The sequence below is a fragment of the Orbicella faveolata genome, unplaced genomic scaffold (genome assembly GCF_042242905.1).
Source record: "Orbicella faveolata isolate gen_17 unplaced genomic scaffold, um_ofav_v1 contig_1, whole genome shotgun sequence".
Lineage (NCBI taxonomy): Eukaryota > Metazoa > Cnidaria > Anthozoa > Scleractinia > Merulinidae > Orbicella > Orbicella faveolata.
Window position 1 is genome coordinate 14,429,062 of NW_028301536.1, and position 141,884 is coordinate 14,570,945.

A 141,884-nucleotide genomic window follows, 5' to 3' on the forward strand; every position below is an offset into this window, starting at 1 on the left:
AGTCTGCCCTCTTAATTGTGTTCCATTCAAGGTCCACAAAAATGGTAAGCACCGGTAACAAAAAAAAAAAAAAAAAAAAAAAAAAAAAAACAGGCGCTAAGACAGAGTTGTTTCTGATTTGTCAGCTATCGACCGTCACTTAGAACGGCTGGAGTGCGTGGTATAATTCTTGTGACGCAAAGTAAGATTTGCATGGTTCTGTCAGGACCTCAATTTATAACTATGTCCTTAAAATTCAAAAGGCGGGGGAGTAAACGGTGAAAAACAAAACGCCTATTTTCTGTAGATTCTCTTCCCCCCCCCCCCCCTCCCCCTCCTCAGTTCGTCTCCTTCTGTTTTAGGTTAGTCCAACGAGCAACAGGGCCGGTTAGGCACAGAAAAGGGTAGTTGTGGTTAGAAATTAAGTGAGATTTGAAGCACGACCGTGCGACGATTTTCGAGAGAGTGTATGTTCTCCCTAACCCTTCGAGCCTCAGCTAATGATTGTCAGTTCACCCTCATCGAGGCTTCCACACTCGTTTTTCTTTTCAAGGGTCTTACACAGCGCCCCGTTGTCTGTTTTGCTTAAGAATGTAATTTATATTTGTCAGCAATCGACGTCGCGATCGCCGACAAAAACGACCAATCAATTCATAGGAAAACATATTCAAGTGAACTTACACAACTGGAGATTTCACCGATCCTAAGGTAAAGTTGACATTTTGGTCGTACCTGCAAACAAACAAATCCCAGTATCGTGTATTTCAATAGCGTGTCTATATATATATATATATATATATATATATATATATATATATATATATATATATATATATATATATATATATATATATATATATATATTATCAATTCTTCTCTCTTTCCATTGCATCCACGAGTAGAAGTTGGTTCTCGTAAATAACATTCTTGATCTCGCATAGCAACTGAACTGTTTCTAGGGGCAGTAATGTTTTGTGGGCGTGATCGTGAGCTGGTATCAAATCGTGATCATCATGTGAAATTTTGCCATCCGGATCCTTGCAAAAAGTGATAATAAAGCCTTAAAATTCTAAAATGAGATTAATAATATACGGTAGTACCTCAACTTTTTTCTTGCCGTGGAGAACAGTTAAATTCACACGATCAGTGATTTGGCATGACAACTATAAATGTTGCTTCACTAACGCGTTTTATTGAAGTCAAGTCACGTTTCAGGTCGGTCGGAAATTTTAGTTATTCACTTCTCACAGTTTTTCAATCACTTACATCGAGTAGAATGGTTTCCTCAGTAATACTTTCTGATCAGGGGCGTGGCTTTTCGTTAGCAGGTGCCTGGTTACTAAGCTGCGCAAAGTAAGCGTAATGAAACGCGACTCTCTTCGTGCTCTTTCTTTCTTTCGCTTGTCGAACATGCAGTTATTAATAAAATGGCCCGGAGTCATCGCGAACTACCAACAAATAATAAAAACTATCGGGGTGGAGTAAGTCTCATCACAATATGTTACATTAACATAAGTATTCTGTCTCCTGTGCTTGCGAAAACTGAATGCGGAATTAAACAATGAACAGCAATGTTTCTCGTTCCGTGCGCTCATTCCTAGGATCCCCCGCGAGGTGCCGCAGAGGGAGACGTCTGTAAAGAAAGCATCCAAAATTAAAAGAGTGTATACCCTAACGATTATATTATATTCAAGCAGCATTATGTGTGGGACTTGCTGATTAGCGAAGCTTCCGTCATTTTTTTTTTTTTTTTTTTTTTTCATGGATCCGGCTTTAGCTTGTGCATTTTTCATGAGACATAGTGATCGGAAGACTACCTTTTATCGAATCTTCAGAGTGCAAACGGTTTCATCGGTTGCCGGCTGTAGTTAGCTATACGCGATACGAATTAATGCATTGCATCCATGCCAGGGAAGATGTTTCATTTTATTGAGTCGGATACAAACAACCCGTTTAGACTGCTGATGGTCTGTTTTTCCCTAGCCTACGTGTAGCCGTACCCACCCCCCGAGGAAAACGTTTTTCCTCGGGGGGTGGGTACGGCTACACGTAGGTTAGTTTTTCTCTCGAAATCCGGCAGGGATTATGAGGCGAGACGCATCAGCCCTGAAAGGGGAATGGGACGAGACATGGGCGCGGCACGCACGAAAATTTATAAAGATTCTGTAAATTGAAGACACGGTGATACCCGAGCCGCGATATTGACTGAAATGGTCGTACTGACTTGTGACAATTAAGTTGAACCCACCAAGGACTGTTGACAAAGTTTGCACGAGTCCCACAGCCAATACCTTCTCGGCTAAGCGGACCAATCTGAGTTCAATAGATCAGACTTAAAACATCATCGACATCATCGACTGGCAAATACTATTCACTTGACTCTGAAGACGACTTCCGCTCAGGTTGTCGAAACGTCAGTCACCAACAACAGTTCTTTTCAGAACCACACTTAGGCCCGGTTCGCACTAGAGCCAAAAATTGGAAATATTTGAATTCGCTCTGGTGCGACCCGGCCCTTAGCCGGACGATGACAATAATGATATGAACCACTGATACTCCTGGTTTCAAACCATTTACTATAAATTAAGGAAACATTGGCCAATTTGTTGGCGCTTTGTTTTCTCTAACATCGAATGATACCATCGAATCGTGTCAATGAGCCTTGACTGATGTGCCCCCAGTACTAAGAGCTGCTAAGGAGCGACGCGCAGACTTTCAATTTCAATTCAATTTCAATTTTTAGTTTCAATTTTATTGCTTGCCCATTGCTTTTACACAGGACATTTCTCGTTATTACATGTTGTTATCGATTTTATTGGCAGAAGATCCCAGCAAGTTTTTACAAACTTTTCTTGGGGATCCCCTTTTACAATTTATAATTTCTACTATGCATCTATCTATCTAACGGAGAGCTGAGTACTTACTTGTTGAGTAAATGGTTCTTGTTCTAAGAGGACTAACGGGAGAGAGGCCAAAAGAACAGGTCTCCAAGTGAAAGCTTAAGAGCACTTTTTAGCCAGACCTATTAAACGAGAAGATTTATGACATTAAGAGCAAGCCATCATTCACTTAGTTTTTCGACCCTGATCCATCTAATTTTAGAGCCACAAAGATTTGGATTTATCAAGAAAATCTTCACAGAAGATTTTAGTTAGGATGCGAAAACATAGCGCAATGTTTGTTTTTGTTTAATATTCAACAAAAGTAGCGTACACACGGCTTGGTAATTGCACTTATCTCAGCACAGTGCAAGTTAAGTACAGTGCACTCCCGATAACTCGAACCTTCAGGGGAAATCAATTTAAGACAAGTTCAAGTTATCAGGAGTTGGAGGTTTTAGGAGATTAACAGTGTAGGCAACAAATAACCTGAAATTAGAATGTAGAGAATAAAACGATGAGTGTACTGTTTCCTTCTGGTCCATTAGTGAGAAAGATTGAAACTTCAACGTTCTTTTCCCAACATAGTAAATCATAACAGATGTGAAGGGAATAAAACAAAGTAGAGGAAAACAACAAAACAGTACTATATGGTGGGATAGAGCAGAACATAATTGCAACCAGTTAACTCATATGTATCTTTTACCGAGTTTCTCTCACTTAGTTTGGGCGAGACCAAAATAAAAACCACGAGAGACTGAACGAGGGCAAAAGCAAGGGAGTGGGGCCGTGGGTACTGTGGACAAAGAAAAAGAGAAATGAAATGGCTGACGACAGTTTTACTCAAAAAGTGGTAAATTCCCTGGTACTCATTTATACACCTGGGTTGCCCAAGAACATCACACGGCCAGGTCAGCCAAGGCCAGGGCTCGAACCTGGACCGCTCGATCCGGAGTCCATCTCTCTAACCATTAGGTAAACTGCTGCAAACATGCTCATTTTTTCTTTTGGAAAAGGAGAAGGGAAAAAAAGTATAGGGAGGGAGGATATGACCGCAGGTTAACCATTAAGCCGCTGCATCCCCACAATCGTGTTACCGAGGATAAAATTTACAAAGGAGATGACTTTAAAAAATGGCTTCGAGGTTCGAGATAAAGAGGACTCGAATCTCGAGAGTAAAACTGCAGTTAATGGTAAGGGTCGGTAAGAAGCAAATCTAGAACCAATCCAGGGAAAATCAATTTTGTTTCGTGTTAACGGGAGATCCGAATTTCTCATTGGGGTTTTTGGGTTATTTGACGTCAACTGTAAACAGTCATGCACACATTGCGTGCCTATGTATCTTCATTGAGGCATTTTGTATGTCAAAGTTCATATTTATTTCTGAGCTGTAATGTGCCTTTTCATGCAGGCCCACTTGATCAAAGGGTGTATAACACCGGGGGGTACTCCCTTACATGGGATATATAGGTATGTGCGGCCCCAAAGGGTAGGGTTTTTCAGCCATTTTGGTCAGAAATAGGGTATCGATTTTGGCCATTTTGGTCTTAAATAGGGAATGGTTTTAGCACTCTAGTCTTGAATTAGGCATGTTTCTTAGAAGAAGCTATTTTTTTCATCATTATCAATAAGACCGTCAACAAAAGCCCTTCATAGCTTACGTTTAGGGCAACTGTGCCAGACGCAACGGTCATAAATAGGGTATCGAATTTTTGGACAGGTCACAAACCCCGGAAACTCTTCGGGCCCGCAAAAGCATTTTTAGTTAATCGGTGTTAAAGACAGAGAGGTGTATACGCCTGAAACTTCTTGTATGAAGAGAACCTCTGCTCATATTAAGAATATGTGCATAAAACAGCTCTGTAGTCATAAGGTTTGAGATTTTGCTACGGCTTTTCTCTTTTCGGGTGCGAAAACTTTTCGGGACCTTCGAGAAACGGGCCCCAGGTCATAAATAGGGTAGCAAAAATCGCAGAGTTTGGTCATAAATAGGGTAAGGGTTTTGGGAAGTGGGTCGCACGCCCCCACCCAACTTTTCTGGGAGTAGCCCCCTCCGGAGGTATAACATTAACCATCTTGTAAATGACTAGTAAGTGGGTAGCTTAGTTTCCTGGTTTGTTATGTTAGCACCAATCCACTGGTCATGGATGAGGTATTTGGATGATTTGAGTTTCCAAAATTTCTTGTAGTCGATACTCCCTATAAAGAAATGCAGGGTAGTTGCTCAGTGGTTTGAAAATCTCTCATTTAATATCAATCATATACACGTTTTTGTTTATATAAAAGTTGTGCCAGTTTTTGCCCTTTCGTAAATTGTCTTTTCCGCGTTTTGCACCGGATGTTGTTACTTAACACGTGATCACTAATGCAAACTACGTCTTGTTGTGTGACAAGAAAAATTTGTCGATGGAAAAATGGCGGATGCTTCAAATGCTTCACAGGCGTATGGACTCGACTTACACGAAACCCGGAAGAGGTTGGAAGTATTAGATAGAAATTACCGAAACCTAAAGGGGCTATCTCAAAGAGGTTGGTGGTAATCTATACCGAGAACAATCTGACAAGGAAGTCGGCGACTTCGTTTCATTTACTCAGCTGTGCACTTTTTCGAGTGATTGATCGTGTTATTGATTTCTTTCGTTTTTAGCGGTCATTGAATTCGAAGATCTGCAGAAAAAGTGTCAGGATTACTTTGAAAAGGTAAGTGTATTATATGGAAATTGTTTTTTTTTTTTTCATCTTGGGAAACTGCAGCTGGTTCTTGATAAATTGAAGAATAAAGAACCAGCGAGCTTCCAATTAAAACCCAAATACCTTCAGCAGTCATCCGCGTATATTAAATCATTGTTAATTTCCTTTTCTTTTTTATTTCAGTTCAAAGAGCAGGAGGCGAAATATTCGAAAGCCAAAGGGGACTTGGAGAAACTGAAAGAAGGTAGGAACGGGAGTTTTGCTCATGAGATTTCGACGGAAAGAAGATTGCATTTGAATACTTTTCGAAAGTCGTGAAATCCGAGTCACTGATAATAACATGGAGAGGATATTTCATCACTGACAGTCTGCTACTTCCCGTTTTATATCAGCGCAAATGCGCAGGCTAGGCAAGCAAATGATATAAGGAATATCGTATAGAAGCCCATTGTTGTATGCCTGCTACATAAGGCATATTTTAGAGGTCAAGAGAATGTTGGTTGTATTGAAGACATACCCGTGAGCAAAATTGCAAAATAATGAAATAATCGGGCTCCTTTTATCATTGCGGTTGTATCTTGGTCAGTGAGGTGAAATTTTAAACGGTGCTTGTTCAGAATTTTACGACCAAACAACTCTGTAGAAGCAGCCACTTTACTGACATTAGTATTTCAAAGAAAAGTTTAATGTACGTTCTTTTAGCTTATCAAGCGAGTGCTAAAATTGTTGATTTTGAAATATAAGAATACACTACTTATTTCTCTTCGGAAGTCAATTAGCTAAGCATCAGATAGTAAGGTAGTGTAAACAAATTTCCTATTGTTCAAGCTATGTTTGATTTGAAAGCCGTGAGTATTTTAATACAACATAATTTGTAGTGTCATAAAAGAGATTTTTACATGCATGTACCCTCTGGGATATTCTCAATTTGTACACAAAGATTCAATTGAATGTATAAATTAGTTCCTCTTTTTTCCCATATTTGTGCTGATTAATTTCATTTCATTTCTTTTGTCATAGTTTTAATTTACGGTGCATAAGCTCAAAAGCTTATATTGTAAACAAACAACATTTCATCAAATCCCTAGCCATATTTTTCTTCGTTAAACCTTAAAAGGTAGAGACAGAAAATTAGTGAGTAGAGAATTTGTGTAAAAGTCAAAGGTTATCTTTCATCCTTTCAACAGCGTCTTATTTAATTCGAAAACATTCTTTAAAATTTGTGTTGTGGAGAAATCAAGTAAATATTATTCTTTAAAAATTCAATTTACCATTGTTGAAAGATGTATTGACTTCCTTTACATTGAGGACAGATAAAATTTTAGATTTAAATTTAAATTCAGTAACATTTGAATGGAGAAAGAAATCTAACACAAATTTTAGTCCTGATTGGCTGTGATTCTATTTCTCTTTATCTCCCAGAATCTCCCAGTGTGGCCACTTGTAATAAGTGGTCACCTCCTGCAACAGATGATCTTTCCAAAAATAGAACTAAATTTTCCCAGTCAAGAGTCAGAATCTTTTGTAAGTAAATCCCCACTTGTAATTCAGTGGGGGTGGCAGGGGGGGGGGGGGTGGACATGAGGGTGGAAGCCTGGGAAGTTAGGGACAGGAGGGATATGGGTAGGATATGGGAGGGGTAAAGGAGAGGTAGAGAAGGGGTACAGGAGGTGGAAGGGGAAAGGGCAGGAAGCAGGAATTCTAAGAAGGCAGGAAGTGGGCCTAAAATTTTGTTGTTTTTGAGACTTCTGAGGAAATGAGCAGACAAACTCTGCTTGGTCTGTAAAGTGGACTTATCTCTTGTGAAATGATAAACTCTTTTTGCAGTGGTTACATCATAAGTTGTGAAATGAAGACAAGTAAGGCTTAGTACGTGAAGTTGGGGTATATAAATATCTCAGTTTTCTTCCTCCATAACATCGCCACAGATTTCCAAGTTAAATATACCAAATGTTTGAAAGCTAAGTGAATGCAGATTTTGTGATACATAATGATTTAAAGTTCAGATACATTGAATAACTCCAAAATCGTGCCATATTTCTACTGTAACAGTACTATGATCAATGCAGCATGCTCTGAATCTTTCAAATAAATAAGTTATGTTCTCCAGCATATCTGCCCAGAATTTTGCATTCAATACATCAGTTGAAAGCTATAGATATGAATATAATAGATTTCTAATTAAAGAAAATTGTGATTTGGCGGTCAGGCTAGCTGCACTGTGTGGAAACACTGTAGTCTCCTTCGACCACCACAGTTGCCTCCACGCGGCACCATCTTGAATTTTGCACAAGGTTGAAATGGTCTGCCAGACTTTTTCAAACTCAAGATCAAATAACTCATGATTGTAGTCCTTAATGGTAAACCTCTTCACATGGTCATCAAGCTTAAGCTGATTTGTAAATTTTTTGCCCAGTTAAAGGACATTACTCTGTTACACTATTTCTATTGCAACTGAAAACAAAATAATTGATGCAATTTATGGCTCCTCTAAATGTCAATGCCCAGCTTGAGGAAGGGCACTGAATATGCTAAAAAGGTTTTTAAAGGAAAGCATGAAGGGAAACCGAATTGTCCAGATGGTTAGGATGGTGGAGAGGTTTCAATCCAATACCTCTTTGGGCAGGTTATGAATTATATTAATTTTTTGGAAGCCACACAATTTGGATCAAAAACAATTGGCTGGGACTTTGCAATATCTGGGTGCGCCCCAAAAGCGATATTTAAATTACCTTTTCCGTCTTATAAAATCAGGTCCTTACGTGTACGTAATCACCTGCTTTGGAAAATACTAACTAAAGACTATTAAATTTGCTAATTTTAGAACTCATTCTTTTCTTACTCAACAGTTTCGAACCTTGCCTTATCTGAGTATGAAAATCTGCATTCGAAGTTTGAGGTGGAGCAAAGTTGCAGGAATAAGGCAGAGGAGTTTGCCACAAATGTGAGCCATTATTATTTTGTTTACAATAAATTAAGAGCATAAATTTATTACTTCATTAAATAGAAATAACTAATCATAGCAGAATACAGCCCGAAATGTTGAATTTATAATCAGTCAGTCTGTGCTGTTTTACAGTACCTACTGAATGCATGATTTTCCATGGATCAGTAGCACAGTTCTGATGTACAAAGGTGTAACATTGGGGTAAAATTGAAAAATTTATTTAAGAATCATTTCTTGTTAGAAATAAGTCAGAAAGTGAAGGAAATTGGTTCCTATCTTGAAATTATGTCATTTCAGTCAATTAAGATGCATTTTAAGCTAATTTTCTATTACCCATGATGCAATGCGGCCACGCCCTTTTTTGTAAAAAATGCATAAATACCGTATTTAAGGAACACTTTGGCAAAAAATGTTAATTACAAGCTACTAAAGACAAAAACAGTTAAAGAGATGCCAGAATTTGTTCATGTTCATCCAATGGAACTTGATAAATTGGCCTTCCCCTCCTTCGCTTTGACACAAGTGGTCCACAAATGTACCGCACAGTTCCTGGGAATACTCCTGCCACCTTATCATCTAGTTTGTATGTGCAATCAATAATGTTCTCCCTTAAAAAGAACTTTCCGAGAAGAACAGCCTGTCCTTTGGAATAAATGCTTCCACTATAAGGATCCTCAAAGTTTTCTTGAAGGGAAATGACTCCACTGCTAGTAACTTTAAGGAGGTAGTAATCATAGTGGCTGTCCTCTTCAGCTGCCACAGCCACAATACTGTCTTTCATTGCCAGGTCAGCAACTTGAACTGAATGTTCAATGGTGCTTGCATCTTCAGTTGTTCTGGTCATGACACCTGAGGGCTCTCTTGACAGAACAATCTCCTTCCAGTTGCCCACCCATTCCTTATTTTCACAGCTGTCAAAATTCTCAACAATGCAACCATGGTAGTAACAAGATCTTTCCCTCGTGAAGACTTTTAGCTGTTCACTGCAAGTCCTTACAGAGTGTAGTTGTCGAATGCCTTTGACAGTGCAGAATCTTCCACCTTCCCTGTTATGTGCAACACTCAGTTCTCCACTAGAAGGCAAATAGAAGACACGCCGCTTTAACTGCACTGACTTCTGCCGAGCAGGAAATGAGGAAACAGCTGGTTAAGAGAAGTTCTCTTTCAGAAAGTTACAAAGATCTTTTGCGTTTGATAGTGTGACTTTCCTGGAGAGAACTGCTTAGGTCGCCTTCTGTTTGAGATGGGAGCCAGCTGCATCTTGTTCTCCCTTTGCATGGGAGGTGGCAAAGTAGTTTCGCTGGACTGTGTATCCAAGAGTTGCCAGGGAACAAGATAGGTCACCATAACAGTGCCAGCTCTTGTACTGTCCTGCACATCCATCTGTGAATTCATGCATTTTCTTAATGGTGCAGTTGGATTCTTCTAAATGCTTTGAAATTAACTTCTGGATGTGAAGGACAGAGTCATGATCCTGGGTGACGTCACCAGAGATTACAAACAAATGCTCCTTACAAATTGCTGGTTCCTCTTCTGTGCTCTGAACACCATCCACCTCAGCATTTGAATGCCTGTAAAGAATTGTTACATGAAGACTTACTTTGTTTACATCAAAGTATTGGGACTGGATTTCATCTTGAAACCGACAGGCATAACCCTCAGAATAGTCATGGATGCACACGGCTTGATCAAGAGGAAGGTTTTCAAGAAGAGAATCTAGCTGTTCCCTTTGCCATTTAGCAAGAAAGGAATGGTAAGGAAACTGTCCTAAAAGCTGAATGAAATAATCGAACAGTTCCTTTGGTCCTGTGCACTTCTCAACAAGGGCTATTTTTTTCATGTCTTTTCCTTCAGTGGTAAGTTTTCCAGTTGACACATAGTCGTACCACTTCCATTTCACTTTGTGATTGCCAACACCTTTCTCCTCTGGCAGCAAAACCAAGTTGTGAACTCCACAGTCTCTGCACTCCCTTTTCAAGCATTTCAATTTATGATAGTCTTGGTCTTCAGGTTTGGGGCAAAGTGTTTGTTCAATAATATTTCCAACTGAGGTATACACTTCTGTAACTGCTTGATTAGCTTCTCTGCTTTCATCGATCACTCTCTTCCTAAACTTCATGCAGTCTTTGAAGACAATTTGAAGTTCAACGTGCTGGCGACACATGCAGGTCTGTCTATCTCGTTCCCTTGCTCCCCTAACAAAATAAAGCTTCAGGTTTTCAAATTTTCGCTGAGATATCTTTATCTCTGGGTGCATTGACGCAAACTCAACGTAAGCTTCCGTTTGGGTTTTTTCAAGCACGTGTTTCGGATGTTCAACCCACGTTTTCACTCCAACTCATTTTCTTATCAAGTCTTTCTTGTTTCCTGTCGGTCTACTTGCCACCATTTTCCAATAATCATAAACAACCTCTTTGGTTTCTTCAGTGACTGCATCCCGCCTGGTTTTTCGTTTGGTTTCAAGCCAGCTTGGCTCTTCACCTTTCAAGATCATTTCGCGTTTCTCAATTCCCGACTTGATGCTTCTTCTATCTAAGGCTATGAGCTTCGAAAGTGTCTTCTGGCTTCTACTCTTTTTAACATTTTCACCAAAAGAAAGTGATTTTGCCGCTCCAAGTGCAGCTCTTCCTTTGTTTGACTTGTCATTTTTGACGGCTTTAAGGCCTTAGGTGAGATCACCAGCAAGCGCTTTTAGTGCAATCACTTCTTTCTCCTCTTCTGGCGTTTTTATTAATCCGTGTTTCTCGAGCACTTTCCTCGTCCGTGGACTTTTTGATATAGCTGCCATTATTTCTGCTTTCTTCTCCGGGGTATCTGGGAGACCCTTCTTAGCTCGTCCAATGGCACGTTTCTTGGCCATCCTGTTTGGGAACGGCGTACCAGTAACTTCGATCCGTGCGGCTTCCGCCGCTTGAACCTGTGTATTTTGGTCTTTCTTTTTTTGACAGTATCGCGTACTTCGTTCTCTAGCCATCTTTCTCTCTCACTCAAGTTTTCCTTTATTTTCTGAAGCTAACTTCTACTGGTTTTGTTCGTGCCGACGTTTCTTTGTCATGTCTTTGATTGGAACATACTGTAGTTGTCCGCTCTTGGCTTCTCGACTTTTCTTTCTGGCTTCTCGACTTTTCTTTCTGGCTTTCACGACCTTTTGAATAATTTCCTCTCGGTTTTTCTCATAATGTGTTCTTCTTTTCTCTTGTCTTTCCTTCTTCTTTTGTTCTCGCCACATCTGAATCCTAGAAACTCCAGAATCCATAATCGCTGCATTCAATTTTACGGCCTTGTGCTTGCGAACAACACAGTACTTGACTACGTGCTTGAAACAAGCGGCATGTGCTCAGGGAGTTTCCCACTCATTTCCTTACCTGATGAAATATTTACTTCCTAATAAGGAAATCTAGAACAATGCTCATCGATTCTGTAGACTGTAGGATGATTTGGAAGGAATGGAAGCCGCCAAAATGGCCAGAGCGTTGCGCTTGTCTTTGCTCGAAATTCGATCGCTTACCTTCCTCAGGATCAAAATTGTCGACCTTATGTTTCGAACAAACTTCATAGCCAATATTTTCGTCGGCTTTTAACAGATTCGATCGATTTTGGTACCAAAATTTAGCTTGTCATTTGAGCATTTTGATTATGTCAACATTGACACGCTCCAGCGCACTCGTCGTAAACAATGCGACTGGGAAATTTAATGATCAGAATTATCGCGCGCCAGATCACACCGCTTGCCAACTGTTTAGAACGCAGAAAAAATTCAAATCTCGGCGACGTTTCGATATAAACACAAAAAGGTGGAAGGAAAGTGAAAAGCAACTTATGAGCATTACATTTTGAGGTTAAATTGTTCTGTAACTCAGGAATTATAGCTCGCACAATGAATTGAAAATTACCTGTGTCTCCCAAGCTTGAAGCGTGATGCATCATATGGTGAACACTTTTGTTGATTTTAAGGAAGATTTAGCACCAATTTTCAGGCTTTTGTTTGCCATTTTGCTTAAAAAGGAACCTTTTCCATCATCTGTGAAGTCTTACGGTTATAAATGAAACTTAAGTTGGCAAAAACAAGAAAACAGTCAACAGTGAAGCCCACGCACGTTACGCGTGACGCCATGTTTTTGTCGCTAACTTAACAATTCGGCTCCGATTATATTTTTTCAAAAATCCTTTATTCTACTTCTATTTAGTCCAAAACCATCTTCAACACATGTGTAACACTTTTGGAAAGTCTCAAGCAGATCTGATCATTGTGCGCCGAGAAATTCTTAAAAGATTCAAGCAAATCCGTGATTTTTCCATTAGCGCGTGACAAGCGTGCTACTGATCATGACATGTGATCTCAAACGTTCAAAACCTAGCTGATGACTGAGTGTTTGCTGAGCTGCAATCAGTCATAAATATGCCAACATTTTAGGAATCTTGAAAAAAGATTAGCAATCAAAATGGATCAAGTAATTCCAATCACAACCCACACATCAGATGTCACATAACAGGACCCACTTAAATTATTGACAGCAGCAAAAAAATAACAATTGATTGAGTAGAATTTGGGTGTTTTTGAAAGGTGAAGTACAAGGTTGGCACACACAAGTATGGAGGGTTGTTGCAACTTTACATTAGGACACCTGTCTTGGGGAGTATCTCTTGATGTCTCAATTTTTTCAGAGGGTTTTGTTTCAGGTCCATGTATCCTGTTTCATAGTGCGTTTCAAACAAGACTGGCTTAAATCAACAGGGAATCAGTCAGAGGGAAAGAGCTTGTGCTCCCTCAATCATTCCCAAGGGATTTTTTCATTGAAATTCACTCAAAGGGACCAATAACCCTAGAGGTTGGGTGGAGGGTGCACTGATAATCCCAGTTACATTCCTGGATGAAATAGGCACTCGGAGCATGAGCTTCACCTGGAATACTACATGTTTTGCTGCCAGCTTGTTGCAATGTTTTTTAATTGCAAAAATTGCAGTTTAAGATCATTCCTTGATACTCAGACATATACATGAACAAGCCAGCCAATATACAGTTCATACCTGCAGTAATGATTTTTGCTTCCAAACTGTTGCATGAAAACAATCTACTTATAATATATTTACATGTAATGCCACAGATGGTTCAAGAAAACAAGAAGCTCAAGCGTCAAAGCCAGCTACTCATCTCACAAGTTGGTGGACAAGTGAATCTGGTATGTGTTTTTTTTCTTTATTTTCTGGTTTATTCCATAAAGTCAGTCTCCGCTTTAAAGTTGCAGACACTTACTGTGAACACCTTGTTTTTAGCCCCTTTCATTCACCTGCTAGCTTAGTATGGATGCCTTTTTTATAACAGATACCCTCTGTGGTTTTGTTAATGGTGTCCATATGAATTGATGTAATTCTGATTTATTTGTTTTATTATTAACTTTATTTAGCATAATTAATGAAATATTAAAAAAGAGCTCATGGGAAAATCAGCCTTCGTGAGAAAAAGACACTTGACTAAGTTAAGGCAGAGATCAATATGTTTTACAAAAATTTATTCCAGTTCTTCAGAGCATCAAGGCAAGTTTAGCAAGAATCTTACATTTATGGCAAGAATCATAATAATGTTGAGAATTGAAATTATTGGAAGTATTTCACCAAAATAATTCTCAAAAAAATTGTTATATACCATATTTTACTATTGACTTTGTTTGCACTCATTTGTTTTTATATTTTACTAGGAGGAGCTGTCTTCCCCTGAGGTTTTTAAAACTGATGAACAATCTTTAAGTGACAGTGCAGTTCTTCAAGAAGAAATCAAAGGTGTGTTAGTGAGTTCAAAAAACTGTAATCACTGTTCAAGAGCAGTTGTGGATTCACATACCATCAAAGTATTTTTTGTTTGCTTAATGGTCACCTTCTGTTCGGTTCTGTGATTGTTTGTATTTGAATGGTCATGAGAACTAGTCTAGCTGACAAGACCAGGCATGTTGTCGCAGCTGACAGGATCAAAAATCAAAACCAATCAATTACTAGAGTCCTGAATATTTTTGTGCTTCATTGCCACAAGTGCCTGTTACTATGGTATACAAGCCCTGATTACATTATGTGGCATCTTGCAATATTTGGCTGCTTCTTGATTGGCCAGATGTGATTACTTTGGTTTTGGTTACACAACAGTTACAAGATAAACATTCTCTCCTGGTGCCATATTCCTTTGCACTACCAAACCTATTTTGCACATCCAGACCCACAAAGTGTCCAATTGCTATCCTTCACTAATTAACTCTTATTATACTGAACATGTATGTTGGAATACAGGTTTCATCATGGAGTTTGCACAATATGGCCAATTTCAAATAAAATTCTAACTTGCCCCCAAGGTTTAGGGGAATAAAACAAAAGAAGTCACATCAAGGTCATAGGATGAATAAATGATTTTTTTTGCTTTGTAAATCCCCTAAGCCTTGGCGTCAAGTTAGAATTTTATTATATTGAAATTGGCTATATTGTGTTCAGTAACTGGGCAGGGGTTGCACATAGAAGCGGTAAATTAGGGATCTCTAGACCATACTCATGTCTTAAAACAGGAAAAAATTATCTCAACAATACTTTTTTCATTGATTCCAGCCATTACACAACTATCATGCTTTAAATGTAGTCAGTCAGATTAGACAGTAGTGTACTGCCTTATATCTTGAAATGCTGTAAATATTTGCATTCATATTTTTGTTAGAACTGAAAGGTTTAGTGGAATCATTAAAGAATGAGGTGAAGAGTACCAAAGAGGAGTTGACTGCCACACAAAATAAGGTCAGCTGACTGAACGTCACCATTTTAGTGTGTGCAAAATTGACCTGGATGCAGTGCTGTATGCCCCCTACTTAGTTTAAAGAGTGTCATGGTTCTTCTAATATCCCTACCTACTGTTTTGGATTAAAAAATATATTAATTCATTGTATGAATTAAGTAAAAATAAATTACAATATTTAGAGAGGAAGCCACATCAGCCTTAGCTGGTTTTTATGCAGGTCCTCTATCCTGGTCAAACTAGAATAACAGACAAGGGCAATGTGTCAGCATTCTAGCCCAAGAGATGTTTCTTCAATTCCATCAATTCCATCACCATCAAGTCTGATCAGGACCAATTAGGGTGTGAAGTCACAAACTCTGTCTTTAAATTCCAGTGTGCAATAAACTGAGCTAACCTGGTAGTAGGCATCCTACATTCAGTACATGTAGCCAGTAGTTAAGGTCCCAAAACTGGCCTCATGAACACTGTGAATAGCATATTATTATTATATGTTTCAGTTGTGCCATTCCAGAAAATATCTATGTCCACCCCAAGAAAGGTTAACAGAAATACCAAGGGAGAGGGGGGTTTCAAAAGCCAAGATTCTTAAGGGAAAGTATGGAGCTAAACTGGAATTGTCAGAGGGGTGCGGGGATTCAAACAAAAAATCTTTCTTGGATGGTATATGGATATTTTCTGGAGCAACACATTTTTATGTCACAAATGGGAACTTTAATTGCTATCTTTTCTTAACTCACTTCAATCCACTTTGCATTATGTAATAATTATGATATTATTATGTTATAAAATATTGCACAACCAAATTTTGTAGGTTTTGTTTGTTTGTTATTTTTTCAGTTAAACAAAGAAAAACATTCCCATGAAAGTACAAAGAAGAGGCTGTTTGCAAATGAAAAACAGTTCAAACAGTTAAACAGAGGTAACTCTTTAATACAAATCAGAGATGAACGGTTTAGTTGGTATTTGTACATTGGGCTCCATCACTGCTTTTTTCATGTTGCCCAAAGATCTAACAGTAGCCATTAATGTCTACATCTGATTCTCCAGGTGTTGAGATCAAGGCACTGTCAGAGTTATGGTACCGTGCATGAAAATAAACCAGGACGTGCAACAGGTTTAAATCAAACTTCTTGACCTGAAGTGCAATGCACTAACCGTTGTTTATTGAAAAGTACTCTGTAAATCTCAGTTGCAAGGGGAAAGTGCAAGAAATTTGTTTTCAACAAACTTGTAATTTACACTTACATTTTTAACTTAACAGTTCTGAAGGGACATTGTATTAATCAAACTTATATTTAGTGCAGAGAACAAATATCTCGAGTTTGTACAGAGGGCTCATGGTTAGTGTGCCTTACCCTGGATTGAGTGGTCTGGGTTCGAGCCCTGGCTGGGGACATTGTATTGTGTTCTTGAGCAAGACACTTTACTCTCACAGTGACTCTCTCCACCCAGGTGTACAAATTGGTACTGGTGAATTTAATGCTGGGGGTAACCCTGCGATGGACTAGCATCCCATCCAGGGGGGAGTAGAAATATTCCTGGTCCCTTCGTGCTACAGAAACCGGGATAAGCTCTGGCCTGATGGGCCACTTGGCATGTATGCAGACTTAACCTGACTGACATAGTCCTCTTTGCTCCAACTGGAGCATTGGGCCTCCACTGCAGCTTTCCATTGGACCTGGTTTTGTGTGGTCTGTTTCACCTGATTCCATGACATCCCCAAGTTGTCATTCTCCTGCTGTATACATGCAGACCAGTACATTATTCGCATTTTGTTTTCAGTTTCTGTACTGGCCCTTGAAGAGTATAGCACCCTGCAACAAAAGTATGCTCTTGAAAGTCAATGTCGTTTTGAAGCTGAAAAGTATGCAGCAGAGGTTAGTGACTTTGGTTCAAGACATTACTTCAACCTTTAATTGCAGTGAGCTGTGTGTAACTTTAACATTACTTAGTATTATAGGTTTGCAATGCATGTTTAGGGTTCCATTTCTTAGCTCTCCACACGCACTGCATATCCGTAATCCCAAGGTAATCCACCATTTTCCTGATTGCTGTCGTCACACAACGTTTAAGGTGTTGTGCTATGAACAATGTTACAGGAACGATTTCCTAGGAGAGTCGATCAATGTAAAGATTTTTACATCTCTTGGGAATTCCAAAAACCTTGAAATTTAAACAACCACAGGTGTTAAGGGAGAAAGATGTGTTGGATCAGCAAAGGAAATATATCTCTGAGACAACAAGCAAAGATGAACAACTGAAGAAAGCACTGGAAGAGATCAGTGTACTGAACAAGAAGCTTGCAGAAGAAAGAACAGAATCTGAAGAAAAGGTGAGAATCTGTGGCAAGTCTGGTCTTCATTTTCTAATCAAACTATTAATTCCACTCACAGATTTGGTAGTTTCTCCTTACCTGTTCGCTTTGAAATGTATTAACATTTATTCTTGCAGTATAAAATAAAGTCTTTACTTACTTTACTTACTTACTTAACATTGTGAGGAGAAATTCATTGTTGATCAAGTGCACTAAATAGTAAAGTATGATGTAATTTTAGTCTGTCCACAGACCCCCTATTTTCTCTTGGGTTCGTCAAGATCGCAAGCTTAGCAAACTATTAACCAGGCACGTGGGATACACGTACTAAAACGCAACAGGGTGGGGCTGGGGAAAGATCCGTTCTCATGCTCCACACTCGCATCGCTCAACTCATGAAATAAAACAATGTTCTAGACAGCAAACGTCATTGATGTGATCACTTAGCAGATTTGCTCTGCAGAAAGGCGGGGTTGGAAAGCTTCTATCTAAATTGATAGCATCATTAAACTTTAACACCTATTTTTAATGGTGCATTTTGTACCATAGGTAAAAACTCTTTGTTTGATGAATTGCAGATAAAGGATCTTCTGGAAGAAATGAAGGCTTCCAAGGACGAAGGGTATATCAGTGGTGAGTAAAGCTACATTGAAAAAATCTAAGACTGATATTATCAGAATAAATTGTAGACCTAAGTATTAACATAGTATAGTATTGGGGTACCGAGAGCTGGATCACATTGTAGGCAAAAGAAGTCAGTTTCTTAAATTTGCAGATGTTAGTTTATTCAGTGTGGTGAAGTGAAAATTGATGTTTTTGTAGGCATATTCAATCACTAGATGCGATGATCATGTTAAGTTTTCAAAGTGTTTCGAAAAACTTTTGGACCACCACTGAAATACTTTTGAAAACTCTTTGGAAACACTGAAAAAATCTTTTAGAAACTGATTGAAAACTTCATTGAAAACGATTTAGAAACTCTTTTTGAAACGCGTGGCAAACTCCCTGTAAATCCTTTGGTAACCCAGTTTTCCGGGAGTTCTAAACCCATTGGAAACCTTTTTAAGCAAGACATTTTCTCTGTGTTGGCTCACGTACGTTTGCTATTTTTAATTACAGTGACAGAAGGGAAGCTTCAGGTGGCACAAGAGCATATAGAGTCTCTAGAACAGCAGCTTGCAGATGCAGAGAAGAAAGCCTCTGATGCTAACCAGAAAGGTATTTGCTTTTATACCATCCGTCTTAAAAGGAACCTGTTACCTCCTTAAGCTCTTAGTATCACTTACAGTCGTTATCTGGGTTGTCACGCAATGTTTTGGAGTATATCTGATAGATCTGTGACATTCTGCGTGACAAGTCAAACAACATTTGTGATGAAGACCATCTTTTGCCCAGTTGTAACACTTATCAGACTCTGAGCTATAAACCCTGCCTCAATAGTCACATTACACAAGTCTTAAAGAGTTCCGGATTATCTCATCTGTTTGAGGCGATATTGAGTTATAGAGCTTAGAACAAGGTGTATGTTCTTTCTGCTTTGCTGGGGAGAGTTAGAGTTCGTTGTAATGTAATGCGCCAGTAAATGGGGAACCGATGTCTTTACTTTGTTCATTACTGAGCTGGGAAGTAGGTAGTAGGATTCCTGATTCACATGCCAATGGAAATAATAGACTTTTTCTTCTCCAAATCCGTGTTGCGTTTGGTTCATTTACTGCTACCAAGTTAGCAAGTAGTAAAGAGTGAACTGTTCTGTTTTCAGTGTTCATATTTTAAGGTTACCCTTCAGATGCATGTATATTGTCTTACGTTCATCGTGTGTTAGTTTTGTTACTTTGTGCATGTTTTCTTGTTGGGCGATTGGTTTCCACTGTTACAGTGTGTGCTTTTTTTTCACAAATGTGCTCATATTCAGGCACACTGCAGTTGTGTTTGTTTCACTAGAAGAGAGAAGGAATCATTTAATTTCTTTGCTTGTGAGAGGGACCCCTGGGTCTATAGATTAGAGAATCCTATACTTTGCAGGTATTGTACAGGCTTCTCATCTTGTGCAGAGTTTACTTTTTGTCTTTATAGTTTCAGAGCTGGAGAAAAGCTTAGAAGAAGCACAGAAACAGGCAGCTGCCCCACCCCTGCCAGTAGCAGCTGCTCCACCCCCTCCCCCTCCCCCTCCTCCACCACCTCCCACTCAACTTATCAAGTAAGTCGAATTGATATGAAATGACAACGATGTGTTTAAAGTCCTACAAATCTAGAGACAGTACTTTATTTTTCTCGCTATAGGTAGATATGCTTCACTTTAATTAGTCTTTTTTCTATTGGATTCCTCCATTTCCTTTTTTTGCTTCAAACCCTGATTTTCAGTCAGTTGTTTACAATCGATTCAATGCTTGATATTTCTTGATTCGCTGCCCAGAGTAAATGGTTAACAATGTAATAGCGAGACAGTAGCTAGTAGTCAGAGTGAGTAATGTTATTGATCAAGGGACATGTGGTGTTTGAAATGTAGGAAGTTCATGAACATTGTGGGACCAAAGAAAAAGAAGGACAGTCTAAAGCGGAACAAAGGTATGTAAAGAAAATGATTGTCATAAAAAATACAAACGCCCATTTGTCAGTCATTAAGTCAGTCAGTCACTTGCTCATTTTGTCACTCGGTCACCCATTCACCCGGTCACTCGGTCACTTGGTCACCCATTCACGCGGTCACTCGGTCACCTATTCACTCGATCACTCGGTCACCCATTCACTCGGTACTCAGTCACTTGGTCACCCATTCACTCGATCGTTCGGTCACTCAGTCACTTGGTCACCCATTCACTTAGTCACTCGGTCACTCGGTCACTTCATCAGCCATTCACTCGGTCACTCGGTCACTCCGTCACCCATTCACTTGGTCACTCGGTCACTTGGTCACCCATTCACACGGTCGCTCGGTCACCTATTCACTCAATCACTCGGTCACCCATTCACTCGGTCACTCGGTCACTTGGTCACCCATTCACTTGTTCACTTGGTCGCTTAGTCACTCGGTCACTCCGTCACCCATTCACTCGGTCACTCAGTCACTCGCTTACCCATTCACCTGGTCACTCGGTCACTCGGTCACTTGGTCACCCATTCACTCGGTCACTTGGTGGCTCAGTCACTCAGTCACCCATTTACTTAGTCACTCGGTCACTTGGTCACTCCGTTACCCATTCACTCGGTCACTTCGTCACCCATTCACTCGGTCACTCGGTCATTTAGTCACTCAGTCTCCCAGGCTGGATCGGCTCGTTCGTCGGTAGAACACGTGTACGTTAAGCAAATAGAAATAATTAAAGAAACTGTTGCCTGTACTCAAAATTTGCTTTGTTTATAAAGCAATATTGATAGTAAATTTAATTGCTTGTTTAGGTCCAAAAGACCCACTTGCTAATGCCATGACTGAAATGATGGAAAGAATAAAAACTGGTAACATACAGCTTAAGCCTGTCAGAACTGTAAGTATGGATTTATCTTTGATGGTTTAAATAGTAATGTTCTGAGTGTGATATATTCTCTACCTTGCGAAGCTAAGAGTTCCAAAGTAAAGGATACATTTTGTTCTCGGGAAAATTGAGAAGGAATCCTCTCATTAGTTTTTATTGAAATAGTTACATACCCGACACTTTTACTACATAAATACTACCACATGAAAGTTACTACGCAACAGATTTATAGAAACGGTTGAATCGCCTTGTACATATGCATTATAATGAAAAGTACCACATGAAATTACTGCTCAATAGCTTTCAATTGAATACTCACACACTAGGGTTTTGTCCACACACTAAACGTTAGATCCATCATGACCTAAACAATGTCATATTAACTAGCTTTGTTTTGTTTTTAGCCTTCAAGTGGAAGCAACGAAAGCGACGAAACAGACGCCATATCAGATTTGGGGAATTTGCTGGTAGGTAAATTTTATGTCTCGTAATTTTTCATTCAGTTGTCGTTACAGTACCCCATTGGTCTCTCGTAGTTGTTGATTGGGCTTTTCAAATATATAAAATTTAACATTAGTACGAGATTTGTGATTGGATGCATACAGCTAGCCATGTGCATGAATCACACGTTCCTCGATTGGTTAACAAGCGTGTGCGCTAATTCGATCGACGTCAATAAATATAGACTAACAATTCTTGTTTATTCGGGTAAATAATACCAGTATTTCTGTAAATTGGGGGACCGTTTTGCTAGCAAAGTAAAGGGCGTGTCCGACTCTAACTTGGATGTAAGAACGGTCTTTATTTGTGATTTTCATTTTGCAGAAATCGTTGAAGAGAAATCCGAGCGTTGATGTCGGCCCAGGAATAACCTCACCCACAGACGAACCGGGAGTTGAATGGGCAAACATCAAACTGCGCAAACTGAGCTCCAATGTTGAATCTTGTAGAGGGACATCAGGAGGAGCCGAGAATAATAACAGCGAACTAAAAACAGTGACTTTAAGAAAACCACGAAGTCACTCTGCCGGAGACATTCTTAATGAACGACCGAAAGACGAGGCTACTGCAGAGCTGAAGAGGATTCTACAGAGACAAAAAGCCGCCGCAGAGAAAGGTGAGAGGTGTTTATTTTATTCTTTGTGCTTCTTCAGTTTAACCTACCCTTGATTTTGAGTGCGACGCCTTCGCGAAGAGTTCTCTTTGGGTTTTGCACTTTTTTCCGCTGTTTTAATTGGTGTAACTGCAATCACTTTGATTTAGTATTTCTGATGTTCATCACCAAAATGAGCCAACCATGTTCACTTTGATATACGAGACGCAAATAGTTCGTTAAGTGTGTGATTACTACGTATATCGTTTCTGAATTTTATTTATCTTGGTTCTTGTAGTCTGCCCAGTCTACCAGTAGCCCCGCTTCTAGGAATTGTTGCCATTCCGCCCCTCTTACGGGAGAAAGAATGAGCCTGGAACGGGCAGAGAGACAGAGAGATTTACCACATCCCCTAATATTTTTTATTTCCTAACTTTGCTTTATTTTAGAAGAACCAGAGAAAAAGGATGGAAGCGTTTGTGAAAATGGAGCGGCATGAGTGAGACAAATAGAGGTTTTGGAGAAGATTTTGAATTGTTTTACAGACACCCATTTTATGAGTGTTTAACTTTAAAAAAAAGCAATACATGATAGATGGCTATTTTGTGAATTTGTGTCGCGTTGCACCCTCCGTCACGCAACTTTCTACGTTAGGTAGAAGTGTTACGTGACACGTCCGAAATCTCGGAGAATGCGTTTGTTGGTTGATAATGTTTTCTGTAAACACGTGACTGACAAATTGCATTTCCTGATAACCTAGGATTTTAACACAAGGTCTTGCTAGAACTTGAGAGGCAAAATACTATTGTAGTAATGTTTAACATGCATATCGCATCAACAGTTCAGAACATCAAAGTCAAAAGAAAAAAAACAGCTATTTGTATTGTAAAAGAATGCCTTATATTTAAGTCTAGAGAAAAGAAGTCGTATTTGTTGGTTTTCTTTTCTCAGGAGTGTTCGAGGGAAACAGTTTAAATGCAGTTATGAGAATTGATTGCGAGCTTAAGCCAGGTTTTCACTGGCGACGCAAGCACAAGCGAAGGCACCGGCGCAAGCACAGCAATTCTTATTTCACCGTGAAGACGGCCTTGTCGCAGGCATAAGCGCAAGCGCAAGAACAAGCACAAGGATCAAAATTTTGCCTTTTTCTTGCCCTCGTGCTTATCCTTGCGTTTGCGTTGCAACAAGTGAAAACGAAATACCGCTCAGGCATAACAAAAGCACAAGGATATTACCACACGTGGTTATGTTTGGCCAAGAAAACGCTGCATCCAGATTGCTTTGCGCCTAAACAGTTTCGAAGGTTCGGATGATTTTGCTTGTGCTTGTGTTTGCGTCGAATTTCGTTTTCATTTGGGTCATCCCTATTGCTTGCGTGTGTGCTTGCGCGTGTGCTTGCGCTTGTGCTTGCGCTTGTGCTTGCGCTTGTACTTGCGCTTGTGCTTGCGTCGCTAAGGAAAGTCAGGCTTAGTCGAGTCCGAAAAAAAATGCAATAATAAAACAAAAAAAATATCGTCACTATTAGAAACGTTACACCACAACATTGGATACAATCATAAAAGCTGAAAAACTAGAAGCCTTTGAGCTTGTTTATCTTTTTATTTTTTTACAATGTGAAAATATTTCGCTTTTTGTACTTGATAAAATTAAACGAAATCAAAAGATATGAAAAGAGAAACCCAAGAAAATATTATGAAGTCACTTATCAGATTTCGACTAATTACAAATTATAGGGTGAGATGACTCCACCGAAATTTTTTTGCAGCTGAAAGCAGCCCGCTAGTTACATTAAGATTAGATTGAGGTACCTTTTTAGGTGGTGCGTTGCCGCAGAACCTTTGTTTGAGAGCCCCTTAGGAGAGTGTCCCATGGAAACGATCCTAGGGAATATCTTGAAATATTTTTTATAAAAATGGAGGTGTGTTAAATCAAAGTTTGCACTGAAAATAGTGGAAATGTACACTCAAAAGTTCCCATGTAGACATAAGCTTCTGTGTATGCTTTAGTAGTATATAATTAGATGTAGCTAAAATATGAAATGCTTACACATTAATTTCTAGAAACAGTCAACTATCTTAAACTGGGAGTAACTAAATAGCGGCGTGTGTTGCCTGTTTAGAAGCCAGAACCTCGAAGTACTTTTTGTCAAGCCGAGTTTTGTGCGCAAATTAAGGTTGTGTAAAATAAAGTTAAACATTCTCCGACAGGTTTGTCAACGTTTTATTGTTCTCAACATGTGTTTTTGTAGACGACGAATAGTTATCTGAAAATGAAAATACTCCGACTTCGCTCAAGCTACAAGTTTAAAACGACAATGTGAAGTGCCAGTCTACCAAATGGCTTGCTATGGCTATTCTGATTTGATTTCACTCATTACAATGTCTGCGCAAAAGAAAAACAAGGAAGTGTATGACATGGTTAAGTCTTAGAGAGAGTTAACTGTTATTTGTTTGGAGATTTGTTACTAAGGAACAACATATGGCAATGGATTACCTTTAGGTTGATGATCCTTGACTAGTTAGCTGTAAATAACAACAAGTTACAGGTAACTAAACTGCTAGCATGCAAAGAAAATTATCGTTAACAAAGTAAAAAAGAATGGTTATCGACAAATAAACTGAAACTTCGTAAGTTGTTGATGACAAATAGTTGTCGACAGTCTACTAGTTTTCCAGAAATAGAGCGAGAGAGTTGTCGACAACTAAGCAACTATCATTAGTATTAGCAGCGGTTTCGGCAACGTACCTTGTTCCCAGGCTCTCTCTCCTCTACCTCCCTTGGTCTTTGAGGAGAGAGAGCCTGAGAACGAGGTTGCAGTTTAGTACTTTGACATGCGCAGAGTGATACTAAAACGATAGTTAAAAAGCTCTTAAACAAAGTCTCACCTGAAATTTAGGTTAATGTGAGGAAGAGCTTCATCGAACACGAATAGATATCGACTAACTTAAGTTGTCGATAACTGACTCTGCCGAAGGTCTTCGACTGTTGTACTTCATAATGAAACTTTTCCGTGTTTGTCTGTTTATGAAAGCCCAGAAAATGATGTAAAGTTTTTTTTAAAGCCTTGACCTTGCCGATATCTCCCCCTACTGAGCTTTTAGCCATTGAGAAGGGTTCCATATCAGGTAACAGCACGTCATTAGCAAACTCCCGGAGTTCTTAATAACTAAGTAAATGTCCACCGAGTACATTAACTTAATTATTCAGCGAAATTTTGATCGGTTTTCAGATTTGGGTTGGTATCCCGCAGTGTGTAACTTTCATATCGTTATTGTCTACCTCGAGCGCGGTCCAGATATGAACTGAATCCCACAAATCTGATTGGCTAGTCGAACAGTCTAGTTTTATTTTTCATGTGGGTCTCTCAAGTGCTTGCCATTTTTAACAGAACTTTCTAGAATTCTTTTTTTGATCGTTATTTCATGTTTTTGTTCATAAGTGGACCTCAACTTTGTTTCGATGCATTAATGAACAAAAACAGAAGTCGGTCAATATTTTCATATCGGGACCTCACGCCTGGTCAAAAACAAATATCTTTTTGTCTCGACAAAATAAAGTAGTGTGTATTGTATATTGAACGCGGTCACATCTTTTTGAGTCCCATCCAGTCAAACAATTCTGCGATGAGGAAGTTTACTTGCGGTGTGCGTTATTGCAGAAGAACGAATATCTTTGCGATTTCCGTGTGTTTTGCCACAGGGCTTTTTTTATTTCTGCTCTTTCAACTTTCCGCGGTTTTACAAGCGACTCCTCGTGAAGGAGTCGGCAGCCTTCAGACACGTTCCTGGCATGACCTAGAAACGTTGACTAGACATGAAGGTAGCGATCATGGTCAATTGGTCGAGAGTCCTAGCAGAGATCTCGAAGAACGCACAACAGTGAAATTAAACCAGGTTAAAACTGGTAGCTCGCTTCTAACTAGCCTAAGAGAAATGACAAGAAGAGAGGGATCCTCGTGTACAGAAACACAGGAAGAGTCAAGATTTCGTGAAGTTGAAAAAGGGACGCTTGTGTATTCGGCCTGGTTTGATGATCGACAAACTCAGTCTTTCATTCGGGTTCTGTTGTTGACTTCAACAAGACATCCTCCGCCGCTGTTTTGCCACTTCGAAAGTGCGGCAAAACAAAAGACAGCAGTGAGTAACGCTTCCTTTTATCAACACAACGAGAATCATTACATGCACTTTGGAGGCTATATAGCTTCTTGTATTCTTCCGCCAACACTCGACAGTACACCCTGTTTTATAAACGTCTCCACAAGATCGACTTCTACGGCTCAAAACGAAAGCTCTGACTCGGTTGTGTTGCCTGTGGGCTTTATCGACCATCAACACAGTGCCGAGAAAGTCAGGCGCAAGCAATACGGAATTTGTATTCCTCCGTTGCATGGTGAAATATTGGTCGACAGGTTGATCGAGTTTTTGGAACTCTCGCAAATTTTGGGAGCTTCGCTTTTCACTTTTTATGAGTTTGCAGTGTCTGAGGAAGTACGTGAGTTATTGAATTATTACGAAGATAAGGGGTTAGCGCGCATTTTTTCGTGGAATTTACCCTCTTATATCGGCAAGTATGATATCCACTATTTTGGGCAGACTCTGTCTATTATGGACTGCTTGTTTCGATCTATGAGTCAACTTGATTTTGTAGCGTTCAATGATTTAGATGAGTTTATCGTGCCCCTTGAACAAGACAACATGATCGCTTTGCTAGAGAAAATCCATCAAGATGAGCATTGCGGTCACTGCTTTCAGAGTGTCATATTTGACCCTGTAAGGGAAGATTTGCAAATCTCCCCACTATTGACGCAACGGGTTTTCCATCGCACAAAAGACGCCACTCCGTTTTGGACTAAATGTGTTGTCAATCCGCGTAGAATATTCGAGCAAGGCGTACATCATGTGAGCAAACCGATAGAAGATTATTACATTGTAAATGAAGTGAATTGGAGAACAGCGCGGGTTTTTCATTACAGAAAATGCGACGATTCGTATGCTTTAATGGCGCCAGAATGTTCTGGCGTCGAGGAAGACAAAACTATGCAAAAATATGGAGAACAGCTAAAGCGTAATTTTGAAATAACTGAGGCAGAACTTGATAATTTTTCTACAAGTTAATAGACCACTCTTAATTTAGTTGACTCAATACTGATACAAAAAGACATACTAAAAGACCTGGAAATTGTGGGACACGGCGTGATTCTGAAAGGTATATTGTGTTTCTTCCAATGCTATACGAGGTCTATAAAACACTTAGGGATTTTTAAAACCGTCGAGCGCACGCTGTTAACTTTACCACAAGACAGTCAAAACGGTAAATGTTTTGTATGGAAAGCATTAAGCCAGATCACCCAAAAACAACTTGGATTTTCGCTGTATATTCAGTTCTCTTTTTCGACCATAATTTGTCGTAGTTATTATGCAGAAGAAGTTATTCCACCCTGCAATCGCCGTGAAAAAAATCGCGGAGAAATCACACATCTATTCACGACAATTTTTTATTTTTTTTTTTATATATATGTTTAAACTAGTATTGACCGCGCATGAAGTAGATAAAATATTTATGCAGACCCTTCAGGGAAATCATACTGGTTATCAAAACTGGGTATCAAAACATTTGCGAAAACTAATTACTTTCGAGTTACCACAACAGAGACTGTAAATTAAGGGCTAATATTTATACTGAATGCAATTGTAAGATGTCCCTTCTCCGTTGCTTATGTACTCAATTGTTAGTCAGATCATATTTAGGCAGGTGTGTTTCAAAGCGCCTTTTTATTCTATCAGATTTTAGTACCGTCGTAATCCTAATAGGAAGGAACACCCTGCGGGCAAGCCACAAGATTATTCTGAAAAACTCACAACAATTATTTCCACCAAAACTCCATACCACCGGCCACTGGTTCTTATATACAAAATGAACAAATTTGTGGATTCGATGCGAAAACAATATAGACTTATATGAAGTGCACAAAATGTCTCTAACAAGGAGATGTAGGCTATTTTCAATTAGTTACTATTCTTTTTTATAAGCTTTTAAACCTGCGGAAGTCCCCTTTCTAGCTATGAATTGCTCTTGGCCTTGAAAACAAAATAATAATTTCAACAACTTCATATTTTATGTAAGTCGGAGCATACCCGCAGAGGGGTCAAAAGACTAAACCAAAAACACACTTGATCTTGAAAAGAAAAAATGTTATTAGCTTTTTTAGGCAATGCCAGGTGACGGTTGAACCTGACAATTGCCTGCAGTGATTTGTTTTGGTGTTTATAATGTAAAAGATATTAGACGGAAAACATAAAAAGGTCGAAAAGATAACATAACATAAGGTCGGAAAACATAAGAACTCTAGCGGTTGCAATTTGAGGAACGAACACTGATGAAGGGGTTATCCGTCACCAAAAACTGAGTCTGGCAGTCTTCAGTATATTCTAGCATATTTCTCAACGTATTCAAACAGAAAAAGGTGTGGTATAACTTTGGTTGGGTAGAGCTGCCTCCACCTGCTTGTTGAAAAAATACTAGAATGTTTTGGTTTTGTCTTCCTGTACGCTTAATGTCTCGCGCCACTTACTCAACCAATCAAATTCAAACCTTGATGAAAACCAAAATTAATCGCGACTTGTTTGTTTTGTCAGACGTTTACCCACGCTTTGTACCGGCTACCTCTAGTTCTGTATAACTGAGTGTGAAACTTGTTTTGTGCTGTTACTCAAAACTAAGGGTTTTGATGGGGGTGTATCGGTTATCACATAAATCTTCGGCGATTTCTCAGCCATTAAAACTTTCAGCCTATTTCTCAGCTATCAGGTTTTTTTTTTTTTTTTGCAGATCTCGGATCTTAACTAACAGTTAAAAAACGCATCCCTATTCGAGACGAGTCAAACCAATTCTGTTATAAGAAAGTCCAATTTCAGATACCATCAAAAGAACGTTTGACCCTTTCTTTGCCGGTGCAAACATGATGCGCACCCGCTGAGCTATAAAGTTTGCAGCAGCTCATTTATATTCCTGACCCAGTCTTTTGTGGGGTCTGAGTTTGCCTTGAGCATGAATTCGATAATGTGAAGATTGGCTGTTCTGTTGTTGTTGTCGCCGTCGTTGTTGTTGTTGTTCCTTTTTGCTGTGTATTTAACACGGAAGAGCTCTGGTGGGAAAACTTATTTGCTCATCAGTTTACAAGCTTGCTTATGTGTCAGTCATTGACCCAATTAATTTGGTTTATCATGAACTTCTCAGTGCTTTCCTATCTTTACAGGTCAGGTCCAATCTAAGGGTTATTTCAATTTGAAGAAATATTGTGATATAGCTAAGTCGCGTCTTAAAAGTGGGAACCACTACATCTACTACCACGTGTAAAATACAATGTACCCGAATAATATATATCAGATTTGAAGATAACAGTACTTACTTGAAAAGCCGTCTTTTCAGAATTAGTTTTAATGCGTTTGCGAACAGAATTTTTGTATCTGGGAATTTTGAACAGAATATTCCCTTTTTCGGACGCGGAAGACAGGCCAAGTTATAGTAGCAGAGTTGTATATCCAAGCCTTGTTCCTGGGTTTGAGAGATAAAAGAAACTCGCTTATTACATTGCTCAAATCACAACAAAAACACGATAAACGCTGATTTTCCCCTACGCACTTGACCTCCACTTGCGGCGGATCACGGTTGTTGAAACTAGCTCTCAAACTCATTAATAATTCATCAAGTTTAAACAACTATCTTCTCGGTGTTTGGAAATGTGGTCAAACACGGTCTTTCGTGTTCGATATATTACTTAAATACAATTTTAGAACATAGTTACCGGCGAGGAAAAAGCTTGATCGGAAGTCTCTCTTGCCCCCAACCCCCTCCCCCTCCTCTCTGTGGGGTCTGGGACTACTTTCAACGTGATACTATGGGTCGCTCGCGGCTATTTCGATCATTATGCCCGCTCCTTTCTTTACCTAAGCAAAGCACTTCAACAGCCCTCGGTCGATGATCATGAGGGTTTTTTTTGCTAGCCATTTAAATCTGCCACATACTGTTCCAAAACTTACGAGGGTCGTGTTCGCTGTTTTCAAGTAGTGTAAAATTTATCTGGTGGCAACGTTTAACTATTTCTCGGTCAGTCCGATGCATTATTTTACCGCATTTAATTAACGCAGTATTCAGCACGAACCAGCTACAGTCAAACCTGTTTTAAGCGGACACCCTCGGGACCCGTGCTAGTGTCCGCTTAGTACAGGATGTCCGTTGAAAGCAGGTCCCCTCAGAATTTGTCTTACTGAAAAGGGTCATTGACATCGGTCAGTATTAAATGACCTTGAAAGGGTCAAATAGCATTTGTCGTAGACGGTTGATAACTCTGGAATACCGTATTTCCATAAACAATGACAAGCATACGAGGTAAGGCGATTTAAGTATATAGCAACAGTAACTACATTGATTGAATTGTGTGAAGTTTCACAAAATCAAACAAGAACAAAAGTTCTGTAAAAACAAAACCGAATAATAAATATCGCATTTCTGTGACAGCTCTTTGTCGGCAAACTTAAATGACAGATCTATTAAAACGTGGACAAAAACACATGCATCCTTTTTGCAGTGTCCGTTTGAAAGAGGTTTCAAACAATAGAAATGACCATAAAAGTCAAGTTGAAGCTGTCCGCGTCCGTTCTTCGCAAACTTCACAAGGTTCGTTTTTCTCTCTCGCTCTGACTGTGTACTTGTACTTAAATGACTCAACGCACGGCACTCCTTAAAGCTTAGCGAAACCTAATTTATTGGTTTATACCCTGCGAACAGGGTTCATGGCTCGTGTACGACGACCTGACTGACGTCAATTGTTCCTTTGTTCCTCTGTTTTCACTGTTCCTCTGTGCCCACTGTTCCTCTGTGCCAATTGTTCCTTTGTTCCTCTGTGTTCACTGTTCTTCTGTGCCCACTGTTCCTCTGTGCCAACTGTTCCTTTATGCTCACTGTTCCTCTGTGCCTACTATTCCTCTGTGCCCACTGTTCCTCCGTCCCCACTGTTCCTCTATTCCTCTGCGCTCACTGTTCCTCTGTTCCTCTGTGCCCACTGTTCCTGTGCAAACTGTTCCTCTGTGCCCACTGTACTACTGTGCCCACTGTTCCTCTGTTCCTCTGTGCTCAATGTTCCTCTGTGCCCACTGTTCCTCCGTGCCCACTGTTCCTCTGATCCTCTGCGCTCACTGTTCCTCTGTTCCTCTCTGTGCCCACTTTTCCTCTGTGCCCACTGTTCCTCTGTTCCTCTGTGCCCACTGTTCCTCTGTGCCCACTGTTCCTCTGTGCCCACTGTTCCTCTGTGCCCACTGTTACTCTATGCCCACTGTTCCTCTGTGCCTACTGTTCCTCTGTTCCTCTATGTTTACTGTCCCTCTGTTCCCCTGTTCCTATTGTTCCTCTGTTCCTCTGTGTTCAATGCTCTCAGCTATTTATGTACTTCAGTGTCTATCTTCTTACTGAATGACGTCAGTCAGGTCGTCGTACACGAGCCATGAGCCGCGAACAGGCTCCCGGTGAGCCCGATCGCTTTGCTCTCTGAATTCTTCTGTTTCGCGCTCGCCGAAATTTTTTCCGTCCTCGGGAGCCTGTTCGCAGGCTAACTGGTTTAAAACCTTTTCTAAACAGTTTCTTTGATCCCGGAATATTACCTGACACGCAAGCTTGCATGTTTTGTTGATAAGATGAAACACGTTCACAATCTGGTGCTAAAAGTAGCTGGTGATCATCGACTGAACTAATTGAGACTGTCAGGCTCGTGCCTCCGATTTCTATTATTCCTATATTTCCTTAATCACGCAACTTAAAAATAGGATTAACTGTAACACAATGAAATTGGAACTTTCATGACATATTACCTGAATTACTTGAGTCCCCCAATCAGCGAATCTATTTTAACTGGAAGACTTGGCATTTAGCTACGATGTCGTCGTGGACACGCGATTTGTCTTATTTCAGAACGTTTTGGGCGATTTTCATATTGGTTTTTGTGGGAACGTTTTTACATTTATACTTCCAATGTTACGTTATGCTTGCGGCTACCCCAGGTAAAGGTGGTGCAATCGTCCATCCTAGAATTTCTCAGTATTCTCACAATGAAGGAAACCGTCGCTACAGTGGCTTTCAGCGCAGCACAAAACTGAAATTGGATTCTGACAAAAGTGTGGACACGATTTCAGTTAGCTGGCAATCACTCTGGCAAAAAACGATTGATGGAAAGTCCTCATATAGGCAAACGCACGAAGAGTCAAGATTTCGCGAAATTGAAAGGGGGACGCTAGTTTACTCAGCGTGGTTTGATGATCGAAAAGTTCAGAGTTTCATTCGAGTTTTGTTACTGACCTCAACAAGAGATCCTCTACCTTCGCTTTTTTGCCATTTCGAAACTTGCGCGCCCAAACAAAATGGCGTGTACACCAGCAGGGTTTCCTTCTATCAAAATAGCGGAAATCACTTCATGAAGTTTGGGTGCTTCATAGGCTCTTGTCTTCTTCCACCAGAACTCGACTGCAAACCTTGTTTTGTAAATATCTCCACAAGACCAATCTCAAATGTTCTAAACAAAAACACTGACTCGGTTGTCTTGCCCGTGGGTTTTATCGACCATCAACATGGTACGGAGAACGTGAGCCGCAGGCAATACGGAATTTGTATTCCTCCGTTGCATGGCGAAATATCGATCGACAGGTTGATCGAGTTTTTGGAACTCTCGCAGATTTTGGGAGCTTCATATTTTACTTTCTATAACTTGGTAGCGTGTGAGAGAATACGGAGAGTGTTGAATTATTACGAAGATAAGGGGTTGGCACGAGTTCTTCCTTGGAATTTACCCTCTTATATCGGCAAGTATGATATCCACTATTTTGGGCAGACATTGTCCATTATGGATTGCTTGTTTCGATCTATGAGTCATCTTGATTTTGTGGCGTTCAATGATTTAGATGAGTTCATTGTGCCGCTCCAGTATGAAAATATAATCACCTTTCTGGAGAAAATCCACAAACAAGAATATTGTGGCCACTGTTTGGACAGTGTAACTTTCGACCCTTCAAAAGACGATTTGCCACCCTCACGATTATTGGTGACGCAACATGTTTTCCATCGCACGAAAAAGCCTACTCCATTTTGGAACAAATGCGTTGTTGATCCACGAAAAATTTTCGAACAAGGAATACATCATATAGTAATGCCAATCGAGGACAATTACGTCGCTGATAAGGTGAATTGGAGCATAGCGAGAGTTTTTCATTACAGAAAATGTCACGATACACAAGCCCTTATGCACTGTTCTGACTTTGAAGAAGACAAAACTATGCAAAAATTCGGAGCACAGTTAAAGCGTAATTTTCGAATAAACCGTCTTCTTAGTGGTATATTAATGAGCGCTAACAAGGACCCAGGAAGGAAGACGTCGAAGAGAAAGGCCTAGGAAAACTTGGAGACGAACTGTGGAGAGGGAAAGAGTGCAGTTTGCCGGGATTCAAAGACTGGCTGGATGCTGGTGCATGTGCTTGGTACCGAGAAGCTTGGAGAGTGAGAACGCAAGGTCTTATTTCCTTGTAGGGAAAAGGATATGATGATGATGATGATAATGATGATGATGATGAATTGTGTAGCAACGGTTTTTTCGCGGGGTCAGGAGGAGAGAGAACTGAAAGAAGATCTCCTGTATTGAACCTGTATTAAGCTGACCCCATATTATTTAACCGGATATCCTCTATTAAGGTAATTCCATCGAAATAGAACTCACAATAGATTTTCTTTCAAACTTTACCTGTTGGCTGCTTATATCAAGAGAACTTAAAATTTGAAATAAAAAACGGGGGTCCCCATATTCGTTTAGGAGCAAGAGAACCTTCAATAAACCCCATAATTCCTGAAATTATCTGCTTTCAGAAACGTTTATATTTGAACCATTCACTTACGCTTTAAGAGAGCAGAAAAATAGGGAGAAATACAACAATGGATGTATTGCATAAATGTTAAGGAGCAATTCGATGTGCGTTTCATGATTAGGGCACTCATCGTTAGTCGACAGGGATACAATATGTCCCAAGCACGCAGTGTTGTGGAGCCACATATTATCTTTTACGAATGCTAGCTTTGCTCTAATTTTCCATGATAATTTTTTACTCTGCAATAGAAATTGGTCTTTACTCACTATATAGAAAGAAGGTGATCGCTGCATTCGATCTAAATAAAAAAATCGTTAGGTCCCCGTACTCGTTCCGAGAAAAAATGAAAGGCAAGCCGTTTAGCAAAAACCACCATTTTGCATATGCACGCGCTCGTGGGCGCGCGCTAATGACTAGAAAATCGTGCGCAGTAGGGATGGCGTTATTAGCGCGCGCTCGTGCACGCGCACATTGAAAACATGACGGATTTGCCTTGATATTAAGCTCTGTCAGTTGAAAAATGGCTCTAGCTCACCAACGAACACGGGCACCCCAATTTTTTTCCACTCATTGTAATCAACTAATCACAAGCTTTGCGTGAGAAAAGACTGATCTAATTTCTATTGCTGAAAATTGAATAAATAAGAAAAATAGCAGATACACGGTGGTCTTTTCTATTTGGCAGTCGGTAACCACGTCAAGAAATTGGTTCAAATCTTTAACCAAGGATTTAGCTTTCTGTCTGAATCAAACTTAAAACCTTTATTTGTGTCCGACACAATGTATTGACTGTAGTTTACTGCGTGTTCTTATGAGTCCGGGCTCACGGAGATGTTACAATTACTGGGAATGCGTTCTTATAATAAGCATTAAATAATGCCAACAATGATGGGGCATTTTCAATGCCTCGCTGCTCCCTAATGAGCATGGGCACCCCCCTTTTTTATTTCAAAATTGAAGTTATCATATGATAAATATTCAGTGGACAAAGTTTGAACAAAAATCTATTGTCACTTTTATTTCAGAGGAATTACCTTAAGTGGACACCAGTGTGAGTCCCTAAATTTTCTTCCCATATTTACTGTAAAATAAACCTGCATTCAGCGGACACTTCTGTTAAGCGGACGAGAACACCAATATTGTGACAATATTAAGCCATTTTGTTGAACAAAACCTGCAATAAGCGGACACTTTAAGGGCTTTTTACTTCTAAAAGTTCATCCCAGACTCCTTTAAGATCCTTTAATATAGTTCAGCGATGTCGTTTTAAAGATAGGTAGATTATTCCAGATTGATGCATTGACTGACTGGACATTGAGTTATGAGCAGTCTTTGATCTTACACTGTGTTACACTGAGTTACTCTCCAACATGTTAGAACCTTTTTAGAGCGGACACCCTGTATTAAGCGGACACTAGTGAGTGTCCCAAGGGTGTCCGCTTAATACAGGTCAGTCATGGTATCAAAAATAAACACGTTGCCACATGTACACATTGTATACCTTTTGTTATTTCATTTTGGACAAGGTATCGTCTCGCTATCATCGCCCTGTGTTTAACCAAAATATTCAAGAAATAAACATAAAATCAAAAAACAAGCAAACAAAATCAGTCTCAAAAGACTCAAAAGTCGTCACAAAATCTCCTCAAAATCTAAAGTTTTTGTTAGAGCCCGCGATCAAAGGCGCCTTTGTGACCAGTCTTTCTCTTCCATCGCCATCTTTGTTTTTCGTTCCACTCCACTGTCCTCGTATTTTCCTGTCTTTGCTCTAAAACGGCTCACGAAATATGAGAAAATGCAGATCTTCTCTGGACGAACACCTGCAATTGTACGTTTGGCGTGATACATGAGGTATTTTTAATCACAAACTTGTTGGTTGGAGAGCGCGGCATACCTGACAACCATTCTAGAGTATTAAACAGAAAATATCAGAAGTGACAACACCTGCTCTATAGTGGTAGTTAAGCTAATAACCTAAAGGTTTAAGCATGATTCTGTGAAGAATTAATTGCAAGCTTATCATGGGAGAAGCCAAAGGAGCAGGAAAAGACGTTATAAAGCAAACGCAAAAAAGTTCGAATGAGTTGTACAAGTTCGTGGATTTGAATGGAGGAGGGAACCTTGTGGATGCATTTAGGAGAGCTCAAGCTACGAAAAACTTCAGCGAAGTCGAAAAACTCATCGAGGGGTTTCGCGAAAAGTTTTTATACAACAATGGTGCTGGAAAGGCCATCGAAATAAGAGAGCTTGTGCATTGGAGAAGACAGAGTCGCGAGGATAAGGTGCCTTCGAAGAAAGAAAACGCTGTTGTGTCTTTCCTCACCAAGTGCACCAGTCGAGTTGAAAATACAATCGAAAATGTTGGTATGGATAATTACGAATTAACTGAAAATACTGGTAAGTGGATTTGATCATTTAATAGTGCATTATAAAATACTGTAGACATTAAATTTTCATAGTCATGTGATAGGTAGGGCTAACATGAGGTCCTGTCAACACTCACTCATCCTCATCGGGCCCATGAGGACTCTTGAGGCCGGAAGGTCATGTCAAGGGTCAGTTTAAAATTTGGTCTTGCCATGACATTTAATACACTGAGCTCTATAATGTCACCCTGCTGGGAGAAAATGTATCCTGTTTTGGATAGGGTGCATGTTGTTTTCTTCTACTATAATTGTCATCATTGTGAAAAACCATATTTTGGTGTTAAAATGAAACATTTGACATAGTTTTGTAAGGGGAAGTGAATAGTAAATTTGAGACCTTGTAACATGGTGGAACTAAAGTGGAACTGAAGGTTACTGTTAACAGAATCTTTCAAAATTTCGTTTTTTTGCTGTTTAGTTAGGGAAAGCATTCAAGTTTCATTTGTTGAGAAAAAAAAATTGAAAATCTTAAAAAGGATGTGAAATACATGTACAATGAAAAGAGTGTTTTGGGGGAACTGGTAATGAATAGTGAAAGGTGTCATAATCCGGTAATCCAAATTCTTTGTGGTGGCTTTCTGTCTTTCACTTTTTTCTACGCTCGCCTCAAGATTTCTGACAAAGAAATCCCAGTCATTTCTGGAAAAGGGATTTGTGTTAATTCAATGGCTAACACAGAGAAGGAAGACCTGGAAGACACTGTCAAAGGAAAGCTGAAGGAAATATTTACCTGTGTCCATTGATAGCTGCAACCGGCAAATGTCTGAAGTCAATTCCACCCTTGTTCGCACTTGCCTTTTTCTTCTTTCCTCGTTTGCTTTGCCTGCCTTTCTGTCTGTTTGTTTTTCGACTATGAATTTTCCAAAGACCTTGTTTTGCCCATTGTAAATTTTTTTTCCTCTGGTGAGGTCATGTGAAGTGACCTTTCCGGTGAATTTCAATGTACTCCTTTATTACGAAACTCGCTGGGTGTTTTCTCTTTGTGTTTCATTAGTCGACGACATGACCACATTGGCAACCACCTTAATGAGGTGCGAAAACTGTGAAATTCTTTAGAGGCCAAAAACTTGGGGTTTGTTTTTCGTGTGGTAACCTCTATTCAAATGAATTTATAGGTTATGTAGATTTATCAGATTTTAATGAAACATGGCCAGAATGTTCTTCAAATATTAACCAAGCAATTTCGCAAAATTCTACACATTTTTTGTGTGACATCCCATTGCATATCAACTGAAAAATTTGCTGTTGTCCAACTTTAAAGTAGATTTTCTCAGGAACCAATATGAATATTGAAAAAGCCCCACACTTTGTTAGCTTATCTACTGCTGAGTGATATAGTCCAGTCTGTTTGGATGTCTGCGGAAACACAAAGGGCCGTAATTCAGTTAAGCAAACACTGTCAGTTTTGCCTTTAGAGGCTCATGCATATGTACCAAAACAAAGTGGTTAGAAATATTGATATTTTCAGAATCTACATTTTATTAGCTTTTTAGTGATTATATATAGGTTTCTGGGTTTTCTTTTAAAATAGCTTGCATGGAAAGATTTTCCCAGAAGGTACCCTAAAGTATTTTGTTAACAGTAACCTTGAGACAAAAGATAAAAATGAACATTTTGAAATAGCAGGGATTCAAAATAACAGTATTAACAGTGAAAGTGACAATTAATATGACACATAACATCATTCATCATCAGTCCTCATTTCTTGACTGAAAACAGAGGAGAACACTCATGACAAAGGTAATTGACAGTGTAAGATTATAAACTAAGTTTGCTGAAAATAACAAATCTGACATGGTCTGATGTTATGATGATGTTGCTCTTTCTACTCTTCTAATGGAGCTTGAAGTAAATGGATTTCACTTTAGTCAAGAACCTGGGGTGGGGCTAAGGTACTTCCAGAAACATTGAGTGGATATGTGTAGCCTACTTCCCGAAAACCTTGTCCTATTTAAGATGAAAATCTGTGATTTATCGCCTGACCAAAAATTTGATACCCTATTTAAGACCTGACCCTTAAATCAATATCCCATTTCAGATCTGCTAAATAGCAGAAACTAATAAATAATAATTTAATAGTTCTCAGACCAATGTTAAAGATAATGTTTATATGCTTTTAACGTGCATATGACATGAAAAATAATTCCTGCTTATTTGAAAGGCCTTTCAAAATACAAAAGAATGGCGTTTTTCTTTTTGAAATATCTTTTTTTGTTTTAGAGATATTGACATTTTTCTGTCATGCAAATTAGATCAGAGATGATGTCATATTGTTTGCAACTAAAAAGTGGTAAAATACTGAATAAACGATATGTCTGGAAATATTGAAGCAGTGTTCTTGAAACTTGGCACCATAAATGTGCATCAACTTCGAGAAAATATTCCAGCCTGTAATTCCCATTGAGAATTTCCGTCTCTTGTACATCCCAGGAATGCGATAATATTAACAACGCCTTATTATCCAATCTCTGCTACAGTATCTGTCAAATGGTCATTTACAGTACTTAGGTCAAAAACAGAAGAAAACTTCAAACTTTTACTGTAGCTCTAAAAGTGGCCATGGTCGCTTATGAGAGGTGGTTGCTTACAAGAGGTTCCAAATATAGTGATATGACTGGGAAAGTTTTGGTATTTTGGAAAACTAGTCGCTGAGGAGAGGTGGTTGCTTACGAGAGGTGGTCTCAACTGGAGGTTCAACTGTACATGTATTTCCTTTCTGAGATTGTTTAATAACAGTTCTCTTATTTTCATCTCAACCTCCACTGTAGGCAGTACCACAAGACCTGTCTGCTGGGATATTGACCAGCGTGCTGCTGTGGGAGAAAACATTCTTCACTTGTGTTTCCTGAATGCCACTTGTGTACATTATGAAATTGCCAAGATCATCATTAAGAAGTATCCACCTCTTGTCAATGATATTTACATCGGTGATGAGTTTTATGGTAAGAAGAGAAGTATGATCTTGAGATACATGTAAATATTTTGAGAAAGCAACATGTTTTTCACATTCAGTGCTCATTTTTGTCTTCAACATTTTATCTTTTTTTCTTTGTCTTTCAACATGCTGAGGGAACATGTGATAATGTAGTAAGTCCTTGATCTGGAATGTCCTTATATGTACATTTTTCAATGGTACCCTTCTGTGGAATGGTGTACATGCATTCAAATTTGCTACCTATGCTGTACCTTTTCTTTTACCACATTTAAGCAGAACTTCTTGATGTAAATTGGAACTACAATGTAAACAGTGATATCCAGTGATATAGTATCAAAATCTTGTGAATAAGTATCAGCAGTATGCTGTCATTGTTGTGTATGACACACGACGTACACTGTACATGTTTCTATCATCACATAAACTTTATCGAATACAGTATTATTTTGTTGTACACTCTGTTATAGCTTGCATCAAGTATCTAGCAATGAAATGGAGTATGGAATGTTGATTATTTAAGCAAGGCAGATGCTTGCAATAATCTGGTTCCACACTGGAACACAATAGTATTGTGGAATAATGACTAATGGGTAACTAATGCTGTTTTCAGGGGAGAGTGCCCTGCACATGGCAATAGTGAATGAAAATCAAGAAATGGTTCATTTCCTTTGCAAGCATGGTGCTGACATTCATGAGCGTGCCTATGGGGCTTTCTTTTGCCCGGAGGATCAGCGAAAATCAAGGAAAGATCATCCTGTTCAGGAGGGTATTGTTCTTAGTGACGAGACCAATTATGAAAGGTGAGGAACAAAATGAGTAATGATGTCAATTTTGTGATGGAAGTAGTGTGAATCTTGCCAACTTTTGGCAGTTACGATAGATTGTTTGTTAATAAATTATTAAAAACATTTTTCACCAAAATAATATCCAAAGGTCAAGTAACAAGTAAGTTTAAATGTTCAAAACGACAAAATGTGTTTGTTAAATTTAAAACTTTGAGTTGTTGTCTGTTCTCTATGATAAATAAGAGACAAACTACATGTGCACAAGTTTTTATCTCAAAATAATATTTCTAAGAGAAACATTTTGCAGTTATCTTTGCAAGGATCCTCCATGATCTTCAAAGATCTTGCAAGATATTTGAGCAAAATCTTTGAAGATCCTAAAGGATTGTGGTCAAGAAGTCTGATGATCCAGTCAAGAATTCAGTCAAGATCCTCAGAGATCTTAATGATTTTTGACCAGGATCTTTGAGTCCTGATCTTTTACTGTACAAGACTGTTGTATACTTTGATAGTCTCTGTAGTTTCTAAGTGTGTACATGTGCCTCTCTTTTTCTACAGCAACACATACTGGGGAGAATATCCATTGTCATTTGCAGCAAGCCTTGGCTTGGAGGATATGGTGCGCTACTTGTTAGTGAAAGGAGCATGCCCCAATAAACAGGATACAAATGGCAACACTGTCTTACACATGATGGTTATACACAACAGGATGGTATGAGATTAAATATTGATCTTAAAGGAGCTACGTCACAGTTTCACATCTAGTAAAAAATTTAAAATTTGTCATTTTGTATCATCCATCTAGTAAACTACATTTGCAGGTTTTCTTCAGTGTAAAGGTAATGTTGTATGTGGCCAAAATAACTCAAAATGCCATAACTGAGCTCTTTTAAGATTGATTGTGTTCTATTATTTAGCATCAATGGGACACAACAACTCAGTGACTAATAACACATGTGCATACCTAGAAAGCCGCGCACATGACAAGTACATGCATGTGTAAGCACCAATAATTTTTAAGGTCATTGGCTACATTGTATTGAAGTACATAGATTTGCATGAGATGTGGCTAGCACTTCTTGGACTGAAGGTCCAAGTGTTCTAAGAAATGTGTGAGTGGGGCATGTTAATTGTTCATTACAAGAAATTCCTTGTGCTTTTTCAGACTTGTGAAGTTGAACATGTATATTAATAATATGGTTAAGTCACCTGCAGTTTCAATAATTATTTGCCAACAGCCAGCAATTTTGTCTCCAATGGTAAATTATTTGCTTCCTAATTCCAAGTGAAGTTCACAATCCTGACTTACATGTGTAATGAATGCATCCCAACTAGCCTTTACTCCATACTACTTTTGTCATTCTGCTTGCTACATGTATCACAAAATACTACCTTATGACAGGACTACACATGGCATAGGCCACTTGTTTTATGAAGCATGCTTCATGAACTCAAACGTATTGATTACAATGCATGCGATTCCTTGACCATTTGATAATTAACATTTATATATCAAATTAAACGTTAACTAAGTTCTTCAATGTTAAAAACGACCTTTGAAATATTTTATGATACAACTCAAGTGATGTTGTTGTGACTGGTTTTTGCACAGAAAATTAGTCTATTCTGTGTTTGACAAAACGTATTTACTAGCTTATCAGTGGTATTTTATGCCAATTATAATGTTTCAATGTGCAACATTTTTCAGGACATGTATGATCTCATCTTGGGTTATGGCTGTCACTGTGCATCTCATTGTGCAAAACCACATACAGATGTTGTTAACAAACTCGGTTTCACTCCTCTAACACTTGCTGCCAAACTGGCTCGCAGACAGGTGAACAGTTTGCTAGAATGTTTTTAAAGAAAGGCCATTAAATTCAGTTTTAAATCTTTTTAGGTCTGTTGCCCTTGTTACTTCATTGTACACTGTATAGATCAATGCATGGTATTTCTAACTAGTGAGATACATGTAGTGGTTAACTACAAGACCTATTTTTCAGCTTTTGTAAGGTTTTCGTTTCTACTGCCCTTCTTCTACCATTATATTCAAACTTCTTTTCCATGCCACATGGTGACATTATGGTGAATGTTCCAATCCACTGGCAAGTTGCCCATTCTACAAGCAAATTCAGTTAATTTTTTGTACTTCTGTTTGAGTTTTAAATTGAGTTCTAGTTTTGATTTTTTTAAATGTACATGTTTTAAGTGGTATAATACCAGTTCTCTGTTGAAGTGCCCTATGTAATCCTGCTGTTAAGAGCCAAAAATAACCAGAATTGTTCATTTTGTGATAAAAGCATGAAACTTCCCAGGATGACTAACCTCTATAAGGTAAACATTTTCTGATATGGAGCCATCGCAAATTTCCACCCAGAAGCGCGCTACGTGCATGTCAAAAAATGACATATTAGGCCCCTACATGGGAACGAGGCTGAGTTAAAATGCTTATTTCTAAGCCTTTTCCAGAGTACTTTGCCTAGATTTCTTGCATTTTAATATAACAGCAACTTATCAAGTATCTGGGAGTCGAAAAATTTGTCACGTGATCAGTCACATGACCATCATTTCAATAAACAATCAAATAATACCAAATGTTGCATTAATATGATTAATTTTTTTTTCTCCTCTTCTTTCTCGTTTTTCCTCGCAAATAACAAGAAGTAATTATTTTGAACATTATAATATAGAGTAATAAGATATTCAAACTTAGAAACCTGTGTTTCGGCATGCACAATGTTGTATTGGGGCTTTGCGCCAAATCGAGGCCAAGACAAAGGATGGATCTATGTTGGCTATTGAGGTGATTCGCTTAGGTCTGGCTTAACGGGATACAACTAATTTCGGTGGGGAATTCAAGAGAAAACTCTTGATTGGTTTAAATCGTATTTGACTAAGCGCACACAATGGTGCTCTGTTAATGGCTGTCTCTCTGACTTCACCACTCTTAAATGTGGTGTGCGACAGGGAACGATCCTTGGTTCTCTTTTATTTCTAATTTATATTTATTTAACAATTTGCCTAACTGTCTATCATTTAGCATACCTAGAATGTATGCTGATGACACCCACGTTAATAATGCTGGTTCTGATTTGCATCCGATTCAGTCTAGTCTATCTGATGACCTTGAAAAACTAAGCAAATGGCTTGTGTCTAACAGACTTGACTTGAACGCTACAAAAACGGAATTTATATTGATCGGCTCCAGGCAAAGATTAAGAACTCTATCTGATACACTCGAACTCTCCAACAATAATGTTCCGATTGAACAAGTTTCCTCTGCAAAATCACTTGGAGTAAATGTCAATGAAAATCTGACGTGGCATTCCCACAACAACTGTGTAAAAGGATCGCTTCTGCAATTGGAGCCATAAATTTAGTTAAGGTAATTCCCTTGAAATTGTTCTACCATCAAACTTTTTTTGCAACTTGGCATAATTAACATTCATGATATGAACATTAAAGAAAATGCAATGAAAAAATGGGGTCACCGTGCTTGTTAACACATCAGCAGGCTCTTAAAATGGGGGTGTTTTTACTGGTTACACGTTAAAAATTCGAATCACCTTCATACAGAATTGAAGGTAGCTGCTGGTTTCGCCCCACAGCGAGTTCGCCCCCACCGAGTTCACCCCTACATCGACTCAACTTGATCAAGTTCGCCCCCAACCAGATCGAGTCGCATATAGAGATTATTCCTCATTCTTTTACCCACTGCCTTATCAGATTACTGCTGGCGAGGAAACTTCACTTGGTGGTGAGGTGACTTCGCTTGGTGCGAATTGACTTCGCTCGGTGGCGACCGAAAGTTCGTTGGTGGCGAGACTCCCTGATGGCGAGATGACATAAATAGTATAGACTGAAATGATTCTTTGAAAACTTTTAATAACTCGATGACAACTACGTAAACACGAACACAAAATTTTGGGGCGAACTCGAAATAGACATTTTATAGTGGGGGCGAACTCGCCATGGGGCGAAACCGGTATTGTTCCGAAATTAAGTCTTGGTTGCTTGAAAGACACAAAATTTTATGTTGAAAGTAAAGCTTCTTTTATTCATATAAGCAGTATTGCTTTATTTAAGCCGTTTTTGATTGCCTGGTTGTGGGAATATTGCACTTTTTTGGACGGTTCCGTGGTTAGCTTGAAGTCCTCGCCTTGGCCAAAATACACCCAGTATGGAACTATTTTCCAAAAAAATCATGTTCTACTATCAAACTTTTTTTCTTCCTTAAATATGTTCTTTATTACACTGTTCTTAACAAATACCCGAAAAAAAATTGGGGTCACTGTGCTCGTTTAAGAGAAAAGGAGCATTTATTTCGCTATCGAGCTTAGTTTGAGGGAAATCTCTTACGTTTTGCACGCGTACGGGCTCATGACTTAGGGATGTGCGATGCAATACTAAGGAATCAACTTAAGTCATTTGTGCCTCAATCTACCCTACTCTGCATATGCAACATCACTACCTCAACCTCACTTTGATTACTGCAGCCTAGTCTGGGGTAATTGTGGCAAAACATTATCTAACAGGCTACAAAAACTACAAAACCATGCTGCACGAGTAATAACTTCATCGGGCTATGACGCTGATGTCGATTCCTTGTTTCACAAACTCAGCTGGAAAGACTTGCAATTTCAATGTCAAATTCAGAAAGCTCTAATGGTTTTCAAGTCTTTAAACGGTCTGGTTCCCGAATATCTCACTTCTAAATTTGTAACACGAAATGAATCAAATTATGCTCTGAGGGACTCGGTTAACAAACTTGTTGTTCCCTCTCCGAGAACTAACTACATGAAAAATAGTTTTAGTTACAGCAGTGCAACCCTTTGGAACAGCTTACCCTGTAATCATGGAAATCAGGTTTATAAGTACAATGTTGTTGTAAGTTAATATGATATTAGGATTAGAATTTTAGGTTTAGGATCTTAGAAATGTTATTCTTATCGTATATAAATAATGATTAAAGAATAAAGATTAAAGATAACATTTCTCATAGACATAAAATATGCCATCCAGTAGGTCGTATCACAAGTTTCCTTGTTTTCTCATTTAAGTTTAGAACGTACTTTAAAAGCAACCTAAACAAATTCATAGGCTGCATTATCTAAATTGACAGGATTGATGTATTTTACATTTTAATGCTATTGACATTTTTTCTGCATTTCCTTTGAAAAATACTGCAGCAAAGTGATTGGAAACTCTTGTTCTCTTAAAAAATTAACATATGCTCGAAGGCTAATCTTGACTATACTGGTGTGTGCAGTTGTGGTGGAAATTACAACTAAAAGAACCTTTATTCAGCTAGTGTTTTTAAAAGCAGGCTTAGGAATGTTACAGCCAATGAAAGCTGTTTTTCAAAACGTTTCATTCAGACCAAAAAGTTCAGCTAGTGTTGTGACATACCTGATCTATTCCAGCATATTTAAAAGTTTCAAACGTGAAATAGAAAAGGTGTCTCAGTCACAGTAAGCAAGTAACTCAAGAAAATCATGTCAATCAAACCTATGTAAATTGACTCTGTATCTCAGCCTCGATTTGATGCATAGTTTTGATATTACGTTTTTGGCACATCCAAAACATACATTCAAGGTTTGAATTTCCTAGTCTAGATAATAGAATCTACATTGCAAATAATAAAATTGGTATGTAAAAAATCATCATCGTTCATCATCATCATTTTATTTCTTAATAAAACCTACATTTTACAGTTGGACTAGCCCGCAGATAGCTATGCTAGTCTAGGCGGGCCAGTCTATCAATAGTTACAAATGATTTATTATTATTATTATTATTGTTATTATTATTATTATTACTTTTATTACTATTATTATTACCATGATAAATAGAGAAAAATAGAAAGTTAGAAAAAATAGTGAACAAAATAAAAAGAAAAAGTGGGAAAAGAATGTGATTTAATAGATAATATTTTTTGTTTGTTTGTTTGTTTGATTGATTGTTGGTTGGTTGTTGTTTTTGTTTTTGCTACTGCTACTGGCATTTTAATTTAGAAATGATCCTGCAAACCTCAATGAAGGAATCTTCATCTTCGAGAACACTTAGTAGTTTGTTTTTAATTCTGAGTTTGAATGATTTCTTTGGTAGTTCTAAAAATGGTAATGATTTCATCAGTGTGTATTGCTTTGCTGGTAATTGAACATAATGGTCACGTGACTATCACATGACATAATTTAAGACTCAAAGGCAATGGTTAATTTGTTGTTGTATTAAAAAAGCAAGACACTAGGCATAGTAGTCTCAGAAGGCAAAAAAATTGGTATTTTGCATCAGCCTCGTTTCCATGTAAGGGCCTTGTATGCCATATTTTTGACATGCGCATTCCATGGTTCTGGAAGAAAACTTGGCATGGCTCCATATCAGGAAATATTTGTCTTATAGAGGTTAGTAACCCTGCCAAGTTTGATGCTTTTATCAAAAAACGAATAATTTTGTCCCTTAACAGCTGGACTAATATGGTTGACTGTTTATCAACAGACCTTAAGTAATTAGCAGCAGGTTAAGTTCACATCATCAAACTGGAAACCACACTTAAAAAATGGAAATGTGAAACACCCATTTGTGACAGCTGTGGTGGTTTTTGGCAGAGATGTTTTTATCTATCTGATTTATATATATTGTATACATGTGCATTTTAAAAGCACTTACTAATATCCTATTTCATGAGCATCATTCAAAAGTTAGTTCTCTGATTTCTCTTATAGATGTTTGATCACATTCTGACTCGTGAAAGAGAAGTATTTTGGCAGTATGGTGAAGTAACATGTGCTGCATTCTCACTGAAAGATCTTGATTCAGTAAGCAGATTTTCACCCACCATTGGGTGCATGTTCTTGTGTGATAGCCAAGGGCAGGAAATTCACTTGCCCAGTTGGCTAGTAAATTTCAGTTTTCACTTGCCCCCACTAAAATGCTACTCGCTGAAGTGGCAGCTGGTATGACAGTCAGAGGACAAATGTTGTCTGGAAATTATCATTTATCAAGCTGACATTTTCTCTCAGACTCACAAGATTACTGACTACCCCTGCGAAATAAATTCCCAGTAGTCTGGGAATTCCTAGGAATTCCTAGGAATTCCTAGGAATTCCAAGTTATTCCAAGACATGCAAATTATGCTTTATCCAAGACCTTGGAATTTCTGGGAATATTTGGGAATAGTGGAAGTATGACTGGGAATTATTGGGAATTCCTAGGAATTCCAAGTTATTCCAAGCCATGCAAATTATGCTTAATCCAAGACCTTGGAATTTCTGGGAATATTTGGGAATAGTGAAAAGTATGACTGGAAATTATTGGGAATTCCTAGGAACTCCTATTATTTCCCAGACTGTTTTAAAAAATGTGTTTGAAATATCTAGGAATTTTTGGGAATAGCTAAAAAAAACCTTAACTATTGTTGGAAATTTCTATAAATTTCCCAAAATGTCAAAATTAAAGATGAACTCAGTGCATGAATCAGTTTCTGTGAATTAGTAAAAATCAACACGATCATTTCTCTGGCGTTCCATATCTTTTTATTGTTGTCAAGCTCCAAGATAATTATTTCCAAACAAATGTACATTAATTCCAGTTTGTCTGACAACTCAACATAAAACTATAGCACTGATAACATTGCTTTTTAGATCCAACGTGATTTGTTAGTGTATATGTGCCCGTATGGACCCTTAAATCAAACACCCAGAGTTTAACTGATAGAAAAATGGATGCTCTTAGATTTGATAAATAAATTAAGCAAAAATTCTGTCAGCATAAATGAATATACATTATTTACAATTTCAATAAAACCAAAAGTATATATATGCATGTATATATTTAATATAATTGTAGATTCACAAACATACCCATCACAGCCCACTGTTGAACAACTTGATCCTTTATGACTTTAGGAAAAAGAAGAAGACATCTCTCACAGATGTCATAAATGAAAAGCTCACAGTTTCCACGCACTTGCTGTACATTTGTAAAATTGTACTGTGACATTCTCTGGACAAATTACCGGTAGTTTCATTAAAACAAGGATATTTTTAGCAGTCTCTTATTGTCATACAATGTCTTGAAATTAAGGCCAGAATAGCCATACAGGCATATTCTTTGGCAGAAAAATTAATGTTTTTTTCTTGGGAACCATTAGTTTCACTTTCATCAGGGGAGTCCAGTGAATGGCCATCAGTGTCAGAGTTCTCAATTTCTTCAGGGGAGTCGGAACTGAAACTTCAACATCATTACCTGAATCACTGTCTGTGGAAAAATCTGAGTTGTTGTGTATTACATCAATTGGTATTTCTGTAGTCTTTTCAGGTATAGGCAACTCGGTTTCATCAAATGCTTCTGTGAAGCTTCAATTCTTGCATAGAGGTTCACTCCATAATCCATCAAAGTCGTCCACAACATTTTTGCCAACAGCCATCTCACTGACAGGTGAGCTGAAAACTCTGAGGTCTTCTGTTCATGGTGCTGGAAATGATCTCCAGAAAAAAGGGATGCAAGAGAGGGAGATGACGTCAACTGGCCTGTGAAGACTGCTTTAAGCAATTTATGTGGTCGAATCTTGTAGATTTTGGTATGGGTATAGTGGGATCGTCAATATGTTTCTTGTATTTCCTTGTCCTCGCGGTCACTTTAATTCATGACACAACAAAATTAAAAGAATAAAAAAGATTATGAGTCAGTGGGAAACAAATAAATAACTGACATAAATAAATGACAATGAAAATAAAAAAACCTACATCTTGATGTATTGAAAAGACTAGATCTCATATCATGTTAATCCTTATAAATAATTCAAAGGAAAAACGACAAGCATTGCAAATTTATACTTGCTGCATTGTGCTGACTGGGTGTTGAAACACGTGGGTTCTCAAAATAGATTTGGTGGACTAATACAACAAGCTTAAGCTTATTTCGCAGAATTTATCTCGGTTCGTCAGGTCGATCTGAAACCTTTCAGGTGAATTTCGGCCTTTGGGGTTTTTAAAGAGCACACAATGCATTGCTTAGTTTGATTTATTTACAATTATAGCTTATCGTAACAGAAAATCCCTATAAAATTGGATTCCTTACCTTTGCAGTGAACTTGATTTAAGTGCCTCACGATCCTTTGTTATCTTGACAACCATCGAGGACAGATCAACCAGTTAAAGTACGTTCCATTTTCCTCCTTGATTTCTTCGTAAAAAGTTTGTGTAGTTATTTCCTTTTGAAGCAAGGCCCATCTTTCAGAAGACCACCAAAGAAGCGTGGAAAGGGAAACAGCCTTGCAATCGAAAGCGACTGGTCCGGCAACCTCGTTGCCAGTCTCTCTCTCTTTCTTCTCTAGTTTCCATTCTCTCCTCAACTGATCAACTGAACCAATCACAGCACGCGAATTTTCACGTGACTATCCTGGTGATTGAACGTGACAAAGATCGCGTTATTCATTCTCTTTTGGCGCCCGTCTTTGAATTCAGCGTTAACGGTTGATCGCTCGTGCGTTTTAGTAGATTTCACTTCCAAAATTATATCAAAATGGTTTTTGCTGCGGTCCTGTGATCAGAAGAAAACAGCGTGAGTGTCATTAACGAGAAACAAGTTATTCTTGGCGAAGATTTGGAGCTAAAAGAAAGTCTTCCTGTGGATGTTTCAACGGGGAAAAATTCAAAGGGCAGATTAGCCGTATACAGAATTATTTGGTGAGTAATCGAATTCAAGTAACCTTATATTATACAACGTAAATTCTTGTATTTAGACAAAAGCTTTTGAATGAACTTTATCATCACGAATCATACACGAGTGGGTCACTCAGTCATGGCATGAAATGAATTCTGACTAAAGCAAAGTTGAAACAATTTAGGTTGCCCACAGTGCGTGCCTGAACAATTTGATTTGCGAGGAACAAGTCGTTTCTCTCGCCTCACTTGTTCAAACGAAATAAATATAGCAGTTCTCTCTGATCCCAGTCATAGTTCTTGACAAAAACTCCAACGAGGCAGCCACAGTGTGCATGAGTTTGATGTCTCCTGTGTGTTTCAGCCTGACTGTATGGCAATCCGTGTTGATCTTCAATTTTTGTCCATCTGTATATTCTTTTGTGTTTACTCTATTATTTACAGTGGAAATGTTCCTTTAATGTTTTAAGTGTCTTTTTTAATATTTCTAATGTCTAAATTTGGCTAAAAACCGTGATGTATATACAGTGCATCCTCCAATTCGAGAGTTGTTTGATACACTTATAGAAGAAGGAAAACCCTGATTTAATCTACTGAAGGCACACGATTTATGTAACATATTTATCAATAGTATGCAAGCACCTTCACAATTATCAAGTCTTCTCTTTTAACATTTCAACCAGCTTACAGTCAGATCTTAATTAGCTGTATGTATTAAACTGTGAGCACATAAATATTTGGATCTCAGTCTTACAGTACCTCAGATAAATCGCAATGTAATGTATTTTTTAAATTTTGTTTTAGGTGTCATACAACAAAGATGAACATGGAGAGGCTAGCTGTTGACACCCTAATTAGAGGGTAACAAAAGAAGCTGTGGAATCAACAGAAATAACTGAACAGCAGCTAAGTTTGCCCAAACTCAGCCTTTTTTTAATTTTAAGGATTGTTTCAGTTTTGTTCTTATCATTGATTCCTTACATTCATGAAAATCCAGATTTGTTCCACATAATAACAATAATTTAAGCTAAAATCTTGTGTATGGAAAATTGTTGGATTTGTAAACCAAAAAAGTAAGTAGATTATCCGAAAAAGTTCTCTTTTTATCAAACATGTAAAAGTTTGACCTTCATATCTGTTTTCAGTTTTACTTTTTACTCTTGATGTAATGAAAAAGAAACAGGATAATTATTCTTATGTTTAAGTTCATGAAAGCCAATGTAATAAACCATTGATTTAAAACCTGTTTGATGTGATATCAGTGACTTTATTTGCTATTTTAATGCTGGACATTAATCATCAAAATTTTGCCTGGCCTACAAATGATACAAAATTCCCAGTTTTTCTCAGATTTTCCAAAAAATTCCAACCTATTCTCAAAAAATCCAACAAATTCCAAGTTATTCTCAGAAATTCCTAGGAATTTTTGGGAATTTTAAGGAATTTCCAAGGTGAGTATATTTCAGTTGGAATTCCTAGGAATTCCTAGGAATTCCAAGTCAGCTCCATGTAAACTTGGAATTCCTAGGAATTCCTAGGAATTCCGAGTCCGAATTACCGTGAAAATTCACACCTTCGATTCCTAGGAATTCCTAGGAATTCTTAGGAATTCCTAGGAATTTTTTCCTAGGAATTCTTAGGAAATTCCTAGGAATTCCTAGGAATTCCTAAAGTTATTTCACAAGGGTAGACTAATTTCACTTGCCCAAGGTAGAGCAAAATTTTCTTGCCCCAGGCAATCGGACCTACGGGTTTTTTCCTGCCCTGTGGTAGGCATGGCACCCTAATGCAGTTAGTATGTCAAACTCTAGAGATTACATGGGCTGGGGAAGCTTGAAAAGTGGCTTTCTTTGCACCCTGCCACCACCCCCAACATTACTGTTGCCAAAGCATTGACTTATAAAACTTATTATCCTCCTTGATTAAGAACTATTGTACTTTCAACTTCTTTGTTTTCTTTTTGTATGATAATTATATTCAATAAGTTAAGGCTGATCCTTGATTACTGTGTATGTATTGGTACTGGTTCTTGGTGATATGATCTACAATCGTAATAATTATTTTGTCTTCAATTTTTTAGCTTACTCACGAGGGACACATAAATGAAAACTCTGCACTCAACATAATCACGCATGAGGTAAGTGAGCATTACACCAAATGAATAAATGAAAGAACAAGAAAATTAACAAACAATTAAATGAATCACTGGCCAGCTGAATGAATGAAGGAAGAAAACAAGAAAAGAAAATACAGCAGAAGAAAAAAGCAGTGGAAAAGATGAGTCAAACAAACTACAAGCTCAATATAGTTTAAAGCTCAACATTGCCTGATCTTTTGTTTTACAAGTGGGAAGGTGTATTAAAACAAATCATAAAGGTGCAAACTCAGACATTTCAATATCAGCAAAACTTAACACTACTGAGTCAGATAATACTGCCAAAATTAAATTTATATTTGTTCTGCTTCACTTTTTGTACCCACAATGAGTGACAAAAGTACATGTACTGTAGTTGAGACACTTAAGAAAAATTATGATGCTTTTCGATAATTATTTAACCTTTTATTCTATTCTATTTGCATCTAGCATTAATTCTCTGATACCCCCAGTCCCTCAGTTCAATGTTGTTTAGGTGCTGTGGTCTGTGCAGTCTTACAGTCTTAGAAATTGAAAAATCAACATTGTTTGGAGGAAGGGGGAGTGGGGGGGGGGGGGGGGGGGAATGTTTCCAAGATGTTCGAAAATCAAATGTTACTGTGAAGTGTCTCAACACTTTTGTCACTCACTGTAGTATGTCAGTATGTAGTATGTCAGTGGTACATGGACGTGCCCTCTGCTTCACCGATTGATCCCTGTAGCCCATCACCCGCTATTATAATTCCCTTTTTGCAATATTTCCAAGCAGTAAGCTGTTAATTTGATTTCCTCTTTTTTAAAATCATTCAAATTCTTTTCTTCTTTTTTTTTCTATTTTGTGTTAGGAATCTGTATCACATTTGGCCCTCTTTGATGGCATCCTCAACAATTTGCTCAAAGAGAAATGGAATCATGCTTGTCGCTATAGGTATGTGAACAAACACGCAACAAGGACGGAACTTTTTGTACATAAAATACAATTTGTTAGCAGCATGCAGTCATGTATCAGCATGAATAGATTTTGTCACTTCAAGTCAGCTTGGTGGTGTGTCATTTGTAACTATGAACCATTCAGAGTTGACCATTGAATTACTTCTGAGTATGACGCTTTTGATCTTTAGAAATGGTACGTTAGTCTGACATATTTTTTTTCACTGTCCTGTTATCTGTCTGTCCTCCCCTGTATCTCCATCATTCAATCACACTGTTAGTCAGTCCGTCCATCCATTTATCTGTCTGCCCATCCATCTGTCTGTCTGCCTGTCCATCTGCCGGTCAGTCAGGCATGCAGGCAGTTATTTTGCTAGACCTATGTATATCTTGATTAGCATGGTCTTGTCTCACCAGCTGGTTATCAGTTCATCACAAATGTGTGTTAATGTACACTGTATATCTGCTCTTGCCAGGTTTTATCAGCTGCTTGCTCTGTATATATTTTTTCTCATCTGCTTCAGCATTGCTATACTCCTCCGTCCACTTGAGGTAAGTTTCATTTTTGTCAGTCATGGAGAAAAGCGGTAAGCACATCCTTTTGATGTACGCATACATGTTCATATGATAAATATATGTACATGTGAAAAATGCAATTTTTCCTCAATCAATCCTTCCTGTCTATATAGGTGATGTTGTTGTCATTTACAAGTCTAGCTTGGAAATTTAGACATTTTAAAGTAGACGTACATTTATATGTGTAAGATGTTGGTTGTCCTTATTTTGTTCCCATATTTTGTTTTCCTGTCAGAACCTGGACTGTGTGGAAACAATAGAAGGCAATGCTTCCCATCCTCTGGATAATGGCACTCTTTGTGATCATTGCTTTCTCCTCAACACAATTCATAATGATGTTTCACATCAGGTGTGTGATTTGTTTAAATTGTGTGACATTTTCAAGTGTGTTGTACATATTATATACATTTAGTCAGAGATGTGTTAGCCTGATACTATAAATATGGTGGCCGGTAGCAGTTCCACTGCCACACACTGTAAAACAAAACCATCCCTCCTCTTGGCAATGGTTCTTGTTTTCCTCACACATATAAGGCTGCCTGTTGTATTGAAATTGGCCTCCTCCTTTGAAATGAGCCTCCTGTAAAAATGAGTCTCTACCGTAGAAAGGACCGGCTCCACTGTGGGAATAAGTTTTCTCTGTAGAAGTATTAGCCCCCACCGTGGAAATCAGTCCTGTTCTGTACTCTGAGAAATGATGGTATACTTGTATGCTTATTTAATGTCGTTGTTCCTAGCGAAAGTAAGTTAACCGTGGCGACTTGCGATTGAACCAGAGCTATTACTCAAATACAAACAACTCGTGATGGCGTTAATGGGGGAACACTGCCTTGCGTTTGGTTAGCCCATGCGACTTCCGGCGATAGCGTGACAAAACAACCTCACTTATCTCCCCAGCACTACGAGCTGAATGACAGACAGCACGTGCTGGATTAGTCTCCTCCGCAGCCGTTTTTTGGGATGTCACGCAACGCTCCCCCCAAAGAAACGGCTGCTCACATCCGAACAACATTCCTTTCACGAAATTAGCCAATCACCGCTTCCGTTCCATTTTCAAGAACGTTTTCGCGCCAAATTCGCCCTTTGAAACTTGTCCAATCAGGGAATGTTTTTTATCTTTGTATCCCGTCGTGGGAGATGTCACAAATAAACATACAGATTTCCGGCTTTTGTTTAGGGACGCCGAAAAATACCGGCGACGCTTGAACGAGCTTCCTATGTAGCTGAGGACTCTTCAAAGTTCAAGTTAATTATTAGAAGCTTTCAACTCAAAAAATTACTGTCGAGAAGGAATATATCTATTTTAACTTAATAAAGGAACCAGGAAATCAAGTAGCTTCGCTCGATTTGTTGACATCGAGTTCTGAATGCCGCTCTTTCCGGCCTGATTACAATCTGTAGGAAGCGTTTGGCCCTTGATTGACGCTTACAATTTGACATTTCGAGAAAATATATATTGTCTCATTTATAGCTGAACATAGCGATGAGCACATGAAGCACTTGTACTTAGGACTTTCATTTACAATTTTTTTCGTCCGTCATGATCGTAACTTGCGAACACCGCCTATTTTTGGCGACGTGCGGCGTGAAACAAAAGCCAGAAATCCCTCGCGTGTTCGCACCGCAGACCTTTCCGCGGGAAAGCTTACGTCATTCACACTTTGCTATTATGTGATTGGTCTGTTCAACGGAGCGCAAACAAACCACAAACACAAAAGGAAAAGAATGTGGTTCGGATGTGAGCAGCCGTTTCTTTGGGGGGAGCGTTGCGTGACATCCCAAAAAACGGCTGCGGAGGAGACTAGTGCTGGATCGGACAAGAGTATCGGTTAGCAAGCGATGTTCAAAGGCGATGAAAAAACAACAAGCTTGGGGGAAGTCGCTGCACAGACTTAACCGCACCACACAGGAGTGACCCCTTGTTTATTATGCAGGAATACATGACCAACCTCGTCTCCAAAGGGAGGGAGGGAGGGAAAATTAAACGATAGATTTACAATAAGTAATAGCTACGTTGCTCAGACGAACGCAGAATGGACTCTTAACAGTTTTCCGAGCTTTTATATGGAGACGTTCGTCTGCTTGTAAGCCAGTAGAAAAGGCTGTACTACCGAACAGCTTACCCTAACATGTGTAACATCTTAAACATGAATAGTGCTTTAATGCTTTGCACCAATGCTATGGTACGTTATAACGTTCAGAAGATAACAAAGCTACAATGTTTTAGGTTTAGCTACAATAACGCTTACAGTTTGTTGACCTTTGGAATATAACTGCTCAATAGCTCTATAGAAAGTGATGCCGCCATGAACGGCTCATTCAGAACGTACGTCACGCTCCATTAACTATATTTTACTGGCGTGACAGTAAAATCTCATTGGACAGAGAAGGCAAGTCTTCGCACAGAGATGGTCTTGTTTTTCAGTATGTGGTAGCAGCACTAGTGGGCCACCACAGATAGTTTTCAAATTAAACTGGACTCTCTGTCAAGTGGTTGGGGTTGAAGATCTGGAGATCTGGGGTTGCTGTGTTGTCTTTGTCCACTGAAATAAAAGTTGGAGAGTAACCTGGATAACTGGAAGAGAATATTCCTTTAGTCCTCTAAATATCTGAGCAGACAATGATACACAATGTTTAACAGCATGCTACATGTAATTTGCACTGGAAGAAAAAACAAATGGTTCTTTAACTGGCATTTTTCAAATGGTGAAAGGCATTGTTGACTGTCAGTATTCTGTGTGTTTTTTCCAACAGGTTCGGGCAGCTTTTGAAATCTTGACACTGCTGTTTGCATTTTTATATATCGTTATTCTGATCCGACAGATGATCTTTCAGGAGAAGCGCAAAACTGTTTTCTTTGATTTGGTAAGACTTTTGTGTGGGAGGGTGTTCAATAAATACAGTTGGGGTACTATCAAACACTCAGGGAAAAGGAAATAGCAAATTTATTGCCCTGTTAATTTTTTCATTGTTAGGATAAAGTCATGACGTTACTATGTTAGTTACGATTTTGATTTGGTACGGTCAAACCTCTTTAATATAGACACCAAAGGAGAGAGCTGAGTTTCTGCGTTATGGAAGTGTCTGTATTATAATTCTGGTTTCTCTGAGACTAAGGTTACTGCTTTGGGGAGCAGGGATGGTGCAGTGGAGCGAGGGCCAATGTGGTCTGGATTCGATTCCGGCCCAGTGCCATAAGTGGGTTGAGTTTGTTGTTGGTTCTTGCTTTGCTCGCAGGGTATTTCTCCAGGTTCACCGATTCTCCTCCCTCCACAAAAACCAATTGGACCAGGATAGAGGACCCTCATAAACCAGCTAAGACTGATGTGGCTTCTTCTCTAAATATAATTTGTAATTTACTGTTTAACCTGCTTTTTCTTTTCTTCTGTTAAGTTAATGATCCGGGTTGGTTGGGGGTTGGGGGGCGGGGGGGATCACAGTGGGTCACAGTGTGCGACTTGCTTCCCAAAAACCGTTACCCTATTTAAGACCAAAATCTGTGATTTTACATGCATGTAGTTCCCTAGTTCAGGCCTATGTTAAAGGCATTTTGAGGGGCTTTTGTTGATGGCCTTTTGTTGATGGCCTTATTGATAAATGAGGAAAAAGTAGCTTCTTCTAAAAAACACATGGGTCAACTCAAGACTAGAGTGCAAAAACCATACCCTGTTTGAGACCAAATGGCCAAAATCGATACCCAGTTTCTGACCAAAACAGCTAAAAAACTATACCCTTTGGGGCCGCGCATACCTATATAACCCATACAAGGGAGTACACCCCCAGTCAATGATCAACACTCAAGCCATGCCATCTGGGAATTACACTCAACTTTTTGTAGAAGCTCGTTAATATATTTGCCTTATTTGTTCTGACAGGTTCACAATCCTCTTCGTCTCCTGTTAACGCTATCTTGTGTGCTATTACTGACTTGCTTAGCAGCTCGCTTCACATGTGCTGCTCACACGGAAGATCATTTAGCAATTGCAGCCCTTATAATGGCCTGGCCATACTCTCTCACGTTTTGCAGGTATGGAGTCAATGCCATGTTCGATACATTATTTTGGTTTTTAAAGTGTGCTTAGTCCATTTGAAAACTAAGCTGCAGTCCTTTGAAAGGGTGAACCATATGAATTTCTCCCTATACACAATGACAGTCAATGAATTGAAAATTGTCAACCAAATCTGGATTGTATTCAGTAAGTTACATGTATATCAATTGGTATTGCAAGTTTTGGACTCGAAAAATTCGCCCGTCTGAGACTCTTAAGAGTAGCGGGTCAACATGTATAATTTTTTAGTATAAATCTACTAGCGTTCTATCACAAATGCCGTTGCCGTTCTCTGATTGGTTACGTACGTTACTCACTATCTATTCTATTGTAGATAGTGAGTAGCCCAGCAGCGTGCGCTGGGGGCCGCTTTTTTGTGTTTTCGAAGTGTCTTTGAAGAGGATTTAGATTAAAGTTTTGAACGACTGCTAGATTTATGCTAAAACAATTAGATTATTCGCTCTCGATTTCTATGCGTGATAGTTGACTTGGGCTGCACCCTCGTCAACCATCACGCGATAGCAATCTCGAGCTCATTATCTAATTGTTAAGCAGATGCGCTACACTGACCTTACACTGTTGGAATAAATTATATCAACTCCCTTACCCGTTTTGTGTTCTTAAGGAAGACACTCTCATAACTTCTCCACCCCATTAGACAGTATGAAGGAATGCTACGTGTAGTTACCTGGTAGACAACTTGACAAAATTGTTGGGGGTGGTGGGGGAAGGGGGGGGGGGGGGCTGTGATTATCCCATTTAGGGGGAGTAGTTTTACCCGTCTCATGCTATGAAAACTGGAAGAAGCTCCAACAGTGTTGGCCTTTGTAGCATTGTGCGGGCTAAATCCCCCTGTAGTCTTAAAATTCTTCTGTTCCACAATCAACTTATCTCTCATTGTTCAATGCAAAATCCTTTCTTTGATGATATGACATTTCAGTTTCCGATAAGCGCTGTTAAATTTCTGTGTTTCAGGGGTTTTGCTCTGGTTGGACCCTTCGTGGTGATGATCTATCAGATGTTAAAGAGAGATTTCCTCATCTTCTTTGTCATTTATATGATTTTTGTCATTGGATTTTCACAAGGTGAGTATCGTAAAGTAATGTTTGTTTGCTTGATTTTGCAAGAAAATTGTTCACAGTACAACGAAACAAAACCAGCAAAAGCTCTTCAAAATGTACTAAAAAGCTAGCCGTTAGCTTTGAAGCAAGTTTCTGTTGTTTCTTTTGTTTGACTGTAACGGTTACTTGAGAACTGAAATGGGTATTACGCCTTTGACAGTGACGTCATAGACTACTCTGTCGTGCGTGAAGCGAAAGAAAACCGCGAGAAAAAAATGGCCGTGCGAACTCCTGGAGGAGAGAAGCACGCGAAACGTAGTCCCTCCTTTCGCGTGCTTCTCGCCCCCAGGAGTTCGCACGGCCATTTTTCTTTCGCGTCACGCACGACTGACTAAGCGAAAGCGGGACTACTCGTAGTCTAGTGACGTCAGCTAATTAGCATCAATTTTATGCTGATCTGCGAGCTTGGGAAACAAGAATAACAATCGAAACCTACAGCTGAATCAAAATTAAACTCAACTTGTCAAAATGACGGCATCCAAAGTTTGTTGGTATTGAACTTCCAGATACTTCTGTAAAGATTCCTGTCTTGGTATCAGTGTATTTTTCTCAGTTTTTATTTTTTCTTCAGCCATGTTCCTTGTAGTGATGGGGTATGATGACCGAACTGTGGAAGAAAATCTCTTTACACGCTGGTTTTCTGCGGGACTTGGACTCATTGTTCTTTCATTAGGGGAGTATGAGGTACATAAAGCAACACGAGTGGGAAAAGGTGGTATACGTTACTTACTAATACGCAATTAGATTATGAGCTCGAGATTTCTATCGCGTGGTAGTTGACGAGGTCGCAGCCTGAGTCTACTATGACGCATAGAAATCGAGAGCGAATAAGCTAATTGTTTTAGTATAAATCTACTAGTCGTTCAAAACTTTATCTAAATCTTCTTCACAGACACTTCGAAAATACCAAGAAGCGGCCGTCATTTTGTTAGCAAGGGCACACTGCCACGCTACACACTATCTATCACAGAATAGATGGTGAGTAGCGTAGCCAATCAGAGAACGGTAGTCGTGATAGAACGCTAGTAGATTTATACTAAACCGTGGTAGAACACGATGACGGTTAACTAAGAGATGAGACTTTCTGTCTTTATCTCCCTCCCTTAATAAAAAGCGAAGAAACAAAAAGACTGTACGAGACGAAACAGCAGGAAAGCAATGCAAGAGGCAGAGACAGACGGAGAAAATATCCCTCGTTATGGATAAATCTTCTTCCATTGAATGTTTATCAAAAGATGTATCATGCTAATCTCGTTCCCAAAGTCTCTGCCTCCAATGCAGGGTCACTGACTAGGAGGAGTTAGGTCACTGGAAATAGAAAGGAGGAGGAGTTTGTTGCTCTTCGTTATTAAGGTTCCCGTTTTCTTTCATTTGTTGTTAAAACACACTAACTTCTCACCAATGTCTGATTTCAGGACTTGTATGGACAAGTGGCTAACAGCAGATCACCATTCAAGATTTTGGGTTTGGTAAGTAAATTATATTTGTGACTGCAGTGCAATCTTACGCCAAGTCTACGTCAGGCGATTATGGTTATACACACTGCCTCGCTCGGTCTATTAATAGCCCAGAAGTGCTGCTGGGAAGTTAGATAGCTAGGGGGGACTATCCAATGCTTATTCCTCCCTCTCCCCCTCTACCTAACTAATCCGCCATAAGAGAGACAGCTAACAAGCTATGATTCACAAAGGTATTTTTACAGCTTAAAACGATGGATGGAAAATAACATAATTTTTCACATTGAATTGGAAGGGTACAGTAACACCAGGCCCAGAAGATGACATTTTGTATTTCATTCTTAAGGGAAGATTCGAACCCCCTAAGACACAATTATTGGCACTGGTGCAGTGAACCTCTCGTTCCTTTTTACGTGTTTCTTTTTCAAAAGTCAGAGACGCATTTAGTAGAAATCTCTCCGTTTTTAAATCAAGTTTCTAGACAGGCTTCACAGAACTACAAAGAGATCGTTATTAACTGTAATGAAAGGTGATATTGAAGTCGCATTTTTCCTGAAGAGAACTTATTCTGCGCGCGTCGAATCACGTGCAACATTGCAACATATGTAGCTTAAAAAACTTGTTTATAACTTGTCTTGTTGTTCCAGATCATGTTTTTCCTGTTTTTGATCCTGGGTGCTCTGTTGATTGTGAACATGCTGATTGCTATGATGGGCAATACCTACCTTATGGTCGCGGAAACCAAGAAGGAATGGACACGACAGGTAGCCTGCAGCTCATTGAAGACCTCAAAGCTTTACGTCTAGGTTACACTATTATAACAGCAAAGAAGAATATGTTTTGAAGCAGTAAAAATGTCTTTTTTTTTCACAGTGGGCGCGAATTGTGCTGACCACAGAGCGCATGCTCACACCAGCAAAGAGGCTTGCCGCGCAGAAAAAGTATTCACAGGGGCTGGGTTCTGATGGGGAGAGGGCGCTGATCATGAGACTGCGGAATCACGAGAATCGGCAACAGGTGTGAAGCGTGTTTTATGTTCATTAAGAATTGCTTTATCAAGCTCAAGGGTCAAGGAAAACCAAACAAAAAAAAAAAAACCAAAAAAGAATATTAAGCTTTTACGGTCTAGGAAAAGTGAGCCAGTTCGGATCCAGTTAGGTAAATTCTGAAAATGCTGCTATTTCGATTCAGGCAATGAAATGTCCCGGGAATTCTCTCCTACGAGTGAAAGCTTAGCCTGCGTATCAGACGTTTACATAAGAGCACGCGAAGGGAGCGAAACTGCCAGCGAAAAATAAGGAAAAAATAAGCCTGGAAAAGGAAAGGAAACTTCTGCTATGCAGGCTATTGAGAGCTCTCAAACCATTTCTAGTTTAGCTCTCTCGGGTGGCGAGAACCCGGTTTCCCTTGGCTTGAGATTTACTTTACTTAAATTGATGCCTTTTATTTCTCTTCGCAGAGCCAAGTCTCCAATGATCCAAAGCAACAGGCGAAAGACAAAAGGAAGAACTCTATACCTTTGCCAAGAAAAGATTACGACTGGCTGGACACGAGCATGTGAAAAACTCGGATTGATTGAAACTGCGATGCAAACATTCTTTTTTGTAACATGGTGTACAAGCAAAACGAAAGGGTCATTACTAAATAGACTGAATTGACTTTTTCGTCTCGTTCGTATGTCAAACCGCTGGTAAATACAACGAACTATTCGAAACATGCATGTGGTACAGTTTATGCTGTATAAAGTAGTTCAAATCTGTAAACGAAATCGAAAAAAAAATAAAATAAAATAATAATAATAATAACAATCAGGAAGAGAATTGGTATTCTCTTTCTTCAAATTATAAAACTTTTTTCTGTCTTATAAACAAACATCATTTTTTTATCAATAAAATGGACTTGCTCTTTTTTTAGAGCACTTTTTTTTTAGACGAACCACGAATTTCATCAGATTCAACGTATTTATTTCATTCTGTTGGCTCTGTTGGCTCAATTAGTTCTTTGATACAGCACAGGTTAATGTCATTTTGTAAAAAACAAAATTGTAAAGCACGTCGCAAAAGGTGGCCGTATTTAACAAACGTCTATAAATGAGTTTTTTTTACCACGTTTGTCAATTCTAACATTACATTGTTAATCATATCATAACAGACGGGGTTTTCTTCCTTGTTTCTTCAGTAATATAATTAGAATTATTGTATGCCTTAGGTCTTGATCAGATTATTTTGTAGCAGGCTGAAAAGCCGCAGAAACCTGCTCGACTCATATTTTTTTGAGGGAGAGCTAAAGAACCAAAAGATATTTCGTTCCACAAGTAATATTTATTAGTCTCTATGCGACATAGAGCGGTTTTCAATTGAGCGTCGAAAGTAATCAGGCAATTACTTTGGTTTTAGTTTTGGTTTTACTACAGTTTGAGATTGGCTGAGTAGTCTAATTGGTAAGTAATTGGTTTGGTTCTGGTTTTACGGTTGACACTCAATTAAAAACCGCTCTAGTCAAGTATATATGGTTATGTTGTGTTTTTACGAGATATATCACGAATTATCTCACTCGTGACTTGATTTTTCAGCAACAGTAAGATTGACCGCGGGTTGACATAGCACATTACATAACAATTTTATCACACGTACATAAAATTATTTATTATGCCAGGCCCTGACAACACTTCTATTCAACCCGTACATGGGAAACCGTTGAATGTGCACAGCTTTTCATTGCTCTGATTGGCTGTGTGCCCCTTGCCATGGGATTAAATGAAATATTTACGTGTTGGAAATGATATTGATAGCGATAAGATGGGGATGTAGTATTTATTGACGCACTCACAGTAATGTTAGAAAACAGAAATAAACACTGTTTTCCTACAACCAGTTTTGAGCTGCTTGTAGTGGTTTCTAGTGTTTGCTGTGTTGGTATGTAAGTAGAATGTAGTGGAGGTTCAAGTGTTTCCCCCACCACCCCCCGTTTCGTCATATTCTTGAAAAATGTAAAGTGAACCATACAGGCAATTTTCGAGCTGCTTTTTGCCTCTGTCAAAAGGCGTCTTCGTGCGAAACCATGCATTTTCATGCAAATCAAACTCATTTTCATATGAAAGGTTTTGCACGTGGACTCGTTTTGAAACAGAGGCACAACGTTTCTCGTAATCAAGTCGAGGTTCACTTTCACTACTTTCCCTCCTAACCACCCTAACTTCAACGAATAGGATTCATTTCTACCCTCCCCCCGCCTCCCCGAACCAACCGTATATACGCAAATCTGGTTTAGTATAGTGTCACTGATTGAGTCACGCAATGTCCCAAACAGAAAAAACAGCTCAGTCACTCGTAGCATCACTTACCATCTACTTGAATGCAAAATATTTTATATTAAGAGTTGGAAGAGAAGGTCGAGAAACGTATGCCGATTACCGGATTGATTTGAAATTTTTGCCTTTTGGAACACCCTCGAGAAATTTAATGTAATAATTTCTAAGTCCGTGACAGTAGTTATCGAGGGTCCTTCATCAGAATATTCAGGCTCTCGACAATGTTCGCTACCCCACGTTAATCTTCGGAAATCATCGGGTTATCTTCGGAAAACCGAACCAACTGACTGCCCTGTTATATCTATTTATCTTTTGCAAACAGATCAGAGTTCAGAGCAACAAAGATTTGTTTATTTATGTGACGCTTATGACAGGCATTTGGCCTTTCCGAAGCTCAAATTCACAGTTTCGCGGTTCAAAAAGACGCGTGGCCAAAACTGAGTAGAAAACAGCCTTGTTCTCCAGGATATATCCTTTGTTGATCAAAAACTACTTTTCTCTCCCTACCCTCTCATCCACCACACTTAGACATTTCCTTTCATTTTATTTCTGCATGATCAGTTCTTAGGAGACCCATTCGAAGACGTTGAAGCTATGATCAATCAAAGGTGAAAAACAAAGCAAAATTCGCAACTTTTACTGTCTTCTCGTTTTCGTTTAAGGAGAGAATCCATGGACATTAACCTGTAATCTTAGAACTCAAATATAAAACAATATCAGCGTTGTAAGTCATAATTTTGAATAAAAGATGCAATCATGTTTATTGCTGGACAAAACGCCATCAGACAAAAGAAGATCTTGCGCGCGCGATGTCGCGAAGCGCGCGCTCTGCAACTAGCATCATAATTGCAATTAAATTACATCACAAATGGCTAATGCGTAACGAGAGATCGTAGTGCTTTAGAAGCGGACGTATTTTCTCGACAGGATTTAAAATCGTTCATAGAGATTTTATTTGGACTGCAATCATTTTTTTAGCATCATGGATGCTACGTTAAACAGGAAGCGAAGACTTTCCGTTACCGACGAGGTCGCGCAATCATCACGCGACAGGCAAAAAAGAGATTCTTTATATGAGTGCGCACCTGCTAAAGTCAAGAAGCTTGAATTTGACTCAAAGGTGAGTTTGTATTTTTAACGCATCAGTTTTGAATTTTCTTTTGAAATCTCATTTGTCTGCTAAAAAAGAATACCCCTTTTAAAGTTGACTTCTTTTTCTCTATTTCCAGCCCTACGCGACCGTGAACTTTACAACGGAAAAAATTCCCAAAAGGTTAGTAAATGCAGATCTGCGAGTGCAATGAAAATTACCTGCGCGTGCATTCAACTGAACGCTGCTTGAACTTGTACTCACATTTTCTTTCCTGTAGCCGTAGAAGAGCTCATAGCGAGTCTGATTTGGAGACTGATCATGAAGGCAAACCGGCAGCAAAAAAGATCTGCCTGTCGACTTCAGAACCAATTGTGAGTTCTTAAAAGCGTTGAAAACGTTTAATGTTCTGTACTGTGAAGTTTCCTGTCGAGAAACATTTCTACCCTTATTCGAATGCCGAACACATGGTAATAAAGAAGAAACACTTTTTATGGTCTTCAACGTTCCTTTCCTTCATTATAGTATACCAAATCGCATAAATAAATTAAACGCCTGTAATGTATTATGACAACTATCTTCTTACTAGAAAAAGACTGAAACCAAAACAGTTGCAGAGGAGGAGAAAGAGAAGGTCGTTGTTGAGCCCAGTGAGACATCGGCGAGTACCAGCCAGGGCCATTTTAGACGCAAAAAGACACGTAGAGGTATGAATTCACACTGGATTCCAAGCTCAAAATATTAATTCTCATTAATGGTTACCATAGATTTCTTTTAATTTGAGACCAAAGAAATTCAGTACTGATAACTTCATCCCCGCCCCCTCTGCACACATGTCAGACTTATTGCCCCTCCCGCCAAACCATCACTACCGTACTTGATAGTTCCCGTGCTAAACCCAAAGTTGCAAAGAAAACCGACCAATGACTGATGACAAACTTTACACGAGTCTTTCAGCCAATACCATCATGGCTAAACGGACCAATCACGTTCAACGGACCAGACTTATAACATCATCGACTGACAAACACTATTCACTTGACTCTGAAGATGACTTCTGCTCAGGTTGTCGAAACGTCAGTCACCAACAACAGTTCTTTTCAGAACTACACTCACCCGGACGATCACACTATACGAACTATTGATACTTCTGGGTTCAAACCATTTATAAAGAAAACTGTGTTGTGAAGCGTGGTCCATAATATTCTCTTTGACTGCTTTTTAGGAAAGCGCAAGCCCCGCCAAAAGGGTCTTTCAGCGTATGAGATGGGGAAACCAATCGGATCTGGAGGATTTGGCGACGTTTATGCCGCCAGAAGAAAGAGAGACAATCTACCGGTAAGCAAAGTCTTTTAAGTATCTCTCGGTTCAGCGACCATCATTACCGTTACATAATGAGGGCAAAGCTGTTATGATGTAGAAATTATGAATTATTGTCACTCTTACGTCAAAATACATGGGTTATCAGTCAAGATGGCTTGATATTGGCCAATGCTTATGGGGAAAGAGACGGAGTCAATATACAGCCATCTTGACAATAATGGAAAAAGAACACAATTTTTTTGCGGGACACAGCGAGTAATCCCGAGCGGGCAGCACCATCTTGTCCGCGCGGGTAGCCAATCACAACGCAGGACTCGGTTCATCTTGTCCGCTCACTGAGCTTGCCATATAATCAAATGTGTTCTTATCTAAAATGTATACGCAAGTTGAGTATTAAATAATAAAAAAAATCACTTAAAGAAAATTACTCCTGTACTGGAATAACCAGAATATAATGATCGTTACTTTTTTGTAAGCTTGGTTTTTAGTCACACATTTACGACTGGAAGACAAGTCAGATAGTTCAACTTATTGGTTAATTCTCTCTGTAGGTGGCCATCAAGTTTGTGAACAAGAGCAGGGTCAAGAACTATAGAGTGGTAAGTTGGAATTTTATTTGCCGGTCCCGTACATTGTTCTTAGTATTAGTTGTTCGAAGTTTCTTGATCATGTTATGAGAATCCGGATGTCGATCTCTAGCAGGCGTAAAACTTTCAAGGGCTCACAGCTGACAGGAAAGTGAAGAACTGGAAACTAACTGCAAATGAACTGAAAACTTAAGAAAACGACAGCTGGATAAATTGAGCTTTAGGTATTGCACAACTAAAGAGGAAAAATTTCGAATGAGTAAAAGAATTGCATGAATGTCAATTTTGTTTGGTTCTTCTTCCATTATTAAGTAAAGTCGCTTGGTTTTGTTTGAATTTCGTAACTATTGCTGTGTAATGCTGGTAACAAATGCAAAGACAGAACGGTTCCCAAAACACTTTTCTGTTAAGTTTTTTTTCATAAATCAAGAAATCAAGTTTTTTTTGTTGTATTTCGAAGAAAGAAAAGCAACGATGCAGTAAATTACAATCTGGGTGACCTTTACCCTCCCCTCCCTGGTTGTAACATACTGAATGAATTTGACTTATTTAAGTACCCTTGCCCCTCCCCTCCCTTATTGCAGATCAATGGTCGACAGTTCCCAGCTGAAGCTTTCTACCAGCGCCATGTTCACCACCCGAACATCATTGAGCTGCTGGACGTTTTCACCCACGAAGACAACTTCGTGTTTGTCCTCGAGCGTCCGGAGAAGTCTTCGGACTTGTTCGACTACATCGACGAGCGTGATTACCTAGCCGAAGACGAAGGACGTCGGTTTTTCACTAACATCCTGGACGCCGCAATTCAATGCGAGGGATATGGTGTGCTTCATCAGGATATCAAGCCTGAGAATATCATAATTGATTTGTCCAAAATGGAGGCTAAGCTGACTGATTTTGGTCTTGCTAATGACATCCAAGTTGAACCCATCAGGCACTTTGTAGGTAAGGGGTGTACAACAGATGAGAATGCCTTGTTGTGTCACTAAGTGGGAATACCTTTTAACTCTAGGAGGGACCTTCACGATGGTTTTTAGATAGTTTTTCAATTAATCGATAACTCGAAACCCAAACAATTGCAACCCAAGGAACCAAAGAGTGATAATTTGAAGCACATACGCGAAACCTAGACAATGCTAGATACTGGCTAAAACAAACCAAAGTAACTATTCCAAATTTCAAACTCTACTCCCCGGATTGTACTTTGAGCACAGACTGATTTTGATAGGATCAAGTCCTTAGTCAGCATGGGTGTATGAATCAGTAATCACAGGAGCCATAATCGGGGAAACCGATTTATGGCTCCTGGTATTCACTAAGACCCACAGTACAAGGTTCTCCATGAGCGTTCTCCGTAGAACCTCTCAAATTCGATCCGAAATACTTCAATTCTTCGATTCACTGCTCTGTCTAGCTCTGAAAAAGGTAAAGGATCTTTCCTTTGTCTCACTTTTTCGACAAACTTTGCGGCAACTTACTTATTTTTTGACTCTGTTCTTTTCAGGCACTCAGCACTATTGTCCACCTGAGTTCTATTCTCACCACTGTTTCCTTGGTAGCCAGGCCACCGTGTGGCAGCTCGGTTTCCTATTGGCTGAGATGTTGACCGGCGAGATGCCTTTTGTGAAGCCCCGTATGGCTTTGTACATGCATCCATCCATCCCTAAACACATCTCAAGGGGTAAGAAGATCTTTACTACGATTGTTAGTTCTGTAAGGATGTTGCCATGGGCAACTTTCCTCGTTTCCAATGGTAACAATATTTTCGTCTACAATACAATTTCGCGTGCTCTGCTGCTAATGACGTCGAAGGCCAACAAGTCGTGTCTTACCCATCTGATAATCGTAGGAATGTTGAGATAAAAAGGATGTTACTGGATTTAAACGTTTTCTTATGAATTTTGAAAAGTAATCGTATTCAAGTGATTATCTGTTTTCTTTTGTTCCGCGTTAGAACTGAAAACATTGTCGATCTTTTACAAAAGATTTATACTCGAGTGTACCAAAATATGATCGATTTTGCTTTCTTTCTTGAAATAAAACAAGTGTTTCATTCCCATAATCTAGCGATTGTTAATTGGTTGTTTCCTCTCTTTTTTACAGATGCTCGAAGTTTGATTTCATGGATGCTGTCAAGAGATCCGGATGCGCGCCCGACCCTGGAGCAGGTCAGGCGCCATCCATGGATCTACAAACGTCACTGAGGCGCATGTCCCGGCCTCCCATGAGCCGGGCATGCGCAGCAGGTACAGGGAGGCACCTGCAAGAGCAAGGAAGAATCCAATTGGTTCCAAGCCTCCCGGGAAGTCAACATCAGGATCGTTTGCCAGCGGTTCCCGTCAGCTGGACTGCAACAAGCACTGAAGGCATCGGCCAAGGAACAATGCAACTCACTTCCAAGCCTCCAAGTCATATAATATAAGTGCCATTTGCAAGCACAGAAGACACTAGTCAAGGAACAATCCAACTCAGTTCCAAGTCTCCAAGTCAGATGACATAAGCGCCATTTGCCAGCGCTTTCCATCAGATGTGCATGTGTAACAGGTCCAGAAGATACCGGTCAAAAAAAAAAAATCTAACTCAGTTCTAATCCTCCAGGTGAGATAACATCAGCGCCGTTTGCCAGCACGAGCAGCTCCCATCGGATGGGCATGTGCAACATTTACAGAAGATCAGCGTCGTTTACCAGCGGTTTCCATCAACTGGACACGTGCAACAGGTACAGAGAGCAACTGTCAAGGAGCAATCTTGTTCTAGCAAAGATCAGCTTCGCTTTGAAGGTGACATAGGCCAGCGGCTTACCATCAGTCGGGCATGTTCAGATACAGTAAAGCAACTGCTGAGGGACATCACATCTTCTTCTAGACCTCCAAGAAAACGCCAATCAGCTCCGTTTCAGAGAGAGCAGAAGCTAGTGGTTTACCATTATCTAAGCATGTGCAGGTAAAGGAGGGCACAGCTTCAGAACCATCAGAAATTGTTTAGATCCTTCAAGAAGGAAAGGATCAGCGCCTTCTCAACGGTAAACACATGCCAGTGGTTTACCATAAGTCACGTACTGGTACAAGGAGGCACTGCTAACGAACATCGAATCTTGTTTCCTGTACTCCAGCTGAAAGCAAATGTCAGGGACATTTTAACACTAAAAACCCATGCCAGCGCTTATCATCAGCTGGGCAGGTAGAAGCACTAGGAACGCTTGAAGCCTACTTCGATGCAACAGACCACTTCACCCGAAACCCTCTATGGACTTTCTTGTAACTGTAACACTCTACAAATGATGACATTTATTATCATGAGTCCTAGAACTTTTAATCAGACGCTAAATTTCGACCTAAATTTAATGTCAGTTTGTTCAATTTGAATCTATGCCGGCGCCACCATTTTGCTGCAAGTAGAGGCTAATGATATGGAGTTGGATGCAGCTTGACTTGAATAAAGTCACTACTTGCAGCAAATGGTGACGAGACTAACTCCATTCTATATCAGTTCATTAGCTATACTACATACTGTTCTAATTAGCTTATGCCTTGCTAAAAAAAAAACCCAGTTCGTCTATCTTTCTTATCAGAAACATTTAGAGTCGGAGAACAAGCACCACTGGACGCGTAAGCCGTGGTCCTGAGATCAATAACAAAGTATTATGATGGAATACGAGAAACACCTAATGTTGTTTTTCTATCACCACAATGTGTTTTCTCCTAATGTGAGCCTTCTTAGCCTTAGCTATCAAAGTAGAATCTCTTGGATACTGGCATTCGATTCTCTTACAAAATGACTCGACTTTTCCGTCGTTAATTATAATGACGAGGACGACAAGGCAAAATGGGGAAGGAAACTATTTTGATTTTTCCAATCCCCATTCCCCTGTTCCCCTTTCCCCCGATTTCCCCTACAAGTTTCCTCCCTGCCTCCTTTTACAATCCGTCTTTTCGAGCCATTTTTTAAGGCGGTCGAAAGTAGGAACTCCAGAGACTTTATTTCCTTGTTCTTTTCTCATCACGGACAGAACTACTGGGTTAAAATCGCTCAAATTGTGAGAATTCAACACAGATGAAGGATAAAAAACAACACTTAGCAAAATTTAGCCAAATTTTGGCCGAGAAATTATTGAGCCTGCAATTTTCACCGGGGCATTATGTTGCTAAACAACAAGACGTCTAGAGCATTCGGAATGCCAGTGGTGTTTGGACTTTATTCCATTAATCAGAAACTTTTCCATCATGCTTCTTCTTTGACCAAAACCGGCTCCATACGAACTTTTATATTCATTAACTGGCAGTGCAGTACTTTTGAAGTTTTTTCTACAAAGTTCAGATCAACTCAGCATCGAAATAATCTATTACAGTCACCTTTGATAATCAGCTTTTAAAAAGCGTCAGTAATGCATTAAACATTGTCTTTAAATAAGTGATGATGCATGTTATTAAAAAAATATGTTGCATTGCAATCCTTGTTTGTCGTAAGATTTGTTTGGGTTTAAGCTTTGCACACCCTTTCTTAAATCCATGATAAACGTTTGATCTGGGGCACTTACCATTTACATGGGAAAACCGGAAATTCCAGTTGGAAAATCAAATGGTTCGTGCCATTCCGTTTGGGAAGCTTCAGAAAATATGGGCTGTGATTTGAGGTGATGCTATTTTTCTGCTGTTTTAAGTCTCTCTAGCTGATGTGGATATACTTTATAGCGATTCCTTCTCCCGCAACGTCGCATGCAATTGTTTAATCTTTATGCCTGAAATTTCCAACCGGATGGTTTTTGTAAATGGTAAGCAACCCTGGTCTTCGTTTATCTTGGTAACGATTTCTACGTTAGTTTTTACAGAGAAGAAGAAATTTCACCAGAGCACTCAATTTAACTACTGTTCGTTTTCTTTACGAAGTTTCCCGTTAGGTTTTTCCAGTTTTTTCGTGCCGGGTATTAATTATCTCTCTTTCTTTTGTTTTAAGCTGTACACACCCTTTCCCAATCCACTCTCACGGAAAAGATTTCAGATAATTATGGTACCAATATCATACTTTAATTGGCCATTGTCCTTTTGGGGTCTTATTTAAACAGTAGCAACCCGACATGACATAAAATTCGAAGAGAGCTTTTAGATAAGAATGTTCGCCTGCAAACTAGTTGTGCTGCATGACATTTGCAGACTTCAAACTGCATGTTGGTCGAAATAGCTGCTATTTGTATTGACAGATAATTTCAACTTTCTGCCCTCGATTTGAACTATTTGCGATCAATTTCATCTTTTTGCACGTGCACTGTTTGGGATTAATTGACGTACTCTTGGCCAATCAGCATGCTGAAATATTTGCAATGGCGAAATGACGAAATGGCACCACGGGTAAGAGCCAATGTGAGATGCAGGGTTAACCCTATTCCAGTTGAGAGCTGTAAACCACTGTCAAACCATTCATTTAAGCTGGACAGTAGTGCTATTTCGTCATTTCGTGTTTTAAACAGACCCGCCGGTTAGTATAGGTAATCATACGGTTTCGAGTTCAATTTGGAATTAATTTGCACGAGTGAGTTTTTTAAAAAGCTGAAATTGCACGAGCCGCTTCGGCGAGTGCAATTTCAGCTTTTTGAAAAACTCACAAGTGCAAACTAACTCCAAATTGAACGAGAAAAACCGTATGATTACTTATTAATAATATAAACGTGAAAAAATTCGCGCGGAGGAAGTGCCGGAAGATCTTTCTTGAAGCCATTTTTTCTCATTTGAGAAAACTTTTTTCAAAGTTTCAGCACAAAATTTTCATCATCATTTTACATGATATCATTTTCTTAGAAAAGTTGCTATTTTCTTACAGTCAATCATAATCCAGAATTTCGATGTGTAATTTGCACTGATGTTACACTTTTTGCACTGGTGTTACACTTGAACTGCACTGCTCTTAGCCAATCAGAATCGAGTAATTTTTTCATGTGTATTATTAACATAAATATCACTCAGGTTAGCTTGTTTATGGTTAGCTCTCGGTAATAGAAATGGGAAAATGATATTAGTTAGAAATTAAGATGAGCCATCTGTACTCTGCAAATGTCATACGCCGGTCTTGCGGGTACATACAGCTTGCAAAATAATGTTATTCTGTAATTAACTTTGCCGGGAAGATAATTGAACCAAAATCAAATTGATTGCAAGGTTGCGCTCTTTAGTATTGTTGTTAGCAACCATTCAGGCATTGTTATTTACTTTTGAGAAAAAAATCCGGAAGAAAACAAAGGAGTAAAGAAAGATGTTTCTCACAAAACCTTTTTCTGCTTTTTCGAACAAATTCGCGCACTTTTTCATAATTTGCATTTGACCAATAATTCTTCATACATTATGCAAAATTAATTTATTCAAACATTTCTGCACGTGTTGTCTTGTTCCGGTGTCACAGTGATATGTGTATCCCCGTGATATGTGTATCCCCGCACACATATCACTAGTGATATGTGTATCCCCTGTGGGGATACACAAAACACTGATACGCGCCTGGGCATTCAACGAACAAAATGGCGACTCGGTTGCGAGGTTCCGACGAGCTCTGTAAAGAGTAGAAGAAACCAGAAATGAATTCGCGCCCAACGGAGCAGATTAGGATTTCTTGAGTTTGGTTGAGTTCCAACCGACTCGATTGTATATCTGACTAAAACTTCGAACAGCGGATACGCATATCACTAATTATTTCATGGCGCAGTGATCTCAGTGTGTATCCCCTAAACACAGCCGTTAGATTGGCTGTCTACCTGATCGAAGAAAATGGCTAATTATTACCGAAACGTGCTGGCTGCTTACTCGCTACGACGTTTATACCCAGGTTGAGGTTTGCGGAGTTTGCAACTCGAATGTCTAAATATCTAAACTGAAATCGCGTGCAGGGGATACACATATCACTAATTATTTCATGGCGCAGTGATATGTGTATCCCCAGAAACACAACTGTTATAATATAGCGCATCAACCTTGTCAAAACTGCAGGCAATATTAGCACCCGACGTTTTTACACGGCTTGGGTTCACTGAAGTTTGAAACTCGATAATTCCACTAAAAACGCGTGCACGCGTGCACGGGATAATAAGGGATACACATATCACTGATTATTTCATGAACTAGTGATATGTGTATCCCCATGGACACAGCTGTTACATTGGCCTTCTACCCAAGAAGAAAAATGTCCATAACATTTGCATTGTCAAAACTGGCTCGCTAGAAATATTCACACCCGGCATTTATTCATAGCTTGGGATTTCTGGAGTTTCACTGACCTCGGTTGTACACCGTCGCCGACCGCATGCAGGGGATACACATATCACTAATTATTACATGGCGCAGTGATATGTGTATCCCCTGAAGACAGCCGTAATCTAGGCTAACTGCCGAAGAATAAACGTCGAATATTATGAAACGTGCTAGCAATATTCGCAGTATAGCAATGTTAATACAGCTTGAGACTTAACATATCTTACAAAAAGTCGAACTGAAAAGCGGGTGCAGGGGATACACGAGTGCCACTAATCATTTTATGGCGGTCGGGTCGAAGCCGTGATATGTGTTTCACTCCACGAATAATTCAGATGCAAACAAGGCGATGAACAGTGGAGAATATGCGTTACTCGAGGGGTGAGAATGCACCGCGTCGAACCGCGCAATTAATATCGTCCTAGAAATCCGGTGCCGTGAAACTCAAATTGAAATATATCTAGATCCATTTGGTGTTCAACTTTAAATTCATTATATCCTGCTCGCAGAAAACCAGTTAGGATCAAGAACACAATTCCAGCAGCAGATACGTAAACTTTTTCAACTACAAAAATTGAGATTTGTGTTTTACTGAAGCCTGTTTGGGTTAGTCGTTCGTCCAGTAAGCGACCGGACGACGAGAGCGGTTTCAAGGAGGATATTGCTTTTTAAAGTAGAGGGGAGGGGGGTGGGGGATACACATATCACTGGTCGCCATTTTGGAGGGGATACACATATCACTAGTGATATGTGTGCGGGGATACACATATCACGGGGATACACATATCACTGTGACACCGGTTCAAAATGGAGTAGTATAGGGGAGCTTATGGATTGGGAAAACGTTTCTGTTTTACGTGGAGTTGGAATGTTTGAGAAACTCACAAGCTGCGAAAGAATACGAAATACCTTTCGCCTTGTCTGGACAATGCATTTTTTAAGAGGCAAAATCAAGGTAAGTCCTAGCGAACGAATGCCCTTCAAGTGATTTCGAAACGCCATAAGTTTGCAACAAGCATTTGGATTTGCAAGCCTGTGGATGGTTCCCTTTCTCATAATGGGCCTGAAATATAATATTACATTCGTTTAGCTGTTTAAATTTAGTTTTTTTGTGGCTTGGAAAATTTGTTTTGGTCTACCAGCTCAAATGGCACACATCGATCCAATGTACATGTATGAAAAAAGCATGGCGGCTATGTACGTTCCGGGGGGGAGGGGGGACTACCTATAATGGCCCATACAGGGAGGATCCGCCCGTAAGGGATACCGTTTTTAGGCTTCAAGTATATGAAAGAGTAGTTATTTCACAAGTTGAGGTATATGAATGGGTAGGGAAATCTGTCATTTAGTTATCTAAGAGGGCTTTTGAACAGACCACCTTGTGGCTTTACTAGGCATTGCATGAAAATGCATGAACAATGTTGACACTTTGTGTCTTCATTAGTGGAGCGACTATTCTGAATTTTAGATTGTAAGAGTTTTAACAAATACTCTGCTGTGGTGATCATTTCTAATTTTCTTGATTTAATTCATTTTGTCCAGATTTCCAATGTCACTGGAAAGAATACATAACTCTTTCATGTGCTCTTTAAAATACCTCTGTCATTGCTTTGTGGATGATTCATGATGATGGAGCAAGGCGTAAGGATTGGGAAAAAGCAACTCTTTCATTGCAACAGGTGAGTACAGTTTCTCCTCTAGTGTTCCAAAACAATCCCTTAATTTCCAGAAATTTTGGGTTTTAACCATGGAGATTCTTTCGATTTCCCACAGAGTGGGTGTAACACTGTCCTCTCTGATAACTAGCAAGAAAGGATTGATTTATTTTGCTTTTTCCAGCAGTTTCTGGATGGCTGATTCATCTACCTAAAAGAGGCAAACTTGACGACTGTAAAAGAATGGAGTTATCTGTGTCATAGCAAGTGGTAAGTACAGTTTTCTTTTTCAGTTAAATTAATCAGTCATATTCCTTATTTTCCTGTGGACTCTCTGAATTTTCTCTTTAAATTATTTATTTTGTATAAGTTTTTTGTGAGAATTCTTAGAGCTTCCCCTTTGATGCAGCCTTGTTTCGTGCCTGGTGGATGGCACAAAGCAAAACTGTCAATGTAAAGAACTGAATTTGTTTTGTCTTTATAAAAACTGGTATCCAGAACTGACAGAAATGTTTTTGGAAATTTCAGTCATAAATTTGATTGTGCAGTGGTGATTGTTTCCTTGTTAAAAGAACTGCCTCATCCCTTCTCTGTTTAGACCTCAGAGGGAAACTGTCTTCTATAATAATTCTAGAAGACAGTATAGCATTTCCACACAAGTGGTTGATGCACTCTGTTTTGGGATTTCTATGTCAATCTTTTAAAATCCTGCTACCAACCACAGAGCAAAAGACATTCAGAAAAGGTGTCTTTCAACCAGGAGCAGTTGGGGACAACTGACTGCTAGTGCATGATATCAAGTATTTTGCCCTGATCTTCAATATCATCAGGAAGATTACAGTTCTTTAATACAGTGTAATTAAAATACTTCTAAATGTTCAACAGTTTGTGGATGATGCCTGATGATGAAAGAGGCTACAAAAGATTGGGAAAAAGCAATTCTGTTTTATTGCAACAGGTGAATACGGTTTCTTCTCTAGTGTTTGCAAACATGTTTACCTGTATTAAACTGGCAGTCTCATAAGGAACTGTACACGGGATAGTCTCCTTTCTGGCTGTTAGCTGTACTTTTGTTGTCATGCAATTCCTCTTTCCAAAGAGAAGGGAGAAGTGCAGGGCACAGGCCAAATTGACCGCCTGTGATCAGAACTTTGCCCGGCTGCTTGATTCATAATTTATATTGATAGTACTCTTGCGTTCCCATCCTAAATATTTCCCTGAGGCTGTTAATAATACAGTGTATAAACAGTACGTCCCTCTTCTAAAATATTTGATATTTAAGCTTATTTCAACTCATAGAAAACACGATTTTGCTGATTATAGTACACGTTTCAGTACCGATCAGAAGAAACCTAACAGGGAACGCTTGACCGAACGCGTTCTGTTTCCGTTCCACATGCGTCCCCGTTCTTGTTCTGTATCCGTTCTGTATCCGTTCTGTATCTGTTCTGTATCCGTTCTGTATCTGTTCTATATCCGTTCTGTATCCGTTCCGTTCCCGTTCTGTATCTGTTCTGTGCTGTTCTGTTCTCATTCTGTTAGCGTTCCATCTGTAAGTGTTCTTGGAACTTGGTGAGAGGAACGAGGTTTCCGAGAACTCATTTACAAGATTAGCGCCACTCATTTGCATTTCATAAAATGGGTTAAAACTGTTGCCTTTATGCGAGAATACGGACAGGAAACTTACATTTTGGTGAAAATATGAGTCCAGTTACTCGAAAAATACGGGAAGATGGTATTGTAACTTCAAGGCCAGTTTATAGCAAGTCTTTTTCCGGGTAATTCCTTTTTCCGAAACAATACGAAGCGACTGGCAATCTGTGTGATTGCCCAAGGAAGGGAAGAAGTAAACCAGCTTGCCAAGCGCTTTTAACACCATTGATGAAAAAATGTAAGCAAAAGACAAACTTTGGGCTCTTGTATTTACACAAATACTTTTAGTAAAGATTTAACATTGAAGTATCGGCGAAAACTGTGCGGCGAATGCGGCAGTAACTTGGCTGGAGGACTCGAGCGGTGCACAGTATTGACAAAAAGCCAAAGTGAGCATTTTGTGATACCTTTACTGACGTTATTTTCACAGGCGAATTTTCAGTAAAGACTGAACGTTATCCTCGCCAATCCTTCCGCAAAGTTGGTCAGCAACACCGTAATAAAGGTCGACCAAGACATCGATGTTTTGTTTTGTTTCTCTAGCTCTTCACGAGGAAACCTTTCAATCCCAGTCTAACTCAACTCGTCCATCCATTTCCTTATTTGGACATAAGTTGAGCTTGTTGACAATAGCAAAATGGCCGCAATGAACATGAAATGGACAAGAAGATGCAGGGAAGATGCTTGCTTAGTGCATGTAAAAAGAAATAAAAAAAGACATAAGATGATTTGTTCTGTCACTTTCTCAAGATCGCCGGCTGGACAAAAATTGACCGAACATGTATTAAACGCGTTCCCTGTTAGGTTTCTTCTGATTGGTACTGTATCTCCCTTTTATCTTCAAATTGCGAAGCAAACTCGCCCAATGCAGTGTTCTCCACAGATTTTAAACTAATCAGCTAAAAATTAAAGTAGCCAGCGCTTGCAAATTGAGTGTCCAAAGGACACGAGCTTCTAGGGGGATACAGGGCCATGCTCCCCCATGCTCCTTGTGGCTGGAGATAAGATCTGACTTGTTTTGGGGGCAACTGAGACAAGAAAAGATGTGTCATTTTTGGTCAGTTTTTGTCCCATTTTTATGGAAATTTGACAGCCACAGTCATGGTTGCATCCTCAAGAGGGAGTTGCTGGGTACTTGATGAAGCTAATGGAGTGGGGGTAAAAACAGATGACTTTTACCGGCAAGTGTATGAAATGAATGAAAAGGTTGTTTCAAAGAAAGTCACTTTCAATTGACAAAATTGAAGTTCTCTATTTCCATGCCTTTTTATTTTCATTCCAAGATATGCGGAAACAGATGTGTGTTAGGTAACTGTTTAGTGCCTTTTAGCAACTAGCAGTGAAATGTGAACAAAACTATTAGAGTTATCAGAGACTTGAGAATCATACTGGGATGAAGTTATCTTGAACAAACCAGCAAATTTAACATCGCGCAATTGAACAGCTGCTCGGTCGGCAATCACATGGAGATGTATGTGAACTAAAAACCTGGTATAAACTTATCGATTTCTGTATGTTCCTTTGAAATGAAGAAGCTTGTTATTTTGACTTTCCATGGATTTTTGCTTGGACATTCCTGATTTCACAAAAATTTTCTCGTTGAGTATGTTAAGTTGTTTGTACCATGTGTTCTTTGAGAGATTAACTTGGAGTATTTAATCTACAAAATAGGCAGACAGAATTGGAACAGAATCGGGGCAAATTAGTTGTAGTCTGCATTGACGGCTTTCGGCCAATGCACAAGTAACAATCCTACATGCCTGTCTTTGAGTAACTAAAAGAACATTTTGCATTCTCATCCGTCTATAACACTACATAGCAATTGAAGGCTTTCGTGCAAAAAGGGCGTACATGTATATACGTGTAACATTTTGGGCCGATTTTTATTTTTTGCAGTATCGAGCTAATTTTTGGTAGACTGACTTGTTTTGACATGAAAAGCATTGTTACGTAATTGTTTTTGTTGATTTGCGCTTCATCTTCGAGAAATAACGTATGCAAAATACAAAAAACTCAGTTTTCCAAGGGTATCTTTTGGAGATCTTTTGTTGAATGAAAACAAAAGAAACCTTTCATTTTGCTAAACGATGAGGTTACTGAAGCGTGGCATTTGCCGCTAGTTTTATTATTTATATAATTACGCTATTCTCTTACTGTTGCTTCGTTAGTGCAAGTGAATAAGGCGCTGAACGGGCTGGATTCGAGTTTGTTTTGTCGTGACACCAGTTCGATTTTTTTTTTCCGGTCTATTTTTCTACTTCTTTCTGAAATAAAAACATCTATTTAAAAAAAAATGTGCTGTTGAAGCTGCTAAAAGTATCCGTTTAAGTTCATGTCACGTCCAAGTCCACCTTCTAAGGATTCGCTCCAAAAGATGCCGCTTGGAAAACTGATTTTTTTTGCATACGTTATTTCTCGAAAACGAAGCGCAAATCAACAAAAACAATTACACAACGATGCGAGTAGCCAACAAGTAGCCAGCAAAAAGCTGGTCGAGGGCTCTTCTGTAGTACACTGCCAATGATGCACTGCAGTAAGCCCACTTAGATGTGTACAAATTGTGTGACAAATAACTTATTACATTTTTCTTAAATTAATACTTCTTAAAAAAGAAACTTCAACGAAAGAACCTGTTTTAATTCATCAGTACTGTTTTCGAGTTGAAAACCTTTTTTTGCATAATGAAATATTAAATGTAGTTGGACCTCATTTCCCTGCAACAGTAAATGGTCTGAAATTGACTGTAAAATCCAAGTACTGCAGAACTCGGTGATTCACAGTTCATTGTTATTGGTTTAAAGCAAAAACAGTTTTGAAAATACAGTATATTTGGAAATGTTCTTTTTTTTTTTTCTGTTTCTTGCTCTGCGTCTATGAAGTTTGAAGGAAGTATACAATTATTTCTCAGCCCAGCCCAACTGGCACCAGAAAGCAACAAATTATAGATAGTTATCTCAATCGGTTTGTGACACTGTAACTGATCGGAGCGATGTTTATTTTGATGGCAAAATGTAGCTGCTTTCTTGGAATTCAAAGTTAACACCCTTGTTGGATAAGCTTGTAGTGAAAACACCTGCTGTTTCTTTGACAGAATTGACTAAATCGCACCAACTGCTATAGATAGAGCAAGAAAATATCCCTTCCATGATGATGAAAGGCTGAAGATGCAATGTTCTGATGAATTGATCATCTTCGGAAGTCCGTGGTGGACAAGTACCTTGAGTCTTTTTAAGATCGTTTTAAACGATTTATCTATCTATCTAAGAGAGCAATTTATGTATCTAGAGGGTTAATTTTTGTTCCTTTACTTTCAATTTGTCTTTAGAGCAGCTCAAAAGTGGTTTTTTTCTTATAAAACCTAGTTAAATATGCTTGAAATAGCTCAGGGAAAAAATTGCATAATTTGCATGATTTACATGTATCGCCTAATAGCCTGTTCTTATCACATAATCAGCCGCAAAATTTTGCATATTAATTTATTTTTTTTATCGCACCCTATAAGAAGGTCTGCAAATAAAAGTTGCAAAGAAGACTTTACATTGGCCTAACCTACTAGAATAATAAAATATCTACCAATTATAACAGTTCCAGTGTGTAAGTTGCACCAAGAAACTATTACCTCTGAATCACCCTGGGCAATACAGCAAACCATTCAAACTAAGTTAATGATATTCCAACTCTGGGTGAGCCAGGAATATGGCCACTGGGGCTTTTGGTATTGGGACAACCTTTTACTCCATACATGTATCCAACTGACTTTTCAGCTATAACTTCATAAATCAATCTTCCATCATCATTTGGCAGCGCTAAGCAAAGAAATTGCGTTAGTTTTAATGTAGAACAATTTATTGTAGAAAACTGCAATTAACTTGCTAGAAAACTGCAAATCAAAGATTTTAAGTTTTAAGCATTGACCCAGGGTTTTTAAATTGAAATAAAGCTGCAGGAGGAGATTGCAAAGCAGGCAGAGGACTGTTTGGTTGCGATAAAGTTGGCTATGTAGGGAAGGCTGAGTGACAAAGTAGGTTACCCCCTGCTGCATGGGGGAATGGGGTGCTGGCCCTGGAAAAGTTTGAAAATCTGTGAGCCATGACTTGGATTCTGGTGCAATTTTAGTGTCCCAAAAAGATTTTGTTGGATGCCTCTGAGTCACAGAGGGCACATCATTGCCAATGAGTTAGATGAGTGAAAACGTCAGTCTGATGAGATGGCAGCTATATAGCGCTATATATAGTGTTAAGGTTTATGCAGCAGGTTACCCAGAAAAATTCTCAGATTTTCTCAGCTCGATTTTGCACAAGTAAACATTTCTGGTGCCACAAGTATTTTTTGGCCATACTGTATTAGGATGTAGGCAAATGTTGTTGATATTTGGGACGAGCCAATCAGAACACTTTTCCTGTGGGACTCAAAGCATTGAACAAGATTATCCAGGTTGTTTTTCAGTGTTTAGTCTTTCTGGCGTGGGATTAATCCTTTATTTCGGTTTAATTTTTTGCCTGAAATATTTTTTATTTAAGGGGTATGAAACTTGGATAGGCTCATCAAGACCCGAGTTGTTTTCTGGAATAGACTTGAGTGTGTGTGTTGTTTATTCGAGCAAAAGCACTCTTTCATTGGTCAATTTTAACTGTGTTGACAGAGTCAAAGGAGCTCAAATTGAACCAGCGAGTGCACTTTGTGAGTGGAGTTCTGAAAACTTCAAGCGAAACAAATATTTAGTGACATCGTGTCTAGATACCCAGCAGCCGGGAAGTGTTTTGAAAAAACTAGCCTACTTGGCAGTCTGAAATTAATATAGAAATCCCATGGAATAATTCATTTAATTCTTCTTACAACTGTACAGTAGATCTTTGTTTAGCCATGTCAAGTGATTCCAGTTATTATTTTAGCTTTTTACGAGCTTGGGCATACCATAAAATCTCGAGGCTTCGGCACAGAAAATTTTCGTGCTCTGACTCTGGAGTCAACTTGTATAGAATAATGCCTTCAAAAATCACAATCGAAACCGGCTCAGAGAGTACTCAATATTTGTTCAGAAATGCCGAGTGATTCTAAACAATGTTTTGGTTTTTTGATGGACAAATTCTCTTAGCCTCGGCATACTATAAACATCTTGCCTCATGTCACGGGCTCGGTTGTTCAAAAAACTAGACACCCGGTGGTCAAAAATTCCTAATCAATAATAATCAATTCCAGAAATGCTTGAGAATGCTTGACCTCTGTGTAGAAATACCATGGGATTTCCGAACTTATCAGGCCTCTACATTGAATTGTTCCCCTGGCCTCAGCATGGAAGCACATAACACGATGAAAGTTCACCACAGATTGCGTGACATTGTTGATAGGTACTGAGTGACTGCGGAGATTTGCAGTTCTTAGAACTGTTGGCTAAGCTATGTTAACAAGTAGCTTATTCGATATTCGACAGCCAGTTTTTTGAAAAAGTGTGTTTATAATAGATATGAATTTCAAAAATAAAACGTTCATAATAGTCAAGTACTTAAGCTTGTGGTTTAATAGTTTTGACTGCCAGGTATCTGGGTTTTTGAACAACCATGCCTGTGCGTCAAGATCAAGACTTAATCTATAGTATGCTGAAGCTAATAGAATTCATCCACTACAAAACCAAAACATTATTCAGAATCGCTTAGCATTTCTGAACAAATATCTACATCAAGAAAGTTGTGCTGTACGTATATACGTGTAAGAAATAGAACTTCTTTCTCAAAATTAGACTGTTCACAGTCTCTCTATTTATGCACGTGAAGGAAAAAGTGAGCGGAGTGAGCACGAAGCACGTGGGAGTGGGGGATGGGGTTTGTGAGCAGAGAGAGCAGTAAGTCAAGTCAAGTCTCAAGTGTCTAGTTATCTCCTGACTCTATCTGCATGTTCAACGATGGAATAAAAATACAAGAAAATAGAGGGCTGTGAACAGTTTACTCAAAATCACCTAAAGGACAATAGTTTTCTCAAATTTTAAACATTTCAAACAAATCATAAATTAAATTATACTGAAGTTGACTTTGGAACACGTGGATTAATTTAGATTCACTTATGCTCTAATCCTGTCCATGGTTTTCTCTCCAATATGGAGCAGCAAATAACTGACTCTATTTTGCTTTTACAACAGTTTCTTGATGATTGTATTACAGATGGATCAACTCACAAAAGAGGGAGTGGAAAAAAAATCTTTGAATAATGGCAATGGTGAGTACATTTCACAGCAAACTTTTAATTATTACAATAAAAGCCTGATTTTATTCGTTACCATGTTTTCCAGGTACTTAATTATAGATCCCCAGTTCCTTGTAAAGCTCCCTGTGACGTCCAACTATTTAAAATTTCACACTAAGATCAGTCAGAGCTTAAGCATGTCCTATGGATATAAGGTGGTGCTCAGAATGTGGGAGGGTTTGTCAAATTGTCCATTGCTGTGTCGTTAATTCCAACTTCGAGTAAGGTTCTCTCCTGTGTAATACTCTGCCTTGCTTGGCATGACGTGTTCTCTGTAGATGCGCCAGTGTCGGATCAGTTTAATGTAATGACTACGATAGAAATCTGGTGAAATTAACAGTGAATAATATTTTGGCAACATGACTGTTAAGGGAACTGTCTCTGGTGGCATATATTTTTTAAAAAAATGGCCAATTGTCCCAAGGAGATTGAAAGTGTATGTAACCTGGTTTAGTTTTTGTTTTAGCCGTTATTTTAGAAAAGAAAATCCATTTACAATAAATGCTTTCTCATAGAAAGATGTAGGCCACATGCTTTGAGAACTTGTACAAAGAAATTTGAAGTCTTGTGCTAACAAAGGTACATTTCACGTTGAGAAGTTTACATCAGTATAACTATTAAAACTTTTCATTGACTTGTACAGCTGTAAATAAGGACTGGATTTCCCGAAAGGGGAGGAGGGTTTTGCCAACCAAAATTTGAAATTATTGAGTTGACCTGGAATTTCCAGAAGGAGGTGGAGACGTTTTGATTTGAAGGGAGAGATAAACTGCACCTGTTCCTCAATAGATGTCTCAGTGAATTTGATATACCTGAGATAAAAAAACATTTTAAGAGATGGTTACAGATGTCCAGGCTAAATGTTTTAGGAGAAAAATGGTATTGTTCAAAAGTATAATCATTGCTTGAAAACCACTGACATCAGTATTGTCAGTGTGATGAAACATGTCAGAGGTAATGTACCTTCCGTTCAACTCCAGCAATTGCTGATTGAAATTGCCTTTCTCACACAGTGCCAGCATCTAAAAGAAACGTTTTAGTGGGATTGATCTTAAAAAGTGTTGGTTTAGGAATTCAAGGAGGAGAACTTTGGCTATTTATTGATATTTACATGTAGTTAACTTAGTAACTTTTGTTTTGAACAAAATCATCAAACGGAGAGGTGTTTCAAAGATAAGTTATTGTCTTGACATACCACGAAATTCACAAAACTAATTTGGAAGAATATTGCAGTCAGTGAGAAAAATTAAAAAAAATAGCATTTAACTGTAAAAAGCTTCATGTTGTACAAAAATAATCGCTTGTCACATTGACAACTTTACCCTGGAAACATGGTGAAACTTTAAATCATAATCTAAGAAACACATATAAGAACCCGAAAAATTATTCAAATACCCAAAGGATTCCCCCCTCACAAAAAAAAAAAACAAGATATGAAGAAGTGGAAGGGCTAGGATTCGATGAGTTTTGTGTTCATCCCGTTGAGCTTATACAGGAGTCCTTTGCGTGCACCATCTTATATCCAGACCTTTTAATTCATGACAATTAGGAGAGCCTGCTGGGTGATTTAAGATAACCTTTTCCATATTTTGAGCGTGGTCATACTGCATGAAGACACTGTTTGGACAGCTGTGATAACAACATGAAAATTTAAGCTACCCTCACCCTGACGATCACATCAGAAGAACTACAGATACTCTTGGGTTCAAACCATTTACCTTGAATTGTTTGAAAATTCATAACTTTACCAACTTTGCGATATTTTGAGTACAAACTTGGTGAATACTAAAGAATGATTTCATAAATTTTCACTGATTTGCTTTGTTTAACTCTTTCAAGTATCACCGACTGCTTCAAGTCAACTAAACTTGGCTTAAAGTTGCTATGATTAAGTCCAAACACTTGTATTCTTCAAGATTTTGCTGTTATTTAATCGAGTGATTTATTTCGCATATTTAAAGAGACTTTATTCATCGAAAAGTTCGAAAAAGGTACCAAATTGTCAAAATTACCCATTGCGTTTGGTCAAGTTATAATAAAGTAACTATGAAATTAAATTTTTCACAAATCCTCAAGATAATGATTTAAGTCTTTTACGAAGCTATACATGAAATACTGGTAATGAATGGGTTTAATTTCGCCAAGCTGGTATCGATAGTTAGTATGTTTGTTAACTAGTATGTTTGTTTGATTTAAAACAGTATTTACGGACAAAATGCTTTACGATTTACTTATTTGCATTTGATTTTTCCTTCTAGATTCAAAGACGAAGTTCATTGGAGTCACCAAAGAGCAAAGCAAGGCAAAGCAGATTTTAATAAAATCACTTTTAGTAGGGAAAGACCGGGTTAAATGCTGTACTTTTTAAGTGGTCGAGGAACAAGTCTGCAAAATTGCGTTTTTAAGGTAACAAGAAAAAGGTCGGAAAAAAGCCAAGTCTTTTTACGGCAAAATTGTCTTGGATTAAAAATTTACGCTTGAAAGCGAACGAGGAATAAAAAAGTGAAAAAAAAACGCTATTGTAAGTCTTTTGGCGGAAAATTTTCATGGTTAAAGATATTGCAGTTTCACAAGGGACCAAAAAAAAGTCAAAAAAAAAATTCTAAGTCTTTTGGCGGGAAAATGTTTGTAGGTTGAAGACATTGCGCTTTTAAAAAGGGACCAAAAAAGTCGAAAAAAACACTAAGTCTTTTGGCGGGAAAATTTTTCTTAGTTGAAGATATTGCGCTTTAAAAAGGGACCAAAAAAAGTCGGAAAAAAACCTGTCTTTTTGCGGGAAAATTGTCCTTAGAAAAAAAAGTCTGCGCTTTTGAATGGTGTCATGTTTTGAGTCAAAAATATACTAAGTCTTTTGGCGGGAAAAATCTTGCCTTGTGCAACGAATTTGTCCCATCAAAATTCAAAGTATGTGTTTGATTTCTGGCTAGACTCTGTTCAAAAGTGCAGAATTTTTTTTCTTTTTGGCAACCCTACATAGTCAAAAAATAGTAAAAGAGATAGCCTACATTCCGACTAGTTTCCAGTCCCCTTTTAAAAGCGCAATATTTTTTATTTCTTTTATAAAATTAGAGACAAAAGGAGAAATAAAGCAAACAATACTTGTAAAGTTTTTTGTTTTACTTTAATTTACAAGTCTTATTAAGGCAAACTTGTTTACAGCTAATACAATTGTACATTTTACTGCAAGCTACATTTCTAAGTCTGAAAATTATTTGTAGTAATTACAAGAGTCAATGAAGTAAAACTAATAAGTCGAAGAAATGCTAAATCTAAGGATGAAACGTCCAAAATTAACTAAAATTCTGGCAAAAACTAATCACAAATTGTCAAGTTTTAAGAAACAATACACAGTAGTCGAAACTAAGACTATAGACTAACGAACATTTTTACGAACGAGTGTATACTAAGTCTGTCGAAGTTACGTGTAAACATTGAATAAAATCAAAACTGACTCGTTGCTTTTTTACATCAGTTTCAAGTAAACTTTTACTCGGGTTTTGAAGGTAATTTTCCGTTGACTTACTTGAGAGCTTCTTTGCAAAAAATATTTCTTCAAAGTTTTAAAAGGATTGGCTACAAATGAAGTGCGGATCCATGTTCTAAATTGAAACCACTCGGAATAAACGATTTATAGGCTAGTTTTTAGTTTGAAAAATTTGCTCCAAAAAAAAAGCTGTGTAGTTCAGCATATGTCGAATTTTAAAGGTAAACAAATGGCGAAATCTGGATTCAAGACAATTCATTCTGATTTCGCAGTAAACAAGCGATTTGAGTTGCATGGTCAGCAAAAGAAATCTTGAGTAAGAGTTAAATCGAGACAAAAAGGAAAATAATATTACTACACCAGCATGTGCTTATTAAGATTTTCTGTGTAATTTAGGGCTTGTCGAATTTGACTAATCAAACAGCGAAATTTGGCGAGATTCAAGACAATTCCAACCGATTGCTTGGTAAACAAGCGAACGAAAATTTAATTCATTCAAAAAAATCTTGAAAAAACCCGAACAATTTAGTTGCACGGTTTGGCCAAACAAACAGCGAAATTTGGTGAAATTCAAAGACAATTCCAACTGACTGCGTGGTAAACAAGCGATCGATAATTTAATTCTTTCAAAAAACTTAAAATATATATATAATTTAGGTGCACGGTCAGCTAAACAAATCAAAATTACAAATTGAAACGACTCGGAAAATACTACTTAACCGCTAGCTTTTAGTTTTCAAAGATGAGTGATTCGTTGAACGATTGGTGAGCTTTGACTGTAATGAAACAGCGAATGTGGCGAGATTCGAGACAATTTCAGCTGACTACAGTACTGACAAGCAAACAAGAATTTCTTCCCAAAAAGTTAAATTGAGCGTATGGTCGGCTAAAGAAATCATTTTTCGGTTGTGGTTTCAATAACATGGATCCACGTTTATTCAGTCCGTTCAGTCTCAAGTTCAAGATATGAATTCTCTTTCTTAACTCCTAAACGTTTCTCTTAGCAACAGTTGCGAGAATTTGGCGGTACAGCAAGACAATTAAGATACAGATTTTCCAGTCACTTTTCTGTTTTAAAATACACTGATTTTGTGAGGAGAAATTGACTGTCGATCAGTCATGGTGTATCTAAATTATTGTCCTTCACCTATCCAGAATCTTCTTCATGTTAGCAGGCATCGTGCGTCCATAAGAGTCCAAGACAATCCACGGAAATCCGCCAATGAGAGTCCACCAGAAGCCCCAGCAAGAAGTCGCTAAAGTAAATCAGCAAAAGATTGTGTCAACACTTTGCGACTAAATATGCATTGATGGTTAGACAAATTGTAAATATGCACATAAAAGTCTGCTCAATAATTTGCCACCCCAGAATGAAATCAACGGTCATTGATGATTTATTGTCAGTGCACTTGTCTACGGCAAGACAATTTGCATTTTGTTCGCGTTTTCATGTATTCATGATAATGTCGATTCTTCATATTTGGGAGAGCAAAAGACAATTGTAAGAAAAGTTATTTTCTTTGTGTTCTCTTAATTGTCAACTACCAAATCGTTAATATTTAGCTTTTTGGCTTCCAAAGCGACGTAAGTGTTTTGAATTTGAGTGTATTATTTATTTTAATTCTGTAAAAACGAAGCCGTTGGAAGTTTGGTTTCCACAAGACTTTATCGCCGCCATATTGAATGAGTTTACAACATGGCCGTCACCCCTTTGATCTCTCGGGATTGGTTGCAAACCATAAATACCAAGGATGGAATCTGCTCGAATATGTAATATGTAATTTGTTTACCGAAATCACATTGCTAATTTGCATCACAACAAAAATCCAACATGGCGGACACGGAGAGTGCGCCCTTCAAAGGTCATTCAAGGTCACCCAAATCCGGAGGGGAGGATATAACGACAGTGGCACGCGTCAGCAAGAATATTTGATTATATTCGTTTATCCTAAGATGAAGGCCCCACGAAAAATATAATTCAGTTTGATAAGTTCGTTCTCTAACGTCTAAAAATGAGTTGCCCCGAACAAGTCTACTGGCGGAATGACAGCTGTGGAATTGTTACAAACATTGTCGTAACAAAAGCCACCGGCAATAAAAACTCGATGTTATTCTCCCTTTTAGAGGAGAACTGATTTTTAAATCTTCGTTGATCCTTGCAAACACGTGCTGTTTGATATCGATCCGTTTGTTCATCATGACCTCCAACGCTAGTTAATGAAGCTGGTACATTGAAGGTTGATAAACTCACCTTTGTATTCATATTTTGATCAGAAGGGCATCTGTGATCTTCAAACCACGAGGAACCACAGCAATACCAGTCTACAAAGTGAGTAAGAAAACATCGTAAGCAAATAGACTAAATACATCAGGGTTTTTGTGACCAGGAAATATTCCGGTTACATTGGAAGATAAACTAACGTATAATGTTATCGCCTGAAGATATCGTGCGAAGTATTGCTTTTATCAGTTCAGCGGTGAGCCTTGCTGAAGTAAACATGTGCCAGCAACAAAAACAGCACAAACAATTTCAATCTGTTATTTTCTCCAAGCTCTGGGAGTGTAGATTTGTACAGCACTAAAATGAGACCTAAATTCTAAGACTACACGAAAATGTTTTCTTCCTTTTCAAGCCCATCAAGGCCACGTTATTGCTTGATAATGTTGGCATTTTAATCAATATCATTGATTTCTCAAGAAGATACTATTTGTGATTAGAGCGAGTCAAATCATTAACTTAGCAAATCGTTTTGCCAAGACATCTCAACCTTCTCAGCACAAGCAACGAAAGAAATTTATGGTAACCCGTAAGGAGAATATAAACTTCGAGATTAAGACTCATAAAAGTTCAAGTTACCTGAAGTTATCGTGTCAAGGATCACACCACTCCATGGAATCTAGTCTGTTTTATCGCCATTTCTCAGTCCTGGAAAAAGAATGAAATATTATCATGAGCTATATGCTATTGCTTTTAGAAATACTGAGTATACAGGCTTTTCGCCCTGGCTTTTCTTATCAATCTTGTTTTGCTGATAATAACACATACTTCGAAAATGTCATAAGCGCTCAATGCAAAATGCGCAAATATCAAATTCCTCTTCTCCGAGAGAAAGAACTCAATTTTATCAGTCCTTTGCAAGTTTCCTTTCACAAAAAGTCACCATCGGTCGAATGAATTCTCCGATAGTGAGAGTTCTAAATGCCGACGTTTATTGATGAGTGGAGAAAGCGTGACTAATATTCGAAAATTCCCAATTGTTTACCAACGTTTTATAAAACATGTTCAAAGAAGAAAAAGGCTAAGTCTATTCTACAAAAGACACTGATTTCGTGTACAGTTCTTACCTTGGCAAGCTCACTCGAAGCACGTGCTTGCAAGGTTTGCTTGAAATAATTTCTTGTCGCAGGTATTTGTATTTCGTCACAGCTCAAACCGAAAGGAGAGTCCCAAATGAAAGCTTGATATTTGTTCCCAGAAGTGGCCGAAAGCAAAGTTTAATTTCTGCTGGATAAATTCTTGAACGTACAGGTATATGTCCGACCGAACAACTCCACATAGCAAATGTTTTAGCACATGTATAATTTGCATTTTAAATTTTCAAATGTTTCGCGGCCACGCACCGCATGGCTTATTAAACGCAATCATTTGATTGGTTCGTCTTCTCATTTAACAAGGGCGGGATATTTAAATTGAGGGTGAAAATTTTTTTCGCTTCAACGTGTGCAAAGTCGATACGTACCTGCAGTTATTCTGAGAACTCATATTTTGATCTAAAAAGCAGAGAAAAATTAGCGAAATTGATTATCTTCCAGGCTCTTGCCGTCCTTGAGCGGGATAATTAACGAAGACCCTGGAAACTAGCTTTGCAATGAGATAGAAAGTTGATCTTATGGGACGTCAACTTTCTCGCTCCCTGACCCAAAGAGACTTACTCCCAATGTGCATGTATAAACCGATTATTTATTTTCTTGAAAATCTAACAATGTCTAGGCTTAAAATTTGACCAATTTCGAACAACAATGGCCAGCCAATGTGTGGTATTTTTCTGTCATCCGCTCACAAGGAGCGGAATTAAATAAATATATTGTCAAGACTGTCCTAATCCTACCCCTAACAAGTATATGTCCGAGGCAGGCGCATGATTACTAAAAGATACCTAACAAATCAAAATGATGAACAGAAGAACCCTATAAAACTTGCACCTCATAAAAGAGGCTACGTCACGCAAGTGTCGGTCGTACCTTGGCACGGGGCTTAGGTCATGCTGTTTTAATTAAGACTACAAATTATAACTGGCTATTTTTTAAAAAATGTTCATTCTCTGATGAAATCTCGGTAACAAAGCGAACAGATCGAATTTGAGATGAGTAAAAGTAATAAATGAAGAACAAGAGAAACTAAGCGAAACCATTATGGGCGGTTAACATTTAACACTTTTTTCAAACCCAGATTTCACCTGGTGAAGAAAACCACGCTATGTTCTATTCTAGCATAACTTTGTCTATTCATCGCTGTCTCTCTCATAAGAGCTTCTAGCGATTTTCGTCAATTTTAACCATTAGGAATTTTGACTTAAGGTTTGCAAGTGACAGAATGACACAAAAACAGCGTACCTGAGCTCAATTAAATAGATCATGATTTAAACAGCTAAAAAGCTGATATTGCTCATTCTCATTTGCTATTTGAAACTTGATTCAAAGTACCATGCATGAGTTCAAATTCAATACCAGTCTCTACGCGTCTCCCTTATTTCTAGTTGGGAGAATTTATTACTCGGTAAGAAAGACAATTTTACCCAACAAGCACTCTTGAATTTGTATACATATTCTCTGGATAAATTAGATTCTGTTCTGATTAATTTCACTGTTAATATAGATGCTGAAAATACATCTGGACTCCAGTATAAAATAATTAACGCAGCTAAAACGTTGCAAAATTTATATCCCGTGGAAAATTCCAAAATAAATTTTGAAAATAATATCAGCGTAAAGTTGTTAATGTTTTACCTCTTTACAATAGCAGAATTTCCTAGCGTAAGGTTGTTTACGCAAAATACAGCTAGGTTGATTGCCATAAAGATTTGTTCTACTCAAATTTGGATTAACGATAACATTATAGTCCTCTCGTATAGTCACTGTTGCTTCGAATAAAGCGTCCCCAGGACTTGTCATAAAGTTAATTCTATAGTGAAGACTGTCTGATGTAGGTAAGCCAAAATTCACAGCTCGATCCGAATCCTGGTTTGTACTGCTAAATCGCTGGAGCTTTTCGTTCGGCCTGTAACTGGAAGCCTTAAGAATCGTTTTAAGTTGGACTCTAGCGCATGACGTTCGCAATAGCTTTGTACGATTTAGGATGACGTCATTAATGTATTTGACAGCCATTTGTGCTCCAACTATCACTTCCGGATGAGTTGTGTCCACGTCTGTGAATTCGAGGCATGGGCACCAGTGCTCGCCGACTCCTGTTGATGACAAACAAGAAAATGCAAACTACAAGCAAAGAAAAGAAAACATCGATCTGCTGAGTCCAGATCATGATGGGGGAAAACTTGCGGTAGATCCGTTAGATATTTCAGCAATAGTTATTCTCGAAATGGTGAAACTAGAACGAGCCGGGCGGGCCACGCTCGAAAATATTTAGTTCCTCCTACAAATACAATCGTTACTTGACGTCGGATCAAACATCTTATTTAATTAACTGTTAAAACTGAGAAGTGAGTAATGCAAAAATGTAGCGAACACAGACCTGCAGAGGAAGTCAATAAGATTGTTAACAAAATCGATATAAGCCAATCAGGAAGCACATTATGCCAAAACGCGTAACCGGCGAAAAGCGCGGGAAAAATTTGCGTGAGCCAATGGTTGGCATTTAGTTTGCTTCTGATTGGTTGAAATGACAACATGTTCACTCCGATTGGTTAGTGTTTTTCAGAACGTTTTGGTATGATCTATGGAGTTCTAAAAACACGCAATAAAGGTAAAGACAAAACTTTTTTCCTCACTATGTTTTCTCACCTGCTTCGCTACAAGTCCTTGTGTAGTTTAGTTTCCTAAACAAGCTTTGAGTCTTCTCTCCTCGAGGCTCTTCAGGATATGTTAACACGTGACGCAGAGTGGCGTGCACATCAAATGGTGACGAAATAACACGCTGGTTGTGTTCCAAGGCTGAAGTTATATCCGGATATTTCTTTTCAAGCCATGCAGGAACTGAGATAGAGAGCCAGGGTAACCGCTCCTCCAGCTTTCCCTGCATGGTATTTCTAAAGTCATCATTACGCGACCCGTGATCTCCAAACAAGATAATCACAGTATTGTCGTGGTAATTTCGATCGACAAACGTACGGAGTAACCGCACGATGTCGTTGTCTGCGTAACTGAGATGATTGGGGTGAGCATGAGTCAAGTAGGACATGAAAGCGAAAGCAAATTTTGGAGTGTTCGGATAAGCCGCGAAATAGCTGAGTACGTAATCTAGGGTATAGTTAACCATAAATGTTGAACGCGAGCACAATCCTGGCTCGTCTCGCTCGTATTTTTCCTCCAATGCCAACCAAAAGGGCCTTGCGTAGTGATGGGCAGGAGGATCCTCAAAACCCCTGAGCCTCAGATTAAACGCGCCCATGGTAGGGTCATCTTCGCCCATCATCGTGACGTATCCGTGCTCCTTGTACAGGTTCATAATCCAGGGCCATTTATCGATGGGGGCGCTGTTTTCATACCCTTGACGACCCTCAGGGGCTTCAGTCTCGTGTAAGCCCGTGAGCATCGCGGTCAGCGCTGGCGTGGTCCCGTCGCCCACGATAGTTTGGCCGGAGATAAAGTAGGTCTCCAGTGACCTCTTGAGAAAATTGATCGATTTTGGCATTTTTCGGCGAAAGTTTGCAGCAGAAACAGAATCGAATCCGAGCATCACAACATTCAAACCCAATCCCTCATTCTTTCCTTGTTGCTTTAACTTCTCCCTTACTCTAGTCGACTCATCTATCACGTCTTGCTGCGGTACAGCTCGAGCGAGATAATTAGTGACTTCTTTGCCACTTGTCAGTTTGTACTTGAGGACGAAAAAATCTGATTTACTTATCACGTTTGAGGGTTGGAATTCCTCCGCTGAAGCGTTAAACGGGTTTCCTTGATTTGCGTAGTGCACGTATCCATCGTCACCATTATCACGGTGAATCGTCTCCACATTTACCTCGCTGAAATCAATTGAACTTGCATTAACCTCCCTCGTGAGGATAAGCCTGTTATCCATGACGTCAAAGGCAGGCAATGGATATCCACCTCTACATCCGGGATCATTGCCAACATCTCTCAACAGATGGCTAATAGAGGGGTCCCACGGGTCGAGATTTGGTAACTTGCATGAGTTCAAATTTGGAGATGCTGTGTATATAGGCGTTGGTGTCTCTGTGGTACTCGGTGTCGTGACCTGTGAGGAAATGTCAGCGTTGAAAGGTAAACTGGACTGGACTGGCTGTGCTCCATAACGCTGGGTTGAACTCTGAGGAGCCTTAGGAACAGAAAACTGAGTAGCGGCATTAGCCTGGGTTATTCCCGTTGTCTCTTCAGCGTCAGTTATTGGAGATAGGTAGTTTGTCAATGATTGGGCTGAACTCGATGCAGTGCTAGGAAGAGAAGACTGAGTGCTAGACTGACTTCTTGTCGTTGTTTCTTCAGTGTCAGTTATTGGAGAACGTTCGCTTGTCAATGATTGCGTTGAACTCGGTGGAATGCTAAGAACAGAGAACTGAGTACTACTTCTAGTCTGATCCATTGTCGTTGTCTCCTCAGTGTCAGTCGCAGGAGATGGGTCAGGTGGTGGTGTGGCGCCATGTTCCTGAAGCCAGTCCAATGTTTCCTCGACTTCGTCATCCCCTTCCACTCCTCTATGAATCTTTCCAGGAGGCTCGGTTGCGTTGATACCACTATCTTGATAAGCTAAATTTCCGTTGTCATAAATGTCCTCGTCGTCTTCCGTTGGATCCTCTCTCTCGTCTTCACTCCTCGGTCTCACGTTGGATTTGTCTCTATTATGAATGATACTGCGTAGGAAAATCATGGATATTTGATGATTAGCTAAAACATTTTAGACGATTAAGTCTAACCAAGAGAGCAGCTAATCACAGAAGATCTCACAAACAAACTCCCAACAAATGATTGCCAAACATTTCATAACTTAATGTGAGGCATAAATAAATAACAGTTTAGGACTTTCTTTATTGTTCCCGTTTCCTAACGGCGATGGGTGTGATGACTTAAGTGGGAAAAAAAAATCAATGGAAGTCTTGTGGTATGGAGTATTGCCAGCCCTCGCTCCGGTGGGGCGGGAAGATGAGAAGATCCTGAAAACGAGCCATCATTATATAGAGGGAAATCTCATGTCATCTTACATGACGAGCCTGCAGAATGTCTGCAAAGGAGTCTAGTTTACAAATGAATCAACCTCGTCCCCAGGGTCTTCTCCGAGAAGGTCTTGGGGACGAGATAGAGGCCAGGTGTTGTTTAGTGCGTCACGAGACTCGCCCTCTGAAGCGTTGCGTGATAACTCAGACGTGAGCTCTACATCCGGTCGTTTTACCCCAAATTAAAGCTCTTTAATTCCGGTCTCTTAAAAACACTGCAGCGGATATTCGCCCTCTCATACAATTTAGAGGATTATCAAGAAGGGAAATCTGAGAATAGGAAACAACTAAACTTACACACACACACACACACACACACACACACACACACACACACACACACACACACACACACACACACACAGAATCGGAGCAAAATACTATCCTTTCCCATTTAATAATTTTCGATCTCTCTCAGATTTCGCTTCTCGGACAACGAAAATGAAAAAAAAACAAAACAAAACAAAGTAAAAGAATCAGGGAATTGTTTGATCAACTCTTCCCGAACTCTGTTCGGCAATTCCTCGGTTAAAATCTTCCCGTCCCACCCCACCCCTCTTCCCCACAAGTTAAACCCTTCTGTAGTTTCGTCAGCATTTTACACTCTTAAGCAATTTTGTCTGAGCCACAATCGATCTGATATTGAAACATATATAAGAGGCACGCACGCACAGGCGTTAAATAAATCGCATATTTTGACACTAACGCGGTTTCCAATAATTTATAAAGCGCGTTTGGCAGCCGGTACGGTTACCCCGCTGGCAAGCTCGTGATCTCCACACCGGAAACTAAAAGAATTTTCTCAAAACACTAAATTGAGGATGGTTTACAAAACGGAGAACTAAATAATGGAAATTTCAGAGGGACATTTAAGCCATGAATCAACGGATGTGAACAGATTCAATCGAACAATGAATCGAGAAAACGTATGATCCCAATGTGAGCTTCGGCAAGCGCCAAGATAACAGCCGATAAGAGGACAGAACGATTTTCAGCGTCAGCCTTCGAGCTGTAAGCCTTGCTTGCAACCAGAAAACCATCAAGGTGGCAATGATACGAACTGAAACTCTGCGATGGGCTACGAGCCACGCAATACAATATTTCACCGACCTAGTGCAGAGGACTCACCTAGAAAAATCTTGTGTTTGCTTGAAAACACCGGCGATGTAGTCGCTGCGTTGCTGTTGGATTTTGTAAAGGAACACCACTGCAATGCTACCAAGGAACACAAGGGCTATAAAGCGTTTCTTGAAGCGTGCAGACACCATTCTGTAGTCCAATCATCCGCGGCAAACTAATAACAGAACGGTCAAAGAGCAGAGTGTGTTTCGAAACGTTTTTTTCCCTCGTTAATCCAAAAATAGGCATCCGCTGGGTTTTAATATTAGGTTACAACTCCTGTTGTCTAACGGAAGTGGCATTGGGGCTCTAAGAGATTTTGTTACACTTGTTCCGTTGTAGATTGGTCTCAGTTAATTACAATCACCACCAAAAATGGATTTTTAAAATCGACAGAAAATAATTACTAGCATCTTGCTGAAGGGGTTTCACAAGAACTCAAAGAAACTGAAACTGCAATCCGTACTTACGTCAACCGCTGCGCTTAGCCATATTTTTTGAGGAGTGGAGAGCTGGACGCGTGCAAGAATTTTGACCTTTCTAAATTCAGATTGCGCGGCACGAGTTTTCTTTTCTATTTGTTCCTAATTATTATTTTTTCGTAGCTCGTTTTGTATTTTTTCCCTGGCTTTTTCTTGTACAGGATTTTGTTTGGTATATATTTGACCACCACCTGCAAAAACGTAATGGTCCATCCGTTGTATATGTTTAGCACCGTTAACACTGAGGCCTATAGAGCGCACTATCCTCTCTCTCTTGTAAGTGTCAGCCTACAAATTCTCTGAACATATCTCCCATAGATTTCTTATAAATCTAGTTAGGAGAACTTCGTTTCCTACGATATCCCAGTAAGGAGAATTATGACTTTAAAAGCCCCTGTTGGGGGTAACAGGAGTGCTGGCTAAACTATTAATTTTTTTGGGCAGTTTGAACATTGTAACGCACGTACCACCACGTTTCAGCATGTCTAGCCGACATTTTGCACGCTGCGCACCAAAACTATATTTGTAGTGTCGAGAATATTCCAAACCCTGTGCTAACCATAAAACAAAATTATATCCTACTAAGTGACGCAAAGGTCTTTACCTCTGCTAAATTCTACGAAGAAAAGTTACCCCGCATAAGGAACCTTCTAATTTACTAAACAAAATCGAAAGCTGGCACTGAGGAGAACTGAAACGTTTGGTGTTGATAATTTTTGGAAATAAGATAATATGCAAGAAAGAAATGCAGAAAATCTGACGAAGCAGTCATTTTCAAACTTTCGGGTAAGCGATTGGTTGCCTAGGGACATGAGCAACTTAACAAAAATTTATCATAAAAATACTGAATAATAATCAACTATGGTACACATACAAAAAGGAAATTAAGAGATAATGTGCTCTACTAAAGAGGATTCGGACCAGGCCGAAACATTATCCAGCAGTAAAACGGGCAATTTTCAGTAATTGGGCCTAGAAGGGATACTTTTGTCACCTCATATTTCAGGATGCCAACTGACCAATCTTTCATATTCAAATGAATGTTTAATAAAGATCGCTAAGGCAACTATTATATTTCACGACTTATCATCTCTATGGACTCTATGAAAAAAAAAACTGGACATTTTCTTTGGACAAAATAAAATAAAAACAGTCAAGGTGCGTCCTAATGGACTTTCGTTGATAGCTTAATATTCACTTCAGATCACCAATTGAATGAGACTTCCAATGCAATTTCCCGTGACTGGGGACGCCATGTGTCATTGGGGTGGCTAGGCTATTTGCACATTTTAACTTGCACGCGAGTTACAACAGCTTGCCGCCTTTGAAATTGGTGAACACGGCCTATTTCGTCCTGATTTCTGAATGCAGCGAGTGGAGAAGACCCCAAAATCTCTCTTACTCATAGCTCGTTATCTCATTTTAGCATTCCCTTTTTCGGTAAAAGTCTTTATGAACATACCTTTTCGAATGATCGATTCAATAAACGTTTCCAACAAGACAGTGAACATCCCAAGAGGTTGGTTTAGGCCAAGTAGACTTCTTACACGAACGGTTTGAAATCTAAATTGATCAAAACCCGCCGCTAATGACAATATTTAAAGGTGTCAACAACCTGAGCACTATGTAAACGCAACACCGTCAAATTTGTCTCTGTTTCTGAGATGAACAGATAACAATGAATTAACACGCGTAAAAAGACACAATCAGGATGAGCAATAAACACAAATTCTTGTTTTGCACCTGCAGCGCGCGATTTCTTTAAGGAGCTAAATTTGTCGTCGTCGCGTGTTTTTGTTATAAAAAAAATGGCCCTCAAGTTTTAAAACGCCGGAATTTTCTTTCTTGAAAAGCAACACTCTTTCCCATGAAAATGCAAAATGAAAGTTCCCGTGAAAATGCAAATAAAGGCAGATGGCACTTTCTGTCATGAAGAGTCGAGGACAGGTTTCTGTCACGTACAGACCAGAGAAGATAGCAAGAAAACAAACACAAACTTGAGATCACAATAAAACACAGGCTAACAAAAAAAACTTCACGAAACTAAATAGATATTTTATTTGGCAATATAATTCTCTGTGCATTCGATTAAATTGAAATGAAAAAAACGGATCGCATCGAGGAATCCCTTCCTCTGTCTTACTACTCCGGATAAACCGGCACAACCAATTTACAGGCTACCTCGACGCAACAGAACTAACGAGGACGAAGGGCCGCGTCGGTCAGGGGCTGCAGCAGCAGATAGGAAACGTCACCTATGAGGAACCATTTTTCTTGCCGCTCAGGAGGCCCTTGAGGTTAACATTCACGGGGATACGCTCTCTTCTCTCCACGGGTGTAAGATTCATGCAAAATCTAGAAAGGATTAGATAAAAGAAACATGTAACATAAGTTTCAGTCCTGTCTTCTGTAAATTATATATTGCAGGTTTTCATCCTCGGAAAAAGAGAGGAAAGGTTAACAACTATCGGTCGGCTGAAGAAAGCAGCCGAGGGAGTCGTCTCCTTACCAAGGTCTTTTTGCAGCTCTGGGAACGAAATAGTCCCCTTCAGAGCAACGCAACGTTGCGTGACATCACACACACACACACACACACACACAAAAAAAAACCGGCTGCAGAGGAGATTAGGAACGAAATTGCCCTCAAGAACTGTAAGTAGGGTGAAGTCTGCATACGAGCCAAGTGACCCATCAGGCCGGCGTTTATCTCGGGTTTCTGTAACATGAAGCGAATAGGAGTGCTTCTATTCCCCCCTGGATGGGGTGCTAGTCCATCGCACCCATTTTGTGGAAAGAGGCACGGTGGGAGTAAAGTGACTTGCCCAAAAACACAACACAATGTCCACGGCCAGGGCTCAGACCCGGACCGCTCGATCCGGAGACGAGCGCATTTAGACTGACTGCTTAAAATTGACCAGCAATTTGAGATGGTATCGTCAGAGCTCGTTAACTGATAAAACTGCGCATCTTAGGCAGACACTTTATTATACTACTAACTTACCTTTTAAACTCCTCGAGTTCTCGCTCGGCTTCATCCATCTGGGTGAGCTTGTCAGTCTAGAAAGAGCGAGACGCAATGCAATGATCTAAGTCTACTTTGCAACCATGCTCTCGATTGTCCCGTAACGGAGAGTACATACACCGTAAACTACTGCTAATAAGCTCTGGGCTTATACAAATTCGTAAGGGGTTTGGATGGGCATATAAACGGAGGGGCTTGTATCCGAGGGGGCTTATAACCAGAATAAAAAAACACCCGTTTCGAAACGAGCTATAGCTGCACATGTTTATCGAAATAGCTTTTTTTCATGTACTGGTAATTAAGCTTTAAATCATCATAATAAAACGAATTCAAAACAAGGAAAGCTAGAGGGACGTTTATATCCGAGTGGGGATGGGGGGGGGGGGGGTTATAACCGGAGGGGCTTATAAGCGGCAGTTTAGTCTGATGTGGAGGGAACAGTGAAGGAAGACGAACGGACTTTTTAGGCTAGATAAAAAGTACACCAAAGGAGTGGGGTGAGGCTAAGAGGCAGTAGGAAGGGGAAGGAAAGGAAAACGTGCCCACACAGAATTTCATTATGCATGTTGTTATCCCGCAGCATAACAGTTCAAAGAATAAGAACGAAGGCGATAACATTCTGAAACCAATCATCTTTTATCATTTTTAAATGCGACATGATGACTGGAAAAACCTACCTCGATGTCTTCACGCGGCAAGAAAACGTCATCTGAGTGAAGAATAGGAAAATAGGTCAAACAAACGAAAACGCAGACAAATACCAAAGAGAGACAAAAGATACGTAAGATAACCATTATTGCACAGGCAGCAAAATTTCGACAACAGAATGCTAAACAACTTAATGTACGCCTTGAGAATTTTCCTCCAGGTTTCCACACATTTCTTCTAGTGCAATTTGGAAAAAAAAAAACTGTTCAAATATCAAAGGGTGTTTGATAATGTATGTTAAAAGCAAGCAAAGCCTTGACGAACAGTGCACCAACGATTTTCATCGTTCTCCTCTGTTATATCACGGAAACTAGCCAATGAGATAGCGAGAATTTGCCTGTTAGTGTAATGAGCAATATTTTAATTAATTCTCCATATTTACCGTCTTAACTTGCTGTTTCTCACCTAATGAGACCTTCTTCTTCTTCTTTCCCTGTTTCTTCTGGGGTAACCGGCAGCTGTTGTCACTTTTATCTTGCCCTTCTTCTTTGTGATTACACACCGGAGCAGGAGGATCAGGAGACACAGATTCCTGCCGCTTTTTCTCCGACTTTTCCTCAGTCTTCCTTCGCGAGCTGAAATTATTTTCCTTGCCGTTACACTCCACTTTAGATACCTGGCGTGACACCATGACGTCTTCATGTGCATGATTTTGCTTCTTGCGTGACTTGCAGACCTCGTCTGGGACCTCCGCTTGTTTGTGCTTTTGTTCCTCTGCCTTCCTCCGCTGACCTGATTTGCCGTCTATACGTTCTTTGACGTTGTTTGTATTTGGTATTTCGTGTTTTCGTCTCTCTTCTGACAGCTGTCTGTTTCTTAGTACATCGCTGGTACCATTGTGATGAACCCCATTGACCTTCTCACAACCATTGGAGGAGGAAGAAGCAATTTTGTTTTCAGTTAGAGTTTTAGAGGTCGTAGTCTGTTTAGCCTTCTCAGCGGCCTGAAAAGAAAGCATTAAAAAAGTCCGTCAGACAGTAACGGACAACAGTAACCAGCAAAAATCTTGGTAGTTCAAATGCAAAGTAGGGTAAGAGGTTTTGACACAGGCCTTTCTCGACGGGAAAGAAGTGCTGAAAATACGACAGTGGCGACACAGCACTACGTAAATCCATGTGGCACCTTCCATTGGTTGCTTCACTCTTATTAACAGAAATTCAGCCCGCTTTATGCGCGCGTTAGCAAGAACTAATCAGCGAGACAGACACTATGGATTCCTTATTTCCACGTCATCAAAATGGAATCTCAGACGTCTCTCTCCCTACAGCTGAGGACTGGTATGGGCACGTGACAAGGTACGTCTGTTGGCTATGGCGCATGCGCAGGAATGACTTCATGTCACACTCACCTTCTTTTGTTTTTGTCGCGCTCTTTTCTGTGCCTTTGACTTTGTAGCCAGTCTTTCTTCCTCCATCTTTTGCCCGTTAATGAACGTCAGAAGGTCATCCACTGAGCGGTGATCAACCACAGTTGCATTTGCAGACGACTTTTTCTTCTCCTGTACCGGCTGATGAGGCTGAGAAAGAAAAAACAACAACAAAAGTTTCACCACACTTGAACGAAGCAATCACTCTTTAACTTGAAAAATTACCAAAGAAAACAACAGGAGCACTTCACAGGAGAATCAGGATTTGGATGAACTAACTAAGTGGTCTCAGAACACATCACCAAAACTGGGATTCATGTTGTGGCTTCTTGTACCTTTGGTAATATTAATGGGTGAGATTACTGGGAGAAATGCTGTGTCGAACTTCCATCCACGTAGCCAAGAGGATCTTACTGTGTATTTGAAGACGTATTTTGTGGTCCTGCCGCCATATAAATAAACCAATTTCTTTCCAAATTAGGCCCACCGCTCTTCTAACAGAGCTAAATCTACAGTATACATGTACATGTCCCGACCGTGGTTTAGACCAAAATTTGAACAAACACCATACGCAGGAGGAGAATTCATGAAGTGGAAATGATGGGATAAATCGAGTTATAGTTAGCCTCCGCTGAAACTATACCAAGGTTATTCTGCAGTGAGGGTATCCTTGTCTGAAACTAAGGCTATTCTTGAAGAAGACAGAGTGTTCATAAAGCTCTAGGATACAAGACATCTGTAGTCACATCTGTTTGTCGAGAAACGCTGAAACTGCAGCGGGTAGAGGCTATCATTTCATACTTACTGAGATTTTCGGATAGAATCGATCGCACGAAAATCTCATACGGAAATTTCTTCATCCAATCACAATCACAAAACGACTGTCCCACTCTTGGGAAAAGCGTTTCATCCAATCAGAAATCAGCTGTCAAAATGAATCGGTCAGTTCGCAATGCGTTCACGTTGTTGTTGGCGCCTCTTCAATCTTCATTCACAGAAGTTTGTAGAGTTTCCTCAAGTTTACTCCAGTTTTCTCGCAAATTAGCTATAAACCACAGACAATGGCGGAAAGTTCGAACAGGTTTATCGCTTTAGGTAAACCCATTAAAAAGTACATCGAGGAACAGCAGAACAAAAAGAGTCGGGCAAAAACCCGACGAGAGTTAGCTTGCTTAGCAAATTCCTCAAACAGAAGGAAGAGGCAAGAAAAGTTTTAAAGAAGACAAATATGCCGTAAGCATTATCGACGACAAAGAATTTTACCAAGCAAGGAAATGTCTGGAAGCTCGAGGCAAACGACTTAAAAAAAGGAAAGCCAAAGGAAACGAATCAAACGCAGCTGAAGCGTTGACTGATAACGAGGTAAACATTCTGTACGAAAAATATCTACAGTAGGTTTTTGAAGAAGCGACAAAGTGCTTGCACTCAGACGGAATAAAACATAACTTGACATTTGTTCTGCCGAATGAAGGGCAACAATCTGGTCGAGGGTGAAGGTCTTAGCAAGGATAAAATAATGGAAAGTGCTTTGTACGGTATTAACGCACCCGTTGTTTTTTTATCAGAAAACTCACTGGTTCGCTACGCTCACTCGTTCGTTTTCTGATACGTCAACAACTCTTGCGTAAATACCGTACGCGCGCACCTTCCATGAGATAATCTATATTTCTTGAAGAAGACAGAGTGTTTAAACAGTTCTGAGAAAAGTGACATCTGTAGTCACATCTGTTTGTCGGGAAACGCGGAAACTGCAACGGGTAGAGGCTATTCTTGAAGAAGACAGAGTGTTTATAAACTTCTGAGAAAAGTGACATCTGCAGTCACATCTGTTTGTCGAGAAATGCTGAAACTGCAATGGGTAGAGGCTATTCTTGAAGAAGACAGTGTTCATAAAGCTCTTCGATACGTTACATTAAAAGTGAAATCTCACCTGCCGTTTGTTGAGTCGAAGTCTTAACTTGTCGCGCATCTCAGTGTAGTTATGACTGGTTGGTGCCACAGGAGGCTGAAAAATATAACCACAGGCTCATCAATCAAAAAACGTTCCACCAGGAAATGAACAAAATTCATCGACGTTGACATGCCGTGGTTCGTCATACGATCTTTCTTCTGACTAACGATTGCATGATGTCAGAATTAAAAAAAAACGCCTAGAACGAGGAAGTAAAAACAATTGCTTCCTTATAAACAAACATCTATTACTATAGGATAAGAGGTGAAATAGACCCTTTGCAGGATCCGGTCACATGGTACGGAATTAATTACGCTGGGACGCAAGTTACACAGTGGGACTTCCAAAACAAAGGAACTCGTTCCAGTCCAGCCCGACTTTCCTTTGTTTTGGAAGTCCCACTGTGTAAGTTGCGTCCCAGCGTAATTAATTCAGTACCATGTGACCGGATCCTGCAAAGGGCCTATTCACTCTAAAAGAGCGAAAGAGGAAGTAGTTAAAACAGGAAAATACAGCAGACCAAACACTAACTCTTTATGATTCGTGTCAACAATGAAGACAAACTCCTAACCAATAGATTTCCCCTGTTTGACATAAAACAATTTATACTAAATATGCCTGCTACTTACCGCAGCGTGTCCGAAGAATTCACAGTAACAACAGTCACAGTATTTGCCTCGGTCCGTCCGACCGTCCTCCGTTGATGACGAACATTGATTGACAGGTGGCGTGTCACATGAGCTGCCGTCTCCACTGCTTCGCACACTAGAGGGGGACCCGGGGGGTACATCAAGTCCCAAACCATCGATGTCTAAACAAAACAGACACATGGCAGTTAAATAACCTACCATGACAAATACAAGGGAACACATTACTTGCAAAAAAAATTTCGGATGTTTAATTCCGGACACTTTTTATCTCATTTCGGACTTATTTAGGACACTTTGCTGAAAGATAGCTACAGAAAATTTAAGCCAACAAGATACGAATTAGACTGAAACACATCTGTGAAAATGATAGTTTTACTACACCCTGAAGGTTTTACAGATACACCGACGAGAAAATAATACAAATGCTATCAAGGCATTACGTATCTTAAGCAGTCTCAGCTAGAGTTCGCTCAATAACGGAAACTAAGAGCTTTGGAGATATTTAAAAGTTTTGTATGGTACTGTAAATATTTCGGACGCTTAAAAATTCAAGACGGTTTTATTTTCGGACACTTTTTTTTTTGTCCGTTATATTTTTGGCAAGTAATATACTCTTTTTTGTGTGAAAATTAAGCAAGGAGGGTAATTTTTAAACAAAATGCCACACCTGAAGACTGGCTTGTTCTCCGTGGAGAACAACTGCTTGCGTCATCATCATCGTCGTCGTCGTCTTCATCATCCTCATCATCGTAATCACTGTTGCTGTCACTCAAACTGTTATCCTCATCATCAATTTCAGTACAACCATCTAAGTTGTTATGGTAACCATTATAATTGACGTGCTTGAGGCTGCTGTCCAGGAAGAAGCTATGGAGATCCGGAGGAGGGCCCTCTAAGGAGCAGTGCAGGGATGTTGGGGGAGGGGGTATGATGTGGTGTGGATGAAGATGATTGCTGTGAATATGGTTGTTGTTAGGAGGGGGAGTGTGAATTGCAGGGGAGGGGTGGGTGGTGAAGTTCTTGTTTTCAGCTTTTAGTCTTGTTTCCTGATCCTTCGCACCATGAAAAGGGCACTTGCTACACTGACAGTCGGCCATCTTACCACTTGGAGGCTGGATGGAAAAGGAATAATTCTTTTAATTTCCTTGTTCTAAAGTATAGTAGTGTGCCTAAAAACGCACATGTACAGTAAAACCTGTATTAAGTGGACACCCTTGGGACACTCACTAGTGTCCGCTGAATACAGGGTGTCTGCTCTAAGTAGGTTCTAATACATTGTGCAATGATCTTTAATTATTAACCCTTTTGTAACTCAGTGTAACACAGTGTAAGATCAAAGACTTTTCATAGCACAATGTCCAGTCAATCAGTGTACCAATCTGAAATAATCTACTTAGCTTTAAAACGACATCCCTGAACAACGTTAAAGGAGTCTGGGTTGAGCTTTCAGAAGTAAAAAGCCCTTGAAGTGTCCGCTTATTGCAGATTTTGTGCAGCAAAATGGCTTAATATTGGTGTCCGCGTCCGCTTAACAGAGGTGTCCACTGAATGAAGGTTTATTTTACAGTAAATGTAGGAAGAAAATTTTGGAAGTCAAGCGTGTATCCACTTAATAGAACGTGTCCGCTTAATACAGGTTTCACATGTACTTGTACAGGTTCCCTTTTACGTTGAAAATTTGCGATTTGACTGCATGGAGAACAGTGGAGGTCCGCACACAGACTCACTTTAGACATAACACCTTTTCTAAAGCCATGTCACTCTCACTGAACAAATCCAGAAAAGAAACACAAAACAAATGGTGCAAATTCAGCAGGCAAACATATCTAGTAAATGTTTGAGCAAGCAACCGCTGACGATAATCCCGCTGGTATACGTTGGATCAATAGTGATCTAATCAGGATAAAGAATATAAAAGCGCAGACTGATACAACAATGTAGGATGATTTAAAAATTTAGTGTACTATATTTCAGTTGGCCAAACCAGCCCTCTTTGGGTACAATGAGAATTTACGTTACTTTCAAGCTATACACCAGTTTACAACATCTTCGTAATGCATTTCTCTGCTTTTGATCGACCAGCTACATCAGTTGTGACTTACACTGCAAGACTTGAACTGTTTTGCCTTACATATCATAATGCTTGCTTGTCTGAAGTTTACACTTTCTTCTACACACACACATTAATACACACTATGCAAGGGTTTCATTAAGGGCCAGGCACAGGGCAAATTGACCAGCTGTGAGGTTGATTTTGTCTGACTGGTTTAACCATCTAGAGAAAGATTTTCTTATGAAGAAGTTCAGTTCAAAAAGGCTTGAGTGCCTGTGAGAAAACCAGTTACCCTCCTGCTGACAGTGTTAATGATACCCCTGACTATTGTCTCCTACAAGCAGCACCACAGTACATTGTACCTGCTCCGTGGTCTTTCCTCCATCCCTATACCCAGTAGTACTGCTACAAACTGGGCAGTGACAAGCACTTCCCAGGCCATTCATCATCAGAGGAGGCGGCAGCAGCGCGGGTGGTATCCCATGGAGGTCATTACACATTAGCAGGTGAGGATTGAAGTTTGGTACTGGGTTCGTCCACTGAGCCTTACCAGCTGTGTTCTGAGTGGGTGCCGCAGAGGCATGGCTGCAGACTTTTGTGTGCGAAGTCGCTGATTTGAAAGGTGGTAGCATGGGTACTGGTGAGTTCAAGGGTGACGATGGAACATTGCAGTGACCACACTGACACCTATGTCATGAGAAAAAAAAGACAGTAAAAGGTCAAGTATGCATATGAGCCAAGTGGCCCAGTAAAATGTACACATTCAAAACTTTTTCGACAAGTTTTCAAGCTTTTTTATCGCTTTTTGTGCCCAAAATGTCAAATGCATGCATATGCTAGATTTGAACAAAACGGCTTGAATTAAAACTTAACACAAAAGTTGCTTTCAAAGCAATAACGTAGAGAAAAAATAAACATGTTATTTACTGGCCTTAGTCAGTCCGTATTGGGAAAATGTACCCTCAGTCTTGAGTATGGCCTGAGGCCATCATACTCAAGACCTCAGGAACAGTTTTTCCCAATACGGACCTCCTGGCCGGCAAATAAGATGTATATAATTATTTTGGGAAAAAACACTGCATAACACACAACTTTGAATACATAGTGTCAAGGAGAAATCATGACTCACTTCTGAGACGCAGGATTTTTTAACACCTGCAACACAAGAGAAACAAATAATAAGGGTAATATAACTTGACACAACGAGCTTGCCAAAGTTCTAGCTGGTGGAGTAGGTGGGGGGGAGGGGAAGTTTGCTTGCAAAATTGCTTGGATGGGAAATGTTGCACAGGAACATCAGAACCTACTTGTAGATACTGTACTCAATGGGAAATTTAAAACAACGTGACCAGCTTCAATTCAATGGCTTCATACATGGGGTGTAGAAGCAGAGCAGTTGTACTGGAAGAATGAAGGTCATGGGTTTGAATCCCGATGAACCAGGACTTTTTGAGGATTTCCTTGCACAGCTTTAATTGGCAAGTAACTGAAAACATCTACTGCATTTCAAATTTTTTGCCTTTAGTTCAAACAAAGTACAGACCTGTCCTATCTTATTTTTCCACTCCACTCCTGTTGAATCATCCTCCCATTCCACTTTTGCTATTCCACTTTTTTCTCGTAGTTTTGCCTAACAATGAAAAATTACATGACACTACTACACAAGCAACTGGTATAAGTACGTGTAGTATTGTAGCAAACTGTACAAAAAGATGAGCAAACTCAACAAGAAGTGTTTTTGTTTTTTGCACTAACCTGTTTCTCTTTATACAATTTGAAAGCTCGCTCACTTTCTTTCCACGAAAACTCAATCTCCGTGAGATCGTCTGTAAAATTTAGGTACCTTTGCACAGAAATGAAAACAAAGTTATTCTTGTGGAAAGAATTGACAATCAGTATATAAAGGATACTACACGGCGGTGAGAAGATATCAATTTTATGTTTGAGTGGCAGGAACGATTTTCCAAAGATTTCCGACCACCCTTCCAAAGATTTCCGAAGAGTCTCCAAAGCTTATCCAAAGGTCACAAAAATGTTGTAGAACATTTTCCGAAAATTTCCAAAGATTACCGAAGATTGCCGAAGACTTTCGAGGAAGACCCGAAGATGTTTGGATCATACAGCAACGAATTTAAGTACAATCAAACTTGGTATCAGTGAAATCATCGATATCTTCACCAGTGAGGATATGGAAAATATACCACCCGTGTTTACCAGTGGTGTATTTTCCAGTACAACACTCGTGTTTATATAATAAATATGGTATATGATAAGCTTGGTGAAACAAGGCAATGCCATTATCAGCCTCTGTATGTAAACGACAAAGCAGTGAAACTAAAAACTACCTAAATGGCCATTAATTGGCCTAGAAATCTCACACAAAGCAGCGGAACACACACCAGATGCAAAGTAGGGTTATTTTTATTCATACTTCTTCATATTTTTTAGACTTAGAATAGAACCATTTTCCCTAATCATTATGCTTCAATTGTTGCACAACCTGGGTACACTACTACTGCATGTACATGTATTTTTACGATAACTGCAGAAATTCTTGCGCACTCATTGGCTAATTTTTATTGTCAATAGGTGGACAGACACATGAATTTATATTTTATGTGGTGCGTCAACGAGTGAGAGCGGACAACTTGACACTTCGTTATTGTAAAAAACAAATTGTCGGCAGTTTTTAATGTGTCTGTCCTGTTATTGACGATGAACTTTGTCATAACATAACTCATGGATCCACAGCTACTTTGACAATGTTATGACGAAATTCATGATCAATAACAGGACAGACGAATGAAAAACTGACGTCAATTTGTTCAATGGAGCTAATTTTACGAGGTTGGAATACCTGTGGTGTGACACAAGTTACTACGAAAAAATTCTGAGCTCCCACACAAAAATAATATTCCTTGTATGGATATAAATCACATGTTACCTGTGAAGTAAGTTTGGGAATGTGTCTTGGTGGAAGTTCTCTCTTGCAACAGCACCCAATCTACAAAACCAACCCAAAACAAAGCGTTGTGGTAAAGCTTGTAGAACAAAGAACATCAAAAACTACCAGGACCAAACATAATCATTTGCATAGTGTACACAACGTACCTCAGCTGCGTAATAAGCCCAGGAAGATTGTTATAAACAGCTGGATCTCGGTATATTTCAGTGTAAAATAAGTGCTTGTGAAGGAGGTCCCAGCTCAAACCAAACTCTCTTAGATGGTCAAAATCCTATGCAATAGACAGAAGAAAATAATGTATATCGATTTAATGTTAGCAATGTCAACAATCACACTGCCTGATATCTTCTGGGTTGTACAAACTGTGTTTAGTAATGCTGGATAATATTTTTCTACATGTATGTCTGAGATTTGTCTCAAAGATATTAAAAACTGACAAAATGCATTTTAAAATGACAACTGAAGAGCTGAACTCACATCTGTAATCATACCAGACCATTAATTGGGCCACTACTAAACCCAAGATCATGTATAAGAGAGAAAAGTGTGCTACAAAAAAAATCGTCTTACCAGTTTGCTGAAAAACGGTCTAAGAATGTCAAACGCCTTTGAAAGTGCTTGATATTCATCCAGTAACATAGTAAAAAATTCCTTGGCATGGTTTGGGGACAGGGGGCACGATGTCAGGTATTTAACAAGGCGTACTTTTACTTCTCGTACATATTCCCTGTAATCAAGAAAGTTTGATATGAGCAAACCTCTGAATTTCCAAGTGAATGATGATTGAGATGAGCTAACTTTTGCATAATACGAAATTAGTCTTTTCATAGAAAAACACTGTTTTAAAGAAGAAAAAATTACAGTAAGCAATGACCAAAGCTCTTTGAAACTGAAAATAATGATTCTGACAATAAAAAATAACACAAAGATTTTTTTTCTCTGGACTTCATGCCCACAGCAGAAAATTTATTTCAAAGCTGTTTACCAACACTGCAAGACAATGTTGACAGATACAAGCGAACCTTTTCGTTTTTCAAGTCACTGTTGCATGATGCACATGTATGCCTCCACAATTGAGATTTACATTTATTTCCCTGGTCAACAAATGAACCAGAATTTTTAACACAAGCTTCCATCTACATTTCTTCTGATCAACAAATCAACCAGACGTTTTAACAACCACTTAATTTGAGTTATTAGAACTAATAGTTCCATTTTTAGTGCAACACTCCCAGTTATGTAACAACTTGTCCTAGAGATGTCAAATGATATACATACACTCACAAAACAGCAGAAATGCGATGGGAAGTTAGCAGATGATTGACGAACCCCTAATTTGCATAATCTGATCCAACGCAACATCCTGTAACTTGCTTAAAGCAATTCACAGGTTAAATATACATGTCCTAAAAACTTCATTAAAAGATTCCCTGCTTTCATTTTAAGAAGACCATTTAACAGTTTTTGTATTCCAGACTTTTGCCTTTTAATTCAAATCTTAAATTATGATCTTATACCGTATTTACCCGTGTATTAGTCGATCCCGTGTATAAGTCAACCCCCAATTTTTGAGGCCAAAAACTAGATTTTCTTAATTTCCAGGTAAGAATTTCTTGGAAAACTTATCTTGTATTTCTTAAATTATCTTTCAGCTACCACAGATATGTAAACAAATCACAGCATGTTTCAATGTGCAGTTTTAAAGCTTATTATGGCACGTATACAAGCGTTTTACCCAGTTTAGCAACACATGTGCATACAGACTTTTCGATGATAATTTTTGTAAAATGCTCACAAAAATCAAATGTAAGGATTTCAAACAAGCCTTTTTAAGTGCGAAGAGATTAAAAGTGGCTTTATAAGACAGGCAAAACACCAAAGAAGCTCACGACTTTCAGAACGACGCCATAAACAAAGTGCAAAGCGTGTGTTGGGAACTTGGTAGTCAAGCCTTGAAATCGGTCAAGTACTGGTACAGAAGTCCTCGCACTCGTATCCTGCCAGGTTACCAAGCAGAGAAGTTCCAAGTGCGAAAGATATTTTCTCCAACGGCTTTACTACAGCTTTATTTAAAGGAAAAATATTGGTTCTTTATGACAAAATTGAGCCAGTGAGTGTCTACAAGATTCAGGTTAAAATTTAACGGATAAATGTTGATGCATTTTAACTTGAAGCTCTGATATGGAGAGACAGATCGCTAAGCGAATGTACGTTGTAAACTGTGACCCATGTATAAGTCGAGGGCGAATTTTTGGACTGATTTTTAGGTCTTGAAAGGTCGACTTATACACGGGAAAATACGGTAAATGTTTCGATTTTTAATTGGAATTTTACATACCGGTAATTAGGCTTTTTATCAACTTTTAATTGTTCTTTACAAACTATTATGTGCTAACCTCTTTTAAATAAAGTTTGATTGATTTCAAGATTGGTTGACTCTTTAATAGAAAAGCAGGCATGCATTTGAATGGAATACTATTAAGATGACTTGTATCAATAAAAACCATACCAAGAACAAACAACCACCTCCCCCCTCCCAAACAAACCCTACTCATGTAGGCACATGTACATACCTTGCTTGAATTTCAAGCTTTTCAAACAACTGAGCTGGGTCACTCTTTAGTAACCTAAAAAGCACAATGTGGTTGCAGTCATACAGCAAATGAATCATTATGAACAGAGGTACTCATGCTTTTCACATACTGTGTGGTACACAAGTCTATCATTTGGAGATGGTTGATGACAAATACAGAGTATATACATAATCACACCCAACAGCCAGAAATCTCTCCAAATCAACAGCTGGTTGATACTCACTTTTCTACTTTGCTTTTGAGTCTGTTTTCATCTAGAGAATTCTTCACTGTTTCCTCCTCATCTAAAATGTTACCAAAAGTACAAAATATTCCCTGGTTGAAAAATAATCAATTGCACAAAGAGGGCACAATACAAAACACATTAGCCCATACATGTACTGTATAAGTAGACATAATCATAAAAAAATCAATGGTAGTTCATTATACAGGTTTCAGTTTTTCTGTAAAACCATTAAATAAATTAATCAACAAAATTTACTTACAATATTTTCAACTAAACATGAGCATGTGATTATGAGAACTCTAACGTTTGTGCACCCAAGAGAATTTCAAGATCTCTCAAACTCTTTAAAGTGTTTACATTAAGGTGTGTAAACAAATGTGGTTATTTGTATGTATTTCTTTCAAAAATAATTATGGCAAGAAACTTAGGTATTGCGCTATTGTAATGATTGTCACATCCCCGGAACAAAACACTACTTGTGGCTTTCTAATCAAGCTCCACAAAATATGACTATATTGCATTCAACACGTGTAAATATTATAATGTCACCTCTCCAACTGATTTTTTTTTCACATCAAAATAATGTAAAACAAACAAACAAACAAACAAACAAAAAATATAAGGCTGGCAAAAGTTATCAGCAAATAAATAAATAAGTAATTAGATAACAATGAATCATAAAGTGGCAATTTACCCGCTAAAGATGTTCCAGCTTCTCTGTAAATACATCGGACAATGTTCCGAACCTCACCCCAACAACACTGTAGACAAAAAAAAGAGGAAATTTACCATAAATTACCAAACAAAACCCCAAATGACCACTTTTCCTTTATTAGTCACCAAACCTACTATGCCAAGAAAAGTACAAAAGAAAAACTCTAAATGAGAGTAATGTTCAATACAAATCAAAGGCTCTATAAGGCAACTCGTGATATTTGAAACAGACAAGTTCATAAAATACATTTGGGCAAATAGTCTTTAATTTGGGAGCAATTGTTCCACTTTAAATGCAAACGATCAGTTAATTACTTTGGCAGCCATTTTGTTCACAACTGATGGGCAAATGTCGCACCTCTCATGAAATACCAGTCCACTCTAACCTCTTTCTGGTGCGGTATTGGTCATTCATACAGAAGGGGAATAGAAAGGTCTACTTGAAAAAAATAATCATCAAACAACTGCAGAACGCATGTGTGGACTTGTTCTTTTTCATTTTTATCTGAATTTTGCAAAGTTTGACCTCTCATCATGCCGGTTACTGTCAGTTCACTAAAGAAGGAAAATGACAGTCTCAAGGATCAAATTGCCACTCTAAAGCAAAATATCAATAGGCTACAAAAGTTGCTCAGACAAACAGATGCCCCAACCGCCAGCAAAGGTGGCCATTCAACTTCGAGTTTGCTTGATCTTGAGACTTCAACCTCACTTGAATTTTATGGCCAGTCTTAAGGCCAACTGAACCAATTTCAGCTGAATGTCAATAACATTACCTTCCGAAATTAATATCTGTGTAAGAGTGCGGTGCAATTTAACTTACCCAAAGCTGCTGCCTCTCCTTCTCCTTAGCCACATCAGTTATTACATCTTGCTTCACAGAACTGTAAAAGAGACATTTAACAATTTTCACAGTCTGCCTATAACCACAAAATCAGCATGTTTGGTACAACGTGCATGTACAGTGTTCCTCGTGCATTTTCCATAGTACATTCTGAAAACTACCTCTCCCTGTTTGCCATGACCCATGTACAAGTAGGATTTGAAGTATTTCAAGGAAGACATTAATACAGGACAACAAGCATCCTAATAAAACCTTAAACTACATGTAGAAGCCTTAACCAGAAAATACATGTACTAACTTCTTACTAACCAAGTGCAAGGGCCATACTTGGGAATATTGGCCCAAGGTTGTGGCAGTACTGTCAAGTGCAGCGAAATCCTTACAAGAAAAACTGAGGGCCAATATTTCCCCAATATAGCTAAAGCAAGCTAGGTTAGTAAGTAGTTTACTATATAGCACTAGGCAATGCTAGTTTGGAATTTGACGGCTTTTGAAAACAAAAAACAAAAACTGATTAATGAAAATTTCAATGGAAAAGGTCTGTATGGCAGAATCCTGACCAAGAAAGAACCAATCAGAATGCTTGGATTAACCTCAAGACTACACTGCCATACAATTAAGCCTAATACCACTTGTGGCACCAAAACAACACGATGTATAATTTCCCTTTTTCCAGTGAAGTCTTGCCTGTTATTGATTGCCATTCTAGCCTACAGTCCTTAAACATTTTGCCACAGTAAAGAATGATTTGCCCTAAAACAGACTGCTACATATCCTTTAATTCAGCAATTTGACTTGGTTTACAACTTTTTAATTGCCAGTTCAAGGACCTTCGGCTGTGCTTCCTTAGCACATGTTCCTTGCAGCTGTATTTTAGTTTAGAAAACAGTCCTAAGAAAATACGCATGCTGATTGGTTAAAAATTGTGTTTCTATAACTTGATGGAAACACAAAACTAGCATGAGCTGTTGACGTGATGATGGCGTGAGCAAAGAGAATTTACATTTTGATAATAAAAGTTAACAAGTTGTTTTCCTTTTTTTCGTCACGGTGTTGTCTAAAAGAAATAGAAAACGTGTCCTCCATGTTTCTAACGAGTTATAGAAACACTTGTGAAAGTTTACGAGAACTTCAAAAAGCTGTGGAAACACTCATCTGTGACTCGTGTTCCCACAGCATTTCTCCTTCTCCCAAACTTCCACTTGTGTTTCTATAACTCAATAGAAACACAGTACATGTTTTCTGTTTCTAAGTGTTATTCCTTTGTACATGTACATTCCTTAACTTTGTCAGCATTTACACAAATTCCCCTGGCTGGTGTTTGTATCCTACAAAGTATTTTTGTTAAAACATTCAAGTACTTTCGAGGGCATAAACATCTGTACATTGCCTGAAAAATACGTTATTATGCACCAAGACAAATTAAAATTTCCAATCTGTCTTAATTTTCAACAGAAATGCCAGTCACAATGTATTTTTACTCTTTGAGAGATGGAATTAAGAATCAACAACAAGTGCAAAACTGAGTTGAGAAAAATCAAATGTTAACTTCAATAACTTTTTTCTAAGATGGCAATGAATCCTGCAATCCTGCAATCCTGCATGATGTGTTTGTGGAAAAGGTCAACAATTATAAAAGTGATTTGAGAAAGAGGGGAAAAAAGTTATTTAACCCCTTAGGATGGTTCCATATTGTGAGTAAATGTGACCTCAGCCTTGAAAATGCCGCCCTTGGCCGCATTTTCCAGACCTTGGTCACAGTTTATATATACCGATATACATGTATGTATGTGACCTTAAGTCAATGAAATTCCATGAACCCCAAGAGAAGGCCATCTGTACCACTAAGTTATGTGCAGCTATTAAAAATTTGCACAATATTCCTACCCTCTGTCATAGTTCTGGCAACTGCACTTTGCTAGTTGTTCACAAGGTTTGGTTGTGATTGAAAGAGTGAGATTCAAGGTTGGTGCTTGCTTCCAGTCCTGATCCTGTAAAGATACCAAGAAACAACCATAACATACAGTTGGCAAAGAAATGACAAAGCATTCCCAGCTACAGTGTACATGTAAGTGTTAAGAAGTCTTCAACACATCACTTATAATGTTAAGCTTCTTGGAGTGCACATCTTGATGTGGCAACCGAAAAAGATAATTTTGTGAATCATGTGTTTTGAAATCTTTTCTGTAAAACACTCTTCAATTTGTGCCCAATAAGACTCACTTATACAGTCACCTTAATGTTTTTAACAATATGATCTCATTAAAAATGCAAATTAGCCAGGGATCGACACTGACTTTTCAACTTGCTAGCCTAGTGGCTAGTGACAACTTAGATGTTACCAGCCAATTTTTTTTTTTACTAGCCAAGTGTTGATGTTGGTTAGGTCCAATAACAACAAATTAATTACAAGCAAGACTTAAAAGCTCAACCCAAGCAACTCACTTTAATACATGATGTTTCGTCACATCAAATCTCTTAGGCTGACAGATCACAAAGAAAGAAAAATCCAGCGATTTTCCCGAAAAGACTTTCAGGACTCTGTTTTTCTTTAAGACTTCCTTGGAAAAATATTGAGACCCCAAGACTTTATTGTAACAACTGTCAAGACTTCTTCACAGACAGGCACTGTAGAAATGTTTCAAAAGCAAAAGCTGAACAATAGTGCAAACTGCTGTTGGTGAAATTTGACTGCTAAAAGCCACTGATTTAAATGTCGAAGGAGTAGATCTTTCTCATCTAGTTATCTCTGTAGTGGTAAGTTTTGTCAGTATGCATACAACAACAAATCACCCATGCATGTGTCGTTACGCTAAATGAAATGTTAACCCTTTACAGTTCCACACGATTTTGCGCATGATTTTACCAGGAAGTTCGTGTTTTGTTCTACTAATTTATTTTGTAACAAAAAGAACATCGATGTGTGCTTTAGAAAAGGCTGTATTGTTTGTCAAATGTTTCTTTGAACATAATAACGTGTTCAGTTACCCGTTTAGGTACAATGTACCGCACAGCAAAATGAAGACAAACTTAAATTTGCATACTTGTTGGACAGCACATGGCCAGAACACGGTATGTCCACAATAAAATTCTGACTTTGTTTCCGAGAAAAGTGTTTGTGTTTGTCTTCCCTGAGGAAGACATAAGCTAGTTCGGCCAATTTCATTTTGTTTACTAGTCAAAGTGGCTGGTGGAAATTGAAACCCTACAAGCCAAAACTAAATTTCTACTAGTCTGTAGCTAGTTGGCTACCGTTAGTGTCGAGCCCTGTTAGCCATGAGGTCTACTGGGATTGCAACCACTGAAACAAATTTTTATTATAATTTAACTATGAATAATTCAGTTTGGTGTATAGGTATGTATGGTCTATCTGACTAATAATGTAAATGTACATTTTAATGTAACTTCACTTCGTTTCTTCGAGATTGATTGCAGACTATAAAGCCATGTACACTGTAATCGTGCAGGTACATGTACATCCATGAGCACACCATGCATGGATGTTGACAATATTTCTAATAATAATGAAAACAGGGGTACTCTGACATGCATGGGTTCAATCTGTGCTCAATCAAAAGTGAAGTATTTGCAGAGTACTAACTAAGTCATCTGCTGAGAAAGTATCAGTGTATCTGCAGTAAACTTACTGGTATTGAAGGCTCCATTGCTGCCCTACGTTCTTCCTCTTCAATGTTCCTTCTACAGTCTGGACAAACCCACAGCGGAGTCTGCCAAGGATAAAAGTTATAAATATCAGATTAGTCGATTTCCTGCAAAAAAGATAAACAATGAACTCTTTATTTCAAAAGCAGAAGTTTGATAAAAAGTGAAAACAAATTGGCCAGTGTTAGTGAGTATACATGTATCATCATACAGTAAGTCTTTCTCAAACTCATTAGTAATTCATCAATTAATAATTCATTGTTTAAACAAAGGAAATCGTGACCGTGACAGTGTTTGGATATCTGATCTTAATTAGCATAGACTTTTGTGATTTTATTGCTCCGTTTTCTCCTTAGTTTTAGTTTTGATTGAGAAGATATATCAACCACTCAAGACAGTGTTTGAGCACATTTCCAAACACATTGAACTTCGTGAAAAATACTCCGCTGCGCGTTGTATTTTCAATCCTCATCTCGTTGTTTGGAAATCTGGTCAAACACCGTCTTTCGTGTTTGATATATTTCATCATTGCTAAGAGGAATGCTCCAGCTGATGTGACGGTATTTAGGATACTGATTCTGTAGCACTAACCAGAAGATACCTTACCTGTGACACAGAAGATCCATTAGAATTGGATCCTTGAGTTGTGGATTTAAGCAGTTCTCCTGAAATTAAATCACCAAAGAAGAGTTTTGTGATCTGCCACTGACAGTAAATGAAAAAACATCAAAAAAGTGTGGATTGTATCTGACATGAAAAGTCCATAGATTAAGGAGAGGACAACAGTCTTGGTTCAAGTTGATAGTTTTGATTCTTATATGCAAGCACCACATGAGCCTACATTTACATGTACATGTACTGTACATGTAGTAAAATGGTTATGTTTACCTGTACCTTAGCACAAGTAATATATAAGTGTGAAACAATAGACCAAGGAGAGGCAGCATTCTAACCTTTCTTGCTTCTCTCATAGCGTTCTTTCTCACAAAGAAGACATCGTTCACTATCTATATATGGAGTTCCAGCTTTAGGTGCAAGTTCAGCTTTGAGCTGTTGGTAGAGAATGTAAAACCATCTTGAAGTAAACTGTAAAATATAGCATTATTATGCAAATTTTATTATGCAAATTTTGAAATTCTAGACTCTTGCAGATGCATTTCCTGCATTTTGAGGCCATCTTTATGTTGCTTTGTTGTTCCTAGAAGTCAATCAATTAGAAAGACAAGATAACATGAGGTATTTTAATTCTTTGTAATGAAATCGATTCATGAACGATACATCATATTTCACCATGAAAAGAAGCATAACATTTAAGTTTAAACACCGAAACGCGTCCCTTTGAATATACTCGGCTAACCTTGCAAAGAATCAATATTCTTCGAGCTCTTTTGTTTTGATGGTGGAGCGAAATATGCCAATATTGATTGCCTTTAGGCAGCCATTATTACTCATGCTTAGTCCTAGTTTTCTCTCAATTTCAGCCGAAGTGCCTGGCACATTTTTTCACTTCATATTGAAGCGATTGTTCTCACGTGTTCTTCACCTTTCTTGGTCCAAAAGGCTGGGTTAACACTAGAAAGTTTTCTTTTTCTTTACCTATAACATAAGACTTATTTTGCCAAATTTTGTGACGAGAATCGTTCGCTGCAAGGAAATTATCTGGTCTTAGTTATTTGTGTACCACTACCCGGGACGGTTACAAGCGGGTAGTCCGCTCATTGCAAGCGGGTAGATCTACCCGCTACCCGGCTATTATTGAAACCCCTGGCAAAGAGCCTCTTGGCTTGCTCTCAGGCAAAAATGTGGAGAGCTGGAATACAATTGTTTAAAGAAGCTGACGTGGCCTACACTCGAAACATGTAGACTGTTTCTTTCTTTAGTTGAGTACTATAAGATCATTTTTAGCATAAACAAACTAAACTCTGACAATCTCTTTGAATGAAACTACAGTACATGTAAATGAAAGTTTTCAGTGACTTTTGCTTCAGCTTTTGAATTTCAGTGCAATACGATATACATGAAACAAAGTAGTACATGGCCAATGTAATCAGAGCATGTTTCTTCCAGGGTTATATATAAGCCAGGGGCCTACATGTTAATGCCTATATATTCACATGACTTTTTACTGGGTTAACTTTTGGGAGGGTTAATTGATAATTTCTCTACAGAGAAGTGTGAAGTGAAAACAAAAAAAATCATGCTACAATATACATGTACAAGTAGTGGACATGAGACACAAAGCAAGGGCTTCAGTTCGTTGATGTACTAATGTCACATGAGCAACATAAGTATGGATGTAAACAAAATAGAGTAAAAGAAGCTGCACAATGGGGGGGGGGGGGGGGGGAGAGGGTTATAACTAAAGAAGTTATAATGTTTTGAGACCTTTAAAATCTAAGTCTATTGTACTGGGGTTTTTACTGGGCAAACTGACCGGGTGTGAGGATGATTTTGCCCAACTGGTTTGACCATCTTACGTTAGAAGTTCAGTTCACATAGTTTTGCCTGCCTGTGAAAACCAGTTGCCCTGCTGTTGAAAATTTTAATGAAATCCCTGACTATATACTGTAAGTTGATTGGTGACATGCATTGTATAACAATTTGTTTTTTTCATAATCAAAGACTATTTTGAAGTTTGTTTAACAAGATAAAGTCATGAGATGTCAAAAATAATTTTGTTTAAGTAACAAAACTAACCAGCTTCAATGTAGCATCATCAACACAAGTGTGAACCTTTTGTTCTCCCTGTTGAAATGTTAGGAACAAATGCAGATGAGCAAAAGTCAATCCAAATTTCTAATATTTAAAATGGAATAATCTAAGAAACAATCAACAGGGAAATAAGAAAAGTGAAAGAATAGATTAATGAAGTCAATCATTTTGCAATCATTTTGTGACAATGGGGTAAAGCCACAACGAATGCCCCAAGACCTATTGGTGATTATTAGCCTTAACTTCCTTCTTAAGATGTAAACAATCTCTGTAAAATTCAACCTAATTCAACCTTGCAACTTGTACGTGTAAAGTCATGGACGTAAAAGCGATTTAATTTTGTTACAGAATAAAATCCGTTAAGGGTGGCTGTCACGGAATTACAGTGGTTCTGGATATAACTTTTTCGAATTTACACGAGGAGCGATTTCAAACCTTGAATGGTTATGCATTCACAGAGCACCAGTGCTAGCATTACATGATCGTTTGAAATCGTGTTTTCGACAAATTGTTATTCCTAATTACGTAGGTCATTAAACTTGAAATATCTGTTAGCATGACAAAATTAAATCAATAAAAGGTTCGGTTGTTTCAGAGAAATAAATAAATAGTCTTCTAAACAGCCTACTAAACAAGGGATTCCAGAGAATGCTTTCGTTGGATCTGTTACTTCATTCTAATTTGTAGCTACATTGTAGTTACTGATAAAGTTTATCATACAAGTCTCTACTACACTTCGCATTGAACTGTGTACATGTCAAATCGAGAGGCGACCAAGGTTTTCGTTTCGAAAAATAAAAGGATACACTGGCACGTTACGGGCTTACATTGATCGAAAGAAGAAATCTACCTTCATGTCATAATTTGCACGACCGATGTCTAAGTGAAAAACAAACATTCCATTTTCAACGGAAATCAAGTTTAACCATCAAAACATTAGGAACGGACACACATCAGCTGAATACTCAGCTGATCTTGCCTGCAGTTAATTTCCTGCTACAACTGCCTTTTCTCCACTTATTTGTCACTACGTACCTCTCGATTTTCAACTGAGTTTGGATCAACGACGTGAGAGTTCGTTTCAGAACTCTGCTTCGAGCGCTTCTTTCGTCGTTTGTTATTCCTCTCGTCACAACTCATAGCGACGAACAGCTGGGCCAAAGTAGTTTTCTTATTCGAAGATATATACGAGTAATTTGATTCACTCGTAACACAAGGCTTCGTCGTATCCGGCCGACAAGAAAACAAAACAGAAGAACATCAGTTCCCACACTTTCTCTCAGAAGCCACACATCAAAATGGCGCCCAAAATTCCCGGCATGCCGATCGATCTTGATTGCAAAGGATTGTGGGCATAAGTTACTGGCAGGGGATCTTGACGATCTTTCGAGTCTTCCGATAATTTAAGGAAGTTCTTTTCGAAAATTCATCGATTGGAACGGAACTGAAGGCACTATTTCCTTTCCATTTACATTCTCCTTCTCAGTTCCAATCCTCTTTTGACGACAAATTTTAGCGCACAATTTTGAAAAAATAAATAAATGAATGAATGAATGAATGAATGAATGAATGAATGAATGAATGAATGAATGAATGAATGAATGAATGAATAAATTCTGAATAAATCTCAGTAACATTTATATCTGACATAGAACTCAAACTTTTCGCGAACTTTAATACAGCATTCATCCCTGAAAATGTTACTATGTGCCCCCTCCCCTCTCTCCTCCGCAGAGGTTTGATCGAACCAGGATCGGATGTTCGTTATATAAATCCGCTGTGCGAAGTAAATGCAGGCGCGCGTCACGTATCCCTGCGTCTGCACTCATATCATACAGCGGATTCTCCCCACTCAGAAAAGCCCTTTGAGCCTTTACGGAGTAGAGAGATGTACTCCCAGTTTAATATAAAGACCATTGTTTGAGCGAGAAAAGGGAGGGGGGAAAGTGGTCTACAGAGTGTCTGAGACAGGGGAATTTATTCTTACACCTCCGCACCTGCGAAGGCTAATCAAGAGAGACTCTAGATGTAAAACTGCTAAATGTGATTACTATCAACGACGAAGCTTAGAGATATGAACAACTCGAAACAACACAGTTAACACAGACATTTCAAACTTGAAGTGTTCTTTTTTTTTATTCATATGGATGCTAAATGATGCCAGGTTTCGAACAACAGGTAAGGTAAAGTCTGCATACAAGCCAAGTGGTTCATCGGGCTGGAGCTCACCCCGGTTTCTGTAACATGAAGCGACTACGAATATTTTTACTTCCTCCTGGATGAGATGTTAGTCCATCGCAGAGTTACTCCCCAGCGTTAAGTTCACCGGTACCCATTTATACACCTGGGTGGAGAGAGGCACTGTGAGAGTAAAGTGTTTTGCCCAAGAACACAACACAATGTCCCCGGCAAGGGCTCGAAGCCAGACCACTCGATCCGGAGACAAGCGCACTAACCATGAGGCCACTGCGCCTCCCACAGGATATCGTGGACAAATAAAGAATGCCTACCTACCTACAAGATGAGGTGATTTTATCATTCACACGCAATTTAGAACTCACCGGTCACTATTCCATGCACAATTCCGCCATAATGATTCCAAACGCGAGGGCGGTGGGGAAGGGGCTGGCAAAAAAAGAGGGGGATCATAAGAAATTAAGAAATGAATAGGGGGGTCACTAAAGAATTATGCATAGGAGGGGGGGATATATATTTCATTTAATCATATAGAGCATACTGGTGAACACTTCCAAACAGTCCACTTACTTGGATCAACTAATAAAAAACAGTCACGATAGTGAGAGAACGACTTCACAATATTGCGCCCAGATCGGGTTTGTCCAGAGACCTTTACTACAATAGGTACTCTAGATCTGTCAATGTTGGTTTTCTTTGAATTACTCTCGCTTTCCGATGAATAAGAGCTACAAAAACGCGAAATAACGATGTCATCTTCGCTTCCACTTTCCGTGTCACGTCAAAACGGCTGTCCACATCATTGCCAGTGGTATCATCTTGCTGTACTTCGTACCGCTGAAGAGAGACATGGGTATCAAGTTAAGTACCTCACCCATTCTGATCAAGGCATATGCAGTGACCCGTCGTACCTACTCTTTACCTTTAATTGAAGGTTAGAATGACTGAGATACTTGTCGAGCTCCTGAATACTTACTTGCCGAACTTTACTTCAGTGCGACAAAGAGTGTTCCAGTCATAGTCCTCGAAGCATTTCTGTTGTCTCTACTTGTGTTTCTCCAACCTGTCCCTTGTACGCAGGTGTTTTCCTCTCAAATGTAGTCAGATGCTGTAAATGGTCTTTAATTAGTTTTTTTTGCACATTAAATTCTGTAGAAAAAGAGGAGATTGCATCGTTATCATCTAGTTTTAAAGTTCCATCGTCAAAACATTTTTTGATATTATGACGTGGCTGATCGGGACAGTTATCAGGAGAGCGATGGCAGACATCCGTATCACTGGGAGACTCAAACACGTCTTTGTAATGGTAGTGTGGTAATTTTGTTTCGTCTGCCAATGGTTGAAATGCGATTCATTGGTGGACTTATCCATTCATTTGATTTGCACTCTGTACAGGGTTGCCTATCGTTGGTTGTTTTAAGTACAATCACCTTTCAGATCTTCCATGTGCAGCTCAACCCTTTCATAATATGTGTCACGGAAGGTAAGAATGCTTCAGTTAAATGAACTAGACAAATTTAGAGCAGACAGGCGCAAAGCTGGATTAGCAAGCCTCATAAACAAGGGAAATTGGTATCCAGAAGCGAGGAAGTGTGAACTTGCAAAGCTCACCGAATATTTGAATTAGAGGCAAACTGCTATGAAGAGGAAGGACGTAGTGAAGAAGAAGGCCGGGATAATTCTGAAGAAGATGATGATGACGAAGAAAGAAAAGAAGTGGTGGATGATAATGAAGAATGCAATGAAAGAGATGAACAATGAAAAGAAAGAAATTTATGTTTGTTTTATTAAATTAGCTATTTTAAAATAACTTATTGAATATATTTCTTGTGTTAAAAGTAAAACTGTGGTACTTTATACTACTGCCTAAAGTGTCAAGAAGGGGGAGAGTGGGGGTGGGGGGGGGGGGGAGGGTGGCGGTGGGGGCATGTATCTTTCGCATAGTGTGCTGTAGGGGTCATAATATTTCTGTTTTGTTGAGAGGGGATTCAAAACGTTTTTTTTTGTTGTTTGTAATGAATCTTGCCAGCCCCCACTCTCCCCCTCAGGCGATAAAAATGAATGGTCCCTAAGGGTGTTACTGATAATGGCCCATAAATCCAATATTTCACCATTAGAAACAGATTATTGTGGTAAAAATATGCTACTACTTATTACAGTTTTTATCTTTTACCACATATATTGTAATATTTTTAGGACTTTTATTCATAGGCGTACGGGCACCTTCGGACCTGGGCGGGCGGTGACCTTCTTGCCCGAAAAATTTACGTAATGCCCGAATGCAAGAGTGTTGAAATCGGGATGCAAACGAACTCAAATAGCATAAAAAACAAAAATGTTCCCAATTCCCACATCTAATGAAACTGCTATAATTCCAAAAATAGTTCTGTTCAAAGCTTACGTAATCAATCAGTCATACTCTATCAACAGTCTCAATCCGAGTAAAATCTAAAACTTATTAAAAGAAAAAATTCTAAAAAAGGTAACTAACTAGAAACTTTATTTACGAGTTTTGGAAATCACGTAAACAGCATTATTTTGTAGTGTTTTCTCTCAATTGTCGTTGCCCAAATCATTAGCGTTTTGCTCGAAAAATCAGATAATTTCCGTCATAGCCACAACATTGACTGGGACTCTGCTCAGTGCTTAACCTATAGTACAAACTATTTTCAACGACTGACTCTGGAAAGCTGGTACACTAACCTAGAACAAACTTGAACGCCTCTTAAAGTGCCACTGAAACGAAATTTTCGTACTCTCTTTTATTAGCCCAATTTATAGTTTCAAACGTGCTTAAAATAATGGCAAATTTTATTTCTGTCAAATCCTAACGGAAAGTGCTTTTTTTAGCTGCTGAAATCGACTTTTTGGAGCAAAACTGTGTCCGGGCTCTGGAACCGAGTTTAAGGACCTTGTGACGTCACTGGTTGTATTCACGCAAGAAGCCGGCTATAGATTCTCTCTTGTTTTCACTTGATTTATTCAAGTTTATTCTTCATATTGTCGATACCCACAATATACTGGTTTTCTACCTTGTAATTTCTGTCAAGCCTTGACAGGAAATACACATCATAAACGTTGGAGGGCGCCAAAGAGTGTAGATTCACCAAAATAAATGTTACAGATTAGAACAGCTCAGTATACTTTTCGAACATCTTGAGTACTCGATTGGAGATTTCGAAGACGAGTGTGGCAACTTTTATATCAAGTCCTGAAGCCTAAACACGATATTTCGTCGCCTGTTTTCAACCTGGTTCTGAAATTTAGATTCTCACGTTTATCTAAGGTCTATTGACAAGGTTCGAATATATCCTCGGCAACTTTACCGCATTAACAGCCGTAAGCGCATCAGCCATCCGCACAATCACGAAGTTATTAACGGTCCACAAGCTTTGAGTCCAGTACTTCTTTGCCAACAGAGGGCATCTTTTTATGATACTAATAAGTGAGAGTTCTTGTGGTAGACAAAATGTATCTTTGAAAATTGTGATCCGCAGCGGGGTTTGCTTTATCGCCGCATACGTATCAGGGTAAACAAAGCGGGAATTTCGCTTCTCTTTTGCACTATATTGCAATATTTCACGGCCGATGGATTACTGTGAGTTCTTTAACACCTACTTATGTCTATGATCTTCATTTAATAGTATCCAAGTTCAAAGCAATTCGTTAAAACGTCACTAGTTTACACTCCTTTCGAAGGTTCATTAAACAGAATTTGAACCAATTTGTATATATGACCTTTCGGCGCCGACATTGTCACGCTTTCTCTCGTTTCCTGAAAACATACCTGTAGGGTCATGGCAGCTTAGTTTACCTTTATAGTTTGAATTCGCTCCCTCATATAAAAGAAGAGGGTTTCTTAAATTGTTGCTGTTGTGATAACTTGTAGGATGTAGCAGATACAACTGGACTAAAGGTCACTGTGGCACAATCTCGTCCACGGTGAAACTCACAAAGCGTCCGGTGTCCTCGGAGCGAAGCGACTCGAAAACTCGAAGCGTTAACGTTGTTGCTGCGATTCGTGCAGCAGCACTCCGGATAACATTTTCAAAAGCCGCTTTCTCTTGTTTTCATGTCTTTTTTTACTTTATGAGTGTAGATATTGTTTAATTGAGTGCTGGCCATTTCACCAAGAGTCCCGATCATTTTGCGATCTAAGAACTCCCACTCGTTTGCTTGCTTGCATAAAATATCCTGCAAATATCCAATTAAATAGACTGAAAAGCCCCAGGATCGACTCTCTACCTCTTTATGTCTAAGGCTACTGTTATTATCTGCTTTACAGCTCCAAGATGTCCTTAAGATGTTTTTTGGGGGGGCTTCGAACAGTATTCTCTTCTCCCATTATCACTCTAAATTTTCAGTGCGGCATGAGAGTAATACAACCAGTGACGTCACTAGGCTGTTTTGGCCGTGCCAAGATGGCCGCCAATTTTGGGCTTAACCAGCCAACTTCGAACGGCTAAAAAAGCAGTTTTCGCTTACCGTACGCGAAAAAAAAGTCTGCAGTGTTTCCAAGTAAGGTTGAAACTTTATTACTAAGCAAAAATCTCACATACGAAAATTTCGTTTCAGTGGCACTTTAACAGATGCCAACAACTACCGGCGCCTTACAAACGACTTATCCACGACGGAAATGAAACCGACAAACGGACTTCTAACAGACCGACTTAATTTGACTAACAACAGACGGACCAAAAACCGACCAATTTGACCAACAATAGACGGATCGAAACCGACCAATGACTGATGACAAACTTTACTCGAGTCTTTCAGCCAATACCGTCATGGCTAAACTGACCATTCACGTTCAACGGACCAGACTTAAAACATCATCGACTGACAAACACTATTCACTTGACTCCGAAGATGACTTCCGCTCAGGTTTTCGAAACGTCACTGTCACTGTCACTGTCATTGTCATTGTCATTGTCTTTATCATTATCATTATTATAATTAATGCGACGGACAAATTAAAATGTCCGGCGCTCATTATATCCTGACAGAAGTACCATTCCTGCGTGGCCTACAACCACTTCGAAATGCACAGGTAACGAGCCTATGCACTTTGACCAAAGCCGTTTTTATTTTTTCCACACTACTACACTATTCTGTCCGATTGTTCGCGAACATAAAGTCTTCTATGCTGTAAAACAACAGTATTACGCCGCAAATTATCAAGGGTATGCAGCGGGCATAAATATTATGTCCGATTCTCCAACTGTTGTGTCACGCTTGAAGTGTATGCCGGGACAATCTAATATCCCCAGCTGTAACTCGTCACCGCAAGACAAGGCTGAAAAATTGGCGCTTTGCGTTTGCTTTTCTTGAGTCATGTGGCCTTTACGCCAATCACATACGGTCTATACATGTCTTACCCCGCTGACTGCGAGAATCTTTAGTTTTTTTTATAGCTTCTTTAAAAAGAATCTTTCAATGGATCTTCCATCATTGTGAGTCAGATAGCCATCATCATCATTTTCATCATTGCTCTTTAATTTGCATTAGCGATACGCATGAAGGCTGCCTCTTCACTAGCAATTTGTGCCACAGCACGAAAGTGGCTTCAAACCAATAATAACACACTATTATGATGAGCTATAAGAAACGTAAACAACTTAAATTACTTCTTTGATTAAACATAATTTAAGATTGTCTTCCGCAGATTTGAATATTTCCTACTTGACAATTGGCATAATGCCAAACCTGCCATAACTTTCTAACTACATATCGGCCTCCAGAAGTAGATCTTGCGTCCGCAAAAAGCCGAAAAAGTCAGTTTCTTATAGCTTCATTGCACTTCAGAACGTCATTGATCAACACTTATCATTGTGTCTAATTCACAAGATAATGTGCAAATGTCTCACGTCCCTGAAAATTAACTGAACGATCTACGAAAACTTTCTACGATGAAGACTTCATCTCGTTTAAACTCCATAACAGTTTGGATTTTATTCTGGGTCCATTTTAACGACCGTGAAAAAGTGAAAGGTAAGTTTAAAGGCTTAAAGCGGAAGCGAAAAGTTTAAGAAAGAAAATTGTGTCGTTGTTTTGAACTCAGTGCCGAAGAGGTAAATGTTAAGGTAAGGTTCGGTGATCAATTCAAAAAAATGGCAAAATGTTTATTCTTTTATGTTGATATGGTGCGCGTGAGGGTTTGTGCGTTTTTCTCTCGTGAAGGTCTTGTCATAGGAAGTAATCAGATACAATTATTCTAAAGTTCCTCGCTTCTTAGCCATTTTTGAGTCGTCAAAGTCATGTCCAACACAGAACAACTAGCCTTAAGAATCAAATATTTTTTGTTATACCTCTTGAAATTAAATTAAATGTAAGCAATATTGGCGAAAAAGGAGTGCAGATCGAAATTAAGTTTTGCGAACTGACATACTGTTCCATTGGCAAAACATTGCAACCAAGAACCATCAAATGCACCTGCCCCCTTGTAAACTACAGCTAACTGAATATAATGGGGTCGATTCGTTTATACTGCAGGTGTTGTATATGTCATGCAGATTGCATGTACTACACACATTTCATTTCTTCAAGTGATGTGTATGAACAAGAGAGGACGATTCAATTCTTTTAATTGCTCAAACTTCCAAACGATGACTCATCAAAATGGCTCTATATGACTGAGAAAGTCACGAAAGCGCGCAACGTTAATTTGCACTGAGTGCAAATTAAAAATTCGCGATAAATTGACCTGCTCACAGCTAATCCCAATGAAGTAATTTTCTTAGTCGTGTAATGAGCTTGTTTATCAGCATATCACGTTGTCGGGTACCTCGTAGCCCGAGGTAATATTGATATTATTAAGCGAATTGTTGTTCAGCCAACTCACGAAACGTCAGCTTGACAACAGCGCTAAGCGATGAATTTAACTTTATCATCCTAAACTTGATAAACAGCCAAGTGTGTGAATATTTACTCGTGCAGGAGGTCTGATCTTCTGCAATAAAGGCAAAATAGTTAAAGATTTGGTTGGTTATCTTTCATATTAAATGATAGAAACAGCATCAACTGAAAACTCGAAAGAAAAAAAAAAAAAAACCCGAGTTCCAGATGAGATTTGAACCCACGACCCTCCATGATTAAGCCAGACGCTGTAACAACTGAGCTACTGGAGACTCTATGGCGAGCGAGGGTAAAATGTCGGTCTTTCACTGACCCTGCTAGGATAATTCCCATTGGGGGTTTCCAGACTCTTGAAACTAAACCACTGTGTTAGGCAGATTACTGCTTTATGAGGTATATATATACGTGATGTACGATCGAAACTAACGACCATACGATTACTTTCCTTGCAGCTTGCAGGACTATTGACTTCGTTCACAAGCTAACAAACAAGGCATTGCGAGGCCACGCCCTAAGTACTGTCCAAACAAAAGATTTTGACACCTGTCAGTTAAAATGCTACTTGAAGGACGACTGTGTGTCAATCAACTTTTCATCCAATGGAAAATGTGATCTCAACAGCATCGACCACACCCAGGGACCTGACGATTTGATAGAAGCAACAGACACTATATATTCTGCTATTGAAGTAAGTGTAACTTTTTTCCAGCATAAAACACAAAAGTTTTTACAGGACTTTTTTAGCACCTGCAAGTTACCAGATACATTACATTTCTAAGATTGAATATATTTACAATAATCACGGAGTAATGGAACGATTTATCTGTGTTTATATAATAACCAAATGAATGCGCGCGCTCTGATTGGTCAATCAGCTATGGTTTATTGTGCCATTAAACTCATGGAAATTTCGCGTGTATTCTGAATTATTGTATAAAAGCAATAGACCACAAGTTTCTATGGTTTAGAGACGTAATAAACTACTTGGGATGTTGGAAGAATACTAGAAGAACTCGTAAATCACGAGCCGCAGGCGAATTCTTCTCGTGTTCTTCCAACATCCTGCGTGGTTTATCAGCCTATACACCATAAAAACTTGTGGTCTATTGCTTAATTTACAACTGAAGTGCTGCTATGTTTATTCGTAGAATCCTTGCACCAGTTCTCCGTGTCTTGCTCAGCATCCTGACACTAAGTGTCAAGTCGGCTTTACTGACCGTGGCTACAGATGCATATGTGTTAAACAAGGTTTCACTGGTGAACGCTGTGAAAAAGGTATAGCATATATATATTTACGACGACAGCAACAACAACAACAACAACAACAACAACAACAACAAATCATTGTTTATTGTGGACATGGGTTAATTTAAAAGAACGCTCACAAGCCACTGCCCTGTGTTAGGAGAATTCTTTGTCTGTCATTTGTAACAAAACTGAGATGATCGAACGCTACCAACAGTGTTACGCGTCTATAAGTATAATATTGTCTCCATTATGATGTCTATGATATAGATCGAAGGAGGCCAAAGTTTGACTAATAATTGGCAGCTAGTGAAACATTATTTTGTCGATGATAGGACGAATAGAATGACAGGATAGGGCAGCGAATGAGCGAGGAAGGAGTCTTGAATCGTTAGTTTGTTTTTCATCGACTCTCTCTCTCCCCCCAACAAGCAGCTTTATTCATTGACCACATTTGTAAATGAGAATCGAATTTTAATGTTGTCATAAATGAGCTTTAAGTCGTTTAAGATGTGTTCTAATTTGACTGGAGGCCAAAGTAGGGTTCACTTCTTTCGATGTTAACTCTGGCAGTTTGGTGCTCATTTAAAAGAAAGAAATGGAAACAAAACTGCTTCCTACTTTCGACCAAATCTCGTTCCTAGAGTGAAAAAGGTAACAAGTCCTGTCTGGTGGTAACTGTTGCGGGTGTGGCCGAGCCAAGCAATGATCGAGCTTGCGGCTTCAACCACAGGAAACATGAGCACGAGATTAACCAAGTGGATGATATTGTAATGAGAAACTACGTGTTGAACACTCCTGGAGAGATTTGAGGCCTTGTTACAAAGTTGCAAAGGCTTTTGACTGGGTGATATATTTCATTTTTATTTTGCAGCTATCAGCATCTCTATTAATATTACGTCGTTTCCTAAACCAAATAATCAGCAAACCACCCCATTTAAACGGTCAATTATTGAAGTTAATGGGATAGACTACTGCAAAAGTGTAAGTCCATCTTATGACCTGTATAACTTAGTTAATCTAATAGACTCTTTTTGCCAAAAAAAAAAAAAATAGTGCCTTTCGAGTTTTTGACGGTTTGGATCAGTTGTTGGTATTTCATAAAGTCGCTTTGGGAAGTTGCTAATTTGATTCAAAAAGATGACGGATGCTTGCATTTATTTCGTTTTTAACTGACAATTATTCGACCTTTGAGGGAGGTGATGATTGTGGGGTAAGGGACTTGATCATCATCATCGGACTTGAAACAAAACCTTTACTGAGCTCAATTTGGCAACAGAAAGAGGGTTACGAAATACCTGATCCTCTGTGTTCACTTTTTCACAGAGTTGTGTGTTGTTTCCTTTTGTCTCTGACCATACAATGAACTAAATGTTTCCCCATCAGTAACACGATTCAGGGGTCTCAGAGCGTATTTATTCAAACCCATCCACACCCAACCTTCCCGATTGTCTCAGGTCAATCTCTCCATCACATCCGGCCGATCTAGGCTAAAACTATCTCTTTATAAATTCTTACAGAGCAGAGGTCACAACATCGTAACAGTTTATCCCAATGGTTCTATACACGCAAGCAAGGGCTTTGACACATACGGAGAAACAGATGAGGTCGCTGAAATGAAAGCATTTATCGAAAGCCTACCGGATAATTTTATAGTACTTATCGCAGTGTGGGATTCCACGAATCCCGGTACAATGCAGCAGATAGAAGGGGTAGAGAGTGCTCTGTCCAGCCTTGGAGCTGTAGCACCTGTGGTGCCGCTTGTGAGAGAGGCGTGGCTGCTTGTTGGACACAAAGGCCCTGAAAAGCCGGCGTGGATTCAGCAGCGACATGGTGCACGGAACGAGGGACCAGTCACGCTTTGGACCGAGATTGCATTGTAAGTCAGTTCACGGAACTCTCAGTTTTTCAAAGCAGAATTTAGCTAATCCTCGATAAGAATGTACTGTGAAATAATCATCAGCATTTGTAATCATTTGTATTTCAATACTGTTAATATAGCGCATGTATTTTCGGCAGTTTTTTTCGGCATAGATTATAAACTCTGTCTCGAATTGTATCTAATGCCGTGATCAACTGATATGAAGTTGACATAGTTAGTTTTTTATGTTGTAGTGAACATGGACGTTGCAGCACCGAAAACGTGTTTTCTTAGTGCAGCAAAGTAACAGAATATGAATAAAATATGTTAGTATGTAAGGCAATCGCTTATCCAGCAACCCATACACCATCTCAACACTACTACAACATTTTCTAAAACGATGAGTTGAGGCACTGTTGTTTTGCTTTCTTCGCTGTTTCTAGCCAAGGCATTTGTTTGAAGAAATATGTAGGTTCGGGATACCGATAGCCTTAATTATTGAAGGTAGCTTAGCGCAAGTGTTATATATCTCCATGACAACAAACTGAGTAATAAAAATAAACTGAACTGAGAAACTAACGAATACTCTCTCTGTTTCCTTCGGTAAATAAGAATTGTTGTCTCTATATAGTTTGAACGTTCAGCGTCAATCAAAGCTATACTTCATGAACGTGTAAGAAAAAAATACTCCAGCTAAGTTCTTAGTCTTTAACAACTGGCTGTTTATATTTGTCAGTGAAACTACGCGGAGATAATGGTGCTAGTATTTTTAACAAATCCTCGAACTAGATCATCTTATTATTACGTTATTTGTAATTATGTTTTTGTGCGTTAGCTTTTTCTAGTTTATTATGTTTTCTGATGTTTCCTTGCTTTTATGATTTTACAGACTTATTAGGTTGATATAGCTTTTACATTGTTTCATTATCATAGGCGTAGCCAAGAATGCTTTTTAAAATTCAGTTTTATATATGTACAATTATAAAAGTTACTAATTGTAGTTGTAATAGTGCAGATAGTTTGCTAAGGCTCCTTTTGATAATAGATTGAGCTCTGAGTCTGACAGAGTTTAGGGAGCTTTAGCAAACCACGACGACGAAGGCAATGTCAGCAAATAAAGAGTTTAATGAGAAAAACAATAGCTGTGCACCTGCGTCCTAAATCTTTGTACATTTCTTAGCCGTCCTCTGCAAAACAAGAACGTGAAATGAGCAAGTTCTGTGTTGCCTGAGGAACGCCATCGACGACGGCTAATTTTTTTTACGTTCGGAACTGAGCGCTATCATTGCATATTTAGCCTGAACACGTCAGCTAGAGCCATTGGCCTAGTGAACAGACTGATTAAGAAAATCGCGAACTTCGCTGGTAAAACTGAATATAAATTCCTTTTCGACTAGGTGTCGTCCGCGGCGTCGCCGTCGTCGTTGCTTAAGCTCCCTGATATAGCTTTACCACCACCACCACCATCATCATCATCATTGCTCTTTGCGCCCGCGATGCGCATAAAGGCTGCATCGTCAGTAGCAATGGTAAATTATTCATAATTGTGTTAGTGATAATTGAAATCCTTGTGAGAATTACCTATTTAATTAGAGAAGTAGCGTGAAAGTGGTTCAAAAGGAATAATTGCCCTCTGTTATGATAAGCTAGGAGAAACGTAAACAACTTTAATTACTTGTTTAATTAAACCTAGTTTAAGATTGTACTTTGCACACATAAATATTTGTTCCATGACTATTGGCTAAATGCCAAACCTGCCACAACTCCTCAACAGCTTATGTGTGCCCATATGTACTTCTTGCGTTCGCAAAAAGCCCAAAAAGGTCAGTTCCTTACAGCTTCGTTCAATGTGCTACAGATCGTCAGTTATCGACACTTATATGTCTAACCGACAAGGCACCATACAAAACAATGTCTCACGTCCATCATTAGCTATCATTAATTAGCTGAACGAGATAAGATACGTTTTCCACAATGAAGGCTGCGTCTCTTTTAAACTCCACAACTGTTTGGATTTTATTCTGGGTCTACTTCAAGGATAGAGAAAGAGTGAAAGGTGAGTATTTTTAGTGGACGTAGAAAATTTTAAACAAGAAAAGTGTGTCGCTGTTTTTAACTGACAGAAACCCGTCGAAAAGGTTCGTGTTTGGGTTAGACTCACTACTGAGTTGACAAAAAAAGAGAAAAGAAAAAAAACACGGCAAAATATTTATCATCTATGTTCATATAGTGTATGTGGAAGCAAAAACAAAAAATGATCAGGATGATAATCTCTTGGTGAAAGTTTGTGCGTTTTTCTCAGTTCCCTGTAGGTCTTGCAATGGGAAATAATGAGATATAAGTATTTTAAAGTTCTGACGCTCTAGCTGGTTGTATTCGAGTCATTGGAAAGAGACGTTCAACACAGAACAACTAGCCTTAAACATTACTGATCAAATATTTCTTGTGACACCTCTTGAAATTAAACAAGCACAGATCGAAATAAAGTTTTGCAAACGGACAGTTTTATCGGCAAAACATTGCAACCACAGACCAGGACACCTGCTAAGTGACTAATTACCATAAGGTCGATTCGTTTATACTGCAGGTGTTGAATATGTCAGGCAGATTGTATGCACGACATATTTTTGAACTGAAATTTCCTCAAGTGATGTGTATGAACGAGACAGGACAATTAAGCTAGGGAACGTTTTCCAATTCCCTGTGGTAATTTCAGGGATCTGTTTGATCAGCCTCAAATATTTATGTGTGCAAAGTACAATCCAGGGAGCGGGAAGAACAGAGTCCCCGGAAACGAGCTCCTTTCCGGGGACTCTGTACTTCCCGCCCTCTGGGAACGAGACTGCTATCTGATTAGTAATCTTAGGAATGCGAGTGGAATTAAGTATTTTACACTGAGTAGTGTAAAGCCTTTTGCTCGAGCTTCCATACGATTACTCATTTATTATATGCCTGAGAAAGTTACGAAAGCGCGCGCGCTAATTTGTACTGCAGTGCAAATTAAAAACAACGACAAATTGGCCTGTTCTCAGCTTCAGCCAGTCACAATGAAGTAATTTTCTCAGTCATATATTAAATTTATTGATATATCACGTTGTCAGTTACCTCGTAACCCAAGGCAGCATTGATGTTTTACACGAAAAGAATTAGCTCGAATTGTTGTTTAGTCAACTTACGAAACGTCCGCTTCACAAGCGCACTAAGGCGGCCAATTTAGCTTGATCTACTCGCAAACCGCGATATTTTCTTCCTTCGAAACCCCAGGCCGCTTTCGTTATTTCCTAAAAACTGATCAGTATTTAACAAATTCTTTCGGAGGTGTTAGCTCAATAATCGATAATTTCTGCAGTTATCGTAAGATACAAAATGGCCAGGTTCTGCAAGACAGTCACTACTCTGTGGTCCTGAGCTTGTTCTGATTCGTCTTCTGCTCACTTAAGGGATCTGAATGTCACGTGTCTTGTCAGACTCTCGAAACTAAACCACCGTATTGGTCAGAATAGCGCACACGATCAAAAGTAACGACCATACGATTATTCTCCTTGCAGCTTGCAGAACTATTAACTTCGTTCACAAGCTAACAAACAAGGCATTGCGAGGCCACGCCCTAAGTACTGTCCAAACAAAAGATTTTGACACCTGTCAGTTAAAATGCTACTTGATTGACGACTGTGTGTCAATCAACTTTTCATCCAATGGAAAATGTGATCTCAGCAGACTCGACCACACCCAGAGACCTGACGGTTTGATAGAAGCGACAGACACTATATATTCTTCTATTGAGGTAAGTGTAACTTTTTTGCCAGCATAAAGCACAAAAGTTTTACAAGACCTCTTTAGTAACTGCAAGTTGCCAGATACATTTCTAAGATTAAACATATCTGGTTGCCGAGCTCTTTAGCTACATGTAGTTATAAACCGACAACGTTAATCGAACTAGCTAGGTTCTAGCCACTCGCATACATTTAAATATACATCTGTAAACTGATATATTGTAAAGGTGAATTTTCGTTTACGATCTCAGTGAATGATTTCGCAAACGAGCAACCATCTGATTATAGTTTCCGGTATAGACACACTAAACTTGTACATTTGTAAACGCTGACGTCACGACGCATTGCCAGCGCATTTTTTAAATTTCTTTAATGCCAGTCTTGTACCTAGGTGGACTCGTGTGATATCGGATATTATCTAGACCATTTAAGATTTCTTTATTGAGATCATGAATGTTTGGTCCGGTGTGAACCCCCAGACTCGTGTGGACGAAAACATTTGTATCCGTTTACAGACAAAGTATACATGTGGACATAACGTTAGAAGTCGCTAACTGATTAGTTACTGCTATGTTTATTCGTAGAATCCTTGCGCCAGTTCTCCGTGTCTTGCTCAGCATCCTGACAAGTGTCAAGCCGGCTTTACTGACCGTGGCTACAGATGCATATGTGTTAAACAAGGTTTCACTGGTGAGCACTGTGGGAAAGGTATGGCATATCTACAACTACAACGACAACAACAGCAACAAAATTCTTGTTTATTGCTGACATGGCTCAATTTAAACGAATGCTTAAAAGCCACTGCCCCATGTTACGAAAACTCTCTGTCGGTCATGTGTAACAAAATTGAGATGATTGAATGCTAACAACAATGTTTGTTCTTATTTTTACGCATCTATGAGTATGATCATTGTATTAATTATCCTGTCTATGATATAAATCACACAAAGCTATTTCAGTTTAGCTGCAGAAGGCGCACTAGTAAACGATCAATACTTCAGAAGTTTCACTAATACCGGTAATTAGAAAAGTCAGGAGTGACCAATTGGGTCCCTCTTTAAAAGGTCACCATGCCCGGCCACATCTACTAAACTTTCAACAGCTGGTGAAACAGATTGTCGGAGACTCGGATAAGACGAGTAGAAGGAGGTCAATGGAGCGATGAAAAGGACTCTCTTCTCTCTTCATTCGTTGGTTTGTCCTCTACCCAACCCCTTCCTCAAACAAGCAGCTTTTTTTCACATATTTAAGTCGTTTCAGCTAATCGAAATTTTGATATTTTAATTTGATTAGAGGCTAAAGTTGGGTTCAGAAGTCATTCTCCTTATGCTGTAGTCTTAGCCGGGAAAGACACTAGCTTAAATGCCCTAGCATAAATGGTTGCACCTGAAATGTAGGGAAAAAATGGTTTCTAAACTTCACTCATTGCAATACATTTCTTTCGATGTTAGCTCTGGGAGTTTGCTGGCTCATACCTCACCACGATAGAGACCATCAAGTTGTGATACGAGAAAGAGTCAGTTTATCAATCAGAAAAAAAGTGCGCGCGTGTCGGCCAGTGCCATTTTGGCGCGAAAGAAATTAACCTTAGCAGCCGTCGTCACTAATGCTATAGTAGCGAAAACGAAAAAAGAAGTTCTTGAAAGTTTGTGTTGCTCAAACGGTTATAATCACGAAATGGCTTGCCTAACCCTCTTCACAAAAGTAACTCGAAATAATGGTTTAATTTAATATGTTACTCATTTGAAGAGAGAAATTCAAAAAAGCTGCTTCCTGCTTTCGGCCAAATCTCGTTCTCCAACTTATAAAGTTGGACTTAAAAAGTCTTTCCGCGTGGTAATTTTCTCTATAGGAAGAGGGCAAGCCAAGCAATGATCGAGCTTGCGGCTTCACCCACAGCCTGGAAACATGAGCACGAGATTAACCAACTGGATGATATTGTAATGAGAATCTACGTGTTACACACTCCTGAAGAGATTTGAGGTCTTACTACTAAAGTTCCAAAGGTTTTTGACTATGTGATTTAATTTTTAATTTGCAGCTATCAGCATCTCTATTTTTATTAAGTCTTGTGCAAAACCAGATGATCTGAAAACCACTCCATTTGTACAGTCAATTATTAAAGTCAATGGGATAGACTACTGCAAAAAGGCAAGTTCACTTTGATGAATTTTAGGTGACCTTATGACCTGTATAACCGAATTAATCCAACAGAATCTTTTACCAAACGTTTGGACTTACGCTCGGAGTTCTTGACGATTAGGATCTTTTTGGCAATTTCGTAAAGTACGTTTTGGAAGTTTGTTTTGTTTTGCTGGTATGATTCAGAGAGTTGAAGACAGTTTGCATCTATTTCCTTTTTATCTATTGATTCAACCTTCGAGGGAGGTGTTAGGGGTTGATAATGGTGACACGAGTTAGCGATCTCTCTGTTTTTCCTCTGTTGTGCGCAGTACCGGTATTTATCCAAACCCATCCTCGTCCACTCTACCCATGCCAATCACCTGTTCAATCTCTCCATCAAGTCGAGATAAAGCTTCTGTCAAGGTAACAGAAATAATCAAGGCTAAAACTATTTCCTAATCAATTCTTACAGAGCAGAGGTCACAATATCGTGACAGTTTATCTCAATGGCAGTATACACGCAACCAAGGGCTTCGACACATTCGGCAGTAAACCGACACAAGGCTTCTAAAATGAAAACGTTTATCGAAGGCCTTCCGGATAACTTGATCGTACGTATTGGAGTGTGGGATTCCACGAATCCTGAGAGGATAGAGCTGATAAAAGGATGGAAGAGTGCTCTGTCCAGCCTTGGAGCTGTAGCACCTGCGGTGCCGCTTCGGAGAGAGCCGTGGCTGCTTGTTGGACACAAGGGCCCTGAAAAGCCGGCGTGGATTCAGCAGCGACATGGTGCGCGGAACATGGGACCAATCAGGCACGCTTTGAACCGAGACTGCATTGTAAGTCAGGGCACGAAACTCTCCGTTTTTCAAAGCAGAATTCGATAAGCACCTGTTGTAACTTTGTAGCTTGTCTGTTTTAGGGATTTGCAATGTTGTACACGGCTTTTCGCACAGTTTTTCCGGCATAGATTATTTAGTGAAACCTGTATTAAGCGGACACCCTCTAGAAAGTGCGGTGGACACCAGTTTGAGTCCCTAAATTGTCTTTCCATATTTACTGTAAAATAAACCTGCATTCAGCGGACACCTCTGTTAAGCGGACGCGGACACCAATATTAAGCCATTTTGTTGCACAAAACCTGCAATAAGCGGACACTTCAAGGGCCTTTTACTTCTAAAAGCTCAGCTCGGACTACTTAAACATTGTTCAGCGATGTCGTTTTAAAGCTAAATGATTACTCCAGATTGATGCATTGACTGACTGGACATTGTGCTATGACCAGTCTCTGTTCTTACACTGTGTTGCACTGCACTGTGTTACAAAAGGTTAATAATTAACTATTATTGCTGAACCGTGATAAGTTAATAAAGATGGTGAATTTTAAGCTCGGTAATGAAATGTGAAGGTGAATTAATCAACATGACACGAGCGTGGGACAAAGAAAAATTCTGAGTCCCCGACAGGAATCGAACCCATGACCTCCCGAACAATGGACGGGCGCTCTATCCACTGAGCTACGAGAACTCATGGAGAGCAAGGTCATTTAACTGAGTTCATATATGACAGGTGTCCTGCATACTGCTAGGATCAACACTATCGAAGTCATCGTGAGTAGTGATAAGTTAATAAAGATGGAGAATTTTAAGTTCGGTAATGAGGAATTACCATTTTCCACATGAGTTCTCGTAGCTCAGTGGATAGAACGCCCGTCCGGTGTTCGGGAGGTCATGGGTTCGATTCCTGTCGGGGACTCAGAATTTTTCTTTGTCCCGCGCTCGTGTCATGTTGATTAATCCACCTTCATATTGCTGAACCTGTTTAGAGCGGATACCCTTTAGGGACCGTTCATTTTTTATCAGGTAGGGGGAGGCTGGTGGGATTTGGGGGGGGGGGCATGCGAAAAAAAATGGCTTTCGAGGGGTGGCCATCCCAAAAAAATAATTGAAAAAGGGGAGGTCACGTGAAATATTTTAGTAAAACTTTAAAATGGCGTGATGACAAAAAAATTGCTATAGAATAAACATAGAAGGCAGGATACAAATTTATTACAAACTTTCCTTCTGCTTTAAAAAAACGTTTGGCGACAAAAAGCATTTGTAGTTACTGAAAAGAAGTATTTAACACTGTTATTTTCGAATGCAACTTTCACTGGCACTCATCTTCATCTTCGCTGTCGTCGAGTTCTTCGTCGCCGCTTGTGCTGCTATGGGAGTCTCTTTCACCGATGCTGCAAGAAGCAGCAATGCTTTCCGTCAGAGTGTACTCTTCAGGGTACATGAAGGTGTAAACATAATCTCTGACTTCCTGCTCAAAGTTGGTGGTGATTCTGCTTCTTGCAGCATTGGTGAAATAATTCCCTTCCAAGAGCTGTGCGACGACGTGGCAACATCCTCAACTTTAATACACTCTTCCGGGACGGCCGTTCTAGGAGGGTACACAAGGCATTGTGGAAGATCATTTCTTAGCGGGTTTCCAACACAGATTCCATAAACTCGTTGGACGTTGTTTTCAGTCCGCTTCCTCTTTCTTTCATTTGACTTTCTACGGTTTTCTTTTTTCCCTCTCCTTTTGTTGATGTGCTGTTTGAGTATGCCCTTGAATATGCTGTTATAATTGCTCTTATTTTCTAGTGCTTCCATGTCCTACGTAACCTTCGTCAACTTAGCTTCTATACATTTGATCTGTTTTACATTAAAACTGTGGGCATTCATCAATTCAGATGAGGGAGATGCCAATGAGAGGCCAAATGCCACACGCTCAGGGCGAGCCATAACTAGGAGATCCGAAATTGACTTCTCTTTCTTTTGATTTGTTTTTCAAACAACAGCTCTCTGTAGTATAGGGATTGTAAATATTGTCTTCACAGTGAGCACAAAACGTGAAGTAGGGGGATAATAGAGAAATATTAAAAAAGTTGAAATCTAAATATTGTTTGTTCAATTGTTTTTTTTGGGGGGGGGGTCATCCCCAAAAATGACCGCTATAAGGGGGGGGGGCATGTGAAAAAATTGGTAAGCTGAGGGGGGGTCATGCGATTTTTAAATCGTGCTTCCCAAATCCCACCAGCCCCCCCTCCCTCATAAAAAATGAACGGTCCCTTATTAAGCGAAAACTAGTGAGTGTCCCAAGGGTCTCCCCTTAATACAGATTTCACTGTAGACATATAAATATGTCCGTCTCGAATTATAAATAATCACTTTCAAATCTATTGATATGTTGTATGAAATTAACCTTTTATTCATTATTTACTTCGTGGTGGAAATGAATGACGCAGTACCAGAAACGTGTTTCCTTTAGAAGATCTTCAAGATCTTCAAGATCCTACACTGAATGTAGCACAATATTAACTGCAGTTTATGTAGCAAATTAACAGAATTTGAATAAAATATGTTAGTTTAAAAGCGCAATCATCTTTCCAACAACCGGTTCCCTTACTCCACCTTCGCACCACTACAAAAATTTGTAAAACTAGTTGAGGCACTTTTGTTTCGTTACCTTCTTTATTTCTAACAAAGGCATCTGCGTGATCATAAATGCAAGTTTGGGGATAGCCTCAACTATTTTGCAAGTAGGTTAAGGTGGCTTGCTGGCACAAGTGTTACATATCTCCATGACAACAAACTGAAGTGACAAACTAACGAATACTCACCCTGTTTCCGTCG

At 39.0% G+C, this 141,884-nt stretch overlaps 10 protein-coding genes, 2 long non-coding RNA genes and 1 other non-coding gene across 18 annotated transcripts; 8 read left to right on the plus strand and 5 right to left on the minus strand.

The window, feature by feature from the left end:
• The first annotated feature begins 5,228 nt into the window (after positions 1-5,228).
• On the plus strand, positions 5,229-24,346 carry LOC110061265 (shootin-1-like). Its single transcript, XM_020768105.2, has 18 exons — positions 5,229-5,387; positions 5,506-5,558; positions 5,733-5,793; positions 8,399-8,493; positions 13,602-13,676; positions 14,193-14,274; positions 15,188-15,264; positions 16,103-16,184; positions 17,048-17,142; positions 17,451-17,597; positions 18,158-18,212; positions 18,699-18,797; positions 19,653-19,776; positions 20,086-20,144; positions 20,976-21,061; positions 21,454-21,516; positions 21,875-22,166; positions 22,592-24,346. The coding sequence occupies exons 1-18, from the start codon at positions 5,273-5,275 to the stop codon at positions 22,639-22,641; spliced, it is 1,710 nt and encodes a 569-aa protein (XP_020623764.2). The 5' UTR covers positions 5,229-5,272; the 3' UTR covers positions 22,642-24,346.
• On the minus strand, positions 8,699-12,234 carry LOC110065076 (uncharacterized). The gene has a single exon (XM_089291005.1). It carries the CDS (start codon positions 10,751-10,753, stop codon positions 9,719-9,721), a length of 1,035 nt encoding a protein of 344 aa, XP_089147131.1. The 5' UTR covers positions 10,754-12,234; the 3' UTR covers positions 8,699-9,718.
• Positions 24,347-25,658: 1,312 nt separating the features above from the next.
• LOC110061208 (beta-1,4-galactosyltransferase galt-1-like) lies at positions 25,659-28,747 on the plus strand. Its single transcript, XM_020768037.2, has one exon. It carries the CDS (start codon positions 25,766-25,768, stop codon positions 27,254-27,256), a length of 1,491 nt encoding a protein of 496 aa, XP_020623696.2. The 5' UTR covers positions 25,659-25,765; the 3' UTR covers positions 27,257-28,747.
• A 3,428-nt stretch (positions 28,748-32,175) lies between these two features.
• LOC110061371 (beta-1,4-galactosyltransferase galt-1-like) lies at positions 32,176-33,576 on the plus strand. The gene has a single exon (XM_020768217.2). The coding sequence runs from the start codon at positions 32,176-32,178 to the stop codon at positions 33,574-33,576; it is 1,401 nt and encodes a 466-aa protein (XP_020623876.2).
• Positions 33,577-35,711: 2,135 nt separating this feature from the next.
• Positions 35,712-62,993, plus strand: LOC110061373 (transient receptor potential cation channel subfamily V member 5-like). Its single transcript, XM_089291021.1, has 18 exons — positions 35,712-36,439; positions 39,237-39,410; positions 40,014-40,203; positions 40,747-40,900; positions 41,897-42,025; positions 46,914-47,006; positions 51,934-51,990; positions 52,833-52,915; positions 53,394-53,469; positions 53,729-53,842; positions 56,248-56,358; positions 57,369-57,520; positions 58,518-58,627; positions 59,235-59,347; positions 60,079-60,132; positions 60,768-60,884; positions 60,994-61,137; positions 61,580-62,993. Exons 1-18 carry the CDS (start codon positions 36,064-36,066, stop codon positions 61,679-61,681), a joined length of 2,349 nt encoding a protein of 782 aa, XP_089147147.1. The 5' UTR covers positions 35,712-36,063; the 3' UTR covers positions 61,682-62,993.
• Positions 47,701-51,498, minus strand: LOC149118183 (uncharacterized). Its single transcript, XR_016207715.1, has 2 exons — positions 49,270-51,498; positions 47,701-48,826 (listed from the first exon to the last, which is right to left on the minus strand). It is a non-coding gene; the product is annotated as an uncharacterized LOC149118183 (long non-coding RNA).
• Positions 62,994-64,412: 1,419 nt separating the features above from the next.
• Positions 64,413-68,634, plus strand: LOC110061374 (serine/threonine-protein kinase pim-1-like). The gene is made up of 9 exons (XM_089282249.1): positions 64,413-64,550; positions 64,660-64,703; positions 64,801-64,894; positions 65,110-65,227; positions 65,746-65,858; positions 66,395-66,442; positions 67,015-67,375; positions 67,935-68,111; positions 68,534-68,634. Exons 1-9 carry the CDS (start codon positions 64,413-64,415, stop codon positions 68,632-68,634), a joined length of 1,194 nt encoding a protein of 397 aa, XP_089138375.1.
• A 4,970-nt stretch (positions 68,635-73,604) lies between these two features.
• LOC110061387 (uncharacterized) lies at positions 73,605-87,040 on the plus strand. 5 transcript variants are annotated; one of them, XR_002297957.2, is made up of 7 exons: positions 73,605-74,617; positions 75,205-75,341; positions 75,505-75,587; positions 76,203-76,275; positions 83,104-83,180; positions 83,723-83,786; positions 85,466-87,040. It is a non-coding gene; the product is annotated as an uncharacterized LOC110061387 (long non-coding RNA). The 5 variants fall into 5 exon arrangements; XR_016207720.1 differs by lacking the exon at positions 83,723-83,786 and having other exon boundaries at positions 73,617-74,617; positions 75,502-75,587; XR_002297959.2 differs by lacking the exon at positions 83,723-83,786 and having other exon boundaries at positions 73,617-74,617.
• A 3,592-nt stretch (positions 87,041-90,632) lies between these two features.
• Positions 90,633-98,669, minus strand: LOC110061386 (uncharacterized). Of its 2 annotated transcripts, XM_020768230.2 has the most exons (4): positions 98,160-98,669; positions 96,225-96,390; positions 92,710-94,736; positions 90,633-92,156 (listed from the first exon to the last, which is right to left on the minus strand). In XM_020768230.2, exons 2-4 carry the CDS (start codon positions 96,362-96,364, stop codon positions 91,687-91,689), a joined length of 2,637 nt encoding a protein of 878 aa, XP_020623889.1. In that variant the 5' UTR covers positions 96,365-96,390; positions 98,160-98,669; the 3' UTR covers positions 90,633-91,686. The 2 variants fall into 2 exon arrangements, with proteins under 2 accessions (XP_020623889.1, XP_089147169.1); XM_089291043.1 differs by lacking the exon at positions 98,160-98,669 and having other exon boundaries at positions 96,225-98,132.
• Positions 98,670-98,731: 62 nt separating this feature from the next.
• LOC110061385 (uncharacterized) lies at positions 98,732-121,492 on the minus strand. The gene is made up of 25 exons (XM_020768229.2): positions 121,201-121,492; positions 120,151-120,198; positions 118,407-118,503; positions 118,060-118,118; positions 117,438-117,518; positions 115,678-115,781; positions 113,770-113,830; positions 112,927-112,993; positions 112,230-112,290; positions 111,986-112,039; positions 109,983-110,139; positions 109,559-109,683; positions 109,392-109,451; positions 108,203-108,290; positions 107,991-108,077; positions 107,577-107,602; positions 106,810-107,134; positions 105,062-105,506; positions 104,374-104,555; positions 103,724-103,798; positions 101,776-101,943; positions 100,833-101,370; positions 100,397-100,428; positions 99,699-99,754; positions 98,732-99,052 (listed from the first exon to the last, which is right to left on the minus strand). The coding sequence occupies exons 1-25, from the start codon at positions 121,303-121,305 to the stop codon at positions 98,953-98,955; spliced, it is 3,201 nt and encodes a 1,066-aa protein (XP_020623888.2). The 5' UTR covers positions 121,306-121,492; the 3' UTR covers positions 98,732-98,952.
• A 6,574-nt stretch (positions 121,493-128,066) lies between these two features.
• On the plus strand, positions 128,067-133,461 carry LOC149118184 (uncharacterized). The gene is made up of 5 exons (XM_089291072.1): positions 128,067-128,352; positions 129,669-129,904; positions 130,365-130,491; positions 131,336-131,445; positions 131,982-133,461. The coding sequence occupies exons 1-5, from the start codon at positions 128,271-128,273 to the stop codon at positions 132,342-132,344; spliced, it is 918 nt and encodes a 305-aa protein (XP_089147198.1). The 5' UTR covers positions 128,067-128,270; the 3' UTR covers positions 132,345-133,461.
• Positions 133,462-134,296: 835 nt separating this feature from the next.
• On the plus strand, positions 134,297-138,248 carry LOC149118185 (uncharacterized). Its single transcript, XM_089282309.1, has 3 exons — positions 134,297-134,378; positions 135,826-136,106; positions 136,680-138,248. The coding sequence occupies exons 1-3, from the start codon at positions 134,297-134,299 to the stop codon at positions 136,959-136,961; spliced, it is 645 nt and encodes a 214-aa protein (XP_089138435.1). The 3' UTR covers positions 136,962-138,248.
• A 1,425-nt stretch (positions 138,249-139,673) lies between these two features.
• Trnan-auu (transfer RNA asparagine (anticodon AUU)) lies at positions 139,674-139,746 on the minus strand. The gene has a single exon. It is a non-coding gene; the product is annotated as a tRNA-Asn (tRNA).
• Positions 139,747-141,884: the final 2,138 nt, after the last annotated feature.

What these genes read in the sequence shown, in the direction of transcription:
- LOC110061265 (XM_020768105.2), top strand. Translation starts at nt 5,273, where the DNA reads ATGGCGGATGCTTCAAATGCTTCACAGGCGTATGGACTCGACTTACAC. An exon ending in CTGAAAAGTATGCAGCAGAG is followed by an intron (nt 17,143 to 17,450) that starts GTTAGTGACTTT and finishes AAACAACCACAG; the next exon opens with GTGTTAAGGGAGAAAGATGT. An exon ending in CAGTCTAAAGCGGAACAAAG is followed by an intron (nt 20,145 to 20,975) that starts GTATGTAAAGAA and finishes TTGCTTGTTTAG; the next exon opens with GTCCAAAAGACCCACTTGCT.
- LOC110065076 (XM_089291005.1), bottom strand. Translation starts at nt 10,753, where the DNA reads ATGCACCCAGAGATAAAGATATCTCAGCGAAAATTTGAAAACCTGAAG.
- LOC110061208 (XM_020768037.2), top strand. Translation starts at nt 25,766, where the DNA reads ATGAGGAAGTTTACTTGCGGTGTGCGTTATTGCAGAAGAACGAATATC.
- LOC110061371 (XM_020768217.2), top strand. Translation starts at nt 32,176, where the DNA reads ATGCTTGCGGCTACCCCAGGTAAAGGTGGTGCAATCGTCCATCCTAGA.
- LOC110061373 (XM_089291021.1), top strand. Translation starts at nt 36,064, where the DNA reads ATGGGAGAAGCCAAAGGAGCAGGAAAAGACGTTATAAAGCAAACGCAA. An exon ending in GACGAGACCAATTATGAAAG is followed by an intron (nt 40,204 to 40,746) that starts GTGAGGAACAAA and finishes CTTTTTCTACAG; the next exon opens with CAACACATACTGGGGAGAAT. An exon ending in CACTGAAAGATCTTGATTCA is followed by an intron (nt 47,007 to 51,933) that starts GTAAGCAGATTT and finishes TCAATTTTTTAG; the next exon opens with CTTACTCACGAGGGACACAT.
- LOC110061374 (XM_089282249.1), top strand. Translation starts at nt 64,413, where the DNA reads ATGGATGCTACGTTAAACAGGAAGCGAAGACTTTCCGTTACCGACGAG. An exon ending in TGTCGACTTCAGAACCAATT is followed by an intron (nt 64,895 to 65,109) that starts GTGAGTTCTTAA and finishes TCTTCTTACTAG; the next exon opens with AAAAAGACTGAAACCAAAAC. An exon ending in ACCCATCAGGCACTTTGTAG is followed by an intron (nt 67,376 to 67,934) that starts GTAAGGGGTGTA and finishes TGTTCTTTTCAG; the next exon opens with GCACTCAGCACTATTGTCCA.
- LOC110061386 (XM_020768230.2), bottom strand. Translation starts at nt 96,364, where the DNA reads ATGGTGTCTGCACGCTTCAAGAAACGCTTTATAGCCCTTGTGTTCCTT. An exon ending in CAAACACAAGATTTTTCTAG is followed by an intron (nt 94,737 to 96,224) that starts GTGAGTCCTCTG and finishes TTTCCTACGCAG; the next exon opens with TATCATTCATAATAGAGACA. An exon ending in AAGGACTTGTAGCGAAGCAG is followed by an intron (nt 92,157 to 92,709) that starts GTGAGAAAACAT and finishes TGTCATCAACAG; the next exon opens with GAGTCGGCGAGCACTGGTGC.
- LOC110061385 (XM_020768229.2), bottom strand. Translation starts at nt 121,305, where the DNA reads ATGAGTTGTGACGAGAGGAATAACAAACGACGAAAGAAGCGCTCGAAG. An exon ending in ACTCAGTTGAAAATCGAGAG is followed by an intron (nt 120,199 to 121,200) that starts GTACGTAGTGAC and finishes ACATTTCAACAG; the next exon opens with GGAGAACAAAAGGTTCACAC. An exon ending in TTCGACTCAACAAACGGCAG is followed by an intron (nt 101,944 to 103,723) that starts GTGAGATTTCAC and finishes TTTCTTTCTCAG; the next exon opens with CCTCATCAGCCGGTACAGGA.
- LOC149118184 (XM_089291072.1), top strand. Translation starts at nt 128,271, where the DNA reads ATGAAGACTTCATCTCGTTTAAACTCCATAACAGTTTGGATTTTATTC. An exon ending in CGACCGTGAAAAAGTGAAAG is followed by an intron (nt 128,353 to 129,668) that starts GTAAGTTTAAAG and finishes CTTTCCTTGCAG; the next exon opens with CTTGCAGGACTATTGACTTC. An exon ending in CTATATATTCTGCTATTGAA is followed by an intron (nt 129,905 to 130,364) that starts GTAAGTGTAACT and finishes GTTTATTCGTAG; the next exon opens with AATCCTTGCACCAGTTCTCC.
- LOC149118185 (XM_089282309.1), top strand. Translation starts at nt 134,297, where the DNA reads ATGAAGGCTGCGTCTCTTTTAAACTCCACAACTGTTTGGATTTTATTC. An exon ending in GGATAGAGAAAGAGTGAAAG is followed by an intron (nt 134,379 to 135,825) that starts GTGAGTATTTTT and finishes TGGTCAGAATAG; the next exon opens with CGCACACGATCAAAAGTAAC. An exon ending in CTATATATTCTTCTATTGAG is followed by an intron (nt 136,107 to 136,679) that starts GTAAGTGTAACT and finishes GTTTATTCGTAG; the next exon opens with AATCCTTGCGCCAGTTCTCC.